The sequence below is a fragment of the Carassius gibelio genome, chromosome A15 (assembly GCF_023724105.1).
Source record: "Carassius gibelio isolate Cgi1373 ecotype wild population from Czech Republic chromosome A15, carGib1.2-hapl.c, whole genome shotgun sequence".
Classification (NCBI taxonomy): Eukaryota; Metazoa; Chordata; class Actinopteri; order Cypriniformes; family Cyprinidae; genus Carassius; species Carassius gibelio.
Window position 1 is genome coordinate 15898709 of NC_068385.1, and position 115551 is coordinate 16014259.

General features: G+C 37.2%; 4 protein-coding genes across 8 annotated transcripts; 2 read left to right on the forward strand and 2 right to left on the reverse strand.

Moving 5' to 3' along the window:
• Positions 1-6990: 6990 nt before the first annotated feature.
• On the forward strand, positions 6991-60804 carry LOC128029334 (calcium-binding protein 8-like). Of its 2 annotated transcripts, none has more exons than XM_052617080.1 (6): positions 6991-7605; positions 14528-14652; positions 20347-20490; positions 23321-23433; positions 55008-55164; positions 59134-60804. In XM_052617080.1, the coding sequence occupies exons 2-6, from the start codon at positions 14535-14537 to the stop codon at positions 59259-59261; spliced, it is 660 nt and encodes a 219-aa protein (XP_052473040.1). In that variant the 5' UTR covers positions 6991-7605; positions 14528-14534; the 3' UTR covers positions 59262-60804. The 2 variants fall into 2 exon arrangements, with proteins under 2 accessions (XP_052473040.1, XP_052473039.1); XM_052617079.1 differs by lacking the exon at positions 6991-7605 and adding an exon at positions 8413-8860.
• A 2747-nt stretch (positions 60805-63551) lies between these two features.
• On the reverse strand, positions 63552-75736 carry LOC128029335 (polypeptide N-acetylgalactosaminyltransferase 17-like). 3 transcript variants are annotated; one of them, XM_052617081.1, is made up of 12 exons: positions 75219-75734; positions 73835-74117; positions 73517-73700; positions 73239-73405; positions 72286-72460; positions 70691-70888; positions 68259-68376; positions 67923-68108; positions 67706-67843; positions 66298-66393; positions 65682-65843; positions 63553-65593 (listed from the first exon to the last, which is right to left on the reverse strand). In XM_052617081.1, exons 1-12 carry the CDS (start codon positions 75219-75221, stop codon positions 65456-65458), a joined length of 1848 nt encoding a protein of 615 aa, XP_052473041.1. In that variant the 5' UTR covers positions 75222-75734; the 3' UTR covers positions 63553-65455. The 3 variants fall into 3 exon arrangements, with proteins under 3 accessions (XP_052473042.1, XP_052473041.1, XP_052473043.1); XM_052617082.1 differs by lacking the exon at positions 66298-66393 and having other exon boundaries at positions 63552-65593; positions 75219-75736; XM_052617083.1 differs by lacking the exons at positions 72286-72460; positions 73239-73405; positions 73517-73700; positions 73835-74117; positions 75219-75734 and adding an exon at positions 71027-71183 and having other exon boundaries at positions 63554-65593.
• Positions 75737-88332: 12596 nt separating this feature from the next.
• On the reverse strand, positions 88333-100310 carry LOC128029337 (flotillin-2). The gene is made up of 11 exons (XM_052617084.1): positions 100069-100310; positions 97071-97152; positions 96676-96766; positions 96103-96226; positions 95886-96004; positions 95127-95240; positions 94909-95028; positions 94545-94759; positions 91815-91998; positions 91536-91685; positions 88333-90110 (listed from the first exon to the last, which is right to left on the reverse strand). Exons 1-11 carry the CDS (start codon positions 100115-100117, stop codon positions 90072-90074), a joined length of 1287 nt encoding a protein of 428 aa, XP_052473044.1. The 5' UTR covers positions 100118-100310; the 3' UTR covers positions 88333-90071.
• An 881-nt stretch (positions 100311-101191) lies between these two features.
• Positions 101192-107850, forward strand: LOC128029338 (protein FAM222B). Of its 2 annotated transcripts, none has more exons than XM_052617085.1 (3): positions 101192-101389; positions 102924-103048; positions 103245-107850. In XM_052617085.1, exons 2-3 carry the CDS (start codon positions 102970-102972, stop codon positions 104927-104929), a joined length of 1764 nt encoding a protein of 587 aa, XP_052473045.1. In that variant the 5' UTR covers positions 101192-101389; positions 102924-102969; the 3' UTR covers positions 104930-107850. The 2 variants fall into 2 exon arrangements, with proteins under 2 accessions (XP_052473045.1, XP_052473046.1); XM_052617086.1 differs by having other exon boundaries at positions 101195-101673.
• The last annotated feature ends 7701 nt before the right edge of the window (positions 107851-115551 follow it).

Here is a 115551-nt window from a genome sequence, read left to right on the forward strand (position 1 = left end):
TATGTGATTGTTTCTACATATGTGATTGTTTCTACATATGTGATTGTTTCTACATATGTGATTGTTTCTACATATGTGATTGTTTCTACAGATGTGATTGTTTCTACAGATGTGATTGTTTCTACAGATGTGATTGTTTCTACAGATGTGATTGTTTCTACAGATGTGTCTCTATATGTTTCTGTATCCTTGAAGAAGTCTTTGTATTACCGTGAGTGTTTGTTTGTAGTTAGTGTTTGGAGTCCTTGTTTATCTTGTCAGCCCAGTCCTGTTTAGTTATTTAGTCTTTACCCTAGTCGTTGTTTTCCCCCTCGTTGGTTTTGTTTTCCCCTTTTGTATCTAATAAACCCTGCGTGTTGTGATCCTTGTCTGCACTTGAGTTCCTCCTTGCCAAACCCATAACAAGTCCTTCAAAATAATACAATTTCCCTGTGAAAATGCAACATGTTCCACCTGGTTGCCTTAAATTTTGCAAGGTATTAGCTTTGCATTGTTGGATTCAGCTGCGTTCATGAATGTTGTGCATGAACCGTATGAGGAACTGGGTCAGTACTTGTACATTGAAAGGAATAGTTCATCCAACAATGAAAATTGTGCCATTTACTCATCCTATTGTCTTTCCAGACCTGTATGATTTTTGGTCCCCATTCATTTCCATTGCATGGGAAATAGCAGCATGAACTATTACTATTTTGTATTCTTAAGTATATTATGTCACAGCTCTATGTACAAACCCGATTCCAAAAAATTTGGGAGACAGTACAAATTGTGAATAAAGGAATGGAATGATTTGGAAGTTTTAAACTTCAATATTTTATTCAGAATAAAACACAGATGACATATCAAATGTTTAAACAGAAAATGTATAATTTTCAGGGAAAAATAAGTTGATTTTAAATTTCATGGCATCAACATCTCAAAGTTGGGACAAGGCCATCGCTGAGTCCCAATTCGCCTACTTATACTAGGACCTAAAAGTATGTACTTTTTTGTGAGGAAAAAGTACATACTTTTGAGTGTGTAGCAAAAGAGTATGCACATTCGGGGACATACTTCGATGACGTCATGCAACGTGGTTGCCTAGTTACGCACACCACAACTGTTAACGTTTCATTCATTCTGTCCATTAAAATTTTATTTACTATTCCCATCTTTTTTTCTCATCGTTTTTTTTTCACAATACATTTTACAATGTGTTCTTCTACCAAGTTGAGGAGTGAAGAAGCAGGGCTGTGTCGTCGTAGAACCAAACGCAGGTCGTTTGTGAGGCGGCTGGTTCTGACGTTCATGTGCAATGTGTGTAACGAAATAAAATACAACTTTAGTTATTAAAACTTTAATAACATTTGAATTATTACACTTGAAAGCTGAGGGCGCATCTCCGCTGCTGCACCCGGCTGCCATGTTTACATCACCGCAAAGCCATCACAAAGCTCCTCCCTCCCGCATGCAATAGGTTGTGGGCAATATTAGCACTTAGAGTGTGCATTGATCTGCACTTCGAATTCTAACCGGAAATAGTAGACCATCCGGGTATCTTTGGAATACTCTTTTCAACATACTACGATTTGGGACGTACTGATTCTAGTTTTGCATATTATTTAGGACGGATAGTATGCGAATTGGGATTCAGCACGTTTACCACTGTGTGGCATCCCCTCTTCTTTTTATAACAGTCTGCAAACAGTTTTCCACTTTGTCACATTCCATTTTAAATGAGACTTGGCCCAGAGAAAACGCCTGTGCTTCTCGATCATGTTTAGATATGACTTTTTTTTTATAAAAAAAAAAAACGTATAGCGTTTTAGCCGGCAACGGTGAATGGCATCTTGGATTGTGTTCACAGACAATGTTTTCTTGAGCCCATGTTGTGATTTCCATTACAGTAGCATTTCTGTATGTGATGCAGTGCCGTCTAAGGGCCCAAAGATCACAGGCATCCAGGATGGTTTTCCAGCCTTGAGCCTTACGCACAGAGATTGTTCCATATTCTCTGGATGATATTATGCACTGTAGATGATGATACCTTCAAACTCTTTGCAATTTTTCTGTAAGAAAAAACTCCTTTCTGATATTGCTCCACTATTTTTCCCCGCAGCATTGGGAGAATTGGTGATCCTCTGCCCACCTTGACTTCTGAGAGACACTGCCACTCTGAGAGGCTCTTTTTATACCCAATCATGTTGCCAATTGACCTAATGAGATGCAAATTGTCCTCCAGCTGTTCCTTATATGTACATTTAACTTTTTTCCGGCCTCTTATTGCTACCTGTCCAAACTTTTTTGGAATGTGTAGCTCTCATGAAATCCAAAATGAGCCAATATTTGGCATGACATTTAAAAATGTGACATTTGATATGTTATCTATTTTCTATTGTGACAAAAATATGAGTTTATGATATTTGTAAATTATTGCATTTCTTTTTTATTGACAATTTGTACAGTGTCCCAACTTTTTTTTGAAATCAGGTTTGTATAAAGTTAAATATATAGTATATTCAACTTTATATATATTCAACTGCTCCGGGTGTGTGCTCACAGTGTGTGTGTGTGTGTTCACTGCTCTGTGTGTGCATTTCGGATGGGTTAAATGCAGAGCACAAATTCTGAGTATGGGTCACCATACTTGGCTGAATGTCACTTTCACTTTCACTTTGCATACAGAATGCTACCATAAAGCAATATTTGCTATTTAGCTAATATCAACCTCTTGATTGTCAATCACACAGCTCTTTATAAAGGATATATATGTCCAACTTTATCTACATACATACAGTATACTCACATAAAGCAATGTTTACTATAATGAAAATCTCAATGGTATGATTGTTTATATTGTTGAAATATGCTAACTATATTTCAGTAAAGCTGCTTTGACACAATGTGTATTGTGAAAATGCAATATAAATAAACTTTACTTGTTCTATAAAAGAAAGCAATTCAGGTGAGTAAATATTCAAATTTAAATTATATATATATATATATATATATATATATATATATATATATATATATATATATTTATTTATTATTATTATTGTGTAAAACAAGTTACAAGCACACTGCTTTTTTGGCTAGGTTTGGGTACTAGCTGGAGCATAGCAGGTTTCTCTGCTTAGGCTAATCAGAATAAATGAATCGCTTTTTCATTCCTTTCAAAGCATATCCACACACTCTGACACAGACTCACTCTGTGAAGCAAAATTGAGAAGAGCGTTAAACCGGTTAACCGGTTAGCTTCTCATCACTCTGCAGTTACATTTCCAGAGACAGGTAAAAAGCAAGTATGTTTGAGGCGGCTAATGCTTCAGTAAATCTTCACCACCGGCCTGACAGGAGTAACATTGTGAATTCCTTATTTCATAACCAGAGTCATTTTTCAGCTCCAATAAACTCTACCTTTAGTTGCAGTTTCCCGAATCAGCAGCATAATATGACAGGTAATCCAGTATTAAAAATATTCTCTCAGTTTATGATTACGATATCTTTAAAGTTTAAGCTGTACTTTTGAGAAAGTCCATTTTAAAGTGTCATCAATATCAGCCGGGTGTCAGGTTCCTTTCAGGTTTAACTTTGAGGTCAGCTTATCCTGTGCTCCTCTAGTGACTGATGTCTAGAGAAAAATCCCAGCATGCTCCACAAAGTGTGCGTGTGAGTCACTGCTTTAGCCCCTGTGTGTGTGAATCAGCTGGTGGCAGAATTAAGAGGACACTCAGGCCGAGAAATGAGGAGGATTTTAATTATCTCATCATTATATCACTGTGTGTGTTGTGTACATGAGAAAGAGTGAATTGGTTTCTGTTGCATTGTGTTTGATATGTGGCCCAATGTGATGGGTCACAACATGCTCAAGATGTTCAGTGTGAAGAAGGAGCATGAAGGGCTTAGAAATCTTTTAAACAATCAATGGATTGGATAATTTCTCTATGCTAATTGATTGTTGCATGTCCATTTGTGTTGATGACCATATATTGTGTTTCCTGAGCTTCAAAATAAAGGTGCCTGCTAATTTTTTTCAATTTTCTGAAGAACCCCTTTGCTTGTGTAGTATTAAAGGCATAGTTCACATGAAAATCATAAATTTTCAAAACCTGCATGAGATTTTTTTCTTCTGCTGAGCACAAAAAAGGACATTTTGAAGAATACTGATAACTAAAAAGTTGCCATATGCAGTACGCAAAACAAACATGGAAGTCAAGTCAGCAGTTTGAGCTTAACAGAAGAAACAAACTCTTAGACTAATTAAATTAAACTAAAATATTTTGTTATTTATATGTGTGAACTTTTTATATTCTTTTTTTAGACAATGAATAGACAGTGGACAAATAAACATGAAAAAATGAAACATTTATGAAGAGAATGATCTGCTATATTTTATTATTTTCCTATTGTTTAAATTGTAAATTTTGTTTCATTCACTTTTTTGTATTGCTTTGTATTTTATTATACTTTTTTGTATTCTGTTTTTAATATTTTAATATAAGCACTTTGTTAACACTTTTTTTTAAAGTTGATATGAAATGGAAATGGTTTGGTTTATTTTCCAAAATGACTGATCATGTTGTAAATTATTAATTTCATCCATGCATATATATATATATATATATATATATATATATAATATTATTATTTATTTTATTTATTTATTTATTTATTTTTTATTTATTTATTTTTTGGTGGGGAGGGGGGTAATGTTAATTACCTTACCTTAATTTTATATATTTTTTACTGTAATTTTTAATCAAAGTGTCAATAAATCACAAATTTCTCTCTGGTGATGTATGCTTTAACCCCATCCTTTCCTTATAATAGACTGCGAACTATCATTGAGATCTGCCTCTGTCCGATCAACGACAGATGGATTTATCTGTCATTTTTGCTATTTTTGATAATTTGATCATTAAAATATCTGTCACAATTTCAGTCATATTGTAACTAAATGTTTTTAGCGAAATGTGATTTCATCTTTACTTGTAGATGCTTTACTTACTAAATGTAGTCAGATTTTATGGTTTATGGTTGAGTGTTTTTCAGTCATGACCATTATAAAGCATCACAGACTGACCGTTTATATGATCATGTCTGTGACTCAGAATCATGAAGCCCGCTCTTTGATTCTCAATGGTAAACATGATCTCTGTGTGCTTTGATGAATGAGTAGGCTCGCTCCTTTGTCAGTTTTCACAGGGCTGTGAAGGTTCATAATGTGCTGACTGCTTTGCTGCTTAGTGAAATGTTTTCTTGTGTGTTTGTGGTGGTGGTGTTATTTTCTATGCATTTCCTCTTCTTTTTTCTTATCAGCACTTATTAAGTTTCCAGGGTTGAGGTGTGTGCTGGCTTTCCTCTTGCACACACACACACACACACACACACACACACACTAAACAGTTCTGTCTAGGCACAGTTGAAAAAGAGAGATTGCTACAGAAACTGAAAAAAAAAAAAAAGTTAAATAAAACAAATAATAATACATTTTATTCATATAGTATTGTTCATCTTGATTTTATTTCTCATTGTTTGCCATAAAATGGGTGATTTTCATTTTTGTTTGCTCCGTTCAATTCATATAAATATGATTAGATATTTCACTACTCCAGTTTTGTCATTTTAGGATAAAGATCAGGTAGACCTTAAATGGTTAAATATATTCAGTGGCCATTCACAATGAACCTGTGCAGAAACAGACTGTGTGTTGTTGTTCAACAATCAGCATTGTCATGACCTCCTTTCTCTTCATTTTGATACTATAAAAGTGTCTTTCACTTGTCACTGTCTAACTATCAACTATCTGCACAGGGCTTCTAGAAGGCCTCGCTCCTGGCCTGCATTTTATGTCGTTTATGTCTTATTTATTACTATTTTTCCACCCATTTTGTCCTTTGAAAGACTAAAATATTCATAGCTAATAGACTGTATAAGAGTCTGTGTATAAGAATGAGTAAAGCTGTTTGTTGTTAGGATGACAAAAGTTTTAAAAGTTAAATCTATAGGCTGGTCTGCCTCAGTGGTCAAACAGTGCTCATCAATGTCAAAAGGATCGAGATGGCCAATCAAATCAAAGAAGGCGGGTCTTACTAACCAGAGTTAGTGGAAAAATAAGTATTACTGTATTAGAAAACTGTTTTATGACAGAAATGTTCACCGACCGACAGTAATAGACTATCTAGTGATGCAAACTACTCAACAGTTTGAATTGAAAATATGCAATTATGATTCATGTAAATCATAAATACACGTGACGAGATGTTTGGTTTATGTCTATTAGACATAGGCTACAAATAAGAGTGAATGTGCACATTTTAAAATAAAATATTATTTTAAAATATTGTAAATTGATTTCTACTTCATGTGAAGAGTTCATATGCAAAAGCCTTTAAGTGCTGTTTGAAATTTTCTTCTAAAATGAGCATTTTTATCAGGCTCCTACACTGTAAAAAATCAAGCCTCTCCGACTCAAAATTTTCTTGAGACTGGTTACATCTAAATTTTTCAATTGGAATTTAGAAAATTCAATTCGCAATATTTCAATTTGCCCAATGTTTTTTTGCAGTGTATGTGTAGAATCAGTAATTTTACTTTAATGGCAGTGAATAGTTTATTTTCTTCCCCATTCAAGTAAAATATGCGTGAGCCTGAGAAAATAACGCAGGGCAACTTCACACAGGGCCTCGCACCCCCCCTTGCAACGGCCATGGATGGATGGATGGGGGAGGGATTTAATGGATGGATAGATGGGCTAATGAATGGATGGGCGGACCGATGGGAAAATGAATGGTAAAAAATATAGATAGATAGATTTAGGGCTATGTCTGATTGAAAGTCATTGTAGAAGTATTTTCATTGTATGTATAAATAGCAGTCAGGTGGCATGATGGTATATTCCCTAGAGCCTTCACCTGATCCTGCTGACCTGCGGATGAATGACAGTCGAGCTGTAGGATGGACTGGAGCAGCTGACTGATCACTCGAGCGCTCAGTCTGTGTGTTCAATGGGTTAATTCATGCTCTGGGAGGAATCTATCTGCTTCTTTCTCATAGCAACCTGCCATTTCTTGTTTTGTGACCGTTTATGTCCACCAGCAGCTCGTGGAGAACAATGTCTGTAGGCTGCTGCTGCTTTGACAGCGATGTTTATTGATTGTTTTATGAGGCTCGTGTGTGTGTGTGTGTATGTGTGTGTGTGGCAGCCGAACATCTATGAGCAGGATTTTGCGATGTGAATCAATGAGGTCGGGAATTATGAGCTGGAATTCGCTTAAGATCATGGAAGTCCTGAAGAATCCGGGGGCTCATTAGAGCTGATTGGAGTTGGTGGAAAAGTCCAACTGTTTTATTGCTCTCGGCTGGAAGTCGGAAGGTTTTTTTTTTTTTTTTTTTTTTTTTGGATAACAATCGGGATAAGAACCACTGTCCACTGCTATTCGCACCCGATGGCTAAAAATAATAGTGTGTATAATCGTGAATGAGATCTGGAGAATTTCCTCACAATTCGGCGACACACTGTGATCCAGATCTCGGCAGCGGGGTAATCTGGATCCTGTAGCGGCGTCGGCTCGGATCATCTGAGGGATCACTTTCAGAGATCGCCCACCTTCATCACTAAAGGTGAGAGCTTGTGTTTGAGTGTGTGACATGAAGGCTTTGATGGGCAGCGTGATATCATAAACTGCAGCCTGCATTGCTACACTTTAGCACCTGTTGTTTTAATGGCTTTATACTGACTGATCGGGAGGTGCAGCGTGCATGAATTGTGACTTAATCTGTTTACTTGTTTTAAACATCCATTGTTTTAATAATTAAAACATTATAAATCATGGTTATGATATTATTTTTAATAATGAATTACATAACTTTAGAATGGCTTTTTAATTTGAATTAGTTATTATTATTATTATTATTATTAATATATTTAATAGTATGATTATTAATATTTTTATTATTATTATTACTATTATTTAATAGTAATAATAATAATTTCCCGTTTACTTTTAAGGAATTAATTTTATTTAAAAATTATTATTATTATTATTACTGCTATGTTTTTTGGATGTCTATGATGATGTGGATAATACTAATAACTTGCTATAGCTCTTTGCTTTTAATGGTCTTTTTATTTATTTTAAAATGTATTTAAAATGTATTTTATTTTTTTATTGTCGCTGATTTTAAAAAAAATCCCCAAACCCCATATTCACAAAAGCTGTGCAAAACACAATCAACATTATACATAATTCATTGCTGGCACGCAGATGGCATTTTCCGGGCAAATGATTCACCTTAGTCTCATTTTACAAGTCAGGTGGTGCCCAGCCGACACCCCCTTCAGGGAAAAAAGTGATGGACATGCGAACGACTAGAGAACCTGGAAGAGCGTGTGCAGTGTGAGAGAGCAGGACTAGTAGTGTGGTCTAGTCCGGGGGGCTGGTCAGCAGTGTGTGTGTGTGTGTGTGCTCACAACGGAGCTGCAGAGGCAGGACTACTTATGTCACCAAGCCACTGTTATCATGAGCCCACCGATGAGTGTGACATGAGGGAGATACTGACAGGCTGAAGGGATGAATGAACGCTTGAATGAGTGACTACCTGCTCCAGGCTGCTGAAATTTTAACCACTGGGTACTGGACACTCTATGCTGCTCGGGGAGAGGATCAGCACTGGGACGTCGTCAGGCTGTGGCTCTGTGGGACAGCCTGCCGTTGTGCTCCGAGTCCGGAGTGTGCTGTCAGATGGAGGTCACCGATCTGGATCTGGATCCGGACCACAGGGCAGAGGGGTGTGAAGGAGAGGGTCTGTGCATCCCGAGCAGTCCTGGGACAGAGCCTGTTGTGCTCGAGTATCCTGTAGGGTATGATCCGTACGGGTAAGCAACAGGGATACTGCTGTTGTCCCGGGAGCTTGCTGCTTTAACACGCTGACATGTAGGAGATATGTTTTAAACTGCTTTTCTTTTGGTATGTGCTCTGATTTTAATGTTAAACATGTCTTTGCTTTAATGAGAGTGGATAGATGTCCTGCTTTGATTCTTCTGTTTTGGTACAGTATGTGTGTGTGACCACATGGCTTGATTTTTCTTTGTATTGATTTTAATAACTTAATAAAAGGTATTTATGCTCGGGTCTGTCCATCGAACTGTAGGTTGCCTTTGTAAGAGGTTTAGATTATTTTGACATGATGTGGAATGACATTTTGACTTTGTGAAGCACTGCGCCCTGTGATTTGATTAAAGGATGCAGACTTTTTCTTATTTATTTCGTGTTTTAGACTCTTGTGAACATGGTGATATGAGTGCAGTTTTTTTAATGTAATTAATCTATATTTTTTGTCAATTATTGTATTTAAGAAATGCACTTGACGCTTGTATTTTTGACATATTTAATTGCAGTTCATCATTTTCTGGGAATCTTAGAATGTGATGTGGCACTGTTGGATTGGAAAGTTTTGCCCTCAGTTGAACACATTATTCAATCCTGCCTCCAGACACTCCATTATCCCTCCTGAACAGAACACTCTGTTTGCAATGGATAATTATCATTACATGTCAAGCAGTGTCCTATAATGTGACATGCTGTACTTCACATAAAACTATTAATAAAACTGTTACTTTAACTATAAAGCTCCGATCTAATTCTGTATAATCATTATAAATGCAAGTTTTATGACCTTGTATTAAATTAGCGACTACATTGAATATTTATTTTATTCAGTCATTCTTCATGTCAGCACAGGACTATTTAAATGAACTGCAACATTACTTTTACATATATATATCTTATGCTCACCAAGGCTACATTTATTTGATCAAAAATACTGTAAAATTATCAAATATTATTACAATTTAATATCACTGTTTTCTATTTGAAAATAATTTCAAAGCTGAAATCATGCTAATATGCTGATTTACTGCTCAACATTTCTTATTATCTGTTTAAAACAGTTGCTCAATATTTTTGTGGAGCTGTGATACATTATTTAATTATTTTGATGAATAGAAGGTTCAAAATAGCATTTTTTGGAAAGAAATCTTTTGTAACATTATAAATGTTTCGACTGTCACTTTTAATCAGTTTAATGTGTCCTTCTCAGAACTACCTAGTAAATTTCACTAAAATGAAAACATTCAATTGCACATTACTTTTTAAAGAAAGACTGAAATAGTATTTTTGTAAGACATACTCAAGTAATCTTTGCATAACTACAAAAATAATAATAATAATAATTTCACAGTGTTGCTAAATAAAAGTGAGAATTTGTCCTCTTTTTATTCTATTGACCCCCAACCTTTTGAACAGTAAATTATAATATAATATGAATTATTAAATTAAAATCTAGGTGTCTAAATATATCTAAATGTAATGTATATAAATGCAATTGCAGTCCCTTTGACTTTATGCAGTTGTCGTGACACTTGGCAGTTTATCGTGTGAAAAGCATAATAGTGAGATGGCAGATAAATTAGTCACACTTTCCCCCTGGACACACTCAGACTGTCAGGATTTGCCCGAGGGATTCTGAGTTTTATTATATAATAAAAACATGCATAGAGACACGTTTTTGTATAGACAAACTTGTGCTGTTTTTGTTTTTACATGCCAATGTAGAATGTCATATGAACTAAAGAGGAAACCGTTTTGGGCAGCAAAGTTAATTTTGCTTACTAAGATTTTACACTATTTAATGTGTATTCCAGTTAACAAAATTAATTGCATGTGTTGCATGATTTACGAGTTATTTCATGAGCTATTTTAAAAAAGCAAAGTATGCATCAATCATCAACAAAGTGGGACCATTAGAAAACAAGAAGTTGATTTGAATGCTAATGAACCTGAGGCACTGTGATAATTACCTTAATTAACATTGCCAACATAAACAGTTCATCTGTGCTTTATCCCTTTCAGGGACAATGATTTCCTTGGCTAGGTCAGCTCTACTTGTGCAAAGTTTTGACATATTATAGACTTTATAGTCCTTCAGACAGAACCCTGTAAAGATGGAGAAAGAAAAGCGAAATATTTGTTATTAATGAGCTTTCACATCGAAAACAATTGCAGACATTATTTCATTGGCATTAAACATTCCACCAAAGGCTAATTATAATCTTTTATTTTTATTAATCATTTCAGACATTAAACTTTAGGGTAGATTAACGAGAACTCAACTGAAGAAAATATTTTGATAGAAAACATGCCCATCTTTATTATGTTACAGTTTAAAGTGTTAGTAAGATTTATTCATTTATTTATTTATTTTTGCAAGAAATTAATAGTTTTATTCAGCAAGGACAGGAAATAATTTTCTATTTTATGTTTATTTAAAATACATGTTGCTCTTTTGAACTTTCTACTGTTTAAAGATTTTTTTTTTCATTATTATTAATATTGATTACAGACTCTAAATGCTGTAGCCCAAGTGTTAGATGCTTCTAATCTAAGGCAATTACATCTCTACATTTGATGACTTGACTTGAACTAGAGACATTTTAAGCTACTCTCAGGCCATTAAAGGCTTTGCACATCCAATCAACTGCCCCATTAAAGCAAACCCCCAGTTTCCACATTTGTCCCAAGTCAGCATCCATATTTTACAAGGCTGTGCCATCCATCATGGGATATGTCCTTCAGCAGACTGCTACTAGAAACTCAAGCTGTATGTGTTTCACTCTTATTTGGTACCTGGCTGTAGCCCAGCATGTACTGATTGTGGGCTCACGTCCCAAAGCTTCGTCTGTGATCTGGGACCTCCTGCCCCTTCATGCTGACTGCTGCTTCAAGTGGCTTTTCTCTCGCTCTCTCGCTCTCTCGCTCTCTGCTGACAGTGTGGTGCTGGGTGACTACACTCTCTCCATGAGGGTTTTAGGTTCCTTGGCCACCCCACTCACAACTGCTGTTTCGGTCTCTTATTATAATTTTTTTTTGACAAGAATTGCATTTATTTAGGCGCAGAATATCTTTACGACCACATCAAATGGGAGACTTTTTAGATGCACACTTCAACTTCACCTCAGCATTAGCCGCTAGTCAAACGAGCACCAAGTAAAAGCCACAGGTTATGAGGAGCTTCAGTAGAATAACAGTGAACTGTGGTCAGATGAGATGCTGTCAGGTCTAATGTCAGTAAAAAACTGTTTTCCTGTCCGATCAGCCGTTGTAGCCTACTATGCTCGTAGCATGTGCTCTTCAAAGCAAACGCACAAATGCAGCGGCGCACTGTAGCCTGTATCATTTGAAGTTTAATGGAAAATGAAGTTTACAAAAAGGCGATTAAAGCTGCCTCAAAACTGCATGCATGTAAGTTTTTGTTACGAGTCAGATTTAAGAACATGTCTCTAAAATGCAACTAAACTAACACCATCCAACACACTTGTCATGGTCAACCCAGCTACTGTGATGTCTGCTAATCAAAGAATACACAGTAAACATATTGTCATGATGAAACAGGAAACATCCACCCACAATCCTATTAGTTATAAAGGAGAGTCCACTGACCCTGCTTTCTAGATATCATTTATTATCAGCATCAGATATAGAAAAACCCATATCAACATGTACTGTGAAAGTGAAGTTTCACTTTAAATCTAAGGATAAACAATTTGACATTGTTGAAAGCTTGATTTATATTTATTTTTGTATATATTTTAATAACAGCTAGAGCATGGTTGGCGGCTGTCAAATGGGCCATGAGCCAGAAACTACAGTGAAGCCTACAGTGGGTTTGATTGTGGGAGTACTTTGTATGCACAGAATCCATCTTGATCTGTGAAACGATGAGCCTGCTGGATGGAGTGCTGTGCATTATGAGTGGACTTAAGCCCGTTTTCTCAAAGCTCATGTTTTCGAAAGGCTCTAACTTCATGCTAATCAACACAGAGCCCAATTACAGAGAGAAACTCCATCGCACATCTCTATCTGACACAAGTGTATTAAAATGATTCCCATAGCTTTAACTGTGCTGAACAATTAATAAAGAATTTCTGCTCATGCTAACCATGACATCTGAGAAATGAGAGATTTTCATATAAGGAGCAACTCGAGCTTGAATTTTATTGTTGTGTTGACTTCTTGACTCTGCATACACCTGTTTAGTAAAATTACTGTTACTTTGGGAATGCAGAATTATTTTGTTTATATTTCTTGTAGGATTAATATACTATCTATTATTAGCTTTTTTATTCAGATATTTTGGTTGCACTTCATTTAATGGTGTCCTTGTTACAGTGCAGTTATGCAGTACTGAGTAATATTTATTAACAATATGTACTTTTTATAGGGTTGGTGTTTGGTTTAGGGTTAGTTGCTTGTAATTATGCATAATTCACTGTTATTACTGTAGTAAGTAGATGTAACATTTAACGAGGACACTAAAACAAAGTGTTACCAGTTTTCAGTTCATAATGAACACATAAAAAACACACACACACACACACACACACACACACACACACACACACACACACATCTTATTGGCTATATGCTACCATTCAAAAATTTGGGATCAGTAAGATTCCTTTTTTTTAATGATAAAAGCTTTTATTCTCATATTTTAATTACTTTAAGCAAGGACACATTCATTTGCTCAAATATGACAATAAAGACATCTACAATGTTACAAAATATTTTTCTATTTCAAACAAATGTTCTTTTCACAGATTCCACCAAAATATTAAGCAGCATATTTAGCATTGATAAAAGTAAGTGTTTTCTGATCACCAAATATTAGATATTGCATATTAGAATGATTTCTGATGGATCATATGACACTGAAGACCAGAGTAATGCTGCTGGAAATTTAGCTTTTAATCACAGGAAAAAAATGACATTTTATTGTTACATACGTAATAATATTTCACAGCATTACTGTTTTTACTGTATGACAATGGTGACCAATGGTGAGTCATATACACACTTAACAAAAATATTACCACCCCCAAACTTTTGAACAACAGTGTTTATAACATTTATTTTGTATATATCTGCATTATATTGTCCATCATTCCCCCTAGTTTCTCGTTATTGGTATCAGCAATTATAAAACCCATATTAGTAGGCCACTGTCTCGTATATGAGAAAATGCAGCTGTTAAAGGTGAAAACCGCAGTTGTCTGCAGGATTTTAATGGCACTATAATAAACACCTGTAAACAATAAAAATAACTGTGCTCTCATAGACACTGGAGACTCCACCCATATGTTCACTAACACAATGGTTCAGAGAGCCAGTGAACAGTTTCAGCTTTAATACTTATTACATTAGTTTTAAACCTCATATGCACTGAAACAGCCTCCCTATTCTTTTACAACAAGATTTTCACTAAATAATGCAGCAGAACATTGAAAGTATAGTGATATTTGCTGAGCAAAGTGATGCTGGATGAGCCCTCCGTGGAGACAGTAATGGTCATTTTCATATAATCAACTTAAGCGTGCTCTATCATAGTGTAATGTAGATTTGCAGCAATGTTTGATTTGCGTAAACCATTGTCGTGTCTTTTGGTCTGGTTGGTTGAGCTTGTTCTTCTGCTGTCTCTCTCTCAGGGAGAAGATGCCGTTCCACCATGTGACGGCAGGATTGCTGTACAAGGGGAACTTTTTGAGTCGCTCACTCTCTGAACACAGCAACAGCGAACAGCTCGCCAACATCTCAGTGGAGGAACTAGACGGTGAGCCACGACCTTACAGACAAAAACACAAATACTTGACTGTATACTTACTGAAAGTCAAACCTTGGACCACTTTTTTCTTATAAGGGTGACTTAATATTTAAATTGGTTATTCAGTGAATGTTATGGAGGTTATTCACTTCATAATTATTTACATCAAAGGAATAGTTCATTCAGAAATGAATAAATTTTCTTTGTGTCTTTGTGTACTACTTTTAAATTACATTTGGTGTCATGTATTCTATGGAATTACATTTGTTTCAATAATAATGAACGAAACTTTATAAAACTGAATGTAACTTTTTAAAGAAACTATCAAAAATATGCCATTACAAAAGAAGAAAAACACTGTGAAAATGAAAAAAAAATGAACTCAGTCGCACAAATTTAACAGGCTCTTCAAATGTACTTCATTCTTTGTTAATGTTTTTCAAAGATTAGTTTTCGCTAATCGTGGATCATGAATTCATTGCCACAGATTTCGCTTACGTTTCGCAGTTTTTCGTTTCGTTTGGTGTTTTGACACAAACCTCTCGTGGGGGCGGGCTTAACAGTGATCACTCTGATTGGATAGTGAGCTTTTGATGGACATGTGCTCTCTGACCAGGAAGTACACACGCCACCCAGTGGCGCACATATTGGACAGCTCTCGTGATTGTGATTTGTATTACTAAATATGTAAATAATATTTGACCTTCGATCGTCTCAGTCTGTAAAGATGAGCTCTTGTCCTTCAAGGCAGCCTGAATTTAGCTTGTGTTACTGAATTACAATAATAACCCACAACAAACTGTTGCACACTGTAACATGAAAAACTTGTATCAATGTTTTTGGTTACTTCAGTAACACAAGCTTACTTCAAGCTGCCTTGAAGGACAAGAGGAGGAGGAAGACGATGCCGTTCTGTGTCTCCTGAGAGCTCATCCTTACTGAGACGATCGAAGGCCAAATATTATTTCTATATATTAAGTAACACAGGGCACGACGTATTGAACTCGAATAAAAAGAGCATGCAAGATCAATGTCATATTTAAATCTTTGTATACACTTCTTTACAGGGTATAACCTGTGTATGAGCTTAAAATTAATGTCTTTCACTTTGTCTGTGAAAAATATTTTTTACGGTAGAGACCAGATTTAATCACCGCGAGAGTTTTCCAGTATGTGCGCCACTGGGTGGTGTCTGTACTTCCTGGTCAGAGAGCACCTGTCCATCAAAAGCTCACTATCCAATCAGAGTAGATCACTAACACCAAACGAAAAACTGCAAAACGTAAGCGAAATCTGTGGCAATGAATTCAGAATCCATGATTAGCAAAAACAAATCTTTGAAAAACATTAACAAAGAATGAAGCATATTTGAAGAGCCTGCTAAATTTGTGCAACTGAGTTTATTTTTTTTTTTTTTCATTTTCATAGTGTTTTTCTTCTTTTGTAATGACATATTTTTGATAGTTTCTGAAAAAGTTACCTTCAGTTTTATAAAGTTTTGTTCATTATTATTGAAACAAATGTAATTCCATAGAATACATGTATTATTTTATAAAGATGAGGTACAAAATAAAAAAGCAGCAGCAGCAAAAATATATTATATTATATTATATTAGTCATTAATTTTTAAACTTTGTCAGTTAAATTAGATACAGTTCTACTGTACTGTGGGTCAAATGTCTGAATAATGGCAAATATATTGATCCTATTACTGATATAAACCAAATATTTCTGCACACCCAAAACAAAATTAATTTAGCTAATCAATTTAGTTAAAGAAGTCAGTGTGAAGGTGAGAGACTAACATTTTTGAAGGACATTAAGCAAAAAAAAAAAAAAACACACAAAAAAACAGCACAAATATTATATTATATTATTATAAATGTGTTTAAGGGATAATACATTGTGTCAGCTAGTTTTGATTTATGTACTCATCTATATTCATTTCTGAGTGAGAATGAATTACCAATCCCTTAAGAATTATATGTTTTTTGTACTAATAACTTTTTAATGAAGGCTATTACTAAGCATTACCCTGAAGTGTTTTGGTTTTCGCATGTAAATCAGGCATTAAATCATAAATCTAAAAATGAGGATAAAAGCTGTGCATGTCCCCTTCAACACTCTTCATCATGATTCGATGCATGTGAGGCAAAGCGCTAATCAATTAACACTGCTTTTGTCAGCAGAAAGGATGAAGAGAAATGCATCGAACCCTTGAGGCCTGAAAATGAATGTTTAAGTGACATATTAACACCAAAGGGCATCTGCAGATATACAGAGCTGCTACAGGTCATTGCCTTTGTTGGTTTTGCTCTGAAACAGTCCAAACTGTGAAGTGCAGCTGCTGGAGTCCTGCTGATGTTGTATTGATCGTATCAGAAGGGCTCAGCAAATACTCTGTAGCGTCTTCATCACAGAGATACTCTTGCGTAAGAGAAACAGTGGGACTCTGGAGTCCGTGACGATTTATAAAATGCAAGTTAACGGCTACTGTCACTTTCAAAGTAAAAAAAATAAATCATATCAGGCAACACAAATTAATACCTGACTTCTGATGCTATATTGAGGTTTTACAAAACAAAATAATCGTTCTGTGCAAGAAACTGATGTTATTTAAACCATTACCTTTAATCCATCACCTCAGGAAGCCTGATTCTTTTCTGTGAACTTGTTATTTGAGACAGTTTGTTTCAATGAACTGATTCAAATAAACGATTCACCAGTTTTTCATAACCAATTCTCCACTTTGTTTACATAATCACGCAATGACGTAATCAGTAAGAAATTATATTACTAAAGCACCCAATAATGATGTGAAACTTGGATGTTTTACATGCTTAAAGCATATACATAGTTGTGACGAGTGGGGCGGGGCCGAGAGGCGTGGGAACGAGGAGTGAGGCCAGGTGTAGTGATTGGAGATGAGCTACACCTGCGCCCCACCGCCAGTATCGAGTCCCACGTAGGTGATGGAAGGATATAAAACTGGAGCGACTTTAGTGAAGGACGAGAGAGGACCAGGCCTGGAAAATATTTTATGTTTGCTTTTTATTTGTGCGCGTCAGTCGCCGTGAGGGGCTGACGCGCTGTTTTGTTTATTTTCGAATATTAAAATGATTTTGATTGTGCGATGCGATGAATATGGAGATGTGTAAATCGTTACAATAGTGAATAAACTTGTTTTGATCAGCTCACCTTTTTACATAAGCAATGATAAACTATAAAAAAAAATAATAATTCTCCCTTCATTCAAGTGCTCAGTTCATGCCTGTGCAAATCAGCGTCTCATCCATCTTGGGTCTGAGTCAGAGCCGTTTCCTCAGTTCAGTGCATTGCTGGAATAACTAGAGAGATGAATGAGTTTGCCGTTTGATTGAGTAACTTATAGATCTGCGCTGCTCGAGCCGTGAACTGTTTCAGACCGTTCAGTCCGAGATGGTGACCTTATTCAAAAGAATGATTTGTTTGTGAACTGGACATCATTCCAGACTGTTTGCTTGACACTATGGATGAAGGAGGTAAATGAATAGGAAATTTTCATTTTTGGGTGAACTGTCCCTTTAAGAGGAACAATATGCTTACAAACTGCTGAATAATAATTTGCCTTGAATGTAAATGTTCAAAATAGGCCAATCTACTTTCAGAAGATAACTGTGCAGTTGTAAAAGTCTCTGGCCATGTGAAGATCACTTTTTGAGAAAGACATTTCTGTTAAATACTGCCATTTATTCTCACTGCGTCTTCAGGTATTAGATCTGAAAACTGATTATTTCATCATCTGCCATTTTTGTCTCTAAAATGAACAGCATTTGTCAGACGAATAGCCAGAATTGAGAGGACAAAATGTTTCTGAAGGTTGTTTTCAAACAGGCTTTACATCTGCGACAGGCTCCTTATGCATATATTCATGAGTGTGCCTCTACGTACAAAAACAAATCTAATGCTTTACTGTGCAAACACTTTGCCGCACTCCGCAAATCTTCTTGCATGTGTGTTTCTTGTGGAATAACAATTATCAGCCTCCTTTTCCTAAGACAGATGTTCTTTGGCTCTGAAACATAACTGTCAGTGTAAATGTGCAAAACCGTTGATATAAAAGCCATTTGTTTAGCTGTAATTGTGACAGTATATGTAAAACATGTTATGGTTGATAAATATATTTAGAGATGTGTTTTTATGTCCTCCTGACAAAGCTTATTGTTACTTACAGTACTTACTTTGCCCAGTCATGGAAAACCTGTACATTTAGGGAATTTAAATAAGTACGATTCTAAAAATCTTATTAAATTTTTTTATAGTCATGCTCTGCTCTAAAACATAAAAAAATAATAATAATAATCTTTCTTGAGAAGATTTTCAAAATTTTCCATTTTCGGCTGTTTTTCATCTTATTGGAGACTTTTCTACTCTTGATAGTGATCTAAATCTAAGGTTTAAGGATTGCTATAATTTAGTTAGTTAGATATTTATTTTTAGTTCATTTTTAAAAAATTCTGAACAGAATTTTATTCATTTTATTTTTATAACTTCTTATTATCTCATCAAATGTATAAATGAATAATTGACCCTGGTAAAGAATTGGTACCTGAAATTAAAATGAAAAAATCTTCCCCAGAATTCTCTATACATTTCTGTAAAAAAATTAATTAGTCTAAAAATGACTGGAAATATCATGGGACAGTTATGGGAATTCAGTTTTAGGAACTCTAATTTGGTGTTTAAATCAATGGCTTACAAAAATATTATTATTATAATAGAAAAATAACAGTAGCTTGTCAGTAGCTCTGTCCAGGATATGTCAAAAAAGAAAAGGCAAATTAATTCTTATTCATTTTTCAGTTAATGGTAAATATATATATATATAAAAGAAAGAATATAAGAATATTATTATATAATATTATCATATATTGTTTTTAAAATTGCTGTTTCTCTTAAAAAATGTGCCATTGAATATTTGACCCTGACAAAAGCATAATGTTGTGATAATGTGTCATCTTAAAGGGATAGTTCACCTTCAGTTGCTGCTCCCCGTTGACCCACCAAAAAAACACTATGCAAGTCAATGGGGACCAGCAACTGAAGGTGAACTATCCCTTTAAGTCTTGATTCAGATGGATAAGAATAGTACAGCATGTTGTCAAAGCTTATGTTTCCTGTGTGTTAATTCCCAGGTTGCTTGACTTCAAATGGCTTTATACACAGGCAAAATTACCCAATGTACTGCTGTGTGCTCGAGCATGCAGCACAACCGTTGTGCTCTTCAGAGATGTGACACTCACGCTCTATTTTAAAACACCAATCCTTTGCTGCCACAAGTTTTCTCCTCACAGAAGAACCATTTATAAAACATGCATATGATGGAGCCAACTCCTCGTCTCCACTGTTTGAGATATATATATGCATTCCAGAGGCAGAGTCCTCCCCTGTAGAGCAGGTATCAAAAGAAAGAGCCTGGCCTTAAGTTGTGTTTTTGTGGCTGGTTAAAATTCAGATACTTAGTACTGTTAAACTAGTAGTAAAATGAACAGTAAATGAAGAATCTGACAAGCATTTTGAGAAATGAAACAGTGCAGCAGTGTGTGTTGCGCTGCCAAGCAGAGAAGGTGTCAAAATTATTGCAATTATTGCTCGGTGGAGGATGACCGGTGAGATGTCTTCTGATGGGACGGTGTTGAGTCGCACACTTGTTTGTCTTGGCAGAGATCCGGGAGGCATTCAGGGTCCTGGATCGGGATGGCAATGGGTTCATCTCCAAGCAGGAGCTTGGCATGGCCATGCGCTCACTAGGGTACATGCCCAGTGAAGTGGAGCTGGCAATCATCATGCAGAGATTGGACATGGATGGTGAGTGCCTCGACTCACCAACACACACATTTGCATTCCTGTCATTGGTGGGAATTGTCATTGATGCCTATTGGTTTTATACAGCAGTAATGATATTTTCTATCCTCCAACCTTGTATCTCAAGGATAATATTTAGCATGCATGTTCTAACGCTTTAATGCTCAAGAAACATTTCTTATTGTTATCACAACAGTTGCGCTGCTTCATGATTTTGTGGAAACCATGATATCATTTAAGCATTTCCTTGATGAATAGAAAGTTCAAAAGAACAGCATTTGTTTTTAAATAGGAACATCTGTAACATTGTAAATGTCTTTTACTGTCAGTTTTGATCAATTTAAGTCCTTACTGAATAAATGTATTCATTTCTTTATGAAGAACTTTACCAATCCCCAAATGTTTTCAGTTGTAATTATAATTAGGAATACTTTAAAAACACATTTCATTTATTTAATTTTTTTGAGTTGGACATTTTTTAGTTTTGATGTGATCTGATTGTAACTCAAATTCATAATGATTCAGCTATATGAAAGTCTGTCGTTTGCAGACACTGCTGGTTTTTATTCAGTTTCATCTCTTCTAAGCCAGCAGAACTAATCTACAGGCTTTCGGGCCTGACATATTTTGCAGTGAATCCGTAGAGAAGACTCTCTTTTTCTGTGTGAGGAGTTTAAGTGGAAATGAATTAATAAAGCAGTAATATTTTCCTGCTTCATTAGCATATGGTCATAAAACAGTAACAGGACATTACCTTTGATTTCAGACTGTTCACTTTAATTTAGGGGCCCCACATTAATTGTTTAATAAAATTGTCATCAGATTTTAAGATTTTTTTTTTTTTTTTTTTTTGAGAAAGGGCTTTTTGCTTAGTCTTCCAAGGAGGTATTATACAAACATTCCTTTTGTGCTCAAACAGACTCATAATGGTATGGAACAACTTGAATGTGATTAATTATTAAATATTTTTTAAGAACAAAAATTTTTTAAAGGGAAGTTTTTGGCCTTCTTTACTATTCAAACGGCTGCTTATGAAGTTTATTAGATAGTGTGATGGACTGTCATTTAAAATTAAATAATTAAAACCAAAAATTAGAATGGCTCTAATTGATCTTCATCACTTTCAGCACATCTGTACATCATCTCTGGCCATAGTCACCTGCAGTGAGCTGAACTGCCAAACAACAGATGAATGTGGCCAGCAGATGTAATCCGATGTGTAGCAGCGCTTGATGATTCACATCAATGTTCAGATGAAGTTTGTCCCATCTTCAGGAGCGCTACACTGTCTGAGGAAGCCAATACGTAGTTTTCCAAGCACAGGTCACGCTCATTCAAGCACTTTTTGAAAGCAAAACACAATATGTTTGTTCATTTTTATACTGATTGCTCAGAACAGCTGATGTGTTAGTGTGTTTAGCTGTGATGTGTGTTATCGTTACTCTCTTAAAGGTGAAGTGAGTGTGTTTCAGTGTTAAATTACTTCATAATATGCCAGTGTGGCTCTGTTAATGACATGTTAATTTCAGACCAATGATTGAGTCTTCCTGTTCGGCCAACTCTATCTCATCGCCAATTCGTACATCATTTATGAGGTGGCAAGTAAAGTCATATGACCTTACTCATACGATTTTGGATGATTTCTGTGAGGGGTAGGTTTAGGGGTGGTTTAGGGGTGGTATTTTGGACAAATTCCTAAAATTTACCACCTTGATTTTTATGAGGTCATTCGAATTAGCCATCAAAGTGCTTTACATAAAAGAAAGTAACATAATCATGAAGAAAAATAATAACAAAAATAAAAACAAGCAATTGTATAACTTTGGAAATTATAAAAAAATTGACTTATTTAAAATGAATTTAAAACAGTTAAATTGAAAATGATTTTACATAAAATACAGTGCAATCGGTTCGGACATCGCACAGTGCTCATTCAATAAATGCACAGCTAAACAGATGTTTTGAGTTTAAACAGAGTTTTGAGTCTAGATTTACAAAAATGATACATTGCGAATTACTGTGAGATCAGGTTTCAATGAACAGCGTAAGCTCGGCAAGGGAGGTGTTTGGCATTCGTTTTTGTAAATAATGAATACTGATGCTTGTTAAATCAATGATATCACAGATAAGATGATCATGTGTACTCTTTTTCACGTACATGTCCTGACTGGGATTTCTAGATTGCCTAAAATATCTCTTTTGGCTTTGTTTTCCTATTGTCTTCATGCTTGCTTAAGGTAATAATTGTATAGTAGTTTGGCCAAAAGGGATGTAACGATTAACTGCGAGCCAATTAAAAATCGATTTACGTGATGATTCAAATCGGTTGACATACAAAACAAATCCCGATTCAGTTAGGGGTAGGAGGTAGGAGTTTATATTTATGTATGTTTGAGGGGGGAACTTACTATCTTTAGAAAAGCTTAGATGGTATTTTTTATTTTCATCTTGCCTCTGTATAATCCATATTAAAGTTCATAAGTGCAGTGCTGCTTTGTTTACAGCAGAAACCAAGGAAACGCTGTAAGTGCCACCTGCTGGCAGAGAGTGAATCTGCATCTCATTCAGCTCATGCAGATAATTTGAATGTATAGTTTCACAAAACTGAAGTCAAGCCATTCTGTTTTTGGTCAAAATTTCGAAATTATACAATCTTATTTAGATTTAAAACTCAAGCTCATGTTGCATGTATGCAGCATCTTTGTTTGTCCAAGCAATAATAAAAAGGACACATTTATCTCATTTTGTAAAAAAAAAAAACTGTGATGCCCTCAATTTTAAATATAGCTTTTGGGATTTGCGAGTGGGATTCTGACTTTAATTTGTTTTTCAGGTGATGGACAGGTGGACTTTGATGAGTTCATGACGATACTCGGACCGAAGCTCCTGTCCTCTGAAACACGGGAAGGTTTCCTTGGAAACACAATCGACAGCATATTCTGGCAGGTAAGATGCATTGAAGGATAATTTTTAATATTATATAAGCCTTTTTATTGGTATGATGCTTGTTTTTCTGAATAACAGGAATGAAAGGCATGGTTGAGGGTCTGAACGGTGGTGCATGTCTGGATAATGTTACATTAGTGACATTCGTGTGTTGATTGTGGTTTTCTGGAATGTAATTCAGCTGATTTGATCTGGGTGATAGCAGTGTTTGGCTTTGCTATGCTCTGGCTGAGCGGAGAGGATCCCTGTGGGTTTAGTTTAGTCTCAGGACTGTGATGGAGTGCTGTGTGACGTTATTGGAGAAGATGAAGCAGAGCCCATGCTATTCCAGCTTGGCTGAGACAGGTGCTTATGACCCCGTCGGAGGGACCGTCCCGGAGGAGTTTGACAACTCAGTGTTTACAGAGGCTAGATTGCTCACTCCTAGAACGATTAGGGAGATATGTAATAGACATTAACCCTGACTTTTTTTTAACTGTGATAAATGTCTGTGTAAAGTAATTTGACAGGCACCTTTTGGTTGTATTTTACCAAAACATTAAATAGTCACAAACACCACCATAACAGCAACTGAATCTGCATTGTGAAATGATTTAATATTACACTATTGTAATATAGTGTGATTTATGTAGCTTATTGGAATCACTGAAATGATTGCATATCCTATGATTTATTTATTTATTTTAATGTTTTTAAGAATGTTAACATTTTAATGTTTTTGAAAGAATCATTGAATGTCTCTTATGCTCTCTAATGCTGTATTTATTAAAAACAATAATATCATGAAATGTGTTTACAATTTAAAATATCACGTTTCTATTTGAATATAATTTAACATATAATTTATTCCTGTAATGCAAAGCTGAATTTTCAGCAGTCATTACTCCAGTATTCAGTGCCACATGATCCTTCAGAAATAAGTGTAATATTATTTAATATTATATTTTATATGAGCACATTCTGAATGACTGGCAATAAACTTGTTTTTCAGGTTTCCACACTGCCTGCTGTTATTATAGAGATACATTTGTGAAATATACCTATATATTTGTGTATACAGGTGCATCTCAATAAATTAGAATGTTGTGGAAAAGTTTATTTATTTCAGTAATTGTGAAAAATTTTAGTTGAATAATGCACACCTAAGGTGTAACGGCATCACCACCTCGGGTGTGCATTATTTTACGAATAATTCAATGGCCCCTCGTCAATTATTCCTTACTCAATGCACAAGACTGAAGTAGTTTAAGTATTTTACAGTGTGCACTGAATTTATTTAATACACCAGTTTCACAATTTGAGTTGAATTACTGAAATAAATGTACTTTTCCACGATATTCTAATTTATTAATTAATTTATGCACCTTTACCTTTATAGCGTTGAAATATATAAAATACTTTGAGTTCATGAAATACCAAAAGTGTTTAAGTACAAAAAAATGCTTATTAGTTTGAATATGCACTTAAATATTACTTAAAATATCTTACAGGATCAAAAACGTTTGCATAAAGAGACAAACTTTGATATACGTTACTATATCACTATAGCCCACCTGCCCCAGTGATATTTTAGTTTTATTTTCTGTATGTACTATTGTAGTATTTATTAATATTTTGAATTAGCTATTTAGTTTTTAGTTTAATTTTTACTATTTTTTTGTGATTTTGTGATATACAGGACATGGTTTTTAATCATGTAAACCTGAAAAACTGCTAGCGGAGACGCAGTGTGATGACTCCTTTCACTGCTAATTTAAGTGATATGTGTCCTTTGGTTGCTTTTAGACGTGGAGTGTTTGATCTTGCATTGTTATCTGTCTAAATTAATCTAGTCCCAAGAGTGGCTCATTCCTCCCGGGAGGGGAAATAATCATTGAGACGGCCCATCTATCATCTGTGTGTGAAGTTTAGGATGAATCAACCTTCCCATTATGAAGGACATTTTTCCTGTTATATATCCAGTTCCAGCCAGTGCTGGTGTAGAGTCACTTCCTGTGTGCCTTCACTATTCCTGGTGTATGTCAGCAGAGGACGGGACAGTTCCCCGCAGCAGTGCTCCTCACATGATTTTGCTTTGGGACCAACACTTGACATTGGACAATCAGTGACTAAAATATATGGGAACTGTTTGTTTCTAGCTATGAATTCTATAAGAACTACTGTTATTAAATTCTTATTCAGAAAGGATGCATTAAACTGATTTAAGTAATTACTCCAGTATATATATATTCAAATAAAAACAGCTATTTTATATTGTGATAATATTTCACAATATTACTGTATTTTTGATCTAATCAGTCCCGCTTTGGTAAGACTTCTTTCAAAAACATAAAAAAAAATCTTAGCAACTCCAAACTTTTGAATGGTAGTGTATATATATTTGTCATCTTATATTTGCATGAAAATATGATTGGCTGCATGTTTATATTTGTATTTAGAATAGTTTTTTCCCCCATTGTTATTGACCTTATCAAAACAGATCTGTGGTTGAGCTCCAGAGCTGCTCCCTTCCTGTGGCGTTCCTCAGAAACATGACAACAGAGGTTATCTTGAAACATTCTGCTGCGTGCAGAGCTTTAATTATATTTTATGAATCATTCCCCAGACTTCAAAGAGGACTCTGCTCTGAAGTATTTATTTTCCGCCGTGCTGCTGCGTCAGACTTATTCTATCAGTGTTACGTCGCTTCAGCGTTCTCATGTACTCAGAGTGGCTCTCCAGTTAAAGCTGGGTCATGCTTTACTTACTGGTGTCTCTGTTACAGCAGCTTCGGTTCCTGCAATACTGTGTACTTACATACAGACACACACATTTGGAATTTTTTATTTTTTTAATATAAAATGTTAATATTACGATAGATCGATTTTATATATTATTATATAAATTTTTGGTTGCACTTTATTTTACAGTACGTGTACTTACATGTAGTTATAGTGTACTTCCAGTGTATTTATCTAAGAAAGTTCTGGTAATACAAGGTAACTACATGGGGTAGGGTTAGGTTTAGGGGTAGGTTTAGTACCTAGTTATTACATAGTTATTGTAATTACTATAATAAGTACATAGTATGTACATGGGGAATATTATTGTAAATATGAGATACTTTAAAATATCGCAAATTTAAAATCTGTAAATATTATATACATAGTTTCAAGAAGCATGGTTTGAAAATGCACAGATTTCATATTTTGCCATTTAATGAGAATATTTTGATGATTATCTACACAAGACGCTTGACAGCTTTGCACTAAGCAGAATCTTTCCGTTTACCGTCTGTATTAAAAAACAGTGGCATTGTATCAGTGACTACATTTCCTAATGGCTTCAGGCTACAGCATCATAAAAGACAAATCAGCAGAGATTTATATGAACAAATGGGTACAAGCAAAAATGTTTTAGAGAGCAATAAAGACATTTGGAGAGTAAAAGAGTTCAACAGCTAAGCGCCCACATGCTGCACTTCATCCAAACGTCCAAAATCTCCATCTAAATATTGCACTTTGCATTTGACAGGAATAGTTAATCCAAAAATGGTAATTCTGTCATCATTTACTCACCCTCAGTCGTGTCCAAGCTTCTGTTTTTTTACACACGTGCAAAGTGACTTATAGTGGATAGCTCTTTTCAGAAAAAAGACCATAAAGGTATAATAATAGTTCATAATATGTGTGTGCCATATTAAAGTCTTCTTATTTTAAACTTATTTTAAATCCACCCTACCTCACACTGGCAACTTTATAAGAAAAGTTTAGAATGAATGAATCACTCTTTTGAGTCAACAGTCAGTCAGTTTGTAAACAGTCAGTCAGATTTGTTATGTTTTTTGCAGTAGTGGCATAGAAGAATCATTTTTGGTTCCCCAAAGAACCTTTCAGCCAACAGATCTTAAAAGAACCATGTTTTTCTTCATGTTCATCTAGATCCTTTTTCCATTGTAAAGAACCTTCTGTGGAGTGCAAGGGTTCCATGGATGTTAAAGGTTCTTCACGGATCCATCAAAACCAACACTCTCAGGAAAAAAGGTACAAAAGCTGTCACTTGGGTGGTACTGTACCTTTTTAAAATGGTACTCTTTTGTAACTAAATGGTGCATATTGGAATCTTAAAGATACATATTATGTGTCCATATCAGTACCTTATGTGTCCATATCAGTACCTAAAAGGAACAAAAGTGTACCTTTTTTTGAAAAGATGTGGCCTCAGTGACAGCTTTTTTTTCTGAGAGTGAACAAAGAGCCTTTATTTTGAAGAAGTACATTTATTTTACCAGCATACCTCAACCACAAAGCACCGGCATTGGGAAGACTCGACAGACACAGAGCAAACATATCAATCTATCAACACTAAAATGGCTTTTCTCAAACTACTTAACCAAGACATAGGGATTTAAAAACATCTCAATTACAGTAGATTCGCTTAAAAGACAAAGATCACTACTCTCACAACACAAAACGACAATATCACTTCAGACAATAGACAATAAATGAAAGAAACCACCCTTGACCTCCAATCCCAAAGTATGTGTGATCATTTATTATTATTATGTATTCAATTTATATTTGTTTTTCACTAAAGCCTATTGTATACACCCAGAAAACTTGGATTATATGATGTGTCACGTGGGAGCTTTCTGTGATAGTTTTGCATTTAAAAAATGAAAAAAAGCTTGATGCTCATTGCTATTCATTATAGGGAACAACTTTAAAAAAATAAATAAAACATAAAGCATCACAGAATAACAGATGGGGGATGATGACTTTATTTTCATTTTTGGGTGAACTATCCCTTTAAAGCCAAAAGCCCTTTGTTTTCATATTCTCTGTACCTCTCTATGAGATGGCATAAAAAACCTTTGCTTTGAAAGCACGAATGCAGACTCTTCTGTGTGTCACAGCATGAAGCCTCTGAAACTCCGGACATCTATCGATACGAGAGACTCAGCCCAAAGCCTTTATTCCTCACAGATCTGAGAGGATGAAGATGATATTCACACAGGACTTGCCCTTAAACTGGCAAACAGTGTAAAAGTCCAAAAAAAAAAAAAAAAAAAATTACTCAGATTAGTGAATTAATGTGAATTAATGTCTGGCTTTTAATTATCAGCGTGTGTCAGGTTTGTTAATCTGCCCCGGAGCGGGAGACCACACTACTTCTTGCTAATGAGACAAGGGTTTTGTCGAAGAGATGCCGAAGGATAATGACGGATCATCGTGAGCACTCAATGAGAAATGATGAGAAAATTAAAGGCGTTAAAAAATCTGTTCCCAAAGCCCACTTCAAATCGTAACTACACAATTGCTCAGTGTGTCACAACTAATGTCTGAAAAATGTCTGAAATCTGAAAGACTGAGGCGTTCGATTCCTGTTGGCAGCACACCAGCTGCAATCTTCAGATGTGATCATGTGTTGATATTACTGTGCAAGCGAACGAGTTTATAGCAAATGATCATTCACTCCCCATCCAGTTTTGCTCAGGCTAAACCTTATATTAGGGCTGTCAAAAATGCAGTTGATTGTAAACCAAGAATAGAGTCATGATGAATAAACTCTAAATAAAACAAGAAAATATGTTGACATATAAAGCTACTTTTTGTTTTATTCAGTGATTTACTGCACAATCATTTCTAAATTATGTTAAATTAGGGAAATTTTATTAATTCATTAAAATGAATACGCATTGCTTAATTTGATTTTAATATAGATTTTAAGTAATTGGCTATTTATTTAATTATTTATAATTTTTATATTATTATTATTATTGTTATTACTAATTTAATTTAATTTAATTTCCAGGACTGCCAGGAAAATGTTAAATAAATAAAATAAATAAAACACATCAAAAGCTTTATTCCTCGGAGATCTAAAAGGATGAAAACGGATGCTGCCTCAGAGGACTTTGGGTGTTTCTGAGTAAAATATCCAATTTTTTGGATGCGCTAAACCCCTGCCAAGTGTGCACGTTGACTTGTGCCTTCTTTATTGTTATAATAATCCCAAAATTTAAATAATCTTATTGTTTATGCATGAGGAGCTTTCTGGACCCTAATCTTTTCTGAAATATTAAAATAAATGATCTATAGCTGTAACTGCAGGCGCTGTGATTTAGTAGCCGACATGATTTGTAAATGGAAATGGAAAAAGGGTTTCACATCAAGAAAAATAGCTTATGATAGAGCCATTTTCTTTCGCCAGGCTTTCGTCAGAAGTAGAGTATGCATTTGATTCAGATTTGTTGATCCCTATTATATATTAAAGAGATTTATTTAGCTAAATATGCATGTATTAGATTTTCTATCAGAATGGCAACAGCTTTGAAAAGCAGACCAGATAGGATCTGTAGTTGCTGGCATTTAGAAGGTTTTTATTCATTCATTAATTTTGCCTTTCTTTCAAAGTCAAGTTGTCAATTATTGATGTGAAAGACACAAAGTTGAAAGAACTGAGGTTTTAAAGAGTGTCACATCCAGTTGCATGCTGAAATATTATTACATTATTAAGTATTTTCATATATTAAAAAACTTACATCACAATTTTCTTTTTTATACATGGATTGATCCTTGCATTGGCCTTTTTGAAATAAGTCCAGAAGTTGAATGATGCAAAGAAATCCATTTATCATCTGTATAAAACGTTAATTGGTGGACTGGAGTGGTGTGATTTAGTTGTGGATTATTGTAATGTTTTTATCAGCTGTTTGGACTCTCATTCTGACGGCACCCATTCACTGATGTAATTCTAATTTCTCGGAGTCTGTCCCTATGAAAAAACAAAATCATCTACATCTTGGATGGCCCTAGAGTGAGTACATTTCAATTTTGGGTTGAAGAATTCCTTTAAGCCACATTTAAACTGTCATTTCAGATGGCACCTGCGAAAAAATAATAAGAGACTTTTGTTTTTATATGTCACATATAATATATGCATGACAGCTATTGTAAATGTCTCCACTCAGTGCATTTTGCCTCTTTTGTCTCATCTAAAGATGCTGACCTTGTTGTGCTGGAGTTGGCGGTGTGTGAACATGTTAATTTGTGTAAGTGTAATTGTTTTGTGCTTGTACACTGACTCCTCTTGTAAAGTTATACAAGTAAGGTCACGGGCCATCAGCTGTAGTCGAGCTCAGCACTTCTGAAACACTCAATAACCCAAAGACTTGCTGTTGTGCAGCTACATTATAACACCAGACACTTCTGAAGATCTTGGACTGACTTCCATAAATTAACAACCGATTAATCTTTCATGATTTCTTTTTCATGAAATGTGGTAACAAGGTTTGTTCATTTATTTATTTATTTGTTCCCTTAACCATTTAAATGAAGTCAATACTGCAGAAAACACATTGATTTGTTTGGTAATGATTGGAGAACTCTTCTAGGTGTTTTTTTTTTCAACATTAAGTGACTACAGGAAACAGGTGTTCATTAGATCATTATTCATTATGGTAGCGGTGCACTGATATCGGTTAATGGTCACATGAGGTAGAAATAAACAAATATATTTTTATGAATATTTTATTTTGATCTTTGAGTTCCAGTCTTTGAATGATCCAGTCATTGTGATATATAATGACATATTAAACGTCTTGTACTGGTGAAGTTAATGAAGCCTATATTTGGATTTTGTCTATTCAAAATCATCTGTATTGAAATGGAGTTGAAAGGTTTGCCCGCTGGATTCAGCACTTATTCCGACCCATACTTGGCTGTCAAGTGCTGACTTTGATAACAGTCTAGTGTAGCTTACAAAAAGCCTGTGTTTGACCCCAGTATCTAGTAAAAAAATGTTTTGCCATAACCTGAGTGCTGCATTATACACTACAAAATCCTGAGCGATAACTGCCTCTTGTACTATTTGCATTTGGCTAGCTAAACAAACCCTTAAAAGGTCTGTTCCAGCAGTGTATCTCCAAGAACAAAGGCAGCGAAATCAAAGGCATCGCACAGACAGAGCTTTTCTAACTTCATGATGCTCAACATCATATTCTTGTTATGACAGTCTTCAAGAACAACATTATCTGGGACCAAGATTAACCTTTCAGTTAATTTTCCCGACCGATAACCGCTGGTCGTTATCTGAACATTAACAATTAATTGATCAAATTAGATTATTAAAGTAGCATTAATTAAAAATAGTTATGGTCGAGTGTCTGTGAAACATAAATATATATATATATATATTTTTTACTTGATGCATGTTAATATATATATATATATATATATATATATATATATATATATATATATATATATATATATATATATATATATATATATATATTAACATGCATCAAGTAAAAAAGAGAAAAACAGAATAATATAAATAGAAAAGAACCAGATAAATAGGTCTACACAAAAATGTTCAACTTAAATAATTAACAAATTAAGATGACAAAACGGAAAACATACCGAATCCTTCTATGCAATTTGAAGAACCACAAGTTTTTATAAAAAAAAACAAAAAAATAACGTGTTTAACGTGCTGTGGGGCATAGTCTGGAGCGCAGATTGAAACTGTGTTTTAGGAAGTGAACAGGTTCCATTTCAAATTTTTTATTTTATATAGAAATGATGCAGGTTTGCTCTATAAGCAAAGGTTATAAGTTTGAAACATGGCAATGGCCTGCAGTCACTCACCATGACATGGCTCTCTCCTTTCCTGACAGACTGGCACAAGGGGGTAATTGTGCTTCTGAGCTGCCTACCTGCAAGAAGAAAGGTCTTAGTAATAATCTTGTGTCAAACGCGCCCCACATATGAATGTAAAATGTCAGTGACAATCTTCTATAGTCTTTCAGCTCTGCATGAGATGATGTAATGCGCCGACTTCAATGTATGACAAATGACATCGTCTGCATAATGTCTGAATGGGGCTGATTATAAAAAAAAGTATATAGAAAGTGAGTGAATATGGTTCTTTTCTTCTTTTGAAAGAATTGACCAGGAATCAAAACCCACATGGTTCTTTTTGAACCTAAGCCTAAAAACTATACAGGCATTCAGAGACATATGTGGGCTTTGTCATAAAGTGTATTTTGTATACTGACCACAACTAAATGTCATAACATGCGTCTAACATATGGATTAGTCCATGCTACATATTTCACCTTAAAATTAATTTCATCAGCCTTTTTGTATTTTTTACATTCCGTCATTTATCCATAAAAAAGTTGTCATATCTGAATCAGTAGAGAATTATGCACAGATTAATCACAGTTTACAAGCAAAAACAGTCCAAAATAGTTCTAAACAAATAAGTCAGTGGATTTTGATGGGAGAGGACAACAGAGGATGGACTTTTTCACTGGAGAAGCATTATTATGGACTCTGGACTTTTGGTTTTAAGGATTATTGTGATGTTTTTTTTATTTGTTATAGACTCTCATTCTGATGTCATTCAATTTAGAGGATCCATTGATGAGCAAGTCATGTAATTGTTACACTTTTCAAAGATGAGGCGGTGCTCTTCCTTTTTGCAACACATTTATTTTCTGTATGAAAGTATGAAAAAGACAGTTTAGATTGGGAACACTCTCGGTAGCGTGTGCACTCAAACTCACTCGTTACATACTGATCGCTCTTTCACTCTACTAGCGTCAGTATTCTTAACAGTATCAAAAATAATGTCTCAAAGTGCAAGCATTTATGCATATTCATGACACTGACTGGGACACACCAATACAATATCCTTAAAGTTACATTTTCTAAACCGATTAACACTGTAACACAATAAATCTAAACATCTTCAATACCCAATCTTACACTGTGCAGAAGCAAGTATAGTAAATAACATTCAAGTATCACATTAGACTCTGGTAACAATTACAGGTAAGTACAGTGAAACTCTATACTCAAACGCTGAAAATCACAATTCAGTATATAACTGCATTACTCCAGCATTTATAAATTGTATAAACTTTTCTTATTGCTCTTTTTATCATTTTATTAATTATTTTAATCACAGTTTTAACCCAAATAATGGTTTCTGTATTTTAACATTACATTCTCAGCAAATGGATTCTAAAATTATTAACACAGAGAATCTGATTTCTGATTAATAATACACCATGAAATGCTCTTTCTCACAGTTAATGGCTTATGATGAAATGACTCTCAATAAAGTTAACACGTGAGTGGGATGACTACAGGCCTACTCACACGTGTGCATTTTAGCTTAACTTCTTTAACACTACATGACTACTTCAGGTTCTTTAACATCGATTTAGTGTATCACCTATCTGACATTTTTATGTGAATCATGGTATTTTTACACACTTACTACTCATTTTCACTCATGCAGAAAGTTATGATCTTTTATCAGGATTGTTAATCTGATCGTCAGCCATTTTAGGTGCAAAAACTCTGAACCAGTGTAACATTGAACATCTCAATATGTTTCTCGCAAGAACTACAGTTTTAGAAGCACATAATACCGCTGTGAATTACTACAAGGTGAATTTCGTCAGCTTACCTGTATGAAAGTATGAAAAAGACAGTTTAGATTGGGAACACTCTCGGTAGCGTGTGCACTCAAACTCACTCGTTACATACTGATCGCTCTTTCACTCTACTAGCGTCAGTTACCAATCCTCAGCTGAGTGTACAGCTTAGGGTGCCCTCTATCGGTGAAGCTGAGTTTCACAACAGTAACACTTTTTCTAAAATACATCACAACAGTATTATCACCAAATGTCAACGTAATTCTTATCATTAGATGTCAGTTACTGAAATCAAAATTTAAAGGGGCAATGTTTATATGTGTCTCTTAAAGGGGCAATAAACACTCAGGGCTACACTCTCCCCCACAAAATTAAATGTCTCCGGACATTTCCGTGAACAAGGAAAACATCACTTTAGAACACCTCAGCCATCCAAGGCCTCCAGTAACCATTAGTATGTGTTACTTGAGTCTCTGTTACCTTACAGTTTCTTTGTACCAAGGACGGTTGACCCAATGTATCATAGCTCAGTACCACAGGCTGGTGTCTCAGTCTCTGGGGTCGCTGTCTTACCACCTGTTTCTCCCTTTGCATCAGAACCAGAGAGTCGGCTCCGGATTCACCATGCTCAGGCCTATCAGGACTTAAGTCAGGTCTCTGAGATTGTAGTGGCATATCCTCTTCGCTTTGTAGTGGCAAATCCTCTTCGCTTTGTAGTGGCAAATCCTCTTCGCTTTGTACTGGCAAATCCTCTTCGCTTTGTAGTGGCACATCCTCTTCGCTTTGTAGTGGCACATCCTCTTCGTGATGCTGAGGACTCTGCTGAGGCTGAAAAGGCTCTGCTAGAGGATTCAATGAACCCTGTCTTTGCCGTGTCCCTCGGCCAGGTCTGAGATGCCACTGGTAGTTGCCGCTGCATTCGTCGCTGGAGGTGTCACTCTGCTCTAGCTGTTGCCAATGCTGTCGTTCTGGCTTGTTTCTTCCCTTTGAATAGCTCTGGGACTCGTGTTGCTGACGAATCTCTGCTGGTGGCTGATCAACGGGAAGGAAATCACAGGGCAGCAGAAGATTTCTATGAACCACTCTGTCTCTTCCTTTACCATTTTCTGGACTGATCTCATAAACGGGACTACCATCGCCTTTTCTCCCCTTCACTTTGTACACTTGACCCTCCCAGTAGGACTGGATCTTTCCAGGACCCCCTCTGGGAGTGAGGTTTCTGAGGAGAACTCTGTCGCCGGGGTGGAGGTCTCTCCCCTGAACTTTTCTGTCATAGAGGACTTTTCCCCGAACTGCTCCCTTGACAGCTGTTTTTGCCGCAATCTTGTATGCCTCCTGCATTCTCGTCTTCCAATGACTCACGTAGTCATCATAGGTGTCACGGGCCTCATCCTTTTCCAGATTAAATAACAGATCAATAGGCAGGCGAGGAGAACGTCCAAAGATAAGGTAATAGGGCGCGTAACCTGTTGCCTCATTCTTTGTGCAGTTGTACGCGTGGACAACTTTAGCGAGGTATTCCTTCCAATCCTCCTTCTCCTTGTCCTCCAGGGTACGCAGCATGGACAACAGGGTACGGTTAAACCTCTCCACCTGCCCGTTACCCTGGGGGTGGTATGGTGTCGTGTGCGAGCCCTGGATGCCAGAGAGTTTCTTCAAGCTGGCCATCAATCTGTTCTCAAACTCTTTACCCATATCGTGATGTAGTCGGCTGGGAAACCCGAACTTAAGGGCAAAATCGTTGAAAATCTTGTCAGCTACAGTCTTGGCCGCTTTGTTCCTAGTTGCATAGGCCTGCGCGAATCTTGTAAAATGGTCCATGACCACCAATATATACTCATACCCATGCTTACATTTCTCCAAATGCAGAAAATCTATGGAAACGAGCTGGAATGGATATGTGGTCTGGATTGACACCAGAGGTGCACGGGTCTGCTTACTCGGTTTCTTCTTCTTGAGGCATTCACACACTTTACTGACAAAATGTTCAACGTCCCTACTCATCTGTGGCCAGTAGAACCGTTCTCGAATCAGGTCAAGCGTTCTTTCGACCCCCAAGTGACCCATGTCCTGGTGAAGTTCTTTGAAGACCAGCGGATGATAAACTTTGGGGAGCAGCAGTTGTTCTCGATAGGAAGTTCTACGGCGCAGAACACCATCTTGACCAACATGAACCTTTAGCCACTGTTTCAGCAGTATGGACACTGCAGGGTTTTCTGCTTTCACTTCAGCTCTACTTGGCCTCCTGCTCTGTGACTTGTACCAGAGGACTCTCGACAGGATTTCATCCTCCTCCTGTGCTTTGCGGATTTGATCTGTGGTGAGAGGTTGGCTGGTCTCACTGTCCTTCACCATGCTCAAAGCACTGACCTGAATCAACCCCACACCCTGGCAAGGGTTTATCCTTTCCGTTATGACCCTCTCCATGGATGCACTGATTACATCTTGACTGGCCTCAGCCGTACAGCAACGCATGTAGTCCTCAATATCCAAGGGCATCCGTGACAACCCATCTGCATCGGAATTGTTCTTGCCTGGGCGGGTACCGGATAGTAAAGTTATAATCGGCCAACTCCGCCACCCATCTGTGTCCTGTTGCGTTGAGTTTTGCGGTGGTGAGCACATACGTTAGTGGATTGTTATCCGTGTATACCACGAACGATGTGGCATGGTAAAGGTAATCCCGGAAACGTTCGCAGATGGCCCACTTCAATGCTAAAAACTCTAATTTTCCAGAGTGCAGATGGTACCTCTTTTCTGATGGACTCAGCGTGCGGGAGCCATAGGCGATCACTCTCATCTTTCCCTGCTGTTTCTGATATAACACTGCACCAAGGCCAACTTGGGATGCATCACAATGTAATACGAACGCCTGGGTGAAATCCGGATATCCAAGGACAGGGGGCTTTGTCAGTGCATCTATTAGCTGGTTCAACACTTCCTGGTGGGAGTTAGTCCACTGTACAGGTGTCTGTGATGGTAAGTGACCCTTGTTTTTCTTTCCTGTTTTACAGAGCTTCTTCACGGTTGGGTCTGGAGTGCACTTCTCGATGTTCGGGACAGTGAGCAAGTTATACAGTGGGTGGGCCACACGGGAGAAATTTGGGATGAATGATCTGTAGTAGGAGAGGAACCCAAGGATCTGGCGTACATCACCCACTGTAACAGGGGTCTTCTCCTTTAACGCCTGCACTGGAGCCATCTCTGCAGGGTCCATTGTGTAACCCTCTCCTGTCACCAACTTGCCAAGAAACCTCACACTCGATTTAAACAGCTCACATTTCTTTGGGGTCAGCTTCACACCATGTTTCTTATAACGCTGGAGAACAAGACGGATGTGCTCCACGTGCTCCTCGAAGCTACAACTGTGTACCAGGTTGTCATCGAGGTATGGGAGACAACTTGTGTCTCTCAGCCCAGTCAAACAATGCTCCATGCTCCTCTGAAACTCTGCGGGTGCCGAACTCAGGCCAAAGGGTATGCGCACCCATTCATAGAGCCCCCAGGGTGTGATGAAAGCTGTGAGAGGACGGCTCTCCTCATCCAGATAACCCTGGTGGTACGCTTTACCCTGATCTAAGACTGAGAACCAGGAGCTCCCACCTAGAGCATCCAACATGTCTTGAATCCTCGGAATCGGATGGCGGTCAGGGACCGACTTACGATTTAGTTCTCTGAAGTCAACACAGAGACGAAGACTACCATCCTTCTTCCGGACACACACCACTGGCGATGAATAAGGGGATCGAGAAGGTGTGATCCATCCTCTTCTCAACAAATCCTGTAGATACTCCTTAACTTCATTGTGAAGAGGCTTTGGAACGGACATGTAGGTCTTTTGAACAGGGCTCGTATCATGGAGGGTAATATGCATCTTGAGTGATGGTATACACCCCACATCGTCACTGTCAAAGGAAAATGCCTCACATTCCTCCCGCAACATCCTCCTCACCACCTCTTGCTGTCCTTCTGAGAGATGGCAGAGATCCACAGGAGGGTCCCATGAGGTTGGTCTACGGGCTTGAGTGTTATCTGGGTGTGGTGTGCTACTTGCTTCACTAGGCTTTGTCACTGTGCTGTCCTTCATTTCAGCTCCTGTATCATCCTCATTTATTTGTATAGGTGCTGTGTATACGGTCTTGACTGGTTCCAGATATCCAATCACACTGTGACGGTCCAGACAGATGGTGTGATCAGTCGTGTTGGTCATGGAGACGGGTATGTATGGAACTCTCCTTTCTGGGATCTGCACCAGTACATCATTGTAAATAATGCCTTCTGGGGGAGGATTAAGTAAGTCAGGTGAAAAGAACATATGTTGACCTTGGGCTCGTGAACTCACATGTGCTCTTATATAGACAGTGGTGACTTGGTTAGCTGGTAATGGAACACTTTTTCCACCGGTACGAACTACACCAATCTCTGAATTTGAATCACCATTATGCATCAACTTGACTACACGATGAGCAGTTTTCACTGTTATTGCAAGGGCTCTACTCACTTTCTGTGCCAACTGCTTTCTTTCCCTTTTTGTCTTTTCCTCATTTCTGTTAATGATTGCCTCAATGACGTTGTAGCCGATGATGGGGTCACTGGCAACTGCTGGGTCACTTGACACAAGCATTGGGACTTGTAGTTCATTCATTTTGGTGGGGTCACTACCTAATCTGAAACTGACTTCAATCCAGCCGATATATGGAATGGGCGTGTCATTGGCAGCAAAGACTGTCAGTGTCTCATCCCCCAACAACTCTGAGATGGGTTTTACAACGGTGTGGGGGAGGTGGTTCAGTCGCCAGGGTTCATTCACTATGCTGGACTGTGCTCCTGTGTCCCACAGGGCTCTAACTGGGCGATTGTCCATGACACAGTCCACTATACATCGGCTTCCTACAAGGCTTACTAACTGTGGCTGGTATCGAGGTGGAATATAGTTAACTACACTTACAGTTGATGAGGCACCAGATGCTCTCTTTCCAAGGGCTGTTATAGGTTGAATGACTGGGCTGGGTGATGGCTGCTTGTTTTGGAGCGCTGTTTCTTGGACTACTGCTGGCCCCATCTCAGTAGTCCCTGCCCGTTTCCCGACGATGCTCTGCATCCGCGAGAGAAATGGCCTTCCTGCCCACATTTGAAACAGTGTGAACAGCTCTCACCTATCCCCTCATCCCTGCATTTCTTGCAGCCTTTCGCTCTCTGCTTTTGTTCAGGAGGACGGGGGCTTGCTTCCATTACAGCCAGAAACATTTGCTTCATCTCTTTGCGAAGTTCTTCCATCATCTGATGCACATTCATGCTGTCAGGCTTAGTGTCGTTTCCTTTTACTGTTTTGATCGCTGCTGTTGGGTTGGACTCCTTAAGTTTAGAGGGGCTCTGGGCAGGTGTGGATTTGACCCGAGTATCTGCTTGAAGCTCCTGCACTTTGGGTGTTTTACCAGCAGTGGATCTTTTCCGTTTTTCTTGTCTCTCACTTTCGACTTTGGCCGCCTCATCCACTTTCTGTATAAGTTCTTCATCTGATATACTCACATCACTGAGGTAGGGTAGAATTTGGAATTTCACAGAATCACTTAAAAGTCCAGTTTCTATTGAGCGGAGGAACTTGCGTTGAATGACGGCTCTGCTGTACTGTTCATCTGTGTCCTCATTCGCTGCTTTCCATAACAGCTTCTCTTTCAGCTCAATTGCACGGAATACAAAGTTCAGAGCAGTTTCTTTGGGCTCTTGAGAGATGTTAAGCAGCTGGTGGTAAAGTTCAGTGGAGCTATCTACCCGATAGTGACCTTTCAGGATGGTGAGAAGTGAACTAAGGGTCAGACCACGCTTGATTTCTAGCATGTCTCTCAAAGGCAGCCCTGGACTGACAGCCCTGATTACAGCTTCTACTACTTCCGTCTGTGTGTGCCCTTTTTCTATTCCCAGCTCAATCTGACGGACTAAACTGAGATATGACAATTTATCCCTCTGACCACTCTCTCCAATTTGACCACAGATTTTAAACTCTCTTCGCAATGTTACCTCAGGCAAAGGGTGAGTTGGTTCTAATCGACTCTTGAGCGGGGAATCGTTTTTCTTTACATGAGAGCTGTATGGTGAAAAATCTTTTTTCTGTTCTTCTTTTGGAGCTGGCTTCTCTGATGGGTACACTTCATCTTGTTGACGACACTCTTTACTTTGTCTTTCAATGAACATTAATAAATCAGCACAGTACTGTTTAACTTCATCACACTCTTGTTTCTCCTCAAGCTCATCCAATACACACTCAGCCATCTTGATAAGTGCCCTCCGTGTCCTGCTGCGGGACTCTCCACTGTCCAGGCCATCACATTTCAGGTACCTGCAGACATCCCAGAGAGACTCTTCCCCAAGCTGCCACAGAACTGCACTCACTTGATCACGCAGGATCTGACTGGTGTCCATGTTGTTGAAGGCTCAACTCGTTAGGAAGGAGGGGGGGTTAATGATGCTGATCACTTTGTCGCCTCCTCCTGGCTCTGGCTCGCCAAAATATGTTACACTTTTCAAAGATGAGGCGGTGCTCTTCCTTTTTGCAACACATTTATTTTCTGTATGAAAGTATGAAAAAGACAGTTTAGATTGGGAACACTCTCGGTAGCGTGTGCACTCAAACTCACTCGTTACATACTGATCGCTCTTTCACTCTACTAGCGTCAGTATTCTTAACAGTATCAAAAATAATGTCTCAAAGTGCAAGCATTTATGCATATTCATGACACTGACTGGGACACACCAATACAATATCCTTAAAGTTACATTTTCTAAACCGATTAACACTGTAACACAATAAATCTAAACATCTTCAATACCCAATCTTACACTGTGCAGAAGCAAGTATAGTAAATAACATTCAAGTATCACATTAGACTCTGGTAACAATTACAGGTAAGTACAGTGAAACTCTATACTCAAACGCTGAAAATCACAATTCAGTATATAACTGCATTACTCCAGCATTTATAAATTGTATAAACTTTTCTTATTGCTCTTTTTATCATTTTATTAATTATTTTAATCACAGTTTTAACCCAAATAATGGTTTCTGTATTTTAACATTACATTCTCAGCAAATGGATTCTAAAATTATTAACACAGAGAATCTGATTTCTGATTAATAATACACCATGAAATGCTCTTTCTCACAGTTAATGGCTTATGATGAAATGACTCTCAATAAAGTTAACACGTGAGTGGGATGACTACAGGCCTACTCACACGTGTGCATTTTAGCTTAACTTCTTTAACACTACATGACTACTTCAGGTTCTTTAACATCGATTTAGTGTATCACCTATCTGACATTTTTATGTGAATCATGGTATTTTTACACACTTACTACTCATTTTCACTCATGCAGAAAGTTATGATCTTTTATCAGGATTGTTAATCTGATCGTCAGCCATTTTAGGTGCAAAAACTCTGAACCAGTGTAACATTGAACATCTCAATATGTTTCTCGCAAGAACTACAGTTTTAGAAGCACATAATACCGCTGTGAATTACTACAAGGTGAATTTCGTCAGCTTACCTGTATGAAAGTATGAAAAAGACAGTTTAGATTGGGAACACTCTCGGTAGCGTGTGCACTCAAACTCACTCGTTACATACTGATCGCTCTTTCACTCTACTAGCGTCAGTATTCTTAACAGTATCAAAAATAATGTCTCAAAGTGCAAGCATTTATGCATATTCATGACACTGACTGGGACACACCAATACAATATCCTTAAAGTTACATTTTCTAAACCGATTAACACTGTAACACAATAAATCTAAACATCTTCAATACCCAATCTTACACTGTGCAGAAGCAAGTATAGTAAATAACATTCAAGTATCACATTAGACTCTGGTAACAATTACAGGTAAGTACAGTGAAACTCTATACTCAAACGCTGAAAATCACAATTCAGTATATAACTGCATTACTCCAGCATTTATAAATTGTATAAACTTTTCTTATTGCTCTTTTTATCATTTTATTAATTATTTTAATCACAGTTTTAACCCAAATAATGGTTTCTGTATTTTAACATTACATTCTCAGCAAATGGATTCTAAAATTATTAACACAGAGAATCTGATTTCTGATTAATAATACACCATGAAATGCTCTTTCTCACAGTTAATGGCTTATGATGAAATGACTCTCAATAAAGTTAACACGTGAGTGGGATGACTACAGGCCTACTCACACGTGTGCATTTTAGCTTAACTTCTTTAACACTACATGACTACTTCAGGTTCTTTAACATCGATTTAGTGTATCACCTATCTGACATTTTTATGTGAATCATGGTATTTTTACACACTTACTACTCATTTTCACTCATGCAGAAAGTTATGATCTTTTATCAGGATTGTTAATCTGATCGTCAGCCATTTTAGGTGCAAAAACTCTGAACCAGTGTAACATTGAACATCTCAATATGTTTCTCGCAAGAACTACAGTTTTAGAAGCACATAATACCGCTGTGAATTACTACAAGGTGAATTTCGTCAGCTTACCTGTATGAAAGTATGAAAAAGACAGTTTAGATTGGGAACACTCTCGGTAGCGTGTGCACTCAAACTCACTCGTTACATACTGATCGCTCTTTCACTCTACTAGCGTCAGTTACCAATCCTCAGCTGAGTGTACAGCTTAGGGTGCCCTCTATCGGTGAAGCTGAGTTTCACAACAGTAACACTTTTTCTAAAATACATCACAACAGTATTATCACCAAATGTCAACGTAATTCTTATCATTAGATGTCAGTTACTGAAATCAAAATTTAAAGGGGCAATGTTTATATGTGTCTCTTAAAGGGGCAATAAACACTCAGGGCTACATAATGCAAAATTTCTCCATATCTATGCAATTCAAGGAACAAACTAATCTACTTAATTTTGGGGTAAACTGTAACATTCATGTTGTTCCAAACCTGTAACCTGACCTGTGAAACACAAAAGGGGATATTTTAATGAACTGAAGTTTTTCTGGCTATAGAATGGCTATAGGTGACTTGAAATAAAGTTTACAAGGACTACTTTCATGACACTTTTATGGTGCTTTTTTGGATCTGTATAGTCCCATTTATTTTGTATATGGAAAAGAGCAGCATGGAAACTTTCAAATCTTTACATGAGAAAAAAAGTCATGAAACGACATTAGGGTGAATAAATGATGACAGATGATGGGAATTTCTCTTGAATAATTAGGGTCATCTTTCAGGGCTGCTAATGGTACCTGGCAGTTTTGTTTCTTTAATGCATTAATTTAGCTCAGAAACGTCTGATTATTCTTACGGTCTGATGCTAAATGCCATATTGAATATCCAAAAAAGCTCAACATCAGTAGAGGCATTATATGCTTCATTATCTCCTTCACACTCTTTCTCTTTCTTTTTTTCCTCATCGTTTTCATTTCAAATGGGTCCATGTGTCCTCTTCAGTATTTCATTTTGATTCCTTCGCTCTCTGAAATGGAGGCAAGTGTTGAGAAGGGGCTGAGATCTTTTCCTTCTGCAATCAGCAAACCTCTCCTACTTCTGCCTGTTTTCACAACCCCAGTGCGGCAGCTGTCACTCACACACACAGAGAAAATTACAGCACTGCACTCACACACACACACACACACACACACACACACACATAATCAGGTGCGCACAAGCACAGACCTACACAAAGCCTTCCCCAGCAGGACAGAGTGCATGGCAGAAATAACCACAATTTTAATTGGTTATTATTAGATACGATTATCTCTTTAAGTTGGAGAACATTCCCATTTGAACATTTCAGTATTCTAAGCAAGCTTGACAAAGCCTGGGCATATTGAATGCTGGGAATAGTGTGCCAGTGGTGTAGGGAGAATTGAGGTGTTTTTCTGTGAAATCGGTCCGACATTCAGCAGATTAGGTGATTGTCTTGCCATTGTATGAGTAATGTTCTAATGCTTTTGGTATATTAATGTCCAGATTTCATGATATTCATTAAAACCTGATAAGTCTGTCATTATTTACTCTCCCTCAGTCGCTGCCGCCTGTGTGAATTTCTTTCTTTAACAAAGGAGATGTTCAGCTAAATGTGACCAGTAAGACTGCCCATATCACTGTGAACATACTGAAATTGATTTCATTATTCACTGAAAATCTTCCGTTTGAGAGCGGTTGGTTGTGAATCATTGATATTAAGTTAATTTGACCCAAGAGCCACATGGGTAATGAATTAATTCTGTGAATGTGGTGACTTCTGGTTCATTAGCCGCTGTAGGGAAACAACGAAAAGAATAACAAAGTGCAGTAAACAGTAAAACTGTTTGCACTACAAAACAGTTTGTTCGTAATTAAGATGTAATGTAAGACACCAATCTGCAACATCAAGCAGCAAAATGAGCTGTTTTGTGCAGCTAAAAATAGCTGGAAGCGGATGAGACCGGAAGCCATGCCCATAAAATTACCAAAATTACCAAAGGGCTGTGCCCACTCTTATGGGAACAACAAACAAATGTAGAAAATGATTTCTGATCAAGATCATGTGACACTGATAACTGGAGTAATGATGCTGATAATTCAGCTGTGCCTTCACAGGATTCAGTTACATTTTAATATATATATTCAAAACAGTTATAATAAATGTAGCTTTAGTGAGCAGGAGAGACTTTTTAAAACAAGAAAGTCATACAGATTTGAACGACATGGGGATGAGTAAATGAGAATTTTCATTGGTGGATGAAATATTCCTTTAATATTGTGTGGCTGATGAATTTTTCATGTCATGGCAGAACATACTTGTGTTTGTATATCACATAGTTCATTATTTTTGAAATGCTGTTCAGTACGCAAGACAGTTGTCGAGTGTGTATAAACGGTGTATTGTATTGGTGCAATGTATTTGTTCTTTATTGCATGCAGCAGGGTGTGCATATTAAAACAGTGTGTCAAAGGGACACTGGTATTTCTGTGGAGCTCATTTTAATTTCAGATATGGAAATGGGACGACGTTTGTGCTCTGAAAAATGCTTCTCTGCTGCCGGAGAGATTTGCTGAGTGCTGCGTCCTGAATCCGGTTGTAATTCTCCACCAAAAGATTTGGTTGAAAAACAAGAGAAGTGACAGTTACATACTGTTTTCATCTGCGTACTGGATTTGTTTGTGACACTTTGTGGACATCTCTGTCTGGTTTATTTAAAGCAGGGATTTTCTAACTTTGGAAAGTTTTTATTAGAACGCTTCACTTGAATGTAGTTGCAAATACATCATTAATTATTTCTTAAACGATGTTGCTTTTGAATCTTACTAAACAATATTTTCATTGCTAATTGTTTCATAGCTCGTAAAACAAAATGAAGTTCTCAGTTATGTTTTATTTAATTATCAAATGTATCTCAATGTTTCCTCTAAATTAAAAATAGATTGACTAATACAGTAAAATAAAATATTAAGACAATATTCAACCTCTGTTGTGGTTTATGATTAAAGCTTTTGCAAAGTAGTTAATTTAATAGGACAAATAAATAAAATAAAAACCTGAAAATGTACATAATATCAAAGTAAAATGGGAGATTGAGTAAAATAATAAAATAAAGCTATTCTTAAAGCCAGGCAATCACCATTTTGGAAAGAATATGCTTGGAAAATTAACTTATATATTTCACAAAACTAGAAATAAAATCTAAATGTAATCAGTCATCTTTAGGAGGTTGGAGAGGCTGTCAAATGTACTGTATTTAAAGTACATTATACACACATTCTGTAAATATTTTGGACCGAAGTAATTAATAGAACAAATCTTTAGAAAACCAAATATAGTAAATATTCTATCAAATGAATGTGGATAGCAGTTTTGGAGATATTTTATGATGCATGTTCATACTGAAAACTTTCTTTAGAAGAGCAGAACACTTAAGATCTACAATTTGCTTTCTCTTCATCTCATTGCTATAGAAGAAGAAATCGAGATATTAAAGAGATCTAATTAATGACTTTGCTTTCGTTCAGGTTTCCATTTTGAAAGCCCTTCTATGGCTCATAACCATCTGAATAGTTGCGCAGCACAAAGAAACAGTGGTTTAGAGCCTTGATATGCTTTATCACTGGCTTATAATGCTTTTGTGACAAAGCTTTTCCTCTTCGTTATGGTCTCACTGACAACACACATATTGAAATACAATAAGAAGATGATGATTCAGTTACTCCTGTCTGTGATCCTTTATGAAGCCGCTATAATGTATGCTATAGAAATCTCCTGCATTTTTTCCCCATTTCAGACAATAATACCACAGAAAGAGGAATCTTTGTGGTTAGAATAAATTGCTCTGCCAAATAGACTTTATTACCAAGGTAACAAGGCCGGGTTACGTTTGCAAAGACAGCTCCAGAACTTAGTTTAGCACTCACATATAAACACGCCTTGATGCTGTTCAAAAGATTCCATACATGCACCTTTGCATTGCATTGCAAGGGTTTTTACCATATATGGGCTCCTGAAAAGTGATTAATAACATGTAATAACACTTTAATTCTAGCTCCTGTATTTAGGGACAAGGCCATTTAAATATTTCGCTCTAAGCACACTGCATTCTCACGCACACAGCCAAATACATAATAGTATAATTGTTTTCTATTATATATATATATATATATTAATGAAAATATTTCATAAAAGGAATGTGTTTACTGTGGTAAAAACTTAAAGTCATGTTTGTTCTTGTATGTATCGCGTGGCTTTTTAGTTTCGGTTTGCTAAGTAGTAAGGCGTGGCCTGCTGAATTTAATAAGGAGGTATCAAGCAGGTATAGATTTGATTAGTACATTGCAGCAGCGGTCACAGCAGCCCCTGTGTGAAGACCGAGGAGTTTAAAGACCAGCAACTCTACCTGCATGCTTCCGATGAGCAAGAACACAGATAGGGCATTTGAGTATTGCTTTTCTCCCCTTCTTTACTTGTTTTAGTCACTATGTTCTCACTACTGAATATGCTTTCAAATCTCTACTATTACTACTAAAGCTCGTAAATCACGCTCTGTCCATTGGAGATAGCGCAATCCTAACAATCTGCGTATTGTCTCCATGTCCTCCACTACTTTACTCTCTATTCCGTTTGGTCTCTGGAACTTCCAGTCTGCTGTAAACAACATTTTTTCCATCTATTGCTACTCATTCAAGTCTCAACCTCATGGCCCTAACTGAGACCTGGAACTTGATGACACTGCCACTCCTGCAAGCCTCTCCACTAATTTTACTTTCTCCTCACACCTCTCGCCCAAGGGGTGGATGTACTGATCTATTTATCTCAAATGAATAGAAATTAGATCCTTTACCTTCTCTTACTGGCAACAGTTCATTTGAATCACATGCAATTACTTTTACCCAACCTGTTAAAATCCAATTTGTAGTAGTTTATTGTCTCCAGAGTCAACTGGGTAACTTCTTGAAGCAGTTGTATGTGGTAATCTCAAACTTCCCTGAGAAAGGTACCCCTTCGGTACTACTCAGTGACTTCAACATCCACCTATAAAAACCCCAGGCTGCTGACTTCAACACACTTCTTGCCCCAATTGACCTCAAGTGAGTGTCTACTCACAAATCAGGAAACCAATTTTACCTTATCTACACATGCTAATGCTCCACTACAAAACGTTAGTTACTGCGTTGCAAACGTCAGGCCACTTCTTAATCACTTTAAACCTCAAACTGACTCCTGGCACAACACGCAATTCTCTGTAGGTCACATTTGGTGTAACCAATTCTCACTCTATCCCTCTTGCCTATCCTCTATGATCCTATCCCACTCACCTCCTTCAGGCTATTTCTTCTTCACTTATACCTGTACCCACTCACATTATCAACACCTGTCTTCACACTGGTACATTTCCCACTGCATAAGAAACCCTCTTTAAATTCAGATCTTTTATAAAAATACAAACCGGCATCCCTTCTTCACACTTGAGCAAGTTTTGTTAAACCAACTCTCTATGTTACTGACTTAGAACAACCTCATGGACAACAACCAGTCTGGCTTCAGAAGTGGCCACTCAACTGAGACTGCTCTCAGTTACTAAAGCCCTGAGACCGGCAAGAGCAGCTTCCAAATTCTCAGTACTCATATTGCAGTATCTGTCTGCTGCTTTTGACACAGTTAACCACCAAATCCTCCAGTCCACCCTCATGAAGTTGGGCCTCTCAGGAATTGCACTCCATTGGTACAAATCTTACCTCTCAGATAGGTCCTTCAGGACGTCTTAGAGGGGTGAAGTTTCTAAGTCACAAATTCTTACTACTGGGGTTCCTCAGGGCTTAGTGCTTGGACCACTTCTCTTCTCCATCTTCATTTCATCGTTAGGTTTAGGCATTTAGAAACAAAACCTTTTCCTATCACTGCTATTCTGATAACATTTAACTCTATTTCTCATTTCCATCCAGATGATCTAATGGTAGCTGTTCACATTGCAGCCTGTCAGACATTTCTGGCTGGATGAAGGAAAATCACCTTTAACTCAACCTTGCTAAGACATAACTGCTTGTGGTCTCAGTCAACCCAGCACTTCATCGCAACTTCTCTATACAGCTAGGTTCATCAACCATAACTCCTTCCATAACAGCCAGGAACATTGGAGTTGTGATTGAAGATCAGCTAAGCTCCACAGATCATATTGCTACAACAGCCCGGTCCTGCAGATTTGCCTTTTACAACATTAGGAGATTAGACCCTTCCTATCAGAGCAGGCCACGCAACTCCTTGTCCAAGCTCTTGTTCTCTCCAGACTGGACTATTTTAATGCTCTCTTGGTGTGTCTTTACACACCTACTATCAAGCCTCTGCAACTGATCCAGAATGCAGCAGCGAGGCTGGTCTTCAGCATATCAAAGAAAGCCCACATCACACCTCGCTTCATCATGTGCACTGGCCACCAATAGCCACTCGCATAAAATACAAGGAACTGATGTTTGCTACAAGTATTTTTCACCAGCAACTAATCAATAAATACTATAAAAAAAAATTATTAATTTAATTTATATTTATAAAATGTATTAATTTATAAAAAATTACAAAAAAACTTGCTAGACTAATTAAGACTTGTCACATAACTTGTATTGTCAAGGTTACTGAGGGAGAGGACCCAAATGCAGAATAAGCAAGGGAAGTTTACTGATAATTTAGACGAGGCATAACAGGAGGGAGTGGTGGGTACGGGCCCTGGGTGACAATCGGGTGGAGGACCGTGAAGGAGGCAGCACTAAAGACCAGACCACAGCACCAGGAACCAGGAGCACTTGGCTATGGAGTTAAATTTGCACCCGTCCGACCTCCAGGCAGAAAGCCCCAGTGGCCAGGGAGAATGCAGGACAGGAACAGACAGAACTCACAAAACGCAAGACATGACATGACAAGAGAACAAAGAAATATACAGTATATATTATATTAAGTTAATAGAAAATAATATCTAGAAATAACTGGAAAGACTAGTCAAAGAAATATAACTCAAAGGAAAAAAATAGACTTGAAAGATACAAGAAAGGAGCACATGGCCAACATAGACAAAGACAAAGCCATGTGGTCATACACAGGACAAACAGAGAAACACTAAACAAAGACAAAACAGACAAAGCTGCCAGGGCAGAACCCTGACATGTGTAGTATACTATTGCTCTCTTGTTGGTCTGATTGCTTATGTTGTTCGCCTTTTATTTGGATAAAAGCATCTGCTAAATGATTAAATGTGAATCATTTGCATTCTGGTCAGCACAGACTCATGGGGCAGCGGCAGAAGACTTGTGGTGGATGTCTGACAGTAAAAAGGGCTGGTGGCCAAGAAGAGAGCTAGATGATATCCTAAAAACCTCGATTAATACATCAAGAGATTTTTAATGTGATGTTTTTGTCATCTTTTCCATCACTGACACAAACCATGCGTCCAGTCAATTTCCAGCAGAACCGTAGCTTCCGGCCGAAGCAGGGATTCTGGGCGAGGTCCTGACTAATGGCTGCCGTTGGCTGAATAGTGTACACATCGAATGGGGCCACGTCACTTTGCTGTCAAACAGCCGGAGGCATTGCCAGTAACCCATACACCAGTCAACAAAAGTAAAGGTTTTTGGTGCTCCGTGTTTATTCACACATGCTGAATCCTTTTGAACATATGAATGCTGTTAGCTTTGATATGTCAATAGAATTTGATTAATTTAATAACCAATGCGGCAACATGGTCAGGCTGCTGAGAGATAGATACTGTTTGCCAAGCTTTTGTTTCAACAACAAGGACAGTCTAATCACTTTTACCCAATGCTAGTAATCACTGCATGGCATATCATAACTCTTTTGTATCTATAGCTACTTTCAAGGCTTGTCCTCTCAGATTAAATTGACTCTCTGCTATAAATATAATTGGGTTCATTATTCATGTACAATGCCTCATGGATAACTATTTTGCTGAGTCATCAGTTCATTCTCATATACTTTAAGTACTGTCATATACGTATAAAATATAACCTGATTAAAAGCCATTTCAAAATCTTAAAGCATAGAACTGAAGTTATTGAGTACTAGCTAAAAGAGATAGTTCACCCAAAAATGAACATTTTGTATTTACTCATCCTTATGTCAGTTCAAATTAAAATGAATTCATTTCTACTTAAAGAATAAAAGAAAAAGTGTAATTTTTGTTCACACAATAACAGTCAATGGCATCTAAATGTCATTATGGACCCCAATCAGTTTTATTAGAAGGACAAACACATTGAAAATGCAGAAAAGTCTGCTGATAAACCTGGAGCTATGAACTAATGTACTGATACTTGTCCATACCAGGAATGATAAATCACACTGTGTCTGGAAGACGACATCCATCATGTGACTTTCATGGACAAATGCGTGCGGTGCCAGGGCTCAAATGTTGACAGTCTCAGCAGGACAGATAAAAGACAGGTTACAGGCTGGACATGAAATGTGTCCCTCTCTTCATTATTTGTCCTCAAAAACTCCCTTGGGCTTAAGAATGTAAGTGTTGTAATATTTTACTGACATTCCCCTGAAGTGGGACTTGAGGATGGGTGGAAATGAAATGGCTGTCAGACAAGGTCAAGTTACTGGCCAATGAGTCCAATTGCAGATGTTTACAGTTTTAAAAGAAGAATTGTTGGTGTTTTGCTAACATTTGCCTTCAATACAACTTCCAGTTTTCTTAGAATCATTTCACTCAACTTTTAAACTTTTAATCTTCAGTTTAATGTTGTCTATAAAATAAATGCCAGAAAAACCTTTAAAGACGTTGGAAGAGGAAATCAGCTTCTCATTCTTCTCTTCAAAACTGTCCACAATGATTTGACAGTATTCAAGTAAGGTGATTTATCTGGCCAAGGCAGAAGTTCAGTTTTGTGCTCCAAATGTCCATTTTCTTCCTTGCCGTTGAAGTCTTGCCACACAGTCAGAACTGTAGAGACACAATTAGGCTATTAATGTTACAGACACTCCTGCTTAATGGTCTTCCACGATTTTCCCTTTTTGGGAGTCTGACAAGTTCTATATTTTCACCCACACCTTTTACTAAACACTGCTGAACACAACTTATACTACACTGATATACAACCTAGAGAGTACAGATACCATCATTGCAGCATTTGTTTTCTCACTGTAGCCTGCAAAAAAATTATATGAACACCTATAATAATGGGTGATCACATTATTTTGTCCAACCCCTGTATATTGTTTCATGCTGGAGCACCGGATGAATGACCACAGCTCTCCGTTCCCTGCAGCAGCGAGGAGATTCCATTAATGTGTTACTAAGAGGCCTGATGTTTGGAAGAACAGAGGCTGTCGATATTCCTGCGCTAGTATATATATATATATATATATATATATATATATATATATATATATATATATATATATATATATATATATATATATATATATATATATATATATATATATATATATATATATATATATATATATATACTTCATCCCACCACAGGACACAACATCCCCTCATCTGTCTGTCTATCAGTCAGTCAGTCAGTCATTTTATCATTCTACCTACCATTAAATCTATTGTTCTATAAATCTAACTCTGGTTTTCTAAATACTGCCAAGCTGTGGATGTTTCTCTTAACCTATAGGTGTCGTTTCATACTTTAAAACAAAGAGCTCAAGTGACCTATAAGTCAGCGGGTATCAGCCTGTCTCCAAATTGCCATCAAACACACACACACACACACACACACCATCCTGACAAAGATTAGTCCAGTCTTCAGCACAGCCAGTCAACCTTGAAGGTCATTCCGGCCACCATTACTGATATATAAATACTCACAGCAAAGAGAGAGTGTTCAAAAGAAAAAAGAAAACGGGATTTGTTATCTAGCACGAGGGCTCTTAATAAGCTCCTCTGCTGCCCACTCTCATGGCCTCCAGTGAAAACAGATGGATCTGATGCCCTCAGGCGACTCCATCTCTGTGGCTGTGGGTTGTCCGAAGGTTACATCAGTTCAGTTAATGCTCTTTCTCTCTTAACCAGATGCTAAAGGGATGGTTTGCATGAAAGTCCCTAGATGACTTTCCCTTTCAATTAGATTGTTTACCCTATTTTTTATTAGGATTCCACACTTTGCAAGTTCATTGTTATTGAGCTTAAAAATTTATAAAAATGAAATCTATTACTCACCGTGCAGTTTATTTTATGCGCATGAATACTGTATGTATTCAGAAATCATGTGGCATATTGTAGAAGTTTATTAAATTACATTACATGCTTAATGGGATAGTTCACCCAAAAAAGCTACGCCTATGACAGGGTTCCTCAATAGGAAGCAGAAAAATGTTTGGCCCATGCTAATTTCAAATAATGTGGCATGAAAATTCAAGTCATTTCTTTATGATGATGCAACAAAATACAATAGAACTTTTTACGTAAGTTTGCTTTACCTTAATTTATTTTCAAGATCTGAGGTAAAATATCTGTTGTTGTCACTATGGCTATAAAGATCATGCAAAATAATATTCAAACTCACATTAGACACTTTTAACATTGAATAAAGCACATAATCATTACCTGATATTATCTTTGTCATATTTCATATGTTTTTCCTGCTGCAATGTCATAGAAAATAAAAACTATTTCTAAAATAGAATCCTGTGTTGCTGTCCCAGGTGGTCAGGAAAAAACCGACATGGAAAAGATACTTTTTTTGGCTTTGTGTCACGTCTAGTAGGGACAGACAGTGTCGCAATTTGACCCCCCTCAAAAAAAATCTAAGCATAAAAATGTTAATGCTGACAGATCTAATAATACAATCTGCAATTATGGAGTGTGTAGAGAAGAGATCCAGTCTGGAGAAGGCAAGGAACCGTTGATTTGCATTGCAGACATGGAGATCCAGGTTTTTTGTTAGTTCGTTTGTTTTTAATATTCAACAGGCAAATGTATATATTTCGGCCCTCTGCGAAATCTAATTGAGGAACCCTGACCTACGTCATCCACTGAATACCACTCTCTCGTGAACATGAGTATGGCAGGTAGCTTTAGCTAAAGATTGCGGTTTATAAAGTTTTAAATATAGATATTTTTCTTACACAAACGCATTGCTTCCACTCAGGCGGCTTTAGTGTGGAGCACTTTTAATGATGGATGGATGCACTTTATTTTCCTTCTAAATCTCGACCCCCATTCACTCCCATTATAAAGCTTGCAAGAGCCAGGACATTTTTTTATATAGCTCAGATTGTATTCATTTGAAAGAAGAAAGTCATATACACCTGGGATGGCTCAAGGGTTCGTAAACCATGGGGTAATTTTCACTTTTGGGTGAACTACCTCTTTAATAAAAGCAAACTGGTATTTATGGTCATATTATTCATTATTAATTCATTGTCATAATCTTAAACACACTGGTTTGTAGCACAAATAGTGTTATTCTACTAGTTATTTAAGCGGTTATAAATTAATCAAGATTCTCACACAAAGGAAAATAGCTTATGTTGCAAAATAAGGCTGGATATATCATGCCATATAAACCGTGGACACAATACTGTAGGTCAATATTCATGGGAATTAAATGCCTGTATAAAATGCTCAGTTTGTGCTTTCTCAGGTTTAAACAGAAATATAAAATCATTTATTGGCCCGTTCTGCAGTGTTTACTGCATCATGCATGCAGTATTACAAAGCACCATTTTGCTCTCATTCTTACTGACTCACTAAAGTGGAGTGAAATGACAAGTTACTGTGGAGGTGAGCATACTGAGGCTGTAATACTTAATGGCTTGTCAAATTTATTAGCTTGCCAGCTATTGTAATATCCTGCTGTCTCTCCTCATGAGCTGCAATGGCAGCACATCCTGTCAAGCGTCTCTCTCCAGAGCCACAGAAGTGCACTGTGAGCTTCCCGTCACAAAGTCAGAGGTTTCCATTCTGTATTTTATCACAATGTTTAAATAAAAAAAGTGAAGTTAGATTTAAACTATGCATGTTTTGCTTTCTTAAAACATTTACAAAAGTACTAGCAATATCATAATAATGTGTTTTGGACATCTGTAGTGGTAATTAGATTAATGAAATCTTGAATATGATTATTTCAGTAAAGGTACGACAGTATTAACTATACTGTTTTATAAGGGAAGGCTGAATGATTTAGTGGAGTATTAATATGTAGCCGACTGTAATGACTGTTTGTTCTCTAATCTGACAGCTTTGCAAATAAGGCATTAAGCTGGTGCGCCAGTTTCTTTTTCGTCTTCCTGAAAAATCAATCTGTTGGGCTAATGTTGCCCGGAAAATTAAAGGGATGGAGCTCATAAACGCCCTCTGGATACGAGTTATGAAAATCAACTTACTGAACATGAGTTACAGCCCCCATGACAGTTTTCCTCAGATGTCTTATGAATTTCGTGCAGTTAATTGTGTTATGTCCATTTATCAAATGCCATGCAAAACTGTTGATTATTTTGATTATAACTATTGATTTTGTTTTGTGCTGCACTCAACTGCAAAATTCATTTTAATGTGGCATTTGAAAACTGAACAAATGTAAAGCATAAAGTTAAAAAAATAAAACAATTAGGTGACCTATGACTTGATAGAAACATACACAAACATGAAGAGTTTTTGAAGAGTAACTCTCTGTGTTATTTGTCTTTGTAGTTTGACATGCAGCGGATTACGCTGGAGGAACTGAAACACATCCTTTTTCATGCCTTCCGGGACCACCTGACGATGAAGGACATAGAGAACATCATCATCAATGAGGAGGAGAGCTTGAACGAGAACTCGGGGAACTGTCAAACAGAGTTTGAAGGAGGTGAGTGTAAACATCGCTGCTTTGTGTGTCCGTGGAGTTGCTGTAATAAAAACGGCAAAGTTTTTCCTTTGTGTTTTTGAAAAATGTTGCGTATAAGATAATAGTCAAAACGATCCCCATTCACATAGATCTGCGAAAACGACTAAAATGGTGCAATTTACAGGCCAGGCCAGTAGTTGGCGATGTCACTTTAAGCCTGAACTCTTGGGACAATACTTGATGCGTTTCCACCACAGGAACCAGGATCTAAATAAGGTTCCAGGGAATAACGTTCCCCTCAGAAAGTCCCCTGCTCATGAGGTAGTACTTTTAAAAAGGTCCAGAACTTTCTGGGTTAAGATTGAGTGCTGAATATGCTGATTGGTTGAGTTCACGCAGCATAAAGAAACAGTACACAGCTGCACACATACCAATAGACTGGTTGCATAAGAAGCAAATGCAAGAATCACCATTTCCACAGATTTGTATTTTTGTACTTTACGCTGAGACAATAATGGTATTGTTTTCAAAACTTGCGCTTTGAAACACAAACCCTAAATGCTGTTGTCATGTAAATGAATGGAAAAAAATGCATAAAAAGAAAAGAAAATGTCTTGTAAACAGCCTCCTAGCCTCTTAACAGCTGGTTGTGATGTCATTGTATAAGGAAGGCTAGGCTCATGAATATTAATTAGCCCTAGATAATTTCCTTGACTTTCCAGGATGCAACAGGAATTCTAATACATTTAGTCCTTAAAACATCAGTACAATAATCAACATGACAGAGAGGGGTTTTTTCTTATAAAAACAAAATGCAGATGGTGGCCCTTGTGAAAATAAAGTAGACTTGTATAGTTACAAAGAGTAGCCAACTTATTAGTATGAACACATAACTGCATTTAAAAATTAAATTCAGTCAGGGAGTGCTTTCTCGTCCATTTGTGAAGTGAAGTGACATTCAGCCAAGTATGGTGACCCATACTCAGAATTTGTGCTCTGCATTTAACCCATCCGAAATGCACACACACAGAGCAGTGAACACACACACACACTGTGAGCACACACCCGGAGCAGTGGGCAGCCATTTATGCTGCAGCACCCAGGGAGCAGTTGGGGGTTCGATGCCTTGCTCAAGGGCACCTAAGTCATGGAGAGGTGGAGAGAGCACTGTACATGCACTCCCCCCCACCTACACTTCCTGCCAGCCCGGGACTCGAAATCACAACCTTTCGATTGGGAGTCCGACTCTCTAACCATTAGGCCACGACTTCCCCTGTTTTAAGTACTAATAAAAATAAAAATAATATATCAGTAAGTCATGGCAACTCGTCAAAATCAGTTTTTGAAATCATTATTTGTTATATGAAATTCAACTTGATTTTAAGTCAAGGTTTTTAACGTAGCCCCGCACATGACATGCAGGAAAAAAATATTAGGCTAAAACGTGCACACAATTACTATTTCGTTCACTCGATTTATAAATTGTGCACACAATTTACTAATTCGTTCCTTAGATTTGCTAAATCGTGCGCACGATTTAGCAAATCGATGGAACGAATTAGTAAATCAAGGGAACGCAATAGTAATCGTGTGCACGTTTTAGTTCATTGAGGGAACTAATTAGTAAATCGGGCGCACTATTGATTTACTTTTTCTTGCATGTCATGTGCAGGGCTATGTATGTTTTCTATTGCATTTAAAAAATAAAATTAAAAAATAAATAGAAAGGCACATAAGATAAAAGATGCAAATAATTGTAGCAGTGTTTGTAATAATGTGTGGGTGCTTCTCTAGTTCAGCTTCTCTGCTTCAGTCTCTCTGCTTTAATTTGAGCTGGTGTTAACATTGTTTCATGCATGATAATACTCCTGTTACTGTACCTCTATTGGCTCATCTCATCTCATCCTGTGATGAATAACACAACATTCCTCATGGTAATACACAGGAGGGTTAATGCTTTTTTACAGTTTGTGATATTCACAGCCTATTGAAATCAGGTGCTATTTTAGTGGGTTTTTGGTTATTAAAATCAGAGGAGTGAATTAAAGATGGAAGTTTGGTTTTTGAGTGGGTGTCATCCCTGCTCCTCTCTCTTCCTTCACTGTCGTCGCTCCTCTTTTGTATCCTTCCAATCTCCTCCGTGGGACGCGAGACCGGCAAGTGGAGCAGGTATTGCTCATTTCCAAATCACTCCACCTGAGTGCACCTGAGTGCACCTGCGCCGTGCGCCTTACACTTTGCATTTAGATTGTTAAAATAGGGCCCTTTGAGTGCTGACCCTTTAAAAGTTTTAAATCTAAGACCATTAAAAACGGCATTGATGACGTTTCCCTACTTTCTGTGTTTACTGTTATACAGTAGGGGGCACTATTACACATCTTCTAAAATGGCTCAGTAAAGTACTATTTCACTAAAAAATTAAAATAATCTGAAGATTTACTCATCCTTAGGTCATCCAAGATGTTTGTTTCTTGAACTAAACTGGTGAAATTCAGCATCACATAATCTTGCTCACCAATGTTTCTTCTGCAGTGAATGGGTGCCATCAAAGTGAGAGTCCAAACAGCTGATATAAACATCACAATAATACACAAGTAATCTACGTGACGCCTGTCCATCTATTAATGTCTTGTGAAGTGAAAAACAAATCCATCATTAAGGTGTTTTTATATTCAAACCATTGCCTCAAGCTAAAATATGCTTTCTTTAGTAAAAAAGTCGTCTCGTCTGAATCAGGAGAGAAATATGCACAGATCAAGCACTGTTTATGAGCAAAACAGCAAACAAATATATGCAAAATCACTGTTCTATCAAGTAGTAGATAAGTAAAAGCCATAGCCATACTAGTATTCTATCGTTTCTCCCATATATGTAATAATCCCTATCTTTAGTATCTCTAATATCACCCATGATTTAAATTTTTAATTAGTACATATTATGCAACAATAAGCATTAGAAGGAACTGTGTACCACAGCTTTGAAGCTACTTAGTGAGTGATTTCAGAGTATGACTGTTCAGTATGGACCACGCTAGCAGTGTTAGCATTGCAGGGGTCAAGCACATCCCATAATGCCAACGGCGTAAGTCTCTGTCCAACCAGCAGTGACGGTTGTCCACAGCACTAAAGCAACACTCATCCACACCTTCTGTTGAGCCCTCCCGTGTCTTTATGAATCATTAATGGTGGCACCTGGGCTGAGCTTAGGTTGTCAACAGACCACACACTGAGACTATGTTAATTAATCTAGAGACATAACACAATTTAACACAAAATCTAAATCAAACTAGCCAAGCAACTGCCACTGAGATGCGTACAGATTTAGCATTTCATTTGATGATGCTAGCAAAAGAGAATTGACATAAGGTTTCTGTCCCAGACATCGCAATAGCAAAAAAGTGCCTACATTTTTTGCTCAGCAGTGCTGTCGAGACTTTTTGAAGTTCAAAACATGCTGGGCACGCTGCAAGACGTTTTATCTCCACTTTTATCTGCTGCAATTTGAAAGGCGAGAGAGGGGCAAAAATGAATGTTCTCCTCAGCAACAAACACTCAGGCAGAAGAGTAGCTACGTTCGCTCATTATCGCGCTTCCTCTCTGCTGTAACCAGGCCAGGGACTGGCTGCAGGGGGCGGGACTTGCTGACTAGCGCTCGGTGCCGGATGGAGGACTGGAGCGGAAAATGATATCAAGGGGTGAGGCTGGCACACAATCTGTCTCGCTGTGTGTTCCAGAAGCTCCTAATAACTGCCTCTATTCTTAGCCCAGACGCTCGTGAGCCGAGCAGCCACATGTGCTCAGGTGAACCTCAAGTCCTGCACGAGAAACCGTGCTTTATTTAGACAGGTCAGATTGGCAGATGAAAGGCTGTGGGCTAGAATGCAAATCGACACCTACACAATCAGACACAAGTAGAAAATGCATCCAGATCAGCACATATGCTACTCACTTGTTTTCCTCAGTCTAAATTGCTGTTTTTGTGTCATTGCAGTTCATCCCAAAAAGAAGAATCGGCAGACGTGTGTGCGCAAGAGCCTGATATGCGCGTTCGCCATGGCCTTCATCATCAGCGTCATGCTCATCGCGGCCAATCAGATGCTGCGCAACGGAATGGAGTAGTGACATCACTGTGAGCGCGGCGGAGCCTGCATGTGCATGTCGGTCGATGAAGTTGTCAAAAAATGACCAAGAAACTCGAGAGACAAAACCAAACACCTCACTACTGAAAAGAGGAGCTTTTTATTCTTTTTTTTAATTTGTATTCTCCCGTTAGTTTTCCACGCGGACAGGCGAGCCAAGCCAGCATGTTACACGGGGGCCTCATCTCTCAGGCAGGGACTTTAAAGGGCTGACTTTCTGCTTTTCGTGCCACCTCTGTTCCCTAATGCAATAACACGCAGGAGTTCATAAGCCGTCACTGTCTCCTCCGTGGCGTCAGATATTTCCACAGGGATTCGCTGATGAGCTTCTGCTGGGTTCGGGTCTCCTGTCGATGTAGGAAGGCAAAAGTAATTGGCAACTCATTACACCTTGGTGGAGGGAGAGTTACAGCATCTACTCCGGAGACTATTTATGTCTGCTCTTCTGGCTCGAGGGATGGTGGGAGGCCAGGGGAGAAGCGCTCGTTGTAGTCCATATTTAAACCCATAGTCGTCAGCTCCAAAAATCCATGAGCCTGATTCATAGTTTTAATCATTTCTGCGATTCGATTGTTCCTGTTTCTGCTTTTTCTGAATTGGTTTGTAATGAGCATGCCCACACAAAATATTGAAACACAACAGAAAGTTGAGCAGATTTCCGCAGCATTACCATCATTCATAAGTTATATTTCTATGTTTTTGTCCAACAGTTGTTTTGTTCAAACTGGCGACACGCACTCAAGTATTTCTTGAATGCACTGTAGGTTACTATGGATAAAATTATCCGCCATATAGAGTGCTGTGCAGCCGTAACATCAAAACCCACAAGAGTAATTCGCCATGGGCTTCCTCAAGATTTTCCTATGGGTTTTTATAATCGAGTTTTAAAATTTTGAGAGAAAAAAAGTGTTATAAATCGAAATTGACAATACTTGGACATTTTACTCTACTCTACAACATAAATTACACACAATCATACTGAAAAGTTAATTTTGAAGCTGTTATGCTTATTTAAAAAAATTAATGTTTGTAAAAAGTAACTACATAGTAACCCTATACAAGAATGTTGTGTGCAGTTCATGTTGTACAACAAAACGTTCATGTGTCTTCCAAGTTACCTTATTTTACTCAATAATTGAAAATTTGAAAATAAAAATAATAAAAAACGATATATATAAATGTGTGTGGGTGTGTGTGTGTGTGTGTAAAGCTCAAGAAAACCATGGCAAATTTGTTTTCTGTGTTTTAATGTTACGCAGCAACTGCAGTGCTCTATACATCAATGCCTTTGAATTTTTATTTTTGTTTGCAATTACTTAAGCACTTTTCTTTATCAGTCATTTTGTTTGTTTACCAATAAAATTCTATATTTAAATAATGATATATTATATAAATAATTTAAATATTATAAAAATCACTTACACAACTGTGTGACCTTTAAGAAATGACAAATTGCTTCTGAAGTTTTTTTTTTTTAGGTTTTATAAAATGTAAAACAACAAAAGATTCTGATAAAAATGAGTAAAAGAAAATATGTTTATCTGAGAAGATACATTTTAAATTATTAAGAAATGTATATTGTAAATTATATATATATATATATATATATATATATATATATATATATAATTGTATAATATTAATAAACTCTAAGATAAGACAAAATACTGATAAGATTTTAACTAATTTGATTATGTTTTCAGCTACCATTAATACTGCTATACTCTCAGGTCTGTTTAACACATTTTACCATATTTAAATCCATTAAAATCTTCTGTGACAAAATTAAAGCTGGAACATGTCTGCAGGTTCCCTCTAGGCCCTCTATGAGTGGAGAACAAGATGTTTTTGCTTGGGTTTTACAGTACTTAAGATGCTTAATGTGGCTTAATGGTACTTTATGGGCCGTCATTACTGGGTTATACCTGTTACGACACACAATTTCAACATTTCTGAAAGGTTTATGATGGCTCTCAGATGTTAGTGGATGAGTTCAGGTTGTTTTGCACTGCTTTACTCCCATAAACCATACGCACAAACTTTCTTTTTGTTTTGCCAAACTTATTTTTTGAGCTGCGTTAAAGATGTCCTTCACTTTAGCCAGAATCCTGTTATGGTTATTTGTGTGGTGAATGTTCATTTCTCTGTCTGCATTAAAGCCACGGTAGCACTGCACTTTGTGTTTCAATAGATGTATGTTAAGACGATGCTTCACATCTTCAATACTGGGATTGTAACAAGAAAACGAATGATACTGGAAGATGATTGTATCTTTCTCATAGGTGCGATGGTTAAAACTCTGTGCCTCATTCAGCTGTTCTCTGTTTCATGTCTCCTCTGGACACCTGTAGAAAACACACTGGTATATGTCCTCCACCATGTTTCCTGAGGTCTGCTTCTACTTTATTATGCATGTGAATGAGCAGAACTCTGTAAATAGAGCTTTACATGTGTTTCTGTTTCGTGCATGATAGTTTAAAATGGTACATTCTTCACAGATCGTGTCTGAGATACTGAGGGGTTGATGAAATCAATACATGTCTGCGAGCACTCCGATCTCCCCCAAGACCCCTGACTAAAGCCATATTTGCTGTACAGATGTACTGAAGAGAATAAAGGTGTATACATTAAAATTATAAAGGTATAATGTTGCTAGTCCAACCCCTTTTCCTCAGTCAAATGTTGATCCATGTGAGGTTGGAGCGAGAGGATTATAGTTGATTCTGGGACGATGGCGACACCTGGTGGTTGGAGTAATTTATTCATTCACTGTGTTTGTCCTCGTGCTGTCCTTTCTGATCCAGAATGTAACATTAGCTTGTAGCATTCAGCTAAAGATCTGGATGGGTTGATAAAATGATATAGACTTCGTGTTTAGATTATTTTGATCTCCACAATTATGTGGTGAATGTGAAGAGTTAAACAATATGTTTTGGGATTGGTAGGTTGGGTGGGATTTTAGAAATTGCAGAATGTTGTACCGAACAATGTTAATAATACATACACAGTCAATTACTTCAGTTTATTTAAGGGACAATATTGCCAAAAAATTCCCTTTTTATTCATTGGGACAATAATGTTGTGAACAAAATAGCGCATGAAATCAAACTGAACATGGTTCTGTATTTAAAGTGGACTGTATTTCTAAACTTTAGGGTTTAGAAAACAAGGGTCATATGGTGGTGCAGTACTTTAAAATGAACTGTAAAAAATGTAAATAACCATATTTACAGTTATTCACTTAATGATAGATCTGTACACTCTGCATGCAGAATATTTAGCTATGTATTTGAGACCAGCTTGCTGCAAGCTGCCCATAGAGGATTTTAATATACATATTCAAATATGTACAGGACAAATGCATAGAGTTTATGCAATAAAGCATTTTTCTAATATTTATGGCATCTTTTCTGTTTCCTGAGAAAAAAATACATTAAGACATTACATTGTTAATCTGTTATTGATGAGGTGTATTAGTGACAGTTTAATACTGTTTTATTGCTCTGCTTATGATTGAGAAAATGCTCTGGTTACTTTCGTAATCTCAGTTCCCTGAGAGAAGGGAATGAGCTTTGCGTTGTACGCTTATGGATATACTGATACTGATTTAATCTGATACTGAAGCCTGATGTGTTCACATTTATGTAGGTGCATGAACAAATGGTGCATTGACCTGTCTAAAGGGGTGGAGCTGATTGAGACAGTGTATGGAGTGCAGAACACTTTAGGCACATAACCATGTTTTGGTTTATTCTCACCATATTATAAGTCAATGTACCATCATAATGATTTTCAAATTGATTTTTGAAGGTAAATTTTTGACCTACATTTGCTTTAGTAGGCCGTATTTATCACACAAGCAAAATCAACTTTGTTCAACTGTCACAAGATAATTCTGAGTATTGTAGACATTAACATCGCCAATTACTTCACAGTTGTCTATTTTGTAGATCCACTATCAACACATGGCAGCAGGGTTTTGGTCCTAAATGATTAACATTTTGAAATAATTTGAAAGGGTGAGGGAGTCATTCAGTGACTCATTTATATAGTAAAAAAAACAACAACAATTGGAACTTTTTTCCTTGCAATTCTAATTTTTTATCTCACAACTCCGACTTTTTTGTGAGAAAAAAAGTTGGATTGTGAGAAATGAACTCGCAATGGCAAGAAAAAGGTGAGAATTGTTAGATAAAAGGCACAATTACTTTTTTTCTTAAACTGTAAGACAAAGTTATAGTTACCTTTTTTTTTGTTTTTCAATCCCATCCCGGAAAACAGCTTTCATAGAACTGACTAGAATTTGGCTGCAAAAATTTGGAGAAGTAAATTTAACAAGTACAAATAAAACAAGTACAACAGTAATTGTGACACATTGCTTGGCATCTGCATAATCGTGAATTTGGCATGAGGGCAAAAAAGTCCCCCTAGCAGATTTAGTTCTTTTTTCAATTTGTTCAGGCAAATTTGTGGCATTAACCAACAGAAATTCACTCGGTTTGATAGTGACTCCTTGTGATAAAGGACCTTCTCAGCCCGTGAAATTTCACTATTGTGACCGTGCCATAACACAAAATCTCACTGCAGTTAGACTCTACATCCGTTTTTGGGTGATGAGATGCAGAGCACAAAAAAAAAACTGAAAGTAATTTTTTTTAGCCTAAATATAACGCCATTCTTTACTTATTCACAATCACACATCATCCATGTCTGTAAGCTCTTAGGGTGAATAACAAAGTTAATGAGCCAGTAATGAAACTATCAATGGTGATGAACTATGGGGGCGTTTCATCTAATTATTTACTCTTGTACTATGAACTACAAAGTCATGATGTGTATTCGAGAGCTATGAACCGCTACGATTACTCACTGCTTCACAGCTTACCATAAAATGAAACAAGCCTCCTATAAAATGTGAGAGCCTCTACAACAAAGTTGCAAATGCATAATAAACAGCGGTTGAATATTTAACAGCATACATGACTGTGAGTTGTCAGTCACACAGAGTCTGAAGCATCCCAGCAGGAGGTTTGGTTCAGTGCTGGGAGGTCCTCAGAGGGTCCATTAGTATGTTCCTATGGTAAAGTAACAAGTGAGGTACTTATATAGGGCATTTCATTTGCTTTTTAGATTCAGGACACCGAGCACTACAACGCTGCAGTTCATTGTTTTATTCAAATCAGTCCTAGTCAAAATGGAAGACGGTAAGACGGGTGCAACAACATCTGAGGAGACCGTAGTTACATGTGCGGTTTATGACTCATGTAACGTGTGTTCTTATATAACTCAGTCGACAATCCCTGATGATCATTTTTCCTTATTCCTTTCGCCTACATGCTGGCCTTGTTGCTATAGAGTGTGGTTTAAAGTAACAGTAGGACTACTACAGGATCCATTCAACAGCAGATAGAGCTCAATAACCTTAGAAACTGTAAAACTGCACACATATCATCATGTCATTCTATAGTGAAAATAACAATAATGCAATAAATAACATTTGTCCAGAGCAGACAGCTTATTTAAACAGAAAACGTACTGAGATCCATAGCTGCTAACAGTGGGAACTTAAAACTACAGAATGTAGGAGAAATACAGATATTCAATATTAACTCTAAATAAAGCTATGAACACCTGAACCTGTTGTTTTTTTTTTTCAGAATAAACACTAAATTTGTATTGACTAACGTTATGAGTACAGTGGTGTACAGAGTATGTGCAGTACAGCAGCTGATCATCTACAATGTTTAAAAGTCATTTTGGTTTCAAGATTTGAGTCAGGTTGCTCTAACGGTTGAACATCAAATATTGCAAACTTAAGGAACTTCAACATACAGTTTATGTGCTTCAAAACCTTTCATTACTGGAGGAACCGTTGGAGGTTTTAACAGTTCTTGCAGGAACTCACGGGCTCCAATGATCCTCAGAAAACTGTCCTTTTATTTTGGAAAGGATGTCTAGAGATTCTCGAGAACCTGCTGTATGTGGTGCTTCTAGTGTCTTTTTGTTTACTTTTTTGAATTGTGGACTGTAGTAAGACCGAAAGCCCAATGCAAAAATGAAAACATGAACCGCACCCCTTGAGTTCAACAAAACTGGATCCATTTTCCAGTTCCTAAACTTGTTATGGAGGCCAAAAGAGATTAGCAACTCTCTAAGGTCACTGACTCACTACCATTAGTCTCGTTTCATCAAATTCTTGACCGTCCACTTCTGGCCAGTGCAGGGGCGCAGGACCAGAGCATAGCCGAAGTAGACATTAGCCGGCACTACCTCGAGACAGCGTCCTGTAGCTCGGTTGATGATTGCTTTATTCTTCAGGGAGCGAAAATAAAAAGAATCATTTTAGTGAGCAAAGGCAAAAGGACAACAAAGTGCTCTATATAAAAAGTGATCCATTCACCTGTGCAAAGTGCCAAGTTTTCTGCCGTACACTTGAGACTTTCTCACAATTCAGGAGCTGCGGGTAGCCGCTGATTTTATCGTCCACCACACACCGAGTATCTTCGCCCGTGCTTCCCAGAGGACCCAGGAAAAGATATCCCTCCTTAGTATAGCGACCCAGCTACAAAAGAGACCACGGAGGGGATCATGTGAATGCATTTTATTCAGTGATTTGGTAACTGGGTCACTGAGTCATTCAGGGGCTTTCTGGCACCCTAAGCTGAAGATGTTCGCCAGATAGTTTTTGGCAGTAATGGCTACTTCCATAATGACCATTAATCTATTATAATTATTAGCTGAGGCAAGCTCAAGTGCAGATTTGTAAACTGGTGAAGACTAGATCTAGATTTGATGGTCTCCAGATCGAATTCGATATTAGGAAATAGAGTTTTGTTCTTATTTTGTGACATCTTGTTATTTCATCGTTTAGTTGGCACTGATGAAGCGAATGCGGAGAACTGTGTCATGGAGAGACTCCCTCTAGACGTAACCTATTTGCTGTGTGCAGAGCGAGTAGAGGTTTAGTGGAGGTTAGGTCTGTGGAGATGTGTAGCTGCGAGGAGCTGCGGCTCTACCTGAGGGCCCCAGCCATGGCAGGGGTGCAGAGCTGCCGTGTGGTTTTCCTTTACCCCCTGGTCCACACACAGATGGGTCACATTGGTATTGCGAATCTAGAACACATTCAAAAGAGTTAAAGAGCTGATAGTTTGGCCTGCTTTTTGTTGCATAATAAGTTATTCTCTTAATATAAAACCTGATTTTTTTTTATTATAAGGACCTAAATAAGGATGCAGTGCCTCTCTAAAGTTATGGCATCATTCAAGTCATCATTTACTCAACCTCACTTTCTTTGTACATTATGAATATCATTGGCACTGACTTTGTTCCTATTTTGTTTTTGCTTTGGATAAAAGCATCTGCTAAATGTATATATGTAAATGTTTCTTCTGTGAAATAGAAAAGAAGTCATTGTGAAGAATGTTTGCAGTGTTCTTTTCGATTCAATGGAAGTGAATGGAAAATAACTGGTGCTGTTAATCTCCAAAATAATAAAAAAGCATCCTAAAAATCTCACAAAAGTGGCCGTACAATAGCTTTGTGTAAAGAAGAGATTGAAATTTGTTGACTCTAAACACCATAGGTTATGGCGTCGAAACGGTCACTAAAATGAAATCAATGCATGAGTTAATAATATTTTTGAATGAATGCATTGAAAACTTGAGAGCTCACACTATACTATTGGTTTCAGAAGATATGGAAGAGTCTTACTGATCACTTATGTGACGCTTTTACATTAAATGCATCCACTTTTTGGAGTTTGACAGCCCTAGTCCGCATTCACTAGTGTGTTCAAGGCCTTTTTCAAAATTGTTTTTTTTTTCATTGAAGAAAGTCAGACAGGTTTGGAAAGACATGAGGGTGAGGAATTGATTTTTGGGTGAAATAACCATTTCACAATAAATAATATAATAATTCTTCTAAAAAAAACTTCTATTTAAAGCTGCAGAAGGTAACTTTTGTCAAAATATATTTTTTTTTACATATTTGTTAAACCTGTCATTATGTCCTGACAGTAGAATATGAGACAGATAATCTGTGAAAAAATCAAGCTCCTCTGGCTCCTCCCAGTGGTCCTATTGTCATTTGCATAAATTCATCCGCTCCCGGTAAAAAATAACCAATCAGAGCTGCGGTCCGTAACTTTGTTTGTGTTCAAAATGTAGAAAAATGTATATAATAAGCGAGTACACCATGAATCCGTGTTTTTAGCTTGTCCTGAATCACTAGGGTGCACCTAAAATAAGTGTTTATATTCGGACTAATTTAGATTGCTTAGGGGTACCGCGGCGGAGTAACCCAGTACCTTTGTGATTCTTCATAGACATAAACAGAGAGAAGTAGTTCCGGCTACGATGTTCTTCCGCAAGACGCAAGCAGTTCTGTTCTGTGACCGCACCTTTAGTCATTTAATGTGGCACTCACCTCTCCGTAAAAGAGAGTGTTGTTGTATCTCCTCATCTCTGGATAGATATTGTCAAGGTACCACTCAAAGCTTTTGCACTGGAGTCTTTTCCTGAGCGCTAGTCTCTGGGATATGTCTCCATAATCAATGCCATGGTTCTGTATAGACAAAGAAAGGGAATTTACAAAGTGGTATACTAATTATTATTATAATACTGCAAATATATCAAGTGCTTACCTTCACTGGGAGGTTCCATGCCAAATAGACATTAGATTTGTATTGGTCCATCCAGACTTCTGCCACCCGAAGTGCATTGCGTCTAGTGTGAAAGGCGATGTTACTGTGGTAGGGCTTTTTTGTTCTAGCAATATGGGCCACTCTGGAACAAGGCAGAACCTCCATGCTTCCCCCACACAGCCAAACCTGGGATTTGAAAATACACATACACCTATCAAACTTCAGTTCTGGCAATATTTTAGAAGAGAATTCAAATGAAGGCTCTGTGCACTGAGCGCAGGGAGGCTCAGTTATGAATGCTCTACTTTAGCGGAGGGATGTGGGTGGCATACTAACCCTGATTCCCAGCTCTATATTTTCGCCTCCATACACGTCCATCCCTGCGTCCAGTAGGCCCAACTCCCCAAAGTATTCCCGGTTTACCACAAAAGAGCAGCCTATCATTGCAGGCGTCCTAAAATACAGATTTTACATTTTCACAAGTTTCCTCTGTGATATACTGAATAATTAATGAAAAAATAATGAGTGTCAATATTGAAAAAATAATTATTAATAGCTGAAAATAATTTAATATATTGAAATTAGTGGCACTGTAAAATATATATTTTAACTAAATAATGTATTTTACTTTTATATTTTATATATGTTTTTATGTTGAAACTGTACTGTACACTTTGCATCAAGCAACATTTTAACATTTCATAGATTTCATAGATTTAAATTGAAATGTTTTCTCAGTTTTCTTTTTTTTTCATAACCATGCAAATGGTCATAGTGCAGTGCACAGCAATGCCAAATGTGCACAGTGTGAAACAATGCTGTGCTAGAATATTATGGAGAGTTGTTTAGCAACACAAAACCAATCACAAACCAAACAATGCCAACATCATTAAATATGAATATACTTTACTGTACAGTCGCATACACTTTCAGTGAACTCTAGCTTCAGCCTTTGAGTGAAACATTTAAAAATGATCCTGTGTATTTCCCTCCAATTCTTTTTTGTATGTTTCAGAGGATCGAAGACAACCAGATCAGATACACAGGTCCTTCTCAGAATATTAGCATATTGATAAAAGCTCATTATTTTCCATAATGTAATGATAAAAATTAAACTTTCATATATTTTAGATTCATTTTACACCAACTTATGTTTCAGGTCTTTTATTGTTTTAATACTGATGATTTTGGCACACAGCTCATGAAAACCCAAAATTCTCAAAAAATTAGCATATCATGAAAAGGTTCTCTAAACGAGCTATTAACCTAATCATCTGAATCAACTAATTAACTCTAAACACCTGCAAAAGATTCCTGAGGCTTTTAAAATCTCCCAGCCTGGTTCATTACTCAAAACCGCAATCATGGGTAAGACTGCCGACCTGACTGCTGTCCAGAAGGCTATCATTGACACCCCCAAGCGAGAGGGTAAGACACAGAAAGACATTTCTGAATGAATAGGCTGTTCCCAGAGTGCTGTATCAAGGCACCTCAGTGGGAAGTCTGTGGGAAGGAAAAAGTGTGGCAAAAAACGCTGCACAACGAGAAGAGGTGACCGGACCCTGAGGAAGATTGTGGAGAAGGACTGATTCCAGACCTTGGGGAACCTGCGGAAGCAATGGACTGAGTCTGGAGTAGAAACATCCAGAGCCAACGTGCACAGGCGTGTGCAGGAAATGGGCTACAGAGAAGCAGCACTTGACTGTTGCTCAGTGGTCCAAAGTACTTTTTGCAAATTTTGCATGTCATTCGGAAATCAAGGTGCCAGAGTCTGGAGGAAGACTGGGGAGAAAGAAATGCCAAAATGCCTGAAGTCCAGTGTCAAGGACCCACAGTCAGTGATGGTCTGGGGTGCCATGTCAGCTGCTGGTGTTGGTCCACTGTGTTTTATCAAGGGCAGGGTCAATGCAGCTAGCTATCAGGAGATTTTGGAGCACTTCATGCTTCCATCTGCTGAAAAGCTTTATGAAGATGAAGATTTTGTTTTTCAGCACGACCTGGCACCTACTCACAGTGCCAAAACCACTGGTAAATGGTTTACTGACCATGGTATTATTGTGATCAATTGGCCTGCCAACTCTCCTGACCTGAACCCCATAGAGAATCTGTGGGATATTGTGAAGAGAAAGTTGAGAGACGCAAGACCCAACACTCTGGATGAGCTTAAGGCCGCTATCGAAGCATCCTGGGCCTCCGTAACACCTCAGCAGTGCCACAGGCTGATTGCCTCCATGCCACGCCACATTGAAGCAGTCATTTCTGCAAAAGGATTCCCGACCAAGTATTGAGTGCATAACTGAACATAATTATTTGAAGGTTGACTTTTTTGTATATAAAACACTTTTCTTTTATTGGTTGAAATATGCAAATTTTTTGAGATTTTGGGTTTTTCATGAGCTGTGTGCCAAAATCATCAGTATTAAAACAATAAAAGACCTGAAATATTTCATTTGGTGTGCAATGAATCTAAAATATATGAAAGTTTAATTTTTATCATTACATTATGGAAAATAATGAACTTTTATCACAATATGCTCATTTTTTTAGAAGGACCTGTATAATGTGACAATCAAATCCTGCTATAAAGAGGGTCTCTCTGTGTGCTGTACATATCCTATCAGTGTTATGAACCTTGTAAATATGTATATATTTGTGGCTTATGTTAAAGTTCACAAGTAGAGTGTGAAATCTTGGCTACCCAAAGTGAATGAAAAACATTAAAACCCGGAACTGCTTTCAGAATGGATGAAGGTTCAGTAGGATCCTACCTGATAGGTGCAGAAGTGTCTCCTTCATCCCACCACTGTTTCGGTGGGCTGATATACATACACCACAGCTCCCAGTTAAAGCCGTGGCCTGAGTTTTCATAGCGTTCCAGCTCAAACGTCTCGTCTTTAATGTTATCTATGGAGGGCAGTATGATCCTCTTGTGGTTCTCCTTGATTCTAGACAAAACTGGTTCAGCCCTGACAAGGGGATGTAGAGGTTAGATTTCATTATACAATCAATCCTAGCTGTATTGCACAGTGCTAATAACACTACTTCAGCTCTGCTGTGGTGCTAAAGCTAATCCTGGCTTGTGAATCTTTAGGCTAGTTTCTCACCTCATAAATACTAAATACTTTAATTAAACTTTATACATGCTAGTTTCCTTGAAAGTGTTCAAGATATATATTTTTATTAATACTGGAGCTGCCAGTTTGCTAAGTTTCAAATCTTAATCAAAGTTTTCAGTCACTCCTTCAACTAGACTATATCCGTGGACTTATGTAGGGAATAGTGAATGAGGTTATAATGGGCGATTACAAACGATTACAGGTGTATACAGTCATGCACCTCGACTGAACACTTGTGATAAGATCACTGAAAATGCATCTTAATACCATCAACAGAGCCAAAAACATTAATTTTGCCATGATTTTCACTCATTTAAGCTTATTGCTATCATTGTTTTTGACCCATGTCATCTTGTATTCTAATACATAGGCTTTTATGATACCACAATTAAAAAAATTAAAAACAGTTACATTTTAAAATTAAAAATGTCCAATTTCAATTTCAAACATTAACAGTCTGTAATTAAGAACAATGAAGAAATGACAAGAAATAGCACAAATACATTAAAATAATAAATTAAAATTAGTATGTGTTCAGGTGAAGAAATTAAAAATCAAATGTTAGATAGCATTGCATATTCTTCAGAATATAATTTAATATAGATTAATCTTTGTGCAAATGTTATTCAGTCAAAAGCAGTAATTTAATTTGTCTCTCACTCTCTCTCTCTTTACTGGATTAAGGACAGCAGCTGGTAAATTAGATGCTGTCTCTTTAAGAGACAATGCATGGATCCAGTATAACGATACACATCTGATTTCTTTCTCAATTGTTTAAGTTCACTTAAGACATAATCAACCATTTTTGAGAATACTCTCTCACGATGGGTATCGCAACATACCTTTGTATGTATTTGTCTGTTCAAGTGCAAGAAGACGTGGAAAGAAACGCAATCCAAGGCTCGCATGTTACATGAGATGTGGCTTTCTGTGTACAGAGGGCCGATCGGGACAGTGACAAATCCGACAACTTTCCCTAACATTTTTCCTGACTTTAACACCTGACATAGTGATTAATGTATGAAATCACATATTTACAGACCCTCCACTTGAAATCCAATGTCACAAGAGACATATCTGAGACACATATGATTTTATTGGCTATAAACCGCTATCTGTCTCAGCTAAACAGTTCAGTTTAAATCACCCAAGACGGAGGTTACAGTAGGTGTAAACAAGGCCTGAGGAGTCGAGGTGTGACCCTCTATAAAACAGGCAGCATAGTGTAGCAAGTGCTAGATTCTCACCATGCAGGCGTGAACTCAACATGGGCATCAAAGAAGCCAGTCACCTCCCCAGTGGCCGCTTTCCAACCCTCGATGCGAGCACGGATGAGGCCCTCTCTCTTCTGATTGCGCACTATTTTGATAAGACCCGGGTAGCGCTTGTTGACATACTCCTCCAGTGGCCCTTTCAGTTGTACTGTCATGCATAAACACACACATAAACGGTAAAGAGGGAGAAATCTTGTTTCATGGTGCACGAGTGCTCGTCGCTGTGTTTAAACCAGACCAGAGGGAACGTGTCTCCTATGCCAAAACTCTTCCGTGCCTTTGATGTGTGCTACAGGGATCTACACCATCCCCCTGGAAAACACGTACTTGGAAAGTGTTCCCTATCCCCGTGTTAAACACTGTCGTCTACATTCCCGAATGACAAACCGTGAATCACTGACATTATGAGGACAGAAATGGGTGTGCTGCTCGCCTGCCCCCTCATTTTAGCAAATGCAGGACTGTTGGTCCTCAGCCACTGGCTCATGCGAACAATGCGATGGAAATTGAACTGTCTCTCTGGGAAGGCCTGAGCACACCCTTTGATACAATAGACAAGCATGGCCATGCGCAACGTGAGCAAAGAGTGCTTGGTAAACTATACAGGTTATCAGTGTTGACACTCACGCTCAAATACAACACAATGGATTAAACCCTGCCAGAATGGTTTATAAAACTAGATTTTTGCATTTTATTTGGCTCTGTGGTTTCTAAGGTGTTCTGAGTGGGGTTTAGTCCATTGTTATGCGACTGCTGTGCGTTTGGGATGAGTATTTAATGGTTTCTTACAGGTCTAAGGCCAAAGAACCCACCCATCTAATGGTATGTTCAAGTCCACTAGGAAAGATAATATTTGTAGGTTTAATGCACATCTAAATATGATTTTGTACAGTGTAATTTAGAGACAAACTTCTCTTGTTTCTCACCGTCATCGCTGTTGTCATCCACCAAGATGATTTCCTTTAGGAGATGAGCTGGTGTGTGGTTGACAGCTGAATGGACTGAACGTAGGATGACAGACATTGCCTCATTTACAAAGATGAAGATGATGGAGATCTGGGGCAGGTCACGGGAATAAAAGGCCTTTTTGCATCTATAAAAACACACATTCGTGGATACACACAGAGCCTCTAATAGCTTTGAAGCTATAGGTTTTTGTATAGATATTTTTGGGTTAAAAATAAAAAAGGCCAGTGACACTCACTTGCTGGGGCGATAATCTGGAATAGATCTATCCAGAGAGATTTTGTCACTCAAAAATGCATTGTAGCCATATTTCTCCCTCAGGTATTTGGCCTCCTTTTCTTCCTCTGGGGTAAGTGTTGCTGGTAGACCTCCTCTACCTCGACCTCCAAAACCTTCAATGAGTCCAAGAGACTTGGACAAACCTATTCAACACAAATGACTCCATTAAATGGCTATTTTGTTCTGTAAAAGGGCATTTTAGTGAATAATACTACATCATTCTTTACATATTTTTTAGTATTTCTATTTTGTGGGGTATGCAGCAATAAAAAGTTACCATTCAGTTGTCTGTACACCACATCTTCCAATGATCCCAGTCTTTTTAAGAGCACATCATTAGTGATGCTGGTCTCCTGTGCAGATCTATTCAGATGCATCTGTCCTCTCACATCAGCAGCTGCTGCCAGTTGACCAACAACTTTGGTTGTGCGTAAATTGCACTTGCCCCAAAAAGTGATGAAGCCGGCCACCGTTAAAGCATTCAGCACCAGTAAGATTTTCCATCTTCTCATCACAAAGGCCATGAAAGATTTCGGTGTTCGGAATCCAGCGAGTCGCATCTTAAAAACATTCAATAAATGTAACTTGTGATGTGCACTGAACTGATGGAAACTGTAAGCTGTTAGCTGTAAGCTGCTCTAATTTTATTGATAGATACAGTAATACAGACAGGAAATCAACAGGATGCATAGGGGACTAGATTATTACATGGGCTGGATTTATACCCAGGTCTACCAAGTTGGTCCAAATGTTATAATTGATTCATCATCAACGAAATAAATGTACATTTACGCCGTTAAACAGACTGCGAAATACCATATCATAAATGCCGGCACTACTTTCGTGTGTCTCGTATCACTCCGCCGTCTCTCACTCTCTCTCTCTGGTCATTCAAGCGCAAATTTGAATAATTAAGGGACTTTATCTTTCGACTTGTAACGGTTAATAACTAGTTATGCTAAATTGGTCTCGGAGTACTTCAGTAGGCTATTACTTTCACAGTGAACATAAAACTTTTGATAGGCTACATGACTAGATGTTCAGATCCACGAACCGGACTTGAAGTTAAGAAATATTCGGTATGACTTTAGGTCATTATATTATGAATAATAATATATACGTTCATATTTAAATATATAAAAAAATATCTTATCTGATTTTAATCTACAAATAACAAAATAATTGAACTAAGATCAATATTTCCATTGCCCATTGCACTGTACAGTATAGCCTAGCTGTCGCAAAATGTTAGTTGATATGACCGACTGACCGTATACATTCATTTTTCATATATATACATATTTCTTTTTTTTTCCTTTTTTATAATTCTCTACATCTTTAGATTTTTCTATAGCTTATTCATAATTTCACATTTTATTTCCTAAAATAATTTCTGCTATATTTTTCTTTCAAAAAAATGCTTTTATGCCGCCAGTATAGGCGCCTTTTCGTGTCACCCAAAAATATGTTCAAGGTAGCTGGCAGCTCACTAGGTTTTGAGACACAACAGATTCTGGAAATCAGACATACATTTTATGAATCATAACCAACTTACCACCAGCAAATATCACTGACAACTTGAATCAGCCTGCGTAGGCTATGTTTGATGCTTGTCATTTGATCTAGGCTATTTTATTTAAACATTTACCACAACAACTTACCATTTTGGACCGGTAAAATGCATTCTGAACATAGAGTCCTCCTTTGCGCTTTCATCCGTATTCATATGTTCTTATGAATAAACTCCACATGGGAAATTGGTTTACATACTTCAAAGACTCAAAGCAAAGGATCCCAAACTGCAGTCATTCATCACAAGACATCTGCCAGTCAAATCTAAGAGGTCTTCAGTGACTAACACAGCTGTTCTTGGCTGGAAATGATGTCAGGAGAGGTTTCGAGAAGTCGGACTTAACGGGTGTGTTTGCCCTGGATGAGCAGAAGTATGTGAGATGCCTCCACACGCAACATCATCTCCAGCCGGATTCATCCACAGCACGCGCAGTGCTTATTATAAACCATATTTCATATCCTGCTGTCATGTGACGCTGATCGTTGATCCACGAGCATCCCGCATCTCGTGCCATCCACACTGTTTTCTGCAGTTATTCTGCCCTGTGAGATCGTTTTGTCCACATAATGCTGGATAGCGCCTCGGCTGAGACTGATGGAAAACGCGGAGTGGATGCAGCACGTGGAGCAGATGCGTGGGATTAAAGAGCTGCTCACGCGCACGCCACTTAACTCTGTTCACCTACTTGGACGATACCAAAACATCATATATATGCAAAGTAGACACAGAAATACTTAGAGACTTAATATAATGTGTGTTTCTATAGTATGTTAGTTAATATGATTTTTACGACAGATTATAGGATTGAAAGGGATAGTAGCCAACACCCAACAATGTACAAATGAAAATAGCTAATTTGAGGCACCATTTGGGGCAACCCTCGGGAGAACCTCTATGCACCTTTATGGATTATGGTTTGGTTCGCTTCCCTGGACAGCCTGAAATTGAAAACAATAGATCTCATTCACTAACCATGCCTATTCATAAATTTGTGTTTGAAGCCAGCATACAAACATTTCCAGAGATGAGATATAATCAATTCAATGATTAATGAATGAGAGCCATTTTGCCTAAATATAGATTTCTAATCTCATTTGCACTACACATCACCCAAACTCTACCTCAATGACATTAAATGTTATTGCATCTTGTGAATGTTATTAAAGCTTCTGCAATGTGTATCTTGACGCATAATGATTAAATATATGCAAGCCAGAATGAAAATTGAGAGCTGTGAGGGTGAGTAAACGATGACCAGTATTGCAAGATCTATTTTTGCTTAATTTGAAAAAGCAAGTAACTTAAAAAAAAAAACTAATAAGTGAAAATTAAAAACAAAATGTAATGAAACTTGTTTTTTTTTTTTTTTTGATTTTTTTTTTTTTAGACCTGGTTATTCATTTCTTATTCAAGATTTGGCAAGATTGATGATAACAGAATTTTGATTTTTGGATAAACTATTCCTTTAGAACAAGTTTAGGCAAGCATGCTTTATTTGTGGCACAGCAGGGATCGTTTTATTCACAGAGGAGGAGATGGGGCTTAATTTTGCATTTTTGAAGTTGTTATAGGAGCATCACATCTGATAATCACGTTTTTTGAATATCCATTTTGCCCTTCACTCATAAGCATTGTATTACAACGTTAGCCCAAAATACCAAGATACTTTTACAGTACCACTGAAATCTGACCCTAATTCTATGCCTAAAATAACCATAAAATGTTTATGGTTCATAGTATTTGCTCGTATGAAAATTCTGAAGGTTTATTTGAGGCTGCCACTATCAATGTACATTACTCATTGCTATATGGGTTCAGTGGCTTTCCTCTCTGTTGTACCTTTACATTTCGTGAGTTTAGGAGGAAATAGGTCACCCAGATAGCCCAAGGAACTGATGTGCCGGGACGCATAGTGATAACTTGGTAGATCTCACCACACTCACATTATTCCCTCTCTGCATGTCGAGTCCTCGCACAACTGCATCATTGGACCCCCGGCTCTTCTACAGGATTGACATTCTTGTTCTTGATTATTCGATAAACAGGAAGTGGCATAATGAGGTTAAATATGGAATACAAAGATGAAAGTAAGGAACCAAATACATGACAACTAAAAATAATTCAGGGAGCCACACCCATAACAACATTATCATCTGGCTGCATGCATGGTTTGATGAGAATATTGTGTTTTATGCTTACGTTTATAAGTTAACATGAAATCAAAATTTATCATATTCATCTTCTGGTCTTATTGGAAGTGATTTATCAGCGTACATTATTCCAAGGCATGATGTGGGGGAAAAAAACAAGACATCATGGTCACATTAATTAAGAATTCATCTTAAATTAAGTAAATCGTAACAATATTAAAGGGGAAATCAATTAGAACAATGTCACCACTGTACAACTACGAGAAAACAAATAAGTACAATATGTCCATGATTTAACTAGAACTATATATTTTTTTTAATAAAACTTAAAAAATGCTGAATACCTCGATCCAATGGATCCTCTGCAGTGAACGGGTGCCGTCAAAATGAGAGTGCAAACAGCTGATAAAAACATCATAATAATCCACAAGTAATCCACACCATGTAAAGAGTCAAGAGGCATTTATTTATCATTTGCATAGTTAACACTGGGGAAAACTGGCCATTGAAATGAGACAATAACATGACCATACATAAAAAAACACCACTCCAGTCCATCAATTTATATCTTATAAAATGAAAATCTGCATGTTTATAATAAATAAATCCATCAAGAAATTTTAATTTTAAACTGTTGCTTCCAGTCCATAATCCATAATTAATGCTTCCTCCAGTGAAAAAGTTCATACCCTGTTGTATGAATCCACACATTGTTTACAAATGTTTTGGGCTGTTTTTACTACGGTGCATATTTCTCTCCTGATTCAGATAAAAAAAATCTTTTTCACTGGAGAAAGCATTTTTATGGATAGAGGACTTGTATTTTAGCTGGAAGTGATCATATGAAGTTAAAACGCCTTGATAGATTTGTTCATAATAAACGTAGATTTTTGCTTCACAAGATGATAATTGATAGACTGGAGTGGTGTGGATTATTGTGTTGTTTTTATCAGCTCATTCGGGCGGCACCCATTCACTGCAGGGGATCCATTGGTGAGCAAGTGATGTAAAATACATTTTCATCTTTTTAATTTTGAACATTTTCTAAACAGAAATATGGTGTTAATCAGTGACTGTATTAACACCAAGGAAAACCAAAATTCAAATATTAGCCAAATTTCTGCTCATAAAAGACTGAAATACCATTTCAAGCAATGTTATTAGTCTGATATCACCAAGTACAACATGTTCCTGGATCAACATCTTTGTTGATCCTGGAACAACATTCCAATCAGCCAATCAGAACTGAGATATAACTTTTCAGGAAATATCTATTTTACAATCAGGGTTAGGTGCTTCTACACTCTTGTTATTTATCATTTCCCACTGATTTTAGAAATACATTATGGGTAGGGTTAGGTTTAGGGGGGTAGGGATTGGGTTAAGTCTATATTTTTGGACAATAATATTGATCCAGGATCATGAAAAGATGTTGATCCAGGATCATGTCTTACTTGGCAAAATCACAATGACCGTTGTTAAACACCCCTGGGGTCATTTACAGAGAACACGACATACATAGCTCTGAGGAATGGAAAAAAATGCCTCAAGAGACATTTTAAGTGTTTTTAAACGCCGTTTAACTTTACAGTGTCTTAAAATGTGACGCTCAATTGTTATGCACATTACACTGAAAAAACACAATACACTGAAGTGATAAAAGATGCACGTCTAAAGTCTAAAAGCGTATTTAAAAGCAGCATGATTAGCGCAAAAACACATTCTGTGTGAAACGCGTTATTCTCATCGCTGTAGTGTTTTGCTGTTGAAGCAACCTGGTGGACTATTTGTGGGGTTTAACAGTCATGTGCTCAGCTGTGGATCTGAATGACGCAATAGCTCCATGAAAATAGAGCTCTTAAAGGAGAGGGAAGGGAATGGGATTGAGAGGCAGGTGTTCATTTGTAAATAGTGAGTTTTTTCCTAATCTGGGACTGTCTCAAATGAGGTCAGCAGCAAGTTGGTGGTAAAATTGGGCAATGGTTTGTGAAAATGAGATGCTGATAGCTGCTACTTTCTTCTCAAAGTAGGTGATGAAGTTCACAGTGGTACGTGATGAAAGCAAAACAGCAGATGGTTTGGCAGAGAAAAGATAAGATTGTATAGGAACAAAAGGGTCTGGAAAAAGAGTTCCATTAATCATTCTTATTTCTGTTCAATGTCATGTCATACAAAACAACAACAACAACAAAAATGTCCTGAAATTGGATTTCTACAAAAATGAATCATTTAATTTGAATTATTAATGTTTTAATTTATTCAATTTTTAATGTGCTATTCCTTTATATAATATTTAATATAACATTTTTTATTAAGTAATAGGCTATATTTAACTGTGTTGCAGAAGTAAGTATTTCAGTGCACTTCTTTCACAGCCTCACACATTCACACTTATGTCCTAGAGACTATGTTTGTGTCTAAAGTTTGTTTCAGTCTGACTCTGCCAGCTTGTCAGTCACAACAGCCTAAATATGTACAATAATATGCTGCCAGGGAACAGCTTCAAAATCTGGGCGTCTAATTCAGTATTCCAAGCATGCATCTCCTTCAACATAGAGTTCACTTCTTAAATTGACAACAAAATCAGTTTGCTTGCCATAATATTTAAGGTAATACAATAGTCTATTATAGTGCTCTGTGAACCTAATGTGATCGTCAAAAAGTATGTTTTTTTTTTATTATTATTATTATTATTCAGTTGATGTGTTTTGACCGAGTTTCAGTGTTTGTAGGTAGCTCCAGCTTTCAGCCTCAAGTAATGTAGCCTATGTGCGGTTATTTTACCTTGAAATAGCAGTTTAAAAATCACTCTGATGGTACATTGACTTCTAATAAGGCTAGTGTTTCTTTTCCATGTTTCCCCACACCAAAGTCTCTTCTGTTATTATATACATTTGGCGATGGGTTGCTTTATGGCAGCAACAAATGCACGTGTACAGCGATCTACTGTGCAGTGATATATTCACGACAGTGCATTACAATCATTTAACTCTAGTAGGCTCTAAAGTCGCAAAAAATTCACAAAACCATACATTAAAGAGTAACTAAACCCTATTTTAGCATCTATTTAGCATAGCATTTATAAAGTTATTTAGATTATTTTGTGTAGCCTATGTAGTAAATTAGCATAGTTGTTAGTGTAACGTTAGTATTGTTAGAAGCATAGTTAGTTAGTAGCATAGTATTGCATCAGTTAGGATAGCTTCAAGCTAGCGTAGATTTATTTACAGTGGTCAGGATGGTACGTAGGTGTAGTGTTGAAAGTATTCTCCTTGGAAACATTATTGGCAGAGCCCAGGTCAGGAAGCATAAATAGCTCTATAGTAGCATTCATCAAAGATACACAGTTAGCATGTAGGATTTAGAATTTTTTTTTTTTTCCTTTATTCAGTTTCTTTAAAAACCCAAAATGAACTGCACCTCAGTCCAGCAGATGGCGGTAATACACTTTGTTTGTAAACTGCCATAAAACTCAACAGAAGAAGAAGAAGACATATCACCTCGAGCCGCTGGCTCAAACTGCGGTCTTAACTTCCACATCGCAATCAGCATCCTACGATGCTAGCGATGCTGCCGCGCAAGACAGAATGGGGCCAGTCTCTGAGTAAGGCACTGTGTCGCTTTTCAGCGTGAGCTGTGTGGAGAAGCCCATTTCCACCTCCATTGTGTTGGAGAAGCAATCCCGCGTAAAATGCAGTTTGCACACTCCAGCTCTAGACGGGAACTCACGGTCTTCCAGGCCAAGTGCATGCAACCACTGTCGCCTAATTTTCAAGTCTGCTGGAAAACTATGCAGTCCAGCAGTGCTGTTGCAACCAGCAACACTACACTTACGTACCATCCTGACCACTGTAAATACAGATAAATCTATGCTAACTTGAAGCTATCCTAAACGATGCAATACTTTGCTACTAACTATGCTTCTAACAATTCTAACGTTACACTAACAACTATGCTAATTAACTACATAGGCTACACAAAATAATCTAAATAACTAGATGCTAAAATACTCTATCCTGATCGTTATCAATACTCGCAATTCCAACTGACTCGCTACAGTGATTTTGACAACAAGATGGTTTTATACTGCCAAGAGCAAGGTGAGCTGGAAACTGCTTACGTCACCTGCCACCGCTTACATTACGTACCACCGCAAACAACCAATAGGAAAAATCAACTGCAGTGGCCACCGTTTAACCTGAAGAGGGCAGCACTCAGACATTTTTACAACATATATTGTAGAATTAAAACACTTTATACTCAAATGTCAAAAAAGTTACTTGAATCAATGACCAGCACTAATGAAACCCCATTCTTACAGATCATTAACTAAAAAAAGTTGGTTTAGGGTTTAGTTACTCTTTAATGACATCTCACAAACCCCATTTCGTGTTCTGTCCAATTTTTTAAGCATTTCCCCGAAATGTAAAAATTTGAGCCATCTGGACCGTAAAGAGGGAATTTTAGGGAATGGGAAAAATGCACCTCCTCACCATCTCTCCTTTCACGTGCTGTCTCGCAAACACACAGGCTATGGCAAGCCTGTTTACTGTCAGTTGGAGGGTGTGGTTACAGATGTGAAGCAGACACCCAAACTGTCAAACCTACGTCATCAGGGAAGGTCCTCCAATGCAGAGGGGAGGGGTATTTTCAGATTTTGATTAAAGATTACAAAAGCCAAAAAGTTTTTTTGTGTGTATTGACTTGCATAGATGAATTGTTCACTACAAAACGATCAATTTAGGCAAACAAAGTAAATAGGGTCAATTTTGATTTCAGTTGGTCTTTAAGGTGAAAGTTGCATTTTTGCTATAAAAGGAGGCTTTTTTCCCACCACTTCGAATTTTATCATACAATTTGGAATATTCTTATTTATTTTTTTAGCATATAGTTTAGGCCTACATATCGCACTTCTGGCAGTGTTTCTCTGAATTCACATTTTGTACACGTTTTTCAATTCTAACTTTTATTTCACAATACTGGCATCTTCACACATTTAGAAATTTATATCTCACAATTCTGACTTTTTGTCCTTCACAGTTCTGAAAAACTGTGAGATATAAACTCAGAATTGTGAAAAAAAGTCTGATTTGTAAAAAGTAGCATTTACCTTTTATTATTCTGTGGTGGAAATGGGCTGTATTAGGATTAATTATTATGATTTGTATCATTATATATTGTAGCTGGAAAGGGTTAATCAATAACACTAAAATGTAAATAACTGAAATAAAATTAAATACATTTAAAAAAACCTTCAACATTTCTCAAATGTATGAAATGTATGTAATAAACATTAATAAAACCTACACGTATATGTTTTTTACAAAATCAATAACACTGACAAAAACACTCAAAACAGTTGAATTAAAGTAAAGTATTTGAGCCAGTGGGACTAGATCAGACTCCATGTAGTTTTCTTCAGAGCTCCAGCACACCTCCTCTCCTCGTTCTGAGGCGGTCACAGCATTAATTCTGCTTCAGACTTTAATGCAGCTGTCAGGTTTCTCAGCATCTGTAAGATGACAGTAGTTCTCCACTCACAGCAGCTGACTGTCAGGCGGTTTATTATCATGTTTTGCTGTCACTGCATCCTAATCCCAGCACTCTGTGACTCATCTACTTCTCTGACAGATCAATCATTTCATCACTTCTCTTTCCCACCTAAAGCATGATGCAGCTAAGTGGTTAAGCTCTTAATTTGCCTTTTTAGAAGGGATCTTCAGACTTAAATTCAATAAAACCATTGGCTAAGTCTCTTAGTCACCAAGTTAATGTTAAAACCCCTAGGACTAGCATGAAGATGAGCAACAGCACTGCAGTTACACACATCAGCTCTCCACTCAAGTCCTGTGTGGCTGAAACTTACAATGATGAGGAATAACATGATTATACAAGTGTAACAATCCAAACTTTGTACTCATCGGGAAGAAGGAGGCCGGAACCGGCGCACAGTCAAAATCATTTTAATATCCAAAATAAACAAAACAGCGCGTCAGCCCCTCACGGCGACTGACGCGCACAAATAAAAAGCAAACATAAAATAATGTCCCAGGCCTGGTCCTCTCTCGTCCTTCACGGTCGTCACTCCAGTTTTATATCCTTCCATCTCCTACGTGGGACTCAAGACCGGCGGTGGGGCGCAGGTGTAGCTCATCTCCAATCACTACACCTGACCTCACTCCTCGTTCCCACGCCTCTCGGCCCCACCCCACTCGCCACAACAAGCATTTATTACAAAGATGTTTCTTACTTTTATGGGTTTTCCTTTTTTTATATATTGGTAATGAGTAAAACAAATTTATATTTAAAGAATTATGTTTTAAATGTTAAAATGTATTAACTTAATATATTCATTCATTCATTTTTTTTTTTTTTGAATAGTTTTGTGTTTCATATTTTTTACTGTTTTAAAAAAAGTGGTTCCATTGTGAAAACATTAAGGTAGGCAATGTAAACCTTCCCTGCAAAATAAAAAGTGTGAGAGTGAAGTGACAACTAACCTTGGTCTCCCCGCTGTGGAAAGGAAAAGGAATACAAAAAGAAACAATATAATTAATAAAAATGCTCAGTGTTAAATATGATTAAGTGTTTTATGTAAGATTAATATGAAATAAATTAATTAAATTTATGTTTATATTTCTATTGATAACATTTTTTTATATTTTAATGTTTACCATTTTAATATTAGTCCAATAAATTATTTATTTTTTTGAAATGTTATGTATTTACTGTCTGACTGACTGATGTACTAAGAAGCTCAGGCTCCCTGAATGCAAAAATAAACCCTATATATAATAAACACTTGTCCAAGAAACTAGAAAAGGTAGTATGCTCACAATTATATCCCTTCTTAGAGATAAATGGTATCTGTGAGGATTTCCAGTCAGGATTTAGACCGTATCATAGTACTGACATTACACTTAGAGTTACAAATGACCTGCTCTTATCATCTGATCATGGTTGTACCTCTCTATTAGTGCTATTGGATCTAAGTGCTGTGTTCGACACTAACTGCATTTTCCTATCTCCAAAATATATTGAAATTTCGGCCTATGCTCTCAATGTCAAATGCAGAAATGTTAATGACCTCAAGGTTAGATTACTGTAATGCCTTATTGGGTGTTGTTCTGCACCAAAATGCAGCAGCAAGAGTTCTTACTAGAACCAGGAAGTAAGACCATATTAGTCCGGTCCTGTCAACACTGCACTGGCTCCCTATCAAACATCGTATGGATTTTAAAATCTTGCTAATTACTTACTGTATGAAGCCCTGAATGGTTTAGCACCTCAGTATTTGAACGAGCTCTTGTTACATTATACTCCTCTACGTCCGCTACGTTCTCAAAACTCAGGCAATTTGATAATACCTAGAATATCAAAATCAACTGCGGGCGACAGGTCCTTTTCCTATTTAGCAACTAAACTCTGGAATAACCTACCTAAACATTGTTCGGGAGGTAGACACACTCTTTCAGTTAAAATCTAGATTAAAGACCAATCTCTTTAACCTGGCTTACACATATAACACACTAATACGCTTCTAATATCCAAATCCGTTAAAGGATTTTTAGGCTGCATTAATTAGGTAAACTGGAACCGGGAACACTTCCCATAACACACAATGTACTTGCCACATCATTAGAAGAACGGCATCTACGCTAATATTTGTCTGTTTCTCTCTACTTCCGAGGTCACTGTAGCCACCAGATCCAGTCTGTATCCAGATCAGAGGGTCACTGCAGTCACCCGGATCCAGTACGTATCCAAACCAGATGGTGGATCAGCACATAGAAAGGACCTCTACTGCCCTGAAAGATAGCGGAGACCAGGACAACTAGAGCCCCAGATACAGATCCCCTGTAAAGACCTTGTCTCAGAGGAGCACCAGGACAAGACCACAGGAAACAGATGATTCTTCTGCACAATCTGACTTTGACTTGACGAAACCAGTAGTTAAATTCCAGGCTGCAGCAGAGGAGAACTGGCCCCCCGACTGAGCCTGGTTTCTCCCAAGGTTTTTTTCTTCATTCTGTCACTGATGGAGTTTCGGTTCCTTGCCGCTGTCGCCTCTGGCTTGCTTAGTTGGGGTCACTTCATCTACAGCGATATCGTTGACTTGATTGCAAATGATTGCACAGACACTATTTAAACTGAACTGAGCTGGATGATGACAAACACTGTTTTCCTAATGAATGTTGTTCAGTTGCTTTGACGCAATGTATTTTGTTTAAAGCGCTATATATATAAAGGTGACTTGACTTGACTTGTACTGATTGTTAAATATGATTGAGCATTTAATGTCAATTTTAAATAAATACATGAAGTAACTAAATTTATTTATTATAATAATTTATATTAATATCATTTTAATGAATAAATTAAATTAAATTAAATGTTTTACTATTGTAATATTATGTCAATAAATTGTTTCATTTTGGAAATATTTGTCTTCAATGTGAAAAATGAATTAAAAAATAAACCAGAAATACCAATAAAAAAATAACAAATATAATTAATAAAGAATTAAATAATATATAACATGCTCGTCATTAAATATGATTAAAAGTAATCATAAAGCAAATGTAATAATTCAAGTAATATTGAAAAAAGCACATCTTAAAATTGAATGTTAATTGTTTGTAATAGTTAAAATTGTAAGAAATATTAAAATTAAATAATATGAATGATACACAATCTGTTTAAATATATACAATTGTCTTGTAAATAACTAACAAATGTTATTAATAATTAAAACATAGAAATAAAGTAATGATTATTAAGATATTTTCATTACCCTCAGATGTTGGCATGAGAGTATATGATTGCGGTTACACTTGATGCTGTTAGGAGACCGAGAGCACAGTGAGGCTTTATCCTCAGGACTTCTCACTCACCTTCTCCAGGAGTCAAGACTCAGACACTTACACAGCCAGAGAAGACAAAGAAGTTCTCCTCCTCTCTCAAGTGCTGCATGCAAAGTTATTTTAATGCCTTGCCTGGAGGATGTGTGTTCAGTTCTGGATTAATGTGGTGGAACAGGCTCCTGGTGGGATGCAGAGTCCTCCACACTCGCTGGCAGATTAAATATTGAGAGGATTAGAAGAAAAAGCTGACATCTAAGCATTTAGGCTTAATTATGCAGACTATTTCTTGTGCATTGAATGTCTTCACTATGACATTAAAGAGTAAAGACTATAGTCACCCAGCAGAAAAATGTGGATTGTTGAGAAACTCTTAATATTCCAGTTATGATGGAAAAGCAGTTAAATGTGTTTTCCGCTTGTTATGATGTTATTATGAGGCTTAGACACCTGATGCTGGACAATGGCCCCATGTGCTTTAAGAAGTGTTAAATATAATGTGTTTCTCTGGAGATTCCAGATTATTTCACACAAACTGGAAGCCTGAAAAAGATTGTAGATTTCACAGCAAAATTATACTATACTTTTACTTGTTAAAACCCCATATCAATCAGATAACAGATGGCTAGAAGTTTGTGTACAACAGCTTTACAGCTAACGTTTGATCAAGTTCATCACTTTGAAGCCTTAGTGATGTGCGCATTAAGATTAACTGCAAATTTTTAAACACATTTTAAACCTGGTATTTTAATGCATTCAATTGTAATGGTGATGAATGGGGACATACGAGGGTATACGTTATTTTAAATATTGCTTTATATTGAAATAAAAGCCTTATACAGTGCAACAAGTATGTGTGTGTGGCTGGATCAGACAGGCTAAATGTCGAAATATGCACTTTGCAAGACTCTCAGAATGTTTCGTTTACATCTCGCAGTTCTGTGTTTGTATCTAAACAAAGTCTGAACTGAGATATAAACTCAGAATCGTGAGGTAAAAAGTCACAATTATCTTCTATACAAGGTTTTGGAATGTTGTGTTCTGGTCACTTTGACCCAAAAATTCTAGTTTATGTTCTTGCATTGGACTTTACTCACACAAGGTACAGCAATAACAATTTAGCAGTTTTGTTTGATCATTTTTGTACTATTTTGTACTATATTTTCCCCACCTTGTTACACTTCTGGTGTTCTCAGTCTACAAAAAAATAAATTCAAAGTTTCTCGTTGCATTTTCTTTCAATTAGCACAGGTTTTGTATTTCTTTCTCGACTGATCGATCTAAGCTTATCCACCTTAGTTTGAATAAACTTTTCCAAAATGATCGACTAATAATGCTTTTTTTTTACTCAAAAAAACTGAGGCGCATTAAAGTGAAAGTAACATGACATACAGCCAAGTATGGTGACCCATACTCAGAATTTGTGCTCTTCATTTAACCCATCCAAAGTGCACACACAGCATGAACACATACACCCAGAGCATGCTGCAGTTCAATGCCTTGCTCAAGGGCACCTAAGTCATGGTACTGCCAGCCCAAGACTCGAACCCACAACCATAGGGTTAGGAGTCAAACTTTCTAACCCCTAGGGAACAACTTCATTAACTCAAATTGAAGCCTATGATCAAACAGTTTCAAAAATAAATAAAAAACATTTTGTCAACTGAAAGAAAGCAAGTTGACAAAAAGATTGATTCCAAGATTTGGTAATCATATAGCATAATGAGTGATCATCTTTGACTGGGAACACCAAATTAGGTAATTAGTACAATTTTAACTAATTTCAGCACAGCACAAGGGTTATAAGGTTTAAACTTCCTAAAACGTGAGCCTGGCCTTTTTACAGTGCCGTGTCATGCTCTGACAGAGGTCTATCTAGCGTGTTTACACAGAAAACCACTGTCTGTGTGCACGAGCGCTCACTGTGTTATTGATCATGTTTAGAAGCCAGATTCACCTTCTGTTTAATCCCTTTTCTTTCGTGCTCTGAAACACAGCTGAGAAAGAGTATTTATATAAAACACCAGTAGTGATTTCACGGAGGCGTTTGCTCGATTAGTCTTTATCCTGCACTGCACATCTTAACCACACGGTGTCAGTGTTTCGTAACAAACACCCTCTGCACGCTAATTGATCCGTGACTTCAGTAATTCATATTTCGTTAAAGGAGACATTACTTACAAAAAGTGGACACAGTTTATATGAGCACTTTAATGGAATGAAAGAACATCGAGAGAAACAGGATCACATTACATTTATTACATTTGGAAATACATGCACCATAAACATGCTCAGATAATTCTGTGTAAAGAGTATGTATAAAACTACCAAATAATCCCCACATCGTCAATGGCATATTTGGGGTTAATTTGTGTATCTTTTGTCCCACTAAAGAAAAGCGCATCTGAGCTTTATCCTGCCATACAATTCTAGAGTTCCTATAATGTTTGTCCAATACACAGTATAGTACATTGCATACAAAAGCACATAACTAGTCTATGATGCTCTAAACTTGTCATGACATGGCTTTAATAGTTCTGAATTAATCAAACATAAAAATTATAGAGTTAAAAAATAAATAAATAATAATAAAACAAAATACTAAAATTACTTTTTGATTGAATATAAACAGTCTATGAGCAAACAGAAGTGTCAGGGGCATTTTACTCATACTTGAATGAAATAAACAATAAATCAGTAAAAACTATTAATGAAATCTTTACATCACAAAGATGAGTGCGATCTCTTGGCTTTGGTGGTTTCATTAGCATGACAAATAAAAAAGGGAAAGTGACTTTGCCCCTTCACAGCACTACTGAACCCAGCAGAATAAATGTACAAACATGTCAAACTCTACTTGCTATGAACCGAATGAGGAAAACGAGGTAATATAACTTTCACAGTGACAAAAGAATACACAATCTAGATTAACCACTACAGAGCAGAATGTTAATGTCCATAAAGGGTGATTTTTAAATTCATCTCATGTGTTAATGTGTAGAAAGATTTTGTTAGGAATAGATGTCAAATACAACTATACAAAACTGTTTTAAAAATGGCTCAACTCTGTTGTCATGAAACTATATCAAAAGCATCGGATTGGTTGGATATCCAGACATGAGTTCGCTAACAGCCAATGATATATCTCCAATAACATAAACAAAAAAAGCACACTTACAATCAAAATCTACCGGCAAAAAAAGTGATCTGAACGATTGTTGAGCTCAGGCGACTTGCACGGTCATTCAGAAGATGGATCGGTGTCTGAAAGCCATGTTTGTTTATGTGTCAGCAACATTTAAACAGAAGAGGAGCACTTGGTATGATTCTACCGAAGATGACACTGATTTTTACCCGTAAGGCTATGGTTTTGCCCAAGAGCTTAGTATACTGACTGCTACTCACAACTCTACATCAGTGGCAGACTTCCTGGATGTTAGAAATCATGGTAGGATCTGAAAGGTAAAGTCGCCTTGTTTTAGTAAGAAATATGACTTAACGTAAGTGACGCTTGACTTTGGATAGATAAACAGATTTGATTGTAATCTAAAGCTGACTCACCATTGAGTGTTAAAGTGTCCGAGTAGTGTAGAGATGAAAATAAAGTGTATAAAATAGTTAAGAATAAAGTGTGATAGGCTGAGTTTTGTATGACGACACTACAAAACTATATAACAAAACAAAACAACAATCATTAGTGGTTGTCCTGATGGTCTCTGATGTATGCGATGCACGATGATTTAAAAATTGAAGTGGACTGCAGAACGTGGGAGCAGCAGTGCATGCAGAAATTCTGGTCCTATGAAACATTAAGGCACCAGAGGTATCAAAATCTACTTGTTTTTGTTTTGTTTTTTTAATTAAAATCTTCTAAAGGCAGTTTCTGTGAGTGCATACGACACATCATGAAGGAGACGCAACTGATTGACTTCATGCTTGAGCACCCGTCATCTTCTGCAACAGAGGCATCTGTAAAAGTAGACACACATCAAGAAGATAATTATTAAATATGGCATGTCATATAAAAATATGCTATATAGCGGCTGTAGGAATGGAACTGCATTTTTTAGCCTGATTTGCAAAATATATATCGTAGAGATTTTTTATTTGGGTTTATTAATATATTTATTTCAAAATTTGATCAGTATTGATTGCTATTAAAGCATGAACAGCTTTTTTTATTTTGTACTGCTCTGAGGTCCACTTATAATGTTATCAAGATTTTTTACATCAAAATACATGTTGCGAGACATTACTGTCAGAGCCAATAAAGCCACACAGCATGGTCTCTTAATTTCAGTCTTTCTGAAAATCCTGCTTCAAATTATGCCTTGCTTGTAAACGAATCTGCGGTGAAATGAAGTGTACAAAGAACGAGTTCTTACTGACGCGATCTTAAAAATAGCTCATCCACTCTTTCCTAAAGTTGGGATCAAAAGGAAGGTGATGCAAAGACTGTGTTTTTCTACAACTTGGCACAAATCTTTATCGTTTGATTTCAGGGTAGACCTGCATTTGCCTCTCTCGTTTTTTAATGCTCAAAATGGTGGGCGGGGCTAAACAGGCAGTGATGTAGAAGCAGGCGTTGATCTTCATCTGCGGAGGCGGGGTTTAGCCACACTATTACATCATAAAGTGACACATTCCACAAGCTACCATTCTGGCAGATTGGCTTCAATAGAAGACTATTGAGAGAGTTTTGAGTTCTGAAGCTTGCAGAATGTTTTTTATAGTGCAATGACCTCTTATATGTCAAAAGGTCAAGGGGATTTAGATGTCTCCGTTCGTGACCCCTTTAAATATAATTCAGCTGATAATGGATATTTAATAATTCATTTAGCAGACCCTTATAGCCAAAGGTTGAAAACAAGATTACCTTAGATATTCAATTATGCACACTGATTTCCTTTATTTGTACATTTATATTATATTGTTATCATCTAACATTCACTTAAAGTCTTAAAAAACACTAATAATTTAATAACAATGTTATTCTAATAGTATAATCTTAAAATTATTATACATTTTCATACTGTACATTATAACGTTGTGATGCCTAAATTCAACTGATTTAAAATAAGTGATTTTAGTGTTAAGCGTTTTGTTTTATTATTTATGTAGTTCAAATAAGTGACATTTACCATCTCTACTAACCTGGGCATGAGAAGCCAAATTTTACATTTACAATTGGTGTCCATCATTTAAAATAATTTATGAACATGTTATCTTTTTGTGGGTTATTCATCCACTCAGGATACAGGAAATAATAGATTATCCATCAATTATTAATAAATCAATATTCAAATATTGATTCATTATTCATTATTTTATCTTGAAGGCCTGATTAACTTCATGGTTTTGTTTCTTGATTAACTTCACGCCCAGTCGTCTCACCTTGGACAGGTCCACACCCGTGAGTGCATTAATAGACACGGGCAGCTCGGCGAGGAGGCGGTTCACCTCTCCGGTCACACGGCTTCCATCCCCACTCAGAATAACAATCTCATTGGTCCTGGCCAGAGGAGCCGCTACCTTTCCAGCAATCTGTAGGTGATGGACATTAGAAAATCAAAATACGAAAACCAGGCTCATCCTACAGTACTCCTAGTGACCATGTGCAATTCCAGTGGCGACCTCAATCACCGAAACAACATAGGAGAAAAGTGAATTCACCTTGGGCAGTGCTTCTAGGACGAGCGCAGTCTTGGCGGCCTCTCCGTACTGCTGGTAGGCCTCTGCCTTCAGCCTCATACTCTCGGCCTCGGCCTTCCCCACAGATGAGATAGAGATGGCCTCTGCCTCTCCGATCTTCCTGATCTTCTCTGACTCGGCCTGAGCGATCAGCACTTTCTTCAACCTGTTCAGTGTCACCAATATAGCACAATTCATCTTGGTGTGTGTCAAAGATCAGTTTCTCAAATACATAATTAATACATGATTAAAGGGATACTCCAGCCCAAAATGAATACACACAGAAGAGTGTACGCTGCTTGCGGTCAGCTCATATTTTTCAAAATGGCACTAATGTGATGGCGAGAGATACAGAGGAGATATAATTGAATAGAGTCGCTATTTATATAATAAGTTTTCAAAATGATCCATTGTCTAATGTCAATAATGTAAGGATTTATCAAGCACAGCTCACAATGAAGTCACTTCCAAACCACGCAGGCTTCTGTTGGTCAACACGGCGAAAATTACATGACCAACTTAATCACGAGCAAAATCAGCCTCATGCGGAAAAGTCAATTGCATGGATTCACACATGAGATCTCTCAGAGCAACGGTAAATGTGACAACACCTTAATACAGTGTTTTTTTTTTTATAATATAGGCTTCCTTTTCTTTCGTAAACTGTATTTTTATATAGTAGATAATTTAGGGCTGCCCTCGACTAGATTTTTCTGGTTGACTAGAAGTCGTTCATTTTAAGCATTAGTCGACTAATTGCAGGTTTATTAATAAACCATTTAAGTCATGCTAATGAGCAGAGCCGGATTATCCATAAGGGCACTTGGGCCAGTGCCCAGGGGCACCAACCATTCACAACAACTAGGGGGGCACCACATGACACAAGCTTTAAAAATATTTTTCGTAAATTGTTTTATTATTAACTTGAAATTCTTAAAAGACCATACATAACTTGTTTATGAACACTAACTTAACAACAACAATAATAATAATAAATTATAAATAAATAAAGATTACATGACCACTATCAGTCCCCCCCCTTCCGTCCCTGTCAGAGTTGAGTTGGTCCACAACAAGTATGCGCAAATGTCTTTTTTTTAACGGCTACAGAAAATGAATCAAAATGGACAGACGTCAATGGAGTGGTTTTGCAAAAAGAAAGTTAAAGAAAGACAAAGGACGCTAGACGTTTAGCTACAATTCAAAATGTTCCAGGGATCTAAAGTTTTTTTTAAAACGAGTGAAGAATGAACTCAGGACGACAATGACACAGAAGCGATTGACTGCACTCTCGCTTGCTCTCCCTGTTTACCATTGAAGTTAAAGTTAAAACATTACCGTCTACATCCGCGAGAGGGCGCTATATGCTGCTCAGTGCTCCTGTAGTCTACACTGACGACATAGAGCGCCCTCTCGCGGCTGTAGACTGTACTGTTTTCTTTTGGTTCTAAATAAATGCGACTTTTAGTCCAGTGTGACTTATATATGTTTTTTTCCTTGTCAGGACGTATTTTTGGACTGATGCGACTTAAACTTAGGTGCGACTTGTAGTCCGAAAAATACAGTAGTTGGACAAGTTAATAAATTACATTTGATATGAAAAATCACCTTAATTATGTCTTGGGGGGGGCATTTGAGGTATAGTGCCCAGGGGCACCACACTGTCTTAATACGGCCCTGCTAATGAGCCTTTACTTACATAGTCTAATAAGCACTCAAGCGCATGCATAAAGCTGGCCACGGCACACTGGCAGAAGTGATGATGATGAATGTGTCAGGGAAAAACAGTAAGATTAAACTGCATTAATAATATTAATAATCTATTGATAAACTAGTGTTATCGTCTTAAGAGATGAAGTTGGCATGTGCCTACATGCAAGTTTCATACGGATTTCATAATCTGAGAATTATTTTCAGATTTGAATTGTTTCGTTTGCTTTCATTATTTTACAAAAGCACAATGTTTTGTCGTTATAGTGAGAGCACACAAATAAATGTGGAGGCTTTACAGATTGGAAAGATGTACCACTCTTATCTCTTTGATTAAAATGACACGTATTTTAAGAGCAAGTGAGAGCACCGGCGCCTCCATCTATCCATCTGACACTTGAATAGAGCACATTTTCTAGGTTAACATTAGATTAAGCAGCCATGTAAAGTTGCTACTACTTACATATTTCAGATGATAAGCCATCTGAGGTCGATGAATGTTTATTAAAAATTGTAATCATCGACGATTAAAAATCGTGAGTGTTTGGATGTACTATATTATCACAAAATCCAGCCGTTAGCGTTCTGTCCATCATGGACTGCGTGACCTCACCACTTCATGTGCATTTTTAGTTTTTTCTGCGACTGAGCAACTAACTAATTTTTGGTCGACCAAGTCTCTTCTTGTCAACTAAAGGTTAGTCAACTATTAGATGGCAGACCATATATATTTATATATATATATAAATTTTTATTATATATTTAGTTTACTATATATTTTTTTAATATATTATTTATAATGTCTATTTGTCTAATTTATGCCTATTTTTTTATTTTTTTATTAAATGATTAATTTTATTTTATTACTTTGAACTGTTTTATTATTAAATACATACAATAAAACATACACAAAACAATAAAAAAACATCATAAGATTGTATTAAAATAAAATCGACATAAAGACAGACAGATGTACAAAATGTATTCAGAGGTCACACTCACTTTTGTCCTTCAGCCAGTTGCTGCATCTTGTAAGCCTCTGCTTCAGCAGGACGCTTGACCGTCGCAATCAGCTCCTTCTCTGTCCTCTCAATCTCTTTCTCCTCGATGGAGATCTGTTTTTTCCTCTGCACAACCTCGATTTCAATCTCCTCCAATCTGATCTTCTGCTGCTCTTTTGCTGCCTGTAGTTCATAGGCAAGCTGAGACTCGGCTTTCTGTGTACAAGAGACACAAATATCACATGATTACTATCACTCTTATCTGAGACTGATAAATGTGAATGTATAAGATCACATCTGTCCAGCTAACAAGATGACAGTGATTAAAGATGATGACCCTGGATTGAAATGAAACTGAATCCAACCTTAGTGTTCACTTCCTGATTGAAAGCAGCTTTCTGCAGCTCCAGCTCTCGTTTGGAGTCGGCCATTCTAGTGTCTGCCAAGAACTTCACATCCATCATTTCTTTCTTGCACTCAGCTTCCTGATCAGGGAGGTGGGAGAAAACAGAAGCTAATGAATGCCACACATCTAATGGATAATGCATTAGTAATAAAGGCAGTGAAGCCAGAAGCCTCTTACTCTAATCCCAGCATCCCTCTCTGCCTCGGCCACTCCGATGTCCGCGTCCCTTTGTACAGCCGCTGTCTGAGTTTTTCCAAGAGAGCTCAGGTAGTCCAGTTTATCATAGACATCCTGTTAAGAAAAAACATGTGTCAATAAATATATATATATATATTTTTTTTTTATTATTATTATTATTACATGTTAATGCTTATTTATTATAGTTTTAATTATAATAATTGATTATGCCTTATGCCTTAAAATCAGATGCGAAAAAGTTTTCATTAACTAAAATAAAGCTGAAGTAAAATAAAATATGAAATATGAAAATACTGAAAATTAGTAGATGAAAATTCGAAGTTGGCAATGAAGTGAAATCAAGTTTAAGTTGAAGTATTAAAATGACTAAAACTCAAAACACAGAACACATAACAGTTACTTTTACTAACAATTTCACTTTACTAAATTTAATTTACTTACTCAAATTAATTGATTTTTATTAAAATGAACTGAAAATAAATAAAACAAATGTAAACGTAAAAAGATAAAGATGAAAATGAAAATGAACTGAAAATATAAAAATAAAAGATAATTCAACTATTAATAAATGCTATAATAGTACTTTAGTATTATTATATAAGAAATCAATTTGGTTTCCTTAATTTAATATTTATTCTCCATGTATACTGTTTCAAGATGTCACTGAAGTCTACAATGGAGACAGCACTCACCTCATCCATCAGATTGATTGTGCATTAAGAAACAGACATATCTTACTTTTATAGTGAAGCTGAGGATCTCAATGCCCATCCGGCCCACATCAGGAGCTGCCACCTCCCTCACCAGCCGAGCAAACTCATCTCTGTCCTGATAGATCTGCTCCACCGTCAAAGTACCTGTCATGAGAACAGCAACAGAACATCAGCTTCACACACTCACACCCGTCAGCACTGTGTTTTACTGAGGTTACTGTAATAGTTAGTAAACTATTAACCTAAGATAGAACGCAAATGTCCTTCTAGGGTTTGCAGAACCACAGCCTTGATTTCCATGACAGACTTCCCCAGAAACTGCTCACAGGCAACCGCCAGCAAGTCTTGGTCAGTCATAACCTTGACCTGACAAAAACACAAGGCAGGAGCATACATAGACATTCATTTAGAAACAATATAAACTAATGAAAATGACAAAAACCCGCACAACTAAATCAATGACGAACAGTTGTACTGAGTAATATATTTGTGCTAATGTGATACATTTTTTTTATGAATATAAAGTTAAAAAACAGCATGTATTTTAAATACAAATCTTCTGTAACGTTATTATTGTATTTACTGTCACTTTTAATCAATTTAATGCATCCTTACTCAATAACAGTGGTAATTTGTTTTCCGAAAAATAACAAATATTACAAACTTTTGATCGATAGTGTATACTTTCAAGACCCGGAAAAACTATGTACGGATACTAAGCTTTAATAATGACTGCAGTAATGGTGGAAATATATGAATAATTGTAATAAAACAACAGTAAATGATCTGTGAGTGGCCCATGAGAGAGTGTTTACTTGAGCGACTCCTGTCACGGTAATAGCGACTCCCTCCGCTGTCTCCACGTCTTCACACTTAGGCTGTAGTGTCATAATCTCTAGTGTAATTCTGGGGATGGGAAATATCAAAAGATAACCACAACCTTTAAACAATGCCTAAGACAAGAAAAGCCTGATTTTCCAATGTTTTTCAGCATCGCAGAATTCATGAAATGGGGACAGGAGTGTCAAAGACAACAGCAGCTTCTGACAGGAAGCTTTAGACAAACCTGACCAGGTGGGCCTCTGAGTTTTCTAAGGTCAGGCATTACAGTTACTGCTAAACATTGTCTCTGTGTTGTTATAGTGAACTTTGAGTACATTTACTGCACTGCACAGTGAAATGCGATCCTCATTTCTTTGACTGGCATTACCTCTGTGTGTCTGATATAAGCCACCATGCCCACGCCCAGCCTCCCACCACATACGTCTTTGCATCTGACCCACAACAGGCACCTAGAAGAGACAAAACACTTGTGATTACAGTGATGATCTCTAAAGATGAGGACAGGATCTGTGTGAACCGAGTCCAGTGCTGATTCATACTCTGAATGAACTAGAAGATGCTATGAAAGATGCCCTTACAAAAAACTCATACTATAGTCCTCTGATTGAATACTACCATCACTGTTATTTTAGCATCACTGAGATCCTATTATAGATTTAGAACTTTTTGTCTTTTTTTTTTTTTTTTACATTTAATTTGAAAGTTTTTAGTTATTTTGTTGTGTTTTTTTGTTTCATTTATATTATTATTATTATTATTTCAAAATATGTCTATACAGTTTTAATTTAAAAAATAACATTTATTTCAGTTTAAGTATTAGTTATTTTGGTTAAACAATTTTTTTTTAAGTTAAACTAAATGAAAATAAGACATTTCACTTTGGCAACAAACTGAACTTTAAGTTTATTGTAATTCAAGTTTCTTTTAAATGGTTTTACTTTGGGAAATGTCTTAATTTTATCTTTTTGTACTGGCTTTCAGTGAGTGCTAGATGGTCTGTGGAAAGCAAAACAGCATATATATTTTTTTTATATATAAAATAATATTTAAGGAACTAAATGAATAAATAATTTGAATAGAATAAATAGAAAATTATATTTGAGTAATATTTTATAATCTTATTTTTTTCACAATATAAATTTGGTCTTTATACATAAAATAAAAGATTACAACCCCTGTACTATTGCATTAAAATGGTACCACATGGTAATAGGCAGTACTTTTACTACAAGACCATAGTACTAAAGGCAAAAAATATGGGTAGCACTTTATTTTACAGTCCTGTTCCTCATGTACATAGTATGTACTTATTATAGTAATTACAATAACTATAACCTAACCCTTGCCCATGAACTTTTTTAAGATAAATGCACTGTAAGTACACTATAAGTACATGTAAGTACACGTACTATAAAATAAAGTGCAACCAAAATATGTCCATGCAAAATTGCAAGGCATAAAGTTTGACGTTGGACATTTGAGAGTCTCAAATTTAGGGACCGTCTCTAAAGTTACATGTGATATTGTTATACACTTTTCTAATGTCACTAGCATTTGAGGAGAATGGCTTACAGTCATAAAAACAACTGTAATTGTTCATCTTAGGTGTCAGCTATAATGCACAATTGAATTGAATGTTTGATATTTATTAAAATAAACTGTAAATCATTTGTAAATTATGCTACTTTTTCACATGGGCTCAAACGCAAATTTGAAGCTCAGTAGCATTTGAGGAGAAAGACTTGCAGTCATAAAACAATTGTAATGTGTTCATTTAGATGTCAGCTACAATGCACACCTTACACATTTTTTATATATATTAAAATAAATTATAAATCATTTAGGTAAAAACGAGGCCCGTTTATCAATTTCAGGCACATTCCTGTGAAAGTTTTTTTTTTCAGGTTCCTTTACGAAAATGACCCATGGTTTTAACAATAACACCACAAAGCATCATTCTTGTAGCCATGGTAACTGCAAATTAACCATTGTTTTGTTACTTCAAATAATAATTTAAAAAGAAGCATTAATATATTGTAATTTTGTTGTAGTTATTGCTATAAAACAGACCAAAGCCATCAATAGACTTTAAAATGACTTAAAATGCACTATATATAAAAAAAACCTATGAGGCAATAATGATAATTTAATAATAACACTGTTAAAATACATAATGTAGGCACATACAAAATAAACTATTTATGTACATGTTATAACAAATGCCTGCAAAGGAGCCAAATGCCATGTAACTGCTACTGTTACACTTACAGGACGATCAAATCCTTGTTTAGGCTACTGACCAAACATTTAATTCAAATATTGACTTAATCTTTCATTTTTGGCCACCTTTTTGCTATAGAGGACACAGCCTTTATCATTTCTTCAACAACAACAACAACAAAAAAAAAACGTGCATATCACAACCCTTACAAAAATAAACCATGGTTTTATCATAGTAAAACTGCTCAATTTCCTTTTGCATGACTTCTGAATGCTTGAGACTATAAAATAAATTAGAGTCATAATAAAGTTATAGCCATAGGTAAATGTCAAGAGCTACAATTGTAATTTGTAAATAATAAAATTTATTAATTTACTTTTTATATTTGATTAAAGTTCTGTTTTCACCCCTATTGTAGTTTTTATTCATCATATTTGAGGAAGGCGGGGCACAAAAATACAATCCTGCTTAGGGCACCCAATTTGGCCAGCAGTGGCCCTGATACCATGGTATTATTATCTGATACCATCACTATAGCAAAAAATTGTAAAATAATATTTGTTTATATAGCTATGGTAAATGCTCAAAAACATTGTATTTTACGTTGCCATTTCTTAAAACAGCCTTTTTTTTTTCTTTTTTTTTAAGAAATCTGCATAAATTCAGCACAATAAAGCCACAAATTATCACTATTAAGCATCAAAGTTGCCGTTTCGAGAATATAAATCATATTAAGGTATAATTAGTTATGAATTAATGTAAAGGGATATTGAATATTAAATCACGGTTAAAGCGTAATGGGATGCGCCTAGCAAACATAATAATATACAGAAGAGAAATAAATAGCAAAAATTGAGTTTCACAGTTGAAAACCCTCCAATTTATCATTAGTTTGGGAAATATTATAAGTTAAAAACGACTAGCGTTAAAATAGTTTAAAACAGTCGATGATGAGCTGAGCTAACGTAGCAGCTGTAACGTTAGCTAGCTAATGCACGACTAGATGATATTATTCACCACATAATTCATAGTACTTGCGAAAACAAACACTGATATGCACACTTCATTAACGAATGACTGCAATAATTGCATACAAATGATAAATTCCTGATTTAATAAGCTGTAGTAAAACACATGACGATACCTGACACAACGAGCGCTTCGTTTGGTCCAACAGTCAGGCAGCAACCCATACTTGCGTTTAAACCCAAACAATAATCCTTTCGTGTCTATTCCTATCTATTAAACAAAGCGTTTATTTAGCAGATTTTTGACCCGTAAAATGAACAAATCTCGGCCCTAGTGAGAGAATAATTGTTTGTCCACACAGGCGACTCTACCCATCACAGGAAGGAAGAAGGGTGGTGCGTGACAGTGTTTGTCTGTGTTTGTCAAACCTAGCGAGTGTCCTAACTAGACAGCACCTTTGAGCATTCGAACCATAGTCTGTGATGGCCCAAACATGCTGTCTAGGTAGGCAGCACACTAGGTTTTGACACACAGACTCTGTGTTGTCATGTTTACTGTAAATGCTGACTGCATTTATGTCTCCACAGTACGTGCTTTAAATGATGAGTTACATGGATATAATCTATTTTATGTGATATTATGTTTTATTAGCTTTTAAATGTGTATTCCCATTCTGTCGCCATGCACTTTTTATTTTATTTTAGTGGCATCAGGGGTAGATTTTTTGCATATATACATTTTATAATTGATAAAGAAAGACTTACTATTGTGGTACTATGGTGCACTGATGGTGTCAGATGTTGAAAAAGACCTTAATATTATTATTTTTTTAGATATATAAATGATAAACCATGAAAATTATGATATATAAAAATTGTTTTTAAAAGTCTATTTTAAGTCCCCTAATATATATATATATATATATATATATATATATATATATATATATATATATATATATATATATATATACATACACATACATACATACATACATACATACATACATACATACATACACATACATACATACACATACATACATACATACATACATACATACACATACATACATACATACATATACATATATATATATATATATATATATATATATATATATATATATATATATATATATATATAGGTCACATAATAACAACAAAAAAAACACTCAAGATTCTTAAAATTAGGCATTGTTTTCTTTATATAATATAATATAATATAATAATCAGTGTAAACATGTGCCCTAGTGTAATTCCAATTCAGTAGGTGGCGCGTTGTGCCCAAATTACCTTCGCGTCTCCCAGACCTCAGCGAGGAAGACACGTGGGAAACGCTTACTGCGCATGCGCGGATACAGGCTGCAGCAGTGGGCACTGGGCAGCAGCAGTGACTAGACAAGCGCTTTATCCGACACAAGCAGAGCACAGGTGGCGAATAACCTAGCAAAATGCTCTTTTAAATAATCGCACGTCTCATCCCGAAACCAGAGAGTAAGTTTCGCTTTCGACACCTCCCATCTGATCGTTTTAATGCGGTTTTAAGAAGCTGTGAGATGAAAGCCGGGCAGTGGCTCGCACAAAGAAGACACAGGCTATATGCTAGTGGTTGTAGCAAGTGTAGAGACAGAGGGACCAAGACAGGTTGAGATCTCACTCTGATCAGGTTTAGATTGGTTGGTAGTTTGCTTGGCATTAAATGAGCACGACAACCCTTCAGCCAGCTGGATACATCTTATATACAAGGACAGATGTGTGCTACAGTGACCCTAAATTGTGTAAGTGTCTCTGTGTTGATCTGGGATAATTGTAATGCATGTAGCTTGTGGCTAAGCAGAGTTTGGTAACTAGAAGGTTTATTATAGGGTGGATGAAATGGCAACCACAATTTGTACTTTAAACTCAAAGTGCTTTGGTTTTAGGCTTGGCTAATTGTGTTTTTATATTTCACAATGTAGCTCAGCTCTTCCAAAGCTCCTGTTGTTTTTAATTAGGACCGTAAATGTGTGTCAGCTTAAATGTAAGCCAAAAATCCTGCTTGGCTGTACAGTATTTGCTTTTAAGAGCCCGTTTAGAGATTGAACTCGGTTCAAAGGTTTTCTTTCTTTTTTTTTTTTTGTCTTGTAGAGCACCACCTAAATAAACAATGTCCTCAGACCAGTGGTCCATTTTGGGGATGATGTAACAGGACGTTCATGGGTCATCATCTCTGATTCTAAACAAATCTAATATGTTTTAGGCATTGTGAGACTCGGCTTTAAAACAGTGTCAAATTAAAGCAGCTCCCTGATGAAAATAGCTGGGGGTTGGGTGCTCAGGACGTGTCAGGCTCTGTCTCGACTGCACTTTCTGACACCTGCAAATCTCAGATTGGAGGAGTCAGCTGGGAGCAAGTGGCCTGTGGTCGTGTTGCCGCATCCCCTGCCGTGCCCCTGGGCACCTGCCAGGCAGACGTTTGCATCGCACTCCTGACACTCAAACGGCAGGGTGTGCACCATGGGTCCTGACACCAGCTGTTTCAGAGAGCTATTTAAAAAGGTCATGCTTGAATGCATGATATTTAAATAAAAGGCTACAGTGAGGCAATTACAGAGATCTATAGCTATAGTGTTTGATGGATGTTCAGGTGAATTAGCAAGGGTAGGGCCTTTGTACACTTCTGTGATTGCCATTTACTTGCGACCAGCTGTAAATCATGTCATTGGTTGACTAGCATGCTCTATTTAATATCACTTACTTAGCTTGCAGGGATATTCACTGTGTGCTGATTTTCAGTCTGTAGGTCTTTTAATCGAAGACATTCGGTATTGGTGCTACTGCTTTGTTGCAGAAAACCACCACTTATTATACTAGAAATTTCCTCGTAATAATTTATTACTCTCATTAAATCCCATTGCACCGTGTGTTCCATTTAAACCTGCATCTACACACAAAATGTAATCTCTTTAACGACGCCCTCAGAGGATAAAATAGCCAGTTTCTTTTTTTGAATCCATTTTTATTTCTGACGTGACTGTTTCCTTTGCAGTGTGATGAGGAGTAAGAGTCCAATGTTGCATTAGTCTCATTGTGACATGCTGGCCTGTCTGCCGGTATCAAACCCCTCTCTCCAGCTTCTCTCGCACACGCAGATGAACACTGGACTCCAGAAATGTAAGCAGCCGTTAACCGAAATGAGCTTTGTTCTGATTAGACTGCATGTACGTTTTACCTAGTTTATCCCTTTGTTAGTGAAACTCATGCTCTGCCTCTTGACCCTGCTCTGTCAGAGGCCTGATAAGCAGTTGCTATCACATGAGCTCCACATTTCTCACATTACCCTTCACGTTTGGCCTTCTCTTGCTCACAGGGGACACTACACAGAGGATGAGATCAGCACACTATCCTACCCCAGCGGAATTGGATGCCTATGCTAAGAAAGTTGCCAATAATCCACTGACAATAAAAATCTTCCCCAATAGTGTGAAAGTACCTCAGAGGAAGCATATTCGCCGTACCGTCAACGGTCTCGACACCTCCAGCCAGCGCTACAGCCCTTACCCACCTCAGGTCAACACCCGGACGGGCCTCTTGGCCATCGTCAAAGTCCCCGTCAAAGGGATCCTCAAGGACATCGAAGGCGGCCGAGCCCGGTTTCTCCCTAAGCTCATCATGAACCCGCACAGTGGGCTTTACGCCAATCCCAGCACTTTAAATGTTCCTCACACTGTTCCACACCTTCAGACTCCTTTAGGCCAGAAGAGTCTCGCTCATTCTCAGACCTTGCAGCAGAAGAGCAGTTTACAACCACAGCAGAGCCTGGCCCACCAGGAGGCTTTACATCAGAGCCAGTCTCACCAACCGCCAGTACCACACCACGCCCTAAACCACCAACAGACTCTCATGCAGCAGCAGCCACAATTGGCTGGTCCGCAAGGACTCCGGCATCTGCCTGATATGGCGCAGTCGGTGAACCTGCAGCACTCCCAGGGTTTCTCTCAATCCCAGCCCATGCCACAGGCTTCTTGCGCTGGCCCTCCGGCCCCCGGCGTCTCACAGCCCCCCCTGGCAGGCTTACAGATGCCACGCAAGCTGCCCGATGCCGACGCCCCTCCCAATGTGACTGTGTCTACCTCAACCATCCCGCTGTCCATGGCTGCCAGCTTACACCAGAACCGGCCTAGTGACCTGAGCAGCATCGTCAATCAGATCAACCAGTTCTGCCAGGCTCGGGCTGGCATGGGCTCTACCTCCATGTGCGAAGGACAGATCGCCAACCCCAGTCCCATCAGCCGCAACCAACTCATCAATGCGAGCTCTCGGGTGTGCACCCATCCCAGTGTGGGTCCTCCGCCTTCTTGCGTCTTTGGTAACTCTGACAAAGGCGGTCCTGCTCCCACTCTGGCACTGCCCAACATCTCTGCCATGAACAGGATGCCTCTTTACCACAGTGATATGAAGCAGCAGCAGCAATCCCAGCAACAACGGCAGCAGGGCACTTGGGGGCAACACCAGTTGGCGCACCTTCAGCACCTTCCGGAGGGAGCGGCTCACCAGGGCAAGAATCTCCCCAGAGACGGACTAGTTGGACCAGGGTTCCTCACTAAGAATATGGGCTACCCGCAGGAGGTGTGCATGGCACAGCCCTTCAACTTGAAGTCCTCTACTGATAAACCAACTCCATCTCCTCCGGTCAACGGGATGCCCATGAGTTACAGTAACAGCCACTACTTGCAGCCACCCTGGAACAACATCCTGCCCACCCCAAACAGTGATAGCTCAGGGTCTCAAGACCTGGTGGGCTCGTTCCACGGGGGCCTCTCAGGGGCCTCCATAGACTGCACCCCCGGAGCACAGTATAGGACCGGGGCAGCCATTTCCAGCCAGACAAACCTGATACAGACCATGGAGTATTTGGGTGGCGACTTCCAGGCGCCCTGCTTCCGAGCACAGAATCCTGGCACAATGGCAAAGATGCACAGAGCCTCCGTGAGCAGGGCCACAGATTCAGGTGAAAGTAGAAATGTGCACATCCACCACCCAGGGTACAGATGAGCTGCGGCCAGTTGACGCTAGTCAGTGTTAGTCTGAGCGCAAGGAAAAGATCCCCCCCTTCCCTTGCAAGTAATCTACTGAATGTTTCCTGTACAATGATCTACGTGGGTACCACAAAGTTAAACCCCCATGTGCCACTTGGATTTTTTTTGTTTTTTGTTAAATAAGTAGATATTGGAAAACACTGTAGGCATGTATTTATTTTAGTTTATTTTAATATTTTTTTCTTTCTAGAAAACAGCCAAAACAGCTTCAGTTTATGAGATCAGCACTGTTTTTTCCATTCCTATCTGGCCTGTATTATGTAAATGAAAAATGTACCACACAACACGCATATCTTCACTTTATCTTTTTGATTCGCAGATGTCCATTATTTAAAAAGCTGGGAAGACATTCTCGGCAAATGCCATCTGTATGTAGTTTAGGCCTACTTGAGATTTGAAGTACTAACACAATGAAGACATTTAAGGGGTGCCATGATACTGAAATATTTGGCTGTTCCATCAAAGCTAACAGCTTGTACAATGTATAGAGGTTGATTTTATTTTTGTTCCTCTCAATGTTTACATATTGTGCTTTTTGTAACTAATTCTGAATCGATATGAAAGTGCAAACTGATACTGGGATATGCACATATGACAAGACTGTTTCTTTTCCAGACTGTTGAACACGAATCAGGTTAAAGTCTTAGATGGAAATGTAACACTAGGGCTGAGTCATGCCACATTGTGTACAATGTTTATCCTTCCCTTGAAGTGTCAGCTAATGCACTATCCTTTTACTCTCATTTTTTTTCCTGTGTATCCTATTAGATTTCAGTTTAAATGAAGACTGCTGTAGACTGAAATTACTTCGGGACTTGTGCTGTGCCCTAATTGCATAGCTTAGGGGTTTTATTTTGTCTTTCAACTTAATTGTTGCTACTTGAATTCCATTGGAAAGAGATGGTAACGGCAGGCCTCGAATCACTACAGGACCGTCGTTTGGCAGCCGACCCAAAGCTACCTTTGGGAAGAGTGTCGTCATCCACTTGTTCATTAGTTCATCGTTAAAGGAAAGACGTCCTTGGCCGTAATTGGATGACGGAAGTGTGTTGATGTAAGCGCAATATAAATGAGCACCACGGGCTAGCCTGTGGCTTCACTGCTGTGTTACTGTAACTGAGAGGTGTGATTAGCCGATGTGAATGCTGTGTGTCGGGGCAGATTGGCTCCCTGCTTTTGCTCCATCATTAACACCATACCGCTCTTTCCTGGCGGGATCACTTCCATCTCCGTCACACGCTGTTGTGTCAGCTGAAGCCTGCCACTGCATTTTCCACCCACCTTAGGCACTTGATGTGTCATGTCGGTCTTATCTAAAATAGCTGAAATGCACCACCGGTGACAGTCTGGGTCTGTTTGACGGGAAATGACATAAACATAGGATGCATTTAAAGTCGAGTTGTTCTGTGAATTCGATAATTGATCCATTGCATGCTATACCATGGAGAGTTTCTCTCTTTCTCAGGTCTACCTGTGCCTCTTCTCGCATTCTCCCTCGACTTTTGTGTCAAAAGAGTCTCTCTACCTTTATCAGGGCAGGCCATCTGGCAGTGGAGTATGGGTAATGTCAGTCTTTGGTGGAGCAACTGCAGATGAGCAGATGGGTGGAGCTGTGACACCCAGTATCATAACCTCCCTGTTTGCCCCTCAGAAGCCTTAAATATTTGATCCTTGAACTGTCCTTGATAGGCATGGTGTAGAATACAAATTAATGATATTTAGCTAAATTAGTTTTTGTGAAACCATGAATCGGGGGAGCGAACTAGCAAACTCCTTAAAGGTTTTTTGTATTTAGCAATGTGTATAGTACTGGGCTGTAACAGTTGTTGCATTCACACCACATCATGTTATGTTTTCCACACTAGTATCTTTATTTGCTCTGTTCAGCATTGCAGAAAAACCTGTTCCAGTCCTTTCCTGTATTGGGCGAACACATTAGCTTGACTAAAAGGTTTGCTCCCAGGCTGATGTTTTTCAATAACAGCAGGCCTAGTTTAAGCTTTCACGTTCGGATACGTTGCCCATGAAGCTGCTATTTTGCTGCAACTACAAAAAAGTTGTTTCTTTTAAATGTTGTGAGGATAGAGTTCAGATCTAATTTATATTACGCCTTTTTTTGCAATGCAATATCGTTAATAGGTTGAGACGTAATAATAATTTATTCCATTTGCCTGTCAACCATGTCATTTTAAAGCTTGGACTTCTTGTATTTCTTTCGATCCTCTTTTCATGCTTTGTTACAGCTCAAGAGTACAAAGTCAGGTTGCTCTTTTAATAGTTACTATCTCTATGTGAAGTGCCTCCTCTGGGCTGATGTGGACCGTGTGTATGTGACCGTTGGGATGGAAAAATGGACCGGCCCTAGTGCACATACTGTGGAAGTCGTGCACTGCTCACGAACAGGGGACCGAGCTACTAAAACTACTGATATTGTTCAAAAATAAAGAACACTGTGTGCTGCTGCAGGTGCAAGATCTGTTCGGATGTGAATAGTTGCTGCTGAATCACTAGTTTAGGTGGCGAGAGCTACGCTGCTGAGCTCCCTAGTGTCCTTGAAACATTCGAAGGAATGCTCTTTGAAAGTTCTTTGTCTTTTGGAGCACATGCACTCCTGCCCCCATTACCCCCCTCCCTCCCCGCACCCCACTTCCCTAAACAACACAATGGCAGTTTTGGACCACAGGAGTGTGTGTTAGGACTCGGAGTTGAGTGTGTCTCATCTTGTTCCACCAAAGAACAAAATGTCACTTGAATGGTAGCAGTGCGCACCTGTTTTGTTTAACCGAAAAACTGTCATTCCAGATACACATTTTTTCAGGAACGTGTTGCACAAACATTCCCCTCTAACCAAAATAAAGTTTGAATTGCATTTGCAAAGTGTGTCGTGTCTGTTTTTGTCCTCTTGCACAGTTGAACATATAATTGATTCTTGGATACTGGAATAAAAGGTTACTAAAGTTTTATTTGGCAAGAAATTATTTTGGATTAATATGTTTAGATATGGTCATCTCTATTTGAGAGCAATCTCCTTTTAGTTTACATTTCTTAAAATGTGTTTTCCTTGTCTCTTAATCCATACCGTTAAATATTTATATTATAATATAAATATCTCCAATGGGACTACATGACTTGGGACTGATTTTTAGGTCAGTCTATTGAATTTCCAGTCAGAAAATCTAAAAACGCCATTTTGTTTGGCTTTTGTTTTTAGCTACTTCAAATGAGGGAAATTAGATTTTTAAGGACTATATTTAGTTTCTTCAAATTATTCTATACTCACCAGAGCATGTGTTACTACTAGCCTGGAAACGGATGCTTGAGGATCAGGTCAGGAGGAACATAAATTATGCGAGATCTTTAAAATGTTTTAGTAAATGCTAGAGAAGTAGTTCTGGTCGTGACTTGTGAGTCCATTAGCGCTGGGACTTTTCCTTCTTTGTATCACTGCGCAGTCTAACTGCGGCACAGATATGGTTCGGGTCGGTGGTTACTTTGAGTGAGTTTTTCTGCAGTTAACATCGACTTGTTAAGTAAATAACAACAAGTGATTTTTTTTATAAATCAACAATTTAATTTAGTTATTCTTTTGAGGCAAACGCCTCAAAATGGTTAATATGGTTGATTCGTTTGGAACTATTTTCTTTGGCGGAGCAATAATAGACAAAATAACTAGCAATATTTATTCTAACGTGGTAATTTATTCAGTAAAAGTAAAATCACGCGCAGCTGTGCTTTTGATAACAAGGCTGTGATTACCAGCAGAGAATCTATATAAGGCTAGGCTATATATTTATTATATATGGAGTATACTGAGTACAGTTGGTTCTAAGGTTGGTGAGGAATAATTTAATGCCATCATTTTGATAGAATCTCGATATTTTACATATATATATCGATATATATATATATATATATATATATATATATATATATATATATATATATATATATATATATATATATATATATATAATTATGTGTTTGAATTAAGAATATTCCATAAAATAAATAGTTGTAAACACCAATGGCAGATAAAATGGTTGTCCCATATCTTAATCAGTGATTACACTTTTCCCCAATTGTCAGTTAAGGATCAATTGCATCTGCAAATCTAAACACTGACTCATTCTAACATTAATTGCTATAGCAGTGTGTTATTCATTGGTCTTGGGGGCTCAATAATAATCTTGTCAATGGGGTTTAGAAGTGTCTGGGGAAAAAAAAACTTTATTTTTAACATGGATTACCACCCACAGGATTTTGAAAGATCTGGCACTTGTGTCGGAGCTCAGCTAACCTCGGGGCATTTATGTGACACAGCTCTAATTGGCTTTGTACAAGACTGTGCCATGATGCCATCTTCAAGAATACAGGAGTTAACTGAGGATACTCAAAAACTCTACAGCATGGATGGGCAGCTGGTGGATGGGGGGTTACTGAAGCTTTCAGTCCTGATAGATTCTGATAATGAAATATAATGTAATATACACTCTATTATTGTACATTTAACAGGCAACAGGAATGAAATGGGTCATTAAATGTGTAATTAGTCAGGAGATGTGACACATTGAGAGTGAATGGATGGATGGATTGGTGATGGGTTGCACAAATGCTTCATGTTTTATCAGGATCTCAAATTGTATCTCTCTGGAAATGTCTATTGCTTTATCACGGACTGTAGTGCAGATCTAAACACCCCCGGGAAATATTTTAAATGAGTCATTTTAAGCTAAATAACATTTTTGAGTTGCGTGATACTATGACATCTTCTGGTAATTTTGTGTCACTACAACTAACTGATACTTTCAATGCTTTATGTGCAAGACATTTTAAGCATAATTGATCATATGTTATGTTTATGAAAGCCCTATTATCATACAGCAGAAAATTAATTATTAAATCACATTTCTCAACAACAACAACAGAAAATTCAAGAGAGAAAAAAATAGTCATATATGATTCATCCATTGAATCAGTTTAATGTCTAAAATCAAATATTAACTCATCTGTGTTAACAGCCCTCTTCTTCATCGTGTTCAGTAGCATAATTTCACTGAAGTAAGAACCCTTAAATTAAAAACAAACTCATTATATACACTGAAATGGATGATATTTACATACTTACAGCAGCCATTATAGTCAGAGCAGAGGCTATGTTGACAATCGCAGGAATAATAGTACATTTCCTTGCCTGGAAAAGACTCATATTTAGATATATATTAAAAGCATGTATTATATCACTTGCACTGATGTCTTTAGCATGTGAGTCTCATACCGTTCCGAACAAAATGATGTTCAAATGAACTCCATGCACTCAGTAAAGTGTTCTTCACTTCTGTTCTGCAGCATCAGTGGAACAGGAAGCTGATCTGAGAAGAAATTTATTTGCAATATTAAGCATAACAACATTCTGTGTCAAATTGACCTTATTCTGAATACTTCCCCAGCTCAAATATTTGATTTTGTTAATGTTTATGGTAACACTTTATTTTAAGGTGTCCTTGTTACTATTATAATAACAAGTAATTATGCATTATTACATCCAAGTAACCCTAAATTAAACCCTAATCCTAACCCTAACCATATAATAAGTACATATTACTCAGTACTTAAATATATAATTACACACTAACAAGGACACCTTAAAATAAACTGTATAACCATGTTTTGTTTTTCTTTCGAAGAAAGACTAACATACATAGTGATGAAAGCCTAAATATTCAAAGCCATTAATGAATATTTACTGAGTTAGACAAGACTGTTGTGTAGAAGGGGTCAAAATGACAATTTTCACCTGAGATTTGGAGCCAGATTACAGGGGGAAATTATTGTTTTGGCATGCAGACAGGTGCATTCTATGCAACTATTTTAACAGAGGAAAACAAGATACATTTCAAGATTCAACGTTATTTGTTCTTCAGACATTCCTCTTAAAAAGAAAAAAAAGGTATGCAACGTGACCCACGTGTAGTTTTTTAACCATTGCAAATACAATTTGCTCATGGAGCCACATTGTGATCTCTTTATCTCAGGAACTGAACCATATTGGACCTTAAAACAAGATTTCACAAGACACTTTGCTTAAGAAACCAAATCTAAAAGGATGTAAGCTATACTGGTAACACTTTACAAATAAAGTTCATTACTTTAGTTAACATGAGCTAAGCAAAATCAAAAGTTGTGATTGTTATCATTAGTTAAAGCACTGTGCATTAATATGAACAAAAAAAAAACATTTGAGATAAAATAGTAGTAATACAGGAAATAAATGTACAGTGTAAAGGTTTTTGTGTTTTATTTATTTCTTTTTGATGTAAAAACAGCCAGGGTTTTCTACTTACCCATGGAGAAGTTCTTATGTGGAGAAGCTTAACTGGGAAAATGTAATGAAGTTTTCAGTCTCACAATAGTGGCTATATATATATATATATATGTGTTAGGGTGACATTTCCTTCTATTTTAAACTTGATATTGACAATTACTTTATTTATTTTATACTCTGAGGTGGAAATAACACTGTCTAGATTGAACATTGTAACTGTACTTTAAGAGTGAGAGAAAATATTCTTACTCCGGCTCCTGGCGTGTTTGACACCAGCCATATATTTCAAATCTGCCATTAGAATAGCTGTCTGTTTTCAAACAAAGGCCGGTTTTAATTCCTCAGGATAATTAAACAATGTAGTAGGTTTTTGCATATTTATGAACAAAAAAAATTACAGATGGCAAATATTTATTATGGGTTACACTGTATTTCAATTATTCTTGTTACAGTGTAATTATGCATTTAAGTACTGAGTAATATGAATTAACTACATATAGTTATTATATGGCTAGGGTTAGGATTAGGGTTTGGCTTGGGGTTACTTGCATGTAATTATTATGAATAATTAATTGTTATTATAATAGTAAGTACATGTAACCTGTGTAACAATGACACTTTAAAATAAAGTGTTACATTATTATGAAGCATGTTTTTATCATGCTAGCATTTATACACAATATATATATACAATATATAGTAGCGACTTAAACAGCACCCAAGTGTCTCCAAATGCCCTGAGTCCTATGTTTTTAAACACAAAAACTTGTTCTGTATTCATGGCCCTTGAGACTCATAAAATATAAAAAATGATGGTATGGAAATCTTTAAACCAGCAAGCCTATTAAATCATATCTGCCTTATAATGGGGAAGTAAAAGCACTGTAGCAGTTCATTCAAATAACCACAGTGCTTTTACACTGTTAATGGCCTGAATGGAACAAGACATGGACAGGACCAAGCTGAATGTGACCAACTACTAATGTTACTAATTAGCTTAAGAGAGTAAAGGCATAGAATATACTGAACGACATCAAAAAATATCATTGTTTTTTCTTCAAGAATGTTTCACTGTATAAAAATCAAATGTGCTTGAGTGGACATGCAGCAGATGTGTTAAATTTGTTGTTGAAAGTGCAGATGTGATCTTAAAAGTTTGAAAAAATGGTGAAAGGAATATATTTTTCTCATCTCTGGACAGTTGCTTAATGTTTGGTTTGGCTTCTGGATGAAATTGGTTATTGTAAGAAAATTCTCACCCTGGAAACAGATTTAAAGACTTATTGTTGAAGCAATATATAAAGCAAATAATATTACTTATTAATATTTGACACAGAACTGATTTTTTTTATCAATTAACTCAAACTTTTTATTCTACCATGTGGTTTGACTCACCAGGTTGGGGAAAACATCCTCTGTTCCCCAGAAATCTATATCTGCTGCATTGACGTGTGCAACTCCTTTAACTTTAGTTACCACAGAACTCTTGATAGTGTCATCTCTTTCAATATCTGTTTCAAAATTCTATTTAGAATTGTACCCGTTTCATAGCTGGCATCATCACATAAGATGACTTTACCTGAAGCTCAAGCAAAACTTTTGGTTGTGGTTAGACCAAATGAGCTCTTACACAATGAGATATCCTGACAGTGTGTTGAAATATTCTGTACAGAAGCCTGATTTTCTTTTTCTGTGTGTCCTCATACCTAACTGTTGTATATTCAAAGAGAAATAGTAATCGATTTTGACTGTTCCACCAACCCTAAGAGACATGTCATGATGTGCATCAAGTCATCTTGCAGTTTACATGCCCTCCATAATCTACTTGATTTTCTTGTTTATAATGTAAATTCATAAACCCATGTCCATTAGACCTATTGAAATTGGCTTGAAAAACTAAATAATTGTTTACATATATCGTGCAGATGTCAATTTCTGAATACATTTTTGGTTTAGTAAACATTTCGCATTAAGTAGATATAATGTGAACGTTTAGATTTAAGATTAAAAGACTGTTATATAAATATATATGCATATATAGAAATACATATAGGCCTTTATATAATATAAAATATACAATAACATACAATTATATATATACTACTATTTGTTTTCTATTGGTTTCTGGAATTGTTAGTCTGTAGTGAAAAAAAGAAGATTTCATTACTTCTATTACTATTCATTCAAGACTAAACCTCACGGCCCTGATAGAGACGTGGATCGAACCAGAGGACACTGCTACTCCTGCAGCACTTTTCAATAACTTCTCATTTTCCCACTTCCACAGTTGAAATGGAAGAGGTGGAGGTATTAGTCTGCTTATCTCTAATGATTGGAAATGTATTAATTTACCTTCTCTGGGTATTAACAGGTCCTGTGAATCACATACAGTTACTATGACCCACCCTTTTAAGAGGGGTCCTATTATGCTCTTTCACAATGTATTTGGGGGTGTACTAGAACTAGGTTGTTCGAAAAACACATTATTTTTCACATATTTGATATTATTACAACACCTCTCTTCCCAGTCTGGCATGAATGGCTCGGATCCAGGTAGGCACATCAACGTCATTCAACATCAAGATCAAGCCCTTTCTTTCAGAACATGCTGCAGAACTCCTTGTTCAAGCTCTTGTTCTGTCCAGGCTGGACTTTTGCAATGCTCTCTTGGCAGGTCTTCCAGCCAGTTCTATCAAACCTTTACAATTAAATTAGAATGCAGTGGCAGGATTCATTTAACCCCTTAATGTGTTTAAAATGATGCATGAGTCATGACATACATCTGTTTATCAATTTGCACTGGATATCAAGAGCCGCATAAAATTCAATGCATTGATGTTTGCCTACAAAACCACTACTGGCTCTGCACCGCTTTACCTAAATTCATTACTTCAGACGTATGTGCCATCTAGAGGCTTGCGTTCTGCAAGTGAACGTCACTTTATTGTCCAAAAAAGCACAGTCACTTTCACAGACTTTTAAATTAAATGTTCCTTCCTGGTGGAATGACCTGCCCAACTCAGTCCATATTCCACTAAAAACACATCTCTTCCATCTTTTTTGAACCTCTAACTCTAGAACTCTCTATGATAAATACGGGCGCATATCAATAAATTAGAATGTTGTTGAAAAGTTCATTTATTTCAGTAATTCACCTCACATTATGAAACTGGTGTATTAAATAAATTCAGTGTACACAGACTGAAGTAGTTTAAGTCTTTGATTCTTTTAATTGTGATGATTTTGGCTCACATTTAACAACAAATTAGAATACTTCATAAGACCAACAAAAAACAACAACCTTTTTAGTGATTTTTTTGGCCTTCTGTAAAGTGTGTTAATTTACTGTACATTTACTCAATAATTGGTAAGGACTCCTTTTGCTGTAATTACTGCCTCAATGTTGCATGGCATGGAGGTGATCAGTTTGTGGCACTGCTGAGGTGGTATGGAAGCCAGGTTTCTATGACAGTGGCTTTCAGCTCATCTGTATTTTTTGGTCTCTTGTTTCTCATTTTCCTCTTGACAATAGCCCATAGAGTCTCTCTGGGGTTCTGGTCTGGTGAGTTTGCTGGCCAGTCAAGCACACCAACACCTGGTCATTTAACCAACTTTCGGTGTTTTTGGCAGTGTGGGCAGGAGCCAAATCCTGCTGGAAAATGAAATCAGCATCTTCAAAAAGCTGGTCAGCAGAAGGAAGTATGAAGTGCTCCAAAATTTCTTGGTAAATGGCTGCAGTGACTTTGGTTTTCAAACAACACAATGGACCAACACCAGCATGACATTGCATCCCAAATCATCCAAGACTGTGGAAACTTAACACGATTAACTTCCTCCAGACTCTAGGACATGGGTTTCCAAATGAAATACAAAACTTGCTCTCATCTGAAAAGAGGACTTTGGATCACTGGGCAACAGTCCAGTACTTCTTCTCCTTAGCCCAGGTAAGACGCCTCTGACGTTGTCTGTGGTTCAGCAAATTCCTTGACACGTCTGTGCATGGCTCTTGATGCCTTGATCCCAGCATCAGTCCATTTCTTGTGAAGTTCACTCAAATTCTTGAATCGATTTTGCTTGACAATTCTGATAAGGCTGCAGTTCTCTCGGTTGGTTGTGCATCTTTTTCCTCCACACTTTTTCCTTCCACTCAACTTTCTGTTAACATACTTGGATACAGCACTCTGTGAACAGCCAGCTTCTTTGACAATGAATGTTTGTGACTTACCTCCTTGTGAAGGGTGTCAATGATTGTCTTC

Bases quoted from the DNA above. Each gene is read 5' to 3' on its own strand.
- LOC128029338 (XM_052617085.1), top strand. From the start codon at position 102,970: ATGCTGGCCTGTCTGCCGGTATCAAACCCCTCTCTCCAGCTTCTCTCG. The intron at 103,049-103,244 runs GTAAGCAGCCGT...TCTTGCTCACAG, and splicing joins GAACACTGGACTCCAGAAAT to GGGACACTACACAGAGGATG.
- LOC128029334 (XM_052617079.1), top strand. From the start codon at position 8,727: ATGGAGGTCACCGATCTGGATCTGGATCCGGACCACAGGGCAGAGGGG. The intron at 8,861-14,527 runs GTAAGCAACAGG...TCTCTCTCTCAG, and splicing joins GTAGGGTATGATCCGTACGG to GGAGAAGATGCCGTTCCACC. The intron at 20,491-23,320 runs GTGAGTGCCTCG...TTTGTTTTTCAG, and splicing joins GCAGAGATTGGACATGGATG to GTGATGGACAGGTGGACTTT.
- LOC128029337 (XM_052617084.1), bottom strand. From the start codon at position 100,117: ATGGGTTGCTGCCTGACTGTTGGACCAAACGAAGCGCTCGTTGTGTCA. The intron at 96,767-97,070 runs GTAATGCCAGTC...TCCCATCCCCAG, and splicing joins CTTATATCAGACACACAGAG to AATTACACTAGAGATTATGA. The intron at 96,227-96,675 runs GTAAACACTCTC...TGTTTTTGTCAG, and splicing joins CCGTGACAGGAGTCGCTCAA to GTCAAGGTTATGACTGACCA.
- LOC128029335 (XM_052617081.1), bottom strand. The intron at 72,461-73,238 runs GTGAGAAACAAG...TATGCATGACAG, and splicing joins GGATGACAACAGCGATGACG to TACAACTGAAAGGGCCACTG. The intron at 65,594-65,681 runs GTGAATGGATCA...CGCTCCCTGAAG, and splicing joins AAACTTGGCACTTTGCACAG to AATAAAGCAATCATCAACCG.